This window comes from Diplotaxodon limnothrissa, linkage group LG7 (genome assembly GCF_057381915.1).
Source record: "Diplotaxodon limnothrissa isolate DT_005_m linkage group LG7, D_limnothrissa_male_GT1.1, whole genome shotgun sequence".
NCBI classification, from domain to species: Eukaryota; Metazoa; Chordata; class Actinopteri; order Cichliformes; family Cichlidae; genus Diplotaxodon; species Diplotaxodon limnothrissa.
The window spans coordinates 1467826-1589068 of NC_140602.1; the positions used below are offsets into that span (position 1 = coordinate 1467826).

The 121243-nt window shown below is 43.6% G+C and overlaps 12 protein-coding genes and 1 non-coding gene across 15 annotated transcripts; 9 read left to right on the plus strand and 4 right to left on the minus strand.

Moving 5' to 3' along the window:
• The first annotated feature begins 9529 nt into the window (after positions 1 to 9529).
• On the plus strand, positions 9530 to 19473 carry tgm2l (transglutaminase 2, like). The gene is made up of 15 exons (XM_085358970.1): positions 9530 to 9581; positions 10055 to 10225; positions 11030 to 11260; positions 11448 to 11566; positions 13695 to 13823; positions 13970 to 14147; positions 14327 to 14468; positions 14562 to 14665; positions 15020 to 15162; positions 15286 to 15385; positions 15477 to 15622; positions 15700 to 15829; positions 15939 to 16099; positions 16422 to 16558; positions 18831 to 19473. Exons 1-15 carry the CDS (start codon positions 9566 to 9568, stop codon positions 19012 to 19014), a joined length of 2091 nt encoding a protein of 696 aa, XP_085215096.1. The 5' UTR covers positions 9530 to 9565; the 3' UTR covers positions 19015 to 19473.
• Positions 19474 to 21946: 2473 nt separating this feature from the next.
• On the plus strand, positions 21947 to 22029 carry trnal-cag (transfer RNA leucine (anticodon CAG)). The gene has a single exon. It is a non-coding gene; the product is annotated as a tRNA-Leu (tRNA).
• Positions 22030 to 23031: 1002 nt separating this feature from the next.
• On the plus strand, positions 23032 to 30111 carry pllp (plasmolipin). The gene is made up of 4 exons (XM_085357170.1): positions 23032 to 23364; positions 27564 to 27734; positions 28773 to 28889; positions 29811 to 30111. The coding sequence occupies exons 1-4, from the start codon at positions 23203 to 23205 to the stop codon at positions 29916 to 29918; spliced, it is 558 nt and encodes a 185-aa protein (XP_085213296.1). The 5' UTR covers positions 23032 to 23202; the 3' UTR covers positions 29919 to 30111.
• A 1203-nt stretch (positions 30112 to 31314) lies between these two features.
• Positions 31315 to 32909, minus strand: arl2bp (ADP-ribosylation factor-like 2 binding protein). Its single transcript, XM_085358924.1, has 7 exons — positions 32856 to 32909; positions 32516 to 32585; positions 32195 to 32256; positions 32016 to 32122; positions 31836 to 31921; positions 31589 to 31685; positions 31315 to 31413 (listed from the first exon to the last, which is right to left on the minus strand). The coding sequence occupies exons 1-7, from the start codon at positions 32872 to 32874 to the stop codon at positions 31315 to 31317; spliced, it is 540 nt and encodes a 179-aa protein (XP_085215050.1). The 5' UTR covers positions 32875 to 32909.
• Positions 32910 to 35061: 2152 nt separating this feature from the next.
• Positions 35062 to 49843, minus strand: rspry1 (ring finger and SPRY domain containing 1). The gene is made up of 15 exons (XM_085357171.1): positions 49477 to 49843; positions 48415 to 49033; positions 46831 to 46883; positions 43520 to 43632; positions 42374 to 42500; positions 42199 to 42257; positions 40564 to 40630; positions 39806 to 39937; positions 39568 to 39683; positions 39344 to 39487; positions 39070 to 39181; positions 38689 to 38791; positions 38392 to 38544; positions 36022 to 36126; positions 35062 to 35916 (listed from the first exon to the last, which is right to left on the minus strand). The coding sequence occupies exons 2-15, from the start codon at positions 48810 to 48812 to the stop codon at positions 35820 to 35822; spliced, it is 1779 nt and encodes a 592-aa protein (XP_085213297.1). The 5' UTR covers positions 48813 to 49033; positions 49477 to 49843; the 3' UTR covers positions 35062 to 35819.
• Positions 49844 to 50389: 546 nt separating this feature from the next.
• Positions 50390 to 51355, minus strand: pierce1 (piercer of microtubule wall 1). The gene is made up of 2 exons (XM_085357172.1): positions 51298 to 51355; positions 50390 to 50791 (listed from the first exon to the last, which is right to left on the minus strand). Exon 2 carries the CDS (start codon positions 50779 to 50781, stop codon positions 50455 to 50457), a length of 327 nt encoding a protein of 108 aa, XP_085213298.1. The 5' UTR covers positions 50782 to 50791; positions 51298 to 51355; the 3' UTR covers positions 50390 to 50454.
• A 1190-nt stretch (positions 51356 to 52545) lies between these two features.
• Positions 52546 to 60176, minus strand: LOC146627517 (lathosterol oxidase-like). The gene is made up of 6 exons (XM_085358971.1): positions 59918 to 60176; positions 59002 to 59217; positions 58779 to 58911; positions 55810 to 55910; positions 55326 to 55454; positions 52546 to 54872 (listed from the first exon to the last, which is right to left on the minus strand). The coding sequence occupies exons 2-6, from the start codon at positions 59209 to 59211 to the stop codon at positions 54603 to 54605; spliced, it is 843 nt and encodes a 280-aa protein (XP_085215097.1). The 5' UTR covers positions 59212 to 59217; positions 59918 to 60176; the 3' UTR covers positions 52546 to 54602.
• Positions 52605 to 53917, plus strand: anapc13 (anaphase promoting complex subunit 13). Its single transcript, XM_085358972.1, has 2 exons — positions 52605 to 52833; positions 53759 to 53917. The coding sequence occupies exons 1-2, from the start codon at positions 52735 to 52737 to the stop codon at positions 53882 to 53884; spliced, it is 225 nt and encodes a 74-aa protein (XP_085215098.1). The 5' UTR covers positions 52605 to 52734; the 3' UTR covers positions 53885 to 53917.
• A 4287-nt stretch (positions 60177 to 64463) lies between the features above and the next one.
• Positions 64464 to 65208, plus strand: mt2 (metallothionein 2). The gene is made up of 3 exons (XM_085357173.1): positions 64464 to 64581; positions 64676 to 64741; positions 64981 to 65208. The coding sequence occupies exons 1-3, from the start codon at positions 64557 to 64559 to the stop codon at positions 65070 to 65072; spliced, it is 183 nt and encodes a 60-aa protein (XP_085213299.1). The 5' UTR covers positions 64464 to 64556; the 3' UTR covers positions 65073 to 65208.
• An 865-nt stretch (positions 65209 to 66073) lies between these two features.
• steep1 (STING1 ER exit protein 1) lies at positions 66074 to 67001 on the plus strand. Its single transcript, XM_085357174.1, has one exon. The coding sequence runs from the start codon at positions 66179 to 66181 to the stop codon at positions 66854 to 66856; it is 678 nt and encodes a 225-aa protein (XP_085213300.1). The 5' UTR covers positions 66074 to 66178; the 3' UTR covers positions 66857 to 67001.
• A 3644-nt stretch (positions 67002 to 70645) lies between these two features.
• Positions 70646 to 94200, plus strand: nup93 (nucleoporin 93). Its single transcript, XM_085357175.1, has 22 exons — positions 70646 to 70755; positions 71594 to 71776; positions 72677 to 72794; positions 83733 to 83795; positions 85161 to 85289; positions 85975 to 86049; positions 86910 to 87002; positions 87113 to 87252; positions 87499 to 87631; positions 88150 to 88307; positions 88410 to 88575; positions 88716 to 88809; positions 91116 to 91307; positions 91391 to 91517; positions 91601 to 91673; positions 92102 to 92146; positions 92590 to 92706; positions 92788 to 92906; positions 92983 to 93100; positions 93186 to 93269; positions 93375 to 93503; positions 93900 to 94200. Exons 2-22 carry the CDS (start codon positions 71598 to 71600, stop codon positions 94008 to 94010), a joined length of 2463 nt encoding a protein of 820 aa, XP_085213301.1. The 5' UTR covers positions 70646 to 70755; positions 71594 to 71597; the 3' UTR covers positions 94011 to 94200.
• A 3703-nt stretch (positions 94201 to 97903) lies between these two features.
• On the plus strand, positions 97904 to 105135 carry zpd (zona pellucida glycoprotein d). 2 transcript variants are annotated; one of them, XM_085358976.1, is made up of 10 exons: positions 97904 to 97924; positions 98030 to 98081; positions 98159 to 98266; positions 100933 to 101141; positions 101234 to 101391; positions 101611 to 101725; positions 104286 to 104413; positions 104489 to 104672; positions 104789 to 104894; positions 105014 to 105135. In XM_085358976.1, the coding sequence occupies exons 1-10, from the start codon at positions 97904 to 97906 to the stop codon at positions 105133 to 105135; spliced, it is 1203 nt and encodes a 400-aa protein (XP_085215102.1). The 2 variants fall into 2 exon arrangements, with proteins under 2 accessions (XP_085215102.1, XP_085215101.1); XM_085358975.1 differs by having other exon boundaries at positions 98030 to 98064; positions 98118 to 98266.
• A 693-nt stretch (positions 105136 to 105828) lies between these two features.
• mmp15a (matrix metallopeptidase 15a) lies at positions 105829 to 117963 on the plus strand. Of its 2 annotated transcripts, XM_085358974.1 has the most exons (10): positions 105829 to 106470; positions 107569 to 107717; positions 110158 to 110274; positions 110357 to 110673; positions 110952 to 111113; positions 112684 to 113063; positions 113154 to 113292; positions 114205 to 114355; positions 114430 to 114545; positions 115694 to 117963. In XM_085358974.1, exons 1-10 carry the CDS (start codon positions 106360 to 106362, stop codon positions 116152 to 116154), a joined length of 2103 nt encoding a protein of 700 aa, XP_085215100.1. In that variant the 5' UTR covers positions 105829 to 106359; the 3' UTR covers positions 116155 to 117963. The 2 variants fall into 2 exon arrangements, with proteins under 2 accessions (XP_085215100.1, XP_085215099.1); XM_085358973.1 differs by lacking the exon at positions 105829 to 106470 and having other exon boundaries at positions 106843 to 107717.
• The last annotated feature ends 3280 nt before the right edge of the window (positions 117964 to 121243 follow it).

Consider the following 121243-nt stretch of genomic DNA (forward strand, 5'->3'; position numbering starts at 1 on the left):
CTACATTAAAACGAACTCAATCAATACCACAGACTAGAAATAAAACAAAACTGTGAACACTGAAACATCCCAGAATCCATGACATGAACAGCAGTCCTGTAATCTTCTCTAAGGTGTTATGTATCGGGACATAATTAGAGTAATCTGCGCCTTAACAGGTAATAAACAAACTGGTAAAATTAGACTCATCATACATTACACACGTCATTATTTAAAAATAACAAAGTCAAAATGCAGAAGAAGCCCGAGAAACTAATTTCACCCTTATTGTATCTGTCATACACATCTGTACGAGGTTAGGGTAAGCGGTCATAATCACATGCACCTCATAACTGATCATCAGCGAGTGTTACCATGTTACCATGGTTTCGGCCGGACTGTGAATGGACAGCAGACGGCAGAAAGAAGAGGCCAAAGATGAGCACAGAAGCAGGTGGGTGGAGGAGTAACGATGGGTGGGGTCAAGTACAAACAGGATTTTTTTTATAGGCAGAGATCAGAGGAAAAAAAACGAGTGAAATTAAACTTGAACTGTAACAGTGAAACAGGATGAGGAATTCAAAGTGATCAAAAATTGTGATCAAGTCTGATGGAAACTCCGTTTTTGAAAACTACATCATGAGTGTGATGTTTTTACCTGACCATCCAAAAAATAAATTGCAAGATAACGTTTTGACCAGTAAATTGAAAAAAAATGTCAAAACTCATATATGCAATTTGATATTTAATTTCTTTTTTTGTTTGGCACATTTAACTGAGCTTAATAAACAGTCCAGCTTCAAAAGTTTGAATTTTCAAATCTTTGCCTGGAAATTGTTAAACCGGCCAGCAGGTGGCAGTGATCACTATCCAATAAGGTTTGGACTGAAGACGCATGAGGAATGACAACACACAGGTGGAAGGTCAGCAATGCAGACTGGCAAACATCAGGGAAAGACAGTGTTGCAGTCTTAGCAGAGGGCAGTGACACTGTTGATTTAACCCCCAAAAGTTGATTCTGTTCATCTGGATGTACCTTCTTTGGATGAGTGACGAAACGTTTCTCCCACTAAAAAAAAAAGGTGCGTCCAGATTAACAAGATCAACTTGTGATGCTCTTCAATCAAAGATGATCGAGCATGCATCATGACACTATTGGTTCAGGTTCATACGTGAGTTCAAACATTTCTGGCCTCTTAGATTTCTAAATCTAAGTGAATGCATTTAAAGCAGGAACTGCCCACCTAGTAACATGAGTACTCACACAAGCACCACGCTACATCTGACATATATGGTTCCATTTTTTACAGGACATTGTTGAAATTATAAACTATATATTGCAGTTATCCACTTATCAATGATTTTTGAATAAATGTATGATCAATCGGTGTTTTTAACAAACTTTGTTTTTTGTGGAATTCATCAGCAGCTGTGGAGAGATGTATTTGAATATCTTCTGGTTCCAATTTTCCTAACCTGGAAGCTGAGGATGGCTGATTCCTGACAAGGACACCAACCTCAGCGCTTATTGGGTGTTACATCCTCCGTGCAGCCATTCCAGAGAGAACGAGAGAGCAACGACCGCTCATTAACATCAGCCAGAAACCAAACTGTCCCTTCCTGGCAGCCGTGCAAACTTCCAATTAGAAAGTTTGCATTCTCACAACAATGATGTGGTGTGTCATCGTATGAGGATGTTACAGTTTCACTTAATTCTGCTCAGTTAAGTGTTTTGATGATCAAATATGGCAGCTTTGTGTTGTGCTGGAAGTTAAAACTAATTGTCCTCATGAGCACAGCATCTAACAACTCTCCTTTAAAAAATCGACTGAATTTAACTGGACACACTGGTCTCAGTGGGAGTCATCCGTGACACTTGAGAAGTCACTTGGATGAGTGATGAAACTATTTTCCATGGAAACATCCAGAGGAACTGAACTTTTGGGCATATCCTTGCCTGTAACTCATTCATCAAGAGATTTATGTACACATTTATTTTCAGTTGTTGTTGCTCTTGGATTAATTTCAGCCTCAGCAGCATCTCTCAGAAGAAAACCGCTGTTAGCTTTCTGCCATTATCAGGCAAAAACACTGGATTCAGGAGGTATTCTCTGCAGTTTAAGACCCAAACTGAACTCGAGCAGTGAATTCAGATTAGACTGGAATTGATAAGATGGATAGAAAAACTGCTGGAGCTGAATGACTGTGGTACATATTACGAAAGAATAAAAACTCGATGTGAATAACTTTACTCTTCTTAAATGTAACTCATAAACAAGTACAAGTGTGCACAGGTTACAGACTTTGTCTACATGTACACTTTTCCACAGTAATTTACATTGTGTGTTAAAGGAGATGGAGATTAGGAAGTAAAGTAGCGGATGTAGGGTGCATCATGACTGAGGCACGCTCTCCTGCACGAAGGCCAGGTGCTGCTTTTCCTGTGTGTGTGACTCAGAGCTGTAGTTGTGCCAAAACCTGATTGCTCATATTTAAACTGCTATAATTTCATCACTGAACTCTATTTGCCATCATAGGTAAAGACATTCCACATAAAAACACACGCAAACATTGGAAATCAGTTGTTGGCACAACACCGTAACTGTCCTCTCCGGCCGACCTGCTTGTAGTGTCCGTGTGGAGAGTTTGATCGTGTTCTTCCTCTTTTCCCATCTCCCTGCGATTATTTACGCTTGCGCTCCCGGACATTTTGGACACCAGGTGACCTTTAAACTCGGAAGTGTTCTGGCACTGGAGGCAGCCGTACCTGCTGCGCCGATTGCGATCGTCAGGAGCGCCCTATTTAGCAGTGCGGCTGAGCTCCAGTCGACGCCGGATCGCTGAGTTTGCCCTCGTCAGTACGGCCGTATTAATTGTGTGAAAAAACCTCGCTTATTCGGATTGTCTTGCCAACGTGTGTGTGTTGTTGTGGCACTACGGTTCAGGAGCGGAGTCTGTTTTTCCCGAGAGTGGAGTCACGGACATTCATACCATGTGGAAGGCATTCAGGAAATCTCCTCAGGGAGACACAGTGCCAAAGATTTGTACACATGCGTTTGTATTTTTCACTGTAAGTAAATTCACAGTTTTCTCTCGGAAGAGTCCAGTGTTTGGGTCCACGTCCTCCCCCTCTCCCTGACAGTAACACCCTCCATGACTGTGGGAGTAGACAGATGTGGGTGTGTCCTCACCTCCCAGAGGACTCCAAATTGTCATCAGACAGACCTACAGACACAAAAACATTTGAAACTATAAACAATCAGACTATCAGCAGTGATTTAAATACTTTATGATCTCTGTGAAAATTGACATCACATTTATATATTTACAGTAAATATATGACAGAATTCAGGGCTTTTCTAGGCACCGAGCATACAAAGAAAAGTACTAAACTCAATTACAGATTTTCTTTTCATTATTTATATTTTATTAGTCAATTTCATCATCTGTATCTTTGCCACACAGGTGTAGATACTGTAGGTGCAGTGAATGCTTAAATTGTCTGTGAATATCGTACTGTGTATGACTGTGTACGTGACAAATAAAATTTGAAAGGTTCTCAGTCATCATAGTCTAAGGAGCTTGGAAAGAAAAGCGTCTGGACTTCGTTAAGTTGCTTGAAGACGTTTCACCTCTCATCCGAGAAGCTTCTTCAGTTCTAAGGTCAAATGGTGGAGAGTCCCAGATATAAACCTAGTGGGAGTTTCCCTCCACAGAGGGACAAAAGGACCCCCTGATGATCCTCTAATCGCCTGAGCCAAGGTGTGAAACTGGGCGTGGGTCCCAATCAGCCAGGGTTTCGGGTGAGGTCATTGTGAAACCTGGCCCCACCTTATCATGTGATTTCCTGAGGTCAGATGGCCCAGGATGTGAGTGGGCGTTAAGGCGTCTGGGAAGGATCTCAAAACTGGATTATAGATGGCAGAGAGTTGGTGTCGTAAACCCCGCCTCTGTTCAAAGATGGTCGCTCACAGTGGACATAGATGCTTCTTTCACTCCTCTTTCAAACCATCTGTCCTCTCTGTCCAAAATGTGAACATTGGCATCCTCGAAAGAGTGACCTTTGACCTTTAGATGCAGATGGACTGCTGAGTCTTGTCCTGTGGAGGTGGCTCTTCTGTGTTGTGCCTAGGGCTGCTCAATTAATCGAATTGTAATCTCGATTACGATCTGGGCTTTCAACGATCATTAAAAATGACTGAGCCGATTATTAGCCCCTCCCTCGTGCTTTACTCTCGCGCTGCTCCGTGTGGCAAATCGAGCGCACCTCTCTGCATTTCGAACACGTGTCACAACAATTAAGAGGACCCGAGGGAAGCTTGGAAAGCTGAGCAGAAGTTATTTGGAGAGGAGTGGACTGCCGTTGGTTGAAAAGAGAGGTAAAAAAAAAAAAACTTCAGTGGTGTGGAAACATTATGGGCTCGCGGAGTCAGACGTGGATCAAGTAGACAGTGTGTAAACTTTGCTACGGTGTCGTAGCTGCACCACAGAGCAACACTGCAAAGCTCACTAAACATAGATGTTTACATTTTTCATTTATTTCTTATATTGCAAACATTTGCACTGTTATCAGTATTTGCACTGTTTTATATTATTTTTTAAAGTCATTATTCAACACATTGTTATTGTTAACCCTTTAAAGCCGGTCAGAGCAGCACGCTCCGTTTTGCGTAACTATTTTTAAATCCCTGTAGAATCTGAACCGCGTAAGCTAGCGCAATAATTTTTTTTGCATATGAAACCGGAAGAGTTGTACCGATCCGATCAGCTGTTCGTAACACTTCCCACATTGAAAAAGACGTCAACGCGAACTATCGAATGTCCGCCATTTCCTGCCCGAAACCTATACTGGTGTTTTTTTTAAGTCATGTTTGACTCTATGCTTTTCTGAATAGTTTCTGGGATGCTTGGAACTCAAACTGCACTGCTGGAAATAGTTTATTTTGATGCACCTGCTGTTTTCTTTGCAAATTTGCATCATAGGATTGTTTTTTCGTTTTTCCTGCAGTATATAAAAATTGCTGTATCTCCAAAATAAAACTATGAAGACACTCAAAATAAATTTCCTGTTGTTGTAAACTATTTTTTGCAATTTTTTTGTATTTAAAGTTTTGAGGGATAAGCCTCTTAAATTTCTCCAAGTAGAAATATATGTAAAAAAACCAAAAAACGATTTTCAATTGTTTTGTAGTTTACAGCTTACAAAACACGTAGCTGGCTCGTACAGCTGCGACGTAAAATTTTCAAATAACGGGGCTACATTCGGTGATGCTAGCGTTAGCCATGTTAGCATACCTTCAACAGGTGGTCAGGCTGAGTCCACAGGCGCACAGTCAGAGTTTCAGCTCCACGTTTCACTGCACGGTCCCCTCATTCATCACATATCGGTGTCGGGCAGAGTGTAAATCCCGAGGCTGAACGGCCTTTGTGCAAGGACACAGGTGTTAGCAGGGCAAAGCTTTTAGCACAAACAGCAGCATAGAAAAATCCAGGCAGCCAGCCTGTGTCTGTCCAACCAATCAGAGAGCTCGTTACATCGCACCTTGTGGCTAATTCGGATTGCTTCGGAATTTTGCTAATCCAGTAGCTAATCCGCAAGCTAACAGGAAAGGAAAATTGATTTTCGAATGAAGAGTGAGATCGCAGTTTTAGATGTCAGATATAAATCTTTGAGTTTTGAATCTATTTGCTTATTTCTCTTTTTTTAAAATGTACTTAAACAGTCTCTAACTTTCCAGTAACAGAGCTACATTTGAAAAATACATTCGAACCTGTGACATCCAGATCTCAGGTTAAATCTCTGTAGTTATATCTCAGTATACGTCAGTGAATCAGGAATAATGTAAAACTATTTGAAACACCTTTACAGCATACAGAGTTCGGTCACTCTCCCCTGTTGTCTCTAGTGTCAGCTGCCTTTTTCTATTTACCCCCCTGCTTCTCGTCTCTGTCCTCTCCCTCAGCTTCTCTTCTGTTGTGTGAAAGCAGGTAGATCTTTTATTCCCTGTAAGGTCCGCAGAGCTGTGTTCTCTCACCAGCTGACTCCCTGACCTGCACTTCATCCACTCACCTTCCATCTTGTATATTTAAGGACCAGCTCAATCATCTAGCTTTACAGCATAACTAATGTCATGTTCGTGTGCAGACTCTGTTATAGTAGTTTGATGTTGTTGTAATTTCCCATTTCCCAAAGCACTTACCTACAGTTCTCTTCATGTTTGAGATCCTCCTTGGTGTTTTCCTGCTAGTATCAACTCTACGGAAACCATCTGTGGAAACATCACTTCCTGAAATATCCAGCTGTCTGCAGTCACTCCACACAACCTCAGCTCAAATCTCGTCTATTCTGGGTTTCTTCCCATCACACATTTTCACAGTTTCGTTTAAAGTTTCATTTGCAGAAGAAACTTTTGCATTTGCAGAAGATGTTCTGGCGTGAGCATCAAAGTGCATTTGATGCTCACGCCAGAACATCTTCTGTCTCAGACTCATCTTAGAGAAATACTTCATGAAGCAGGGAATGTACTGTGTACGTACTGTATATTTGAAAAAGGACAAATTATATCTAGGAGACTTTTTTCTTTAAAAGCATCAGTGTATTAATAAACGTCGTAATTTGTCCTTTGAATAAAAGTTAAACTGATCTAAAAGATTTTTTAAACTTTTTAGCAGTGGGGGTTTTCCACAGAATTGTGCTGAAATTGGGTGAAAGACCAGTGTGTCACTCTGATAACACTTTGGTGCGATCAGGACACTGAGGTCAGTTAAAGACCTTGGTTTCCCGAACATGACCATCCCAGCATTCCTCAGTTCAGCATCAGACAAACAATGTCTTCCTGTAACTCAGTCTGGATTTTGCTTCTGTTCACCATCGCTGTGGATATTACATCAAACAATTAAAATGCGATTGCAGTGCAGAATCTAAGCGTTAATCCAAGCGCTGTAAGAGAAATATTCCATAAACTGCTTTAAATTTACAGGAACGGGCGTACATGGTCAGAGGCTCAGAGGTAATCAGGCAATGAGTGAGATAGAGATAGATAGAATTTTATTTTGAACATGCAAATATAAGTGAAATAACAAGAGAAAACAAGAAAACAAAAAAAACAAACTAAAACTTTAAACAACATCAAGTTTTCATGTATATCTCTATGTCTACACAATGTGTGCGCTCGAAAAGGAGTAGGATGAAGTTTAGTGGCAAGAAGCTTCAAGGTCAGATGAGGCCAGCGCCCTTGTAATTCCATTAAAGAGATAAAACTTCTAAACTGGTGGAGAACTCATGAAAAAGTCCATTCAAACATATTAAATCTAAGAAGTGGATTTTCTGCTGTTTTTTGGCTCCACTCAGCAAAATGACGACCCAGTCTGGACTACCAGGTGCTGCTGAAACCACAACAGATTTCAGATCAAATTTTGATATGTCCTGGTGATATTTCCATCAAATTTGCCTCTTTCAGCTGTAAATGAGATGGAGCCGGGCATAAATGAATGAGTCAAGTGGCCGTACACGTTTAACTGACTCAGTACTGAATATCAATACTGTATAAGTGTTAGTGAAAGTGTGTAAGTGTGTGTAGTTTACAAAAAACTAATTCCCATTGTGCGTCATCCTTCTAACACAGTAGTGACACCTCAGGCTATTTTTTGCACTGTGTTCATTGTGTTTGCTTTGTCAGTGCTCTCAGTCTGTCACAGACCTCATTATCAGGCACAGACACTCGGTGGGCACTGAGAAATCTAACACAATGCAGGAAGAGCTCCAGTTGCACCAACACATTCAGTTTCTTCAAACCAAAGTCACAGAGACTGTTTTACATCAGCAGATTAGGACGGGGTCCACGTTTTCCAGCACCTTTACTGACTCTACAAAATGTAACTGCAGAAACCCCCGAAACACAAATGACTCTTCTTAACCTCCTTCAACTACGTGTTGAACTCATTCAAGATTTCTGGATGTGTGCCTCACTGTTTCAGCAGGCTGACGGGAAAAGCTCAGTGTGAGGAAACCGTCGTGTTGTTGTGACAGCAAAAGAGCCGGTTCTGATGTGGCTCTAAAAGAGAAATCTGACTGTCTGGCTTTACAAACACGTTGCAACATAAGTGCTTCTGAATCAGTCCTCGTCAGAGTGATGCTGTCTCTTTCTAGTTTACATCAGCAGCTCAAAGCACACGTTCCCTCTCATAGAGGTCATCCACCAGCCTGCACCAATTACAACTTACTGACCACTCAAAGAACACCGGAAGATTTAGCATCAGCAATAACATTGGATTTATATGTGTACAGATGTGCATGAGTTATTTTCTCACCTTTTCCGTAACTTTATATGATTTCAGTCTGTTTTCAGTTTGTCCAAAAGCATCAGATATTACAACTTTAAAGTCTAAATTTAGTCCTCACTATATATTCTTTGTGGTTATTCTGACATGACTCCATCCTTACATAGTGTTATTCGCTTATCTAATTCAGGGAGCTTATCACAACTATCTACTTGACTCAGTGTACTTAAGTCACTAAATTAAATCCTACATAGAATAAGGCAAAAGGTCATGTGTAGCTAAAATACGTTAGAATGACTATAAATAGTGGTTTCCTGTTTTTTAGGACAGCAGCATGAAGCTTAAAGCTATTTTTCAGCTTTACTTGAACATTAAAATTCAGCAGTCCGAGCGTGTCAGTGTTGCAGAGGTGCTGACATTTGGTGTATGGGTTAGATAGAGATAACTGTTCAGAGTCACAGACACCCTGCTCTTGAATAATCTGGGTGTGGACATTTGCTAGATGACTAAAGTTGTATTTAGTAATTCAAGAAGGGCAAACTGACCTCAACTTTGTGACTCTTTGACCCAACTTTGACCTTCCTGCTTCAGCTCAACTTCAGATCACAGAGTAAGAAACGTTAAGATAAAGCGCAGGACCAGTTACATACAACAACTTACAAGTTCGCCTGTACGAGTGCATGATTTGACATCTTTTTAAAGACGTGTATCCAGACCAGTGGGCACGTGATCCTGACCACCTTTGTTCTGGTGTCACTTTGGGGTCACTGGGCCTATATTTGGTTAAGACCTGTGTCTGCCTTCTATCTCTGACAGCTTCGATATATTCTGTAATTTCATGATCTTTGTTTAGCACCAGATTTCTTTCTCATCTGCTTTGGCTTCTGCTTTCTTTGCATGGTGTTATAATTCAGCCCACTCTGATTGGTATTTGATGGGTTTTGTTTCCGTTGTGTTTGTTCAGCGCTTTGGTCGACGTGAGTCGCTATTTCTTTATAAATGTGCAGAATGAAGTTTATATTCTTGTTTTTCTCTTGATTTCATTCTATTTGTTACAATGACTAAAGACTCAAGAGAGATAATAAAGAGCCTCTGAAGCTTTCACTCATGCCTACACCCACAGAGGAGTGTAATTTTTGGTATGTGAGAGGTCACAGAGGGAGGAGAAGCAGCATGACCGAGTGTTTGGGGGGTGAGTGTGTGTCAGATAAGTGGGAAGTCCTCTCTAGAGCATAAATACATGAGCCTGGTGGACATCGAGCACGAATCTGAGACAGCGTGAAGACATTTGGAGCAGATATTCACAATGGCCAACCACAAAGGCAAGTGAACGTCTGCTGCTGACTGCAGCTATTACTGCTAGTACAAAATTAGTTTGGATTTTAATGTGTGAGAAATGTGCTGACGGGTGAATCAGCATTTGGGTGCTACAGGACTCGTCCTGGGTCCCCACCGAAGGCTTTCACAGCTTTTGAGCAAAACTAGGACAGGAAGGAAGGCAGCTATGCATTGAGAACAAATACGTGTAATTTTGCAGATTATGCAAAGTTAATACTTTGTCAATAATCTGATTTAAAGGGAAGAAAAATCAACAGTTGGAAAAATCATAGGCAGAGCAGCACAGCCGACGTACATCTTGACTATGATCATGGACTTGACTCTTAGCAATGTCGCAGCTTAAAAAAAGCTGAAACTCCCAAGTCTGTAAATGTGTTATTTGGCGATATGACAGAAACCTCTATAAGCCTGATATCAGTGCATGACCGATGTCCGAACTTTCTGCTGTTTGTCTTAGGTTTGATTAGTGATGTGGATCTGAGAAGTCGTGAGAACAACTCGGCACACCGCACCAGGGAGATCGATCAGAAGCGCTTGATTGTCCGTAGGGGTCAGCCCTTCTCCATCACTGTGCAGTGTAATGGCTCTTTGCCCCCCAAACACCACTTGGATCTAGTCCTGCACCTCGGTGAGTACAGGCTGACCAGGAAGGAGCTGTAAAGATAGAAAAGATTAAACTCGAGTCTTCTGGGGAACATTGCAAAGAAAGCATCTTGTTTTGGAAGATTTCTTTAGTCAGTCAGCACCTTATAAGAACTGTAACTCATTAATAAGTCAGTATCAGTTCGTACGTCCTTCCTTATGCCGTCTCAATTTCAACTACAAATTGACTTAATTACATAACAAGTTACAATATTGGTTTTAATGTATATTTATACAGTTATACACAGCTTGTTTGTACCTTTGTAAAAGAAGAAATCTTATACAAACACTGATTGTTAGTAAATATTGTGTGTACAATAGACTGTACTTTTACCTTAAATTTAAGTTTTATATGTAGCAAAACTGGGTCTACACAAGTCTATTGATCGTCAAAGGAGCTTGCAAGGAAAAGCGTCTGGACTTCTTTAAGTTGCTTGAAGACGTTTCACCTCTCATCCGAGAAGCTTCTTCAGTTCTAAGGTCAAATGGTGGAGAGTCCCAGATATAAACCTAGTGGGAGTTTCCCCCCACAGAGGGACAAAAGGACCCCCTGATGAGGTGAAACGTCTTCAAGCAACTTAAAGTCCAGACACTTTGCAAGCTCCTTTGACTACGATGAGCTGGATGACTGAGAACCTTCACAGACATAAGTCTATTGATCCCCAACACTGAACTCCTCCTGATCATTAAAACAGTTCAGATTTATAACCATCACTTGCTGTGTAAAGCTGAACACCTGTTCCATACATGCTGTTGTTTCTGACCCAGAAGGCTTTTTTTGTTTCACCAGGTAAGAGAGACGAGGTGGAGATCAAGGTTCAGAAGGTGCATGGAGCTGGGGACAAGTGGTGGTTTAACCAGCAGGGAGCACAAGATGAAATGCTGCTGACTCTGCACAGTCCAGCAGATGCTATCATTGGCCAGTACAGTCTGGCTGTGCTGCTGATGTCACCGGACGGACGCGTTTTAGAGAAAAAGGACAAAATGAGTTTCCACCTGCTCTATAACCCCTGGTGCAAAGGTAAAGCGTGCGCTCTCTGTGTGTCTGATTGCTTCAGCAGGTCAGACTGAAGCCACTGACACACTCTGAGTTTCATTTGCTTTTTCTGCGATTACGATGAATTAAATTCCACAATAAGCAAAATGATCAGATTACAACTGAAGATTTCATATTAGCAACACTGTCGTGGTCTTTATGCGTTTACCAGATGATGTGGTGTATCTGCCTGACGAGACTCAGCTTCAGGAGTACATCATGAACGAAGAAGGAATAATCTACATGGGGACCTGGGAATACATCAAAAGCATTCACTGGAATTATGGACAGGTAACACACAAAAACATTTAAAGTGTGACTGTGCTGAATACATCTGTGTCTGTCAGCCCAGTGGGGTGTGACAAAGCGGGCGAGAAGACCATTTGTCTATATTCTTAGTTAACATTCTTGTTTTGATTTAACCATATTTCACACGTAGTCTGCAACAGGCAAACATCTACTATCCTGGGTTTGTTTATGTTTTGCACTTTTACAGATTATATAATATAACATCTTAGTTTAAATCAATCCCTACAAGTTTGTTAAGTTAACATGTTCTTCATTTCAACTGTTAATTTGTATTGTTTACAACTTACCTTCTTCTTTTACGTATTATTGGCGGTTGGCAAACAACTGCATGGTGCATTACCGCCACCACTGCTATGGAGTGTGGACAGAAATCATGCTCAAAAAAAAAAAAAAAAAAAAAAAAAAAAAAAAAAAACACTTCATATCCTCCCAAACAACCTTACTTCTCTCAAAAACTGAAACAATGCCTGATAACACTTATCCCCCGCCTCCCTCTGTAGTAACCCTACAACATCAAGTTTCATATCAATGCTACTGAGACTTCGGACCAACCGTCTCCTCTCTACCGTATATTTCCGACACTGCAAAACAACATGCTCCAAAGTTTCATCCGCTCCACAAGAATCACATTTCCCTGAGGCATGCTTCCCTATCAAGAACGGTGTGGAATTCAAACCCATATGCCCAAATCTCAGTCTTGACACCACCTCCTCCTCTCGCCTACTCCTTCTTGTGGATCTCCTCACTCCCACCCCCCTTTGAATTTTATATAACCACCTTCCCCTCCTGTCTTCGTCCCACTGTTTCTGCCATCTACCCCTCATTTCGAGCTTAATAATACTCTTTACTTCCTCCTGACCAAAATTCACCACCAGATCAACCATCTCATGATTAGTGGCTGCCTTTGCTAACCTGTCCGCTGCTTCATTCCCCCTTAACCCCATAGTGAGCCGGGACCCAATCAAACACTACCGATAGACCCATCATATGTATCCTGACTTACCTTACCTACCTGTCTTCCAGAAACAAAAGAAGGAAATGTAGTTTTACTTCCTGCTTTATAGCTTCTGGGTTCATCTGAGGTCACAGGAAGAGACCAAGTGCAGAAGGGGAAGAACTCTTATAATTTAATAAAGTTGGTTTTAGAGGGTTTATGAAGAAATGGATTTATTGTTGTAATATGTATTGATTACAGCAATAGAGTTTATGTTGCCAGTAAAGAGGAGCAGTAGAGGTTTGAATATAATCATGTTCATCTTACCTACTGAATGGAATAGTCCAGAGGAGAAATTGTTTGGTTAAGTGGACGATTTAAGCAGAAGAACTCAGGTGTTTCAAGAGAAAGGTCCAGGTCAGTGTAGCTGTGTGCAGTCTGACCTTAATTTCCACTGATTTAAGTTCAGTTATGTTTATTTGAACTGAGTTAATTATAGAGTTGAGTTTCTTATTTGTTTCTTTGTAAATATTGTTTGGGTCACAAAATAAATCACTTGCTACACTGGACAGCATCAGTCTCCTGCACTTCTTTGACCGCTTAAGTCGAGTCCTACCACAGGGGGCTGGTGTGAACTGTCACAGCAGTGTGGCAGAGACTCTCAGGCTTTGGCTGGATCTGAAAATCTGTCAGTTGTCTGGAGGAAACATCTGGATGCGATGTGTCAGAATGTAACCAGACCACACAAACAAAGGCTCACCCATTCACAGGTAGCTGCGAGGGCAGAGAGGATGACTAACAGGCAGACTGTGGGTGTAACAGATGCACACGTACAGTGGGGGAAATAATACGAATCTGTGGAGGGAGCTGAAGCCTTGAGTTGCTAAGGAGCAGCCAATAAACCTGAAGGAGTGTTTCTGTTAAGAGGGGTGGACCAAAATCCCCCCTGACATGTGCGGTTGTCAGAAAGGGTTTCTTCACCAAGTACTAAGTTATAATCTTCTTGAGGATCAAAAGTCATCAGCACAGAATCCAAAACTTATTTCCCCTACTGCACACACTGGGCAGCCGATGGGAAACATTTAGTATTTAGAAAAAGGTTCTTCAGGAAATCTCTTTCCTGTTTTTAGGCGCTCTTCTATGGCCTCTCTCACTGGCGTTCTCCTTCTCCTGCAGTTTGAGGACTATGTGATGGACATCTGTTTTGAAGTCCTGAATAACTCCAACGATGCTCTGCGAGACTCACAGATGGACATTGAGCAGAGATTTGACCCCGTCTACGTCAGCAGGATCATCACTGCAATGGTGAGAAGCATTTCTGGCTTCGGCTGAAAATAATGTTAACGGCTGGAAAACATTTGGTTTCATTTGTGTGAGCACATGATGAACATGATCTGCAGCTCATGAATGCCACAGCAGCGATCCTGAGTCTGATAGGTGAACTCTTGCAGGTGAACTCTAATGATGACAGAGGAGTGCTGACTGGGCGCTGGACTGAGCCGTACTCTGATGGAGTTGCACCGTACCGGTGGACCGGCAGCGCACCGATCCTCCGTCAGTGGAGCAAAGCTGGGGTCAGAGCAGTGAAATATGGCCAGTGCTGGGTGTTTGCTGCTGTTGCATGTACAGGTAACACAGACTTCCCTGCATTCAAGGATAGCTAAATCATTCCTTTAAAAGCATCCCTTCTGTAGCAGTTGTCATTTAAACTACTTCCATTGTTCCAGATCTTCAGCACAAACACATTCACAACATCAGATGTAGAAACAAATCCTTTGTCTCAGTTGGAGCGTGTGATCTTTTCACAGTGCTGCGCTGTCTGGGAATCCCAACACGCCTCATCACCAACTTCTCTTCAGCTCATGATGTCGATGGAAACCTCTCTATAGACTTCCTGTTGGATGAAAACCTGCAACCACTGGAGAGCAGAGGAGGGAGAGACAGCAGCTGGTAGGATCACAGGAACGCCTACGATCAGAAAAAATACACAAATATGGCATTATCTAACGGGAGGTGATACGTTTTCCGTCCTCACGGTTTTAGGAATTTCCACTGTTGGGTGGAGTCTTGGATGAGGAGAGATGATCTCCCCAAAGGAAATGATGGCTGGCAGGTTTTAGATCCCACCCCTCAAGAACTCAGCGATGGTACGGTCCTAACGTTTGATGTTTTAGTCCACATGTTTTTCTGGTACTTTTCTGTGTAAACTCATTTCTGTATTTCATCGTTATGAACGGCTGTGAGGATTGTCACCGCTGCCTTTCTTTAGAGCTAAAACAAAGATGTTGATAGTTTGACTTCCACTTGAAAAAAATACTTTTCAAAACCTTATTTAGTTCAGAAAAGTCCCACCGTTGTTTCCTGAGTGTCAAAACTTAGTTCCAGGTGGACTTGGGTGGTCATCAAACTGAATAATAATTGTTAAAAGTGTTTTGATGTCACTTAGTGATTCTCTACTGATGCAGGAAATGCTTTTAAATAAATGGACGTTTGTGCTTCAGGGGTTTTCTGCTGTGGTCCGTGCCCTGTGACGGCCGTCAGGGAGGGAAATCTGGGAGTGAAGTACGATGCTCCGTTTGTGTTTGCAGAGGTGAACGCTGACATCATCCACTGGATCGTTCAGAGAAATGGCCAACGGAGAAAAGTATGTGTTGTTTTTGTCAGTTTTTCTATCTTCCAACTCATAAAGCAGTAACCACACACACACACACACACACACGTTTTTATAACAGATAATCATTTCTAATGGTCTCTCCGACTTCCACAGATCAGAGTGGACCAGACCACTGTGGGTAGGAACATCAGCACCAAAAGTGTTTATGGGGACTTCAGAGACGACGTCACTGTGCAATACAAATATCCTGAAGGTTAGTTGGAAAGCAGAACACACGCAGGAGCATATAAATAACGTTTACATGAGTTCATGGCAGTTCTTCATGAAAACTCTCTTCTCCACAGGATCCAAGAAGGAGAGAGAAGTGTACGAGAAGGCGGGGCGTCGGGTGACAGACGTCCTCAGTGACAGCTCAGAACCAGGACGACTGCAGCTGTCCATCAAGCACGCCAAGCCTGTGTTTGGGACAGACTTTGATGTGATTATTGAGGTATGGACTATTCACACTGCAGCTAAATGAGTGGATGAACTAAACCTGAATTCATGACACAGTCTTTCTGTCAGTAGGTGAAGAATGAAGGAGACCAGGATGCTCACGTCCAGCTGACCATGCTGGCTACGGCTGTTACTTACAGCTCTCTCTATCGGGGGAACTGCCAGAAGCAGACCACCACTGTGATGGTGCCTGCTCACAAAGGTCAGCAGCCTAGATGAGCTCTGACATGTTACAAAGTAACATCTCAGCTGCTCTTGTAATTCTGTAAGAGCTGGATGCTGTTTGATGCTGTGTGTTTGTGTGTTACCAGCTCAGCAGGAAGTGCTGCGTCTGCGCTACGATGACTATGCCCAGTGTGTCTCAGACGATCATCTGATCAGGGTGAAAGCATTCGTAGAGGCTCCAGGCGAGAACGAGCCCCTCCTGACTGTGACTGACATCCCACTCAGCAGACCTGACGTCTTCATACAGGTGGGAACACCTGTAGAGGTCACCTGGGTTATTATAGTTTTATATTTTCTAACACGTTTTAACTTTTTGTTTGTAAGTCAGAGCTGGTTTGTTTGTCCCAGTTCAGGTTTTTTTGTTTGAAAATCTTTCACTTTAGTTTTTACTAGTTTCAGTGTTGGTTTGAGTCTTTTCAGTTATTATTGTGTGGAGGGGACACGTCAGAGGAAGACTTTGGAAAATCAGTATTCCAGTAAAAACTCTTTGTGAATGCAGTTGATTCGCAGCCTTGTAGACATTCAGTTTCAGACGTTCTAGAACACAGAGCGGTCTCCTCTTTCTCCAGGTTGCTGGGAAGGCTTTTGTTCGTGAACAAGTAAAAGCTTCCATCTCCTTCACCAATCCCTTACCAGTTCCACTGAAAGGAGGTGTGTTCACTGTGGAGGGCGCAGGCCTACTCTCTTCCACTAAGATCCATGTTAGGTAAGTAATGGGTCTGCTGTTTAGAACAAAAGTTTAGCCCACAAAGCAAAGCTTGTCGCGTGTATGAAGAATGAGGCAATGGGTCCAACATTGGGAAAATGTGGGATAAATGAGTGCGTGGGTGGGCGTTGTTACATAGAGACTATAAGTATATACTTATAGCAGCCCTCTCAATCACTTAAAAGCAGTGTTGGGTAAGTTACTTTAAAATAGTAACTTAGTTACATTACTAGTTACTTCTCTCAAAAGTAACTCAGTTACTTCAAGTTACTCGTTACTTTCAAAGTAACTAGTTACTAGGGAAAGTAACTTTGGTTTTACTCAGAATTCTCTTGTTAATGTGTTTCTTCCATAACTTTGCAGTCTTCTAGCTTGCTTACTTGCCACAAGTGCACTGTGCCACCTACCAATAGAAAGAAAAAGATAATGTGCATATTTCCACGAGAGAAATCCCACGCCTGGACCGTCATTGACTGCTGCCATGATTCTAGCCTACGTCACAGCGTCATCTGCGCCTTTTACATCCAACACAAAAACTGCAGTCGTGGTGCTTTCGATTGTACTCAGAACTCGGAAATTCTGCCTTCCGAATAGGAAGATGTAGGCAACACCAGACTGCAGATGAGCTGCATACAGGGCTGGACTGGGACAAAAAAATCATCCCGGGCATTTTGACTAGAGACTGGCCCGCCATTATAGGGAAAATCATAAAGCCTTTGAATGAAAATAAACACTGTTGTGACAGTGATGTACACTGTTCTGATGGTATATATGCATCAATCTATCAATCGTTTGTTGTAAGATTCAGATAATTATTTTTTAAAAGCGAGACATTTTAAATGAGAATAAGAAAGAGAAGTATTTCTTTGTGCCCCCCTCTCCCTGTTAATGCCCTACATGGACCCCTGGCAACACTTTGCTAGACCCGCCCCTGCACAGTTACCAGCTGTCAGCTACCTAAAAAAGGATCCTGGTGTTATTTGTCTCTCAGAAACAGTTCATAACTTCCCTTCAACTCATCCATGTCACCTAAAAGGTAAACCTGTTTCTCCATCACCTGTTCAGCTCTGATGATCCAGTAAGGACATCTCCTGGTTTCATCTTCATGTTTCCCTCTCACCAGATAACCAAACCATATCATGACCAGCAGCTTTTTTGCAGCTGTGGCTCCAGCAAACATCAGCTGATACTAGAAATTAATATTAAATAAATTCTAACAACAGCTGATCAAGCTTAAACGTGCTGCTGTTGTTTAGCGCGACATCCGCTGGTTTCCTCTTTCTGCGCAAAGTGATAAACAAACAAGAGAGCCGATCAGCTGATCACTGATCAGTTTTCATGATTGAAGTAGAAACGGGAGAGGGAGGGGGAGAGAATGAGAGGCAGCTGTGCAGCAAAGACACAGAGTAACTCCAGCTTTGTGCCTTTTTCATTGTAGCTGAAGTCCGGGACAAACTGTTCCTTTTCACCTCAATAAGAAACGCGTAATATTTTCTCTGAATACCAGACGGGACGGTTGGCAACTCTAATAACTTATGAACAAAATAAAGTTAAACATCATTAACTTCATAGCACCACCCAGCTGTATAGAAACTCCGTCATGCTAGCTAGCACGCAGTACGGAAAAAGTCAGCATAACTAAAATAAACTCCACCTAAACTTGGTTCATATCTGACCCAGAGAGACTGCAGGTCATAACTTCTTACCTGAAGTTCAGTTCACACTTGGACCGGCGGCCGCCTCGGGTCTCTTTTCCTTCTGCGTCCCTTTTCCTTCATCCACCTGCTGCCTCCACCACTTGCTAATGTTACTGAATCTGTGGAAGCTCCGCGACAGCCACCACACGAAGTAACGAGTAACGACCCTATCTAAATCCCAGTAACGAGTAACGCGTTCCTGATTTTGGCATAATAACTAGTTACCGTGCTCGTTACCACAATAATAACGTAGTTACTGTAACGCGTTACTTAATAACGCGTTAGTCCCAACACTGCTTAAAAGTATCAGTATTTTACAATCTGCCTAGCGCAGTAGGGACTCGCTGTGGTCATTTGGATCCCTCAGTGTAATAATACGGTTTTTCTGGGCCAGGACAGAGTTGGTCCAAAGACCAGTCCTTGAACAGGGATTTTTCCATGTGTGAACCAGTGGCTTGATTGTAATAAACTGCCCTTGTAGGTTATTCCTGATGACTTTAATGTGGCACTGAGCCACAAATACAGCAGTCAGTAAAAAACAAAATAAAGAAGAACACATGCATCTTCTCTTCCAGTGGGGACATTTCTCCAGGACAGACGGTGTCCATTGTGGTGTCCTTCTCACCCATGAGGACTGGGGTGAGGAAGCTGCTGGTGGACTTTGACTCTGACCGACTGAAAGATGTCAAGGGAGTCACCACAGTGGTCGTCCGCAAGAAGTACAGAAATATCTTTGCTGAAATTACCGAATTTTATTAAGCAACCTTTAAATAATCTGAGACGTGTCCTGTGAGCGGATGAGCCATCGAGCAATCCGCATGTATGTGGAATAAAACATGTTCCACATACATCAGCCTGTGAAAGTCCACAAATACATGATGATAAAGCATTAGTTTGAAGCCACTATGTGCCAGGTATGAACATTTCTGACTTTGCATTATCATATTTTGCATTTTGTTTCGGCTTCACTGCGTTAGCGTCTCATTTCTTGCCTTTGACTTTTGCGGTTTGGTTTTTCTGCTGAATTTTGGCGCCTGGCCGACAGTTTAAAGGTTTCTAATAAAGGAAATTCTGTTGTTGTTTGTATTTTTTTTGTTTCTTTTTCACTGTTTGTAATCACAAAGTTCAAATGAATGCACTTTTATAATATTTGTGTTTCAGCCAATATATAAAAACATATACAGAAGTTTTTTCTACCAGTTACTTTATGTCTGTGAAGGTTCTCAGTCATCCAGGTCATCGTAGTCAAAGGAGCTTGCAAAGAAAAGCGTCTGGACTTCTTTGAGTTACTTGAAGACGTTTCACCTCTCATCCGAGAAGCTTCTTCAGTTCTAAGGTCAAATGGTGGAGAGTCCCAGATATAAACCTAGTGGGAGTTTCCCCCCACAGAGGGACAAAAGGACCCCCTGATGATCCTCTAATCGCCTGAGACAAGGTGGGAAACTGGGTGTGGGTCACAATCAGCCAGAGTTTCGGGTGTGTTCATTGTGAAACCTGGCCCCACCTTATCATGCGAATTCCTGAGGTCAGATGGCCCAGGATGTGAGTGGGCGTTAAGGCGTCTGGGGAGGGATCTCAAAACTGGATTATAGATGGCAGACAGTTGGTGTCGTAAACCCCGCCTCTGTTCAAAGATGGTCGCTCACAGTGGACATAGATGCTTCTTTCACTCCTCTTTCAAACCATCTGTCCTCTCTGTCCAAAATGTGAACATTGGCATCCTCGAAAGAGTGACCTTTGACCTTTAGATGCAGATGGACTGCTGAGTCTTGTCCTGTGGAGGTGGCTCTTCTGTGTTGTGCCATGCGCTTGTGAAGTGGCTGTTTGGTCTCTCCAATGTAGAGGTCTGAGCATTTCGGGAAGCTTTTATTTTGGTATTTCCGTTGATCCGTACAATAAATTTGCATATTAGCCTAAACATTTAGATTTAACATTTAGCATTTAGATTTAACATTTAGATTTAACTTTTAACATTTATATTTAACATTTAACTTTTAGATTTAATATTTAACATTTGATGAAAAGTTACAAATATTTTACTAAATGTTGGAAAAAATTACTCGAAAAAATATGTTTTTGTAAGGTTTTGAGCTAAATGTGGAAAAATGTTGCCGTTAATTTCAGCATATTTCACTTTACAAACGGCGCCCCATAGACTGCGGGGCTTTGGAAACAAATTAAAACGTACAGCTCTGCTATCACTTCCAACATAAATGAAGACAGAAAACTAAACAGCAGTGACGTTTGTAGGGTTACTGAAGTTTGGCTAGCTGGTATATAATGATGTGCAACGTGACCGCTAGCGACACAGCTATGTTAGCATAATATAAACAAGCTAACTTTTTTTCCACTCGATAAAAGTTAACATGAGTGTTCTCGGTGGTCAGGAACAAATGTAATCGCATGGCAGGATGCTGTAAAAGGACCAAACTTCAGCCAGGAGAACAACTGAGATAATCCATCCACAATACGAGGTTAGTCATTCATATACTGCTGCATGGGCTGGGCTGTAGTTACATCCTAAGGTTTTAAAAACTGAGCTTAAATAAATGATTAGCGGTAATAAAAGCCGAGGGAGGTCAACAGTGATCACTGACTGTTTTAGGAGCTTTTTGAGATCAAATAGAAGAAAATACAAAACATTAAACATGTTAACAACACAAAAGCCATATTAAACGCAGACTACTTTAGGCCCGGAAGTAGGATTCATCACGTCATCACTTAACGACCGGATAGTGGCATTGTAAAGCGCTTTGGGTGCCTTGCCTATATAGCGCCTTGAAAAGCGCTATATAAATCCAATCCATTATTCTCAGGTAGGATGGCCTGCTTTGGAAAGTCTGAGGAACTCTCATCTATACAGTTTTATATATAAGGTGATACTTGGGTTGCTGCCTTCTTATATATGTTCCCTGCTTGCAATGAAACATGCTGGTCGGTATTCTCTTCGTCCGCATGGTTACTTGTTGCTTTCTGTTCCATTTGCCCGAACTGAATTTGGTAAAAGAGCTTTTGTTCGTTTAGCACCCTCGGCTTGGAACAAACTGCAGAAAGAATGGAAAATGACTGAATTCATTTCATTAATTGTTTTTAAATCTAAATTACGAATCCTTGAGGACAAGCCCATAACATGCAACTGTTTCAATTATATCAATTTGTTATTTTAACTGATTTTTAAATTTTTTATTAGAATTTTATTGAATTTTAATTAATTAATTCATTATTTTTTTCATTTATGTTTGCATGTGTGTTGTTGCTGCCTGTGTTTAATTGAGTAATTTCTGTAACTGTGAGACACTTGCTGCTGCTCTTGGCCAGGTCTCCCTTGAAAAAGAGGTTTTTAATCTCAGTGGGATCTTCCTGGTTAAATAAAGGTTAATAAAATAAATAAATAAATAAACTTGAAATGGGAGAGAATACGATTATAATAATATGGGAAAGAAAACTGAAACCGTATAGGTAATAGATAGAGGGTGACTGTGTAACCTGTGTCACGTGGAGTCATTCCGTGAGACGCTTATTAACCAGAATCACCAGCAGAGGGAAGGCGAGGAAACCGGAACCGATGTTCCGCTAAACAGAAAAACGTTTCCGTGCTCAGTCTTTACATGATTTGAGCAAAAAAATTAAAAATAAAATAAAACTGCATGTAGAGCTATATTAACCAGATTTTGTTGACGAGCTATTATAAGTCAGGATGGCCGAGCGGTCTAAGGCGCTGCGTTCAGGTCGCAGTCTCCCCTGGAGGCGTGGGTTCGAATCCCACTTCTGACATCACCTTTTTGTTTGATTGTTACTTCTAAAAATGTTTTACATGTTTAAAACTGTTTCCACACGCTCAAAATCAATGTTCACTACACCACAAACACTATAATACATAATATTCAAATAGATGGCATGTCTCCCAGGGAGAGGATAAGAATTTCAATAATTAATTAATAAAATTTAGTTAACATAAATTTATGGAGATTTTGTTTCTCATTATATCATCAGTGAGAAAAATATTTCTGGCTTTAATGTTTTTTTCTTTGCTTCTTGTTTTGGTCTATTTATGCAGTAATTCTTTAATAGTTGCAAAGAATTAAAATTATTTCTTTTTAATATCTCCATATTTTTCAGTGTATTCCGACTGTTTAATCTTTCAAGCTACGGTCTTTATGAACAGCACAGCAAATAATAAAGAAAGCGACAGAAGAAAAAGCAAACAAAGTATGCTGCAATTTTCAAAAGTCACAAAAATCCTCCTTAACTGACAGATTGGGTTAGTGGATTTTTTGAGTTAAACATTGAAACATTCACAGCATCCATCCATATGTGTTACTGATTAAACTAAGGAATGTAGCGTTGTGTCATCCCTTCTTATCAGTCCACAGGGGAAGAACAAACATGTGCGAGCTCCACGCCTAGAGGGCACCACCAGCTTGTGTTGTTTTTTTCCCTCCTCCTGGAGTTCAAACACATTAGTGACTGAAGCGCCGCAGGTGAGCAGCCTGCAGGAGCATATGGGAGGTGCCAGGGGAGCAAAAGAGAGCAACCCAAAGCAGATGGGGAGAAGATGACGACGCACTCAATATGTGTGTGGGTGTGTCAGAGGGAAAAGGAGAAGGCAATGTGTAGAGAGACTCACACCGCCTCCACCATTACACACCTGTCAGAGCAGGTGGAGACACTGACAGCTGATACCTGAACCTGGAGGTCTGGCTGGAGGGCTCCTCTTTAACTCAGTGGAGGGTTTTTGTTTCTTTTTTATTTATTTTTTTATTTTTGAAGGCATCGGGTTTTGAATGATTCTGTTTTGTCATATTTTTTATTTTTCTTGACTATTTGAAGATTGAGATTTGCTGGTGCCTCCAGTCAACGTAGGGATTCGATTTTTCATCAAAACCTTTTATTGAGAACACTTAAGGACTCTATTATTGTGGCACCTGCGTCTGTGAGAGCTCAGTCATGGCAGACTTCCCGTCCAAAGTTACCACAGAGACCAGCGTCCCTAACTCCCAGAACTCCCACGGTGGGAACAGCATCCGAGGGCTGCCTGGAAGCATATCCTCCAGGGTGGACTTTTCATTTATCCGAAGCATCCCAGCTATGCTGATGATCGCTGAAATTGTATGTAACCAACTAAATGATTACTCTTCTGTCTGTCCTGCACTCTGCTCTGTTTAGTGGGAGGGATGCCTACTCTACTTATTTTATGTTCTGAAACCTCTTGCACTATAAACCAGCAGGGCCTCGGTCCATCTTAGCCATCGTGACTTTTGACGGACAGAAACATAAAAAATATTTAGTGTTCGAACACAATTTTCACACTGAAGATACAAAAGTAAGTTCCTAAAACAGCCTGTAACTGTAGTTTTTAATAAACAACAACAGCTAATTTAACATTTTGAGGGGGTTGTTTTCAATTCAACTTTATTTATACAGCGCCAAATCACAACAACAGTCACCTCAAGGTGCTTCATACTGTAAGGTCGACCCTACAATAATACATACAGAGAAAAACCCAACAATCATATGACCCCCTATGAGCAGCACTTTGGCGACAGTGGGAAGGAAAAACTCCCTTTTAACAGGAAGAAACCTCCGACAGAACCAGGCTCAGGGAGGGGCGGGGCCATCTGCTGCGATTGGTTGAGGTGAGAGAAGGATTTAATGATAAATGATGGTGTGATTTGTTTATGAATGGCCAATTTAAAATGCTTTGGGGTTGTTCAGCATGGAAAAGCTAATCAAGGTGACTCAACCTCTAGAGATGGACACGCCCCTTATTGCTGAAAAGACTTTAAGTGAATTTTAAAACTGCCTTCGATGCTTTATTTTTAAAAGCACTGAAGATTGTTTTTACTTTGAATGTTTGGAGGTTTTTTGAAGAGTGTTGCATTATGAACATGTTGTACGTTACCTCTGGTGGGAGGTGCTGGAAAGGTCCTTTAAATATGATGCTTATTTTCACCTCCCCTTTTATTGTTGTCAAACTCTTTGCTTTACACAAATTATATTTTTAAAATAATCATTAATTATCTTATACTGAAGCTCGGTGAAGCTCCCGTGTGCCTGAGTGGACTATTTCAAGCATATAAGCCTTTAATGACACAATACAAGAGTAGAAAAAGAAACTTGTCAGCGTCGGTTTATGTTCAGCACAGAGCAGCAACCAAACTAACTAGAACTCAAACATCTGTGAGGGAGACTTTTGCTTTCAGAGGTGGTGGAGATCAAAGCAGAATGTTAGACCTCAAACACAACTCCTTACAAGCTTGAGTGCTCCCCTTACAGTATCTGCTTTATAATTTGATAGTATGACGGTGCTGTTGGTTTATGACAGAACTGCGTTTGCTGAGTTGCCAAAAAAAGTCATAAAAACTTAATAAACAAACACAAGAAGCCCTGAGCTGCAGCTGTTTACCCCACATCGCCTGATGTACAGTGAGGCAATATGCGCGTCTTATCAACCTTTGGACAGCCTGACCCATTTAAACACCGAAGACCATAAATTCCACTGCAGCAAGAAGTGTAATGATCCTTATGGTGGGCTGAACGCAGCTCAATGCAGCTGCAAAAGACTGAACTCCTGTTCACGTGTTTCTCACCTGGGAAGAAACATTGTTAGCATGGATTAACACCCGTGCCTGTCATTGGCAATTTAAACGTTAAAAAGACTAAATGAAGTGATTTGTCTGAGTTAATGATTAAAGCAAAACGTTATTACTTTTCCGTGCTGAGTTTTGCCCGACCTACTACTACAACACCATGAAATGTCAGCAAAAACTGCACCTAATAAAGCCCAGACAGGTGACACGTTTCACAGTCTGAACATTAACAGGGACGCCGCCGTGCACTGTTGTTCCTGCAGTTTTAGTGCAATGCTGGGGAGATCAGTGGAGTGTGACAGGAGGAGCCAAAGACCTCCGCCACCTCTCAGACGTTAGTCAGCCATGTTTCCTTTGCCTAAAGCCAGTACATACCTGAGGGGGGGGGGGGAGATTGGACCGAGGCTGAGAGCTGCTGTCGTATCACTGTTCACCTGGTACTTCACACAATGAGGTTTATCTGGAGAAAAAACGATTTACATAAGCAGACACCATCATTGATTTCATTTTCCAGGCTCTGTGCCACTTTCTGATAGTGAAGCTTTCCGACTGTGCACCGCACAGTAAAGCAGCATGCAGTCATTTTTATTGTTTATAGATAACCAGGAAGGTTTATGGAGCATAAACGGAAACTTGTTGACACACATTCAAATTCTGTGTCATCTGATTAATGGTGCAGACACACACGTCTTTATCTATGACACCAGCAGTCATAGATAAACGGAAAGAGCTCATCACAGGTTTAAGTCACATGACTGATATATAACATAAAGATATTATATTATAATATAAAGTTATCCTGGATTACCTACACTGTATTCCTTCACTGCTGCAAACTTTTGCTGTACCTTGCGTACTCTGTGTATCAGTCCACATCCTGTCTTCCTTCTCTCATCAACCGGTCGCAGCAGATGGCCCCGCCCCTCCCTGAGCCTGGTTCTGCTGGAGGTTTCTTCCTGTTAAAAGGGAGTTTTTCCTTCCCACTGTCGCCAAAGTGCTGCTCATAGGGGGTCATATGATTGTTGGGTTTTTCCTCTGTATGTATTATTGTAGGTCGACCTTACAATATAAAGCGCCTTGAGGCGACTGCTGTTGTGATTCGGCGCTGTATAAATAAAGTTGAATTGAAAACAACCCCCTCAAAATGTTAAATTAGCTGTTGTTTGACGAGCATTTATTAAAACTGAAACACAGCCTTTCTTCCCAGACGCTGTTTCCACAATGAAAAAACAGAAGTAGTAATGTGAGAGTAAAGTTTGCTGCGGCTGAAACATTGTGACATCATTGTTTGATATCCATAATGTTTAGCACCACCTTGTTGATTTTCCATCTCCACATCAACAACATCAACATAAAAAAACAACAAGTTAGTCTCAGCAATATTTTTGCACACATTTTTAAAAACAAACCTTTTTTCATATCTCCATGACTGCATCTTTTCACCTGTCCTTACTCTGAAATTAGCAGAACACGATTAGTCTCCTGTTTCAGGTCTCCAGGTCCTGATGCAGTATTAATATACAACATGCCCTGCACACTCCATTATAAAATGCATTTGCATAATGCATAAACTCCTGCTGCTGTGCTAGAGCACACAGTTTAACTTGAGCGATGTTTGAACTTTGGCCATTAAACGATATATTTAGAACACTTTATGGTGCAGAGTTGTCCTCTCCACTTCATCCAGCTCGACACTGTTTTGCTTTTTTGTTTTAAATCAAAGGTGAATGCCCTCCGTTTCATTCAAGTTCCTCGCTCATTTTGGTAAACACAGTTTACACAGCAGTGTCACAGCAAACTCCCTGGTCGAACATGTGCATCACAGCTGGACTTTACTGTTTTACTCAGGAAGTTCAAATGATTTCCTCTTCCTTCGGTTCAGAAGAGAAAAGCTCGTTATGATGCAGCCGCTTTGCAAAGGTCTACTTAGGAGAGCGTGCTGTGTATGCATGTGTGTAAAAAGTGAAACCTGACCTGTGCATACATAATGGACTGTCATGTCCTTTCTCATGAGACTGAAGCAGGAAGACATGCGTGCAGGGAAAGAGGGACGCCTCGTGTGTTTTGTACAGTACCTGCAAGAGTCGGTCAGACTGACTTTTAAGATCCCCATGAAAACAGTCTGCCCACCTCAGTGTCACAGACAGTCTGTGGTGCTTATCTGGGCATCAGTGACCTCGTCAAGTGCAGTAAACTCAGGTTACGAGATTATTCTAAAATCTGAGATCTGCTGACGAATATCTGCTGAGCATCGCAAAGCATTTAACAGCTGGTGTTTTCCTCAGAAGTTGATGGTTGAAGAAAGATTACAACAGCCATGTGTACTGTAAATGTTGGTATATATGAATTCTAAGATTTTACTCAAAAATGAACCCATACATAATGGATACAGTTGCTGGAGGTGATTACGTTGTTCTTGCATGCTCCATCTAACACAATAACTACTGCTTACCTGTGACTCAGCAGATAGAGGCGGTTATCTACCAATCAGAAGGTCGGTAGTTGCCCCATGTGAATGTTAGCCAAGGTATAGAAATGTCTGTTTAACTGGATGGATTCATCGTAAAAAGCACTTTGAGTGCTCAGAGTAGAACAGCACTCCATGAGCACCAGTCACCATTTGTTTGTTTGTTAATAATGTAATAACTGTTTACATAATTTTATTTTTCGTGCCCCCAAACTGATGCACCTGTTGTTTCCTCCCTCTCACCTATTTAGGTTTTTGGGCTGCTCCACTGGGCGCTGATAGCAGGCACCTCTATAGTGGGAGGAGCGTATGGCTGGGTATTGTTTGTCGCCATCACTCTGTGGATCCTCACCACCATCCTCTTCTTCGTCATCCTATTTGGTGTCACACAAACACTGCCTGCTGTCCCATGGCCCCTGACGGTATGTGAGAGACGGAGGGCAAAGACGAATAAAGTCAAAGAACGTACACAGAGATGTTCCTTGGCAACATTTTATAAACCACCTGTGACTTCGGGCATCATTTCAGTGCATTTAACTACTTAAAAGTTGTTACATTAGAAAAACCAGGAAACAAAGAATTAATTGTACCGCAGTTACAGTATAATGTGTGTCTCCAGCACAACACACCCTGCACACCTCAAAGTGCAGCATACTTATGATCGTGGCTCAAGAGTTGGGAGTTTGCCTTGTAACCGGAAGGTTGCCGGTTCGAGCCCCGGCTCGGACAGTCTCGTCGTTGTGTCCTTGGGCAAGACACTTCACCTACTGCCTACTGGTGTTGGCCAGAGGGGCCGATGGTGCTATATGGCAGCCTTGCTTCTGCCCCAGGGCAGCTGTGGCTACACCTGTAGCTGCCTCCACCAGTGTGTGGATGACTGGGTGTGTAAAGTGCTTTGGGGTCCTTAGGGACTAGTAAAAGCGCTATACAAATACAGGCCGTTTACCATTTATGTAAAATAGGAAAATTGTTTGATTTATGATTAGTAAATAACTTAAAATTACATTATTTGAATTAATTACAGTGTAATGATTCCTTTGTTTCCTGTAAAACCGCGACTCATTACATCCTCAGTCTACTGTTAATAACTTGAAATATTTGTATGTGACTATAATGACATCATAATTTTAAATAAAATATGTTGAAGTTCAGTCTACAGGGGAATTACACCCTTAGTCACGGGTTGTATTAGAAACAGTTACCGGTTCCTTGATTTTGCAGTTTGGATGTTTGGTCATCAGTTCTGAGAGACGGTGCATGAACGTCAGCGATACTAATGTGTACTCTCACAGAGCAACAAAAAGGCTGATGAAGTGGTGACGATGACAAGGCTGCAGAAACAGCTCAAAGACAGAAAGAGAAAAAGACGAGGATGCGAAGCCACAGAGGGGCACAGTGTGGCAGGAAGACGGCGAGTCGTTGTGCATTGATGTAATGTGCGTTTTCTCCATTTGTTTCAGGTGATGGTGTATTTTAGCGCAGCCACAGTCCTCTATCTCACTGCTTTCATCACCAACGCAGCTTATGTGGCTCCCTTCCACGGGCTCTATATCTATGGACATTTGGCAGCTGCTGCAGTAAGTCACCACTCACACTATCTCACAAACTAGCCCAATGTCCAGGGAACACAGAACAGCCTTTTATAACGCACTCGGTGTATTTGATTAGGTGTGCTGCTCGCTAGTGCTGTTAGTGCTGGGAACGACCTTTTGTCTTCAGAAGAGCTTAATTTCTTCATGGCACAGATTCCACATGATGCTAGAAATACTGATCCGAGTTTTTCGTCCACGCTATCACAGCATCACAGTTTCTACAGATTCGTCGGCTACACATCCGTGATGAAGGTTTTCCTCATCACCAAATCGGAAGGCTTCTCTATTTAATGGAGATGTTGTGACTGTGGAGGCCATTCGAGTACAGTGAACTCACTCTCGTTTCAAGAGGACAGTTTGAGGAACAGATCAGTAATGTCTGAAATAATTAAACCAGCCTGTCTGACACCAACAATCAAAGGCTGTCTTGGCGAGGCCTACACGCCTAAACACACTGAGTTCTTGCCAAGTGATCGACTGTTTAGATATTTGCAATAATGAGCAGCTGAATAGGTGTGCCTTATAAAGTGGCAGGTGACTATGACTTACATTGGCAGAAACATCTCCTGTATCAGTGTGTTTTACAGTTCCTCCTGCAGGTCAAAGTCTGTCCTGGTTTACAGCTTTAGCAGAAGCATTGATCACATGATTTCTCACACACACACACACACACTCTTATCAGAAACTGCCTCTGAGCCACTCCTGTCTAGATTATAGAGGTAAGGTCCCACTAGTACATTGTTTAACCTGCTAAATCACACAGCTGGGCTTGGTATAGATATGAATTCAGAAATATAAACATGACTGTGATTTATGATGGCTGATAAGAATTTCAGACTTTTGCTCAGCTTCCTGGAGTCCCTTCGGCGGTGTAACCGCGTCTCTTCTCATTTTCTTTCGCTGCAGTTCTTTGGTGCTGTGGTGACCTTTGTGTACGCAGCCAGTGCTTTCTTCTCCTACTTGGACTGGAAGGGGGACGGAGGAAACGCCGCCACCAACACAGTGCCGACTTAGGGCTGTGCGGCCAGCGGTGCTGCTCCCAGGAACAAAGCTCACAAAACTCAGATCCTGACTGAGGCAAACCCTGATAATAACCACGAGATGAAATCTGTTCCAGGTGGTTTATTGTTTTAGCCATCCCAGTAATACAGTAAATATACTGTATTACTACTACGAAATGTAATAATCCTAGATTGCATTAAAAATACACTTGAATCATTATGTACATAAAGTTATAAATTTCAGTAATAATTGAACAAAATCTGAAAATGTGAGCAGCATTAAAAGAAAAATAAGCACAGGCTGCATGTGCTAACTACAGTGGAGGGTTGTTTGGTTAGTCTGAGATCACCAGTGGAAAAACCTGTTAGCTAAGGGAGGACCGCAGATCTCGACCTCCAGCTTTGGGCAGTTCTCTGCTGCATTCTGCATCTACCAACAAGAAGAGGAGGATGAAACCGCTGAAAGTTGGCTTCACAGTTTGGGTTTACTGGGCCTAACAGAGCCTTTTAGCAATAAAACCGCCCATAATGCACCTGTAAGAAAATAATCATGATGCTGACACACTGACACTGGATATTTCTGCATGATTCAAATATCGATCCACAGGCGTGGAACAGTTTTTGTGTGATTTAAGTGAAAGTCTGCTCCTCTCCTGCTGTACTGTACGTGCCTTTATGAACCACGCGAGTCTTTTTGTACCAAGAGTTTGGACGTTGGTGAAATCCTGCGCTGAGTGCTAGAGCTCAGCTACACACTTCAAATAAACGACTGAGGTTTTTCTTTTGTGCTTATTTGAAAATATCGTTTTGTGTTTGTTTGTTTTTTACAGACAATCGTAACAACAACAGCATTTCACCGGAGAAATAAATATACTTGGAAAATGAAACATTTCTAAACACGTAAAAACAATTTGTACCAAAAACTAACTGCAGACACACACAATCATTTTACATTAAACGTCACTTTGACAAGTTCGAAACTTAAACACTGTTAATATAATTTATATGTCCATGAAACATATATTAGTTCTACTTTACTACTTTCTGAAAAACGAAGCATGTTTGTTTCACAGCACAGGGACAGAAATACTCGACTTCCTGTTTCAAACAGGCCGTACCAGTAAAAGCTAAACAGAATCACTGCACACGAGTGAAAGCATGAAAATGTGAATTACAGTTGAAGAAATATTAACTTTTCAAGGAGTCACATGCAGTCGAGTGATTGTTAACAGAAAGTGGGCAAAACCTTCAAACTTTCATGGCAAACAGACACAGAGGCTCTTCCACTGACCCCTCTACATAAAACGCAGAGAAACAAATATAAATTATCCGTTACAGACGGAAGATTTACGTTAAAAGACTCTGAATCGAACACTTTCATTAAGGCCCTGGAACAATTTTCCAGAGATTCACTGAGATTCATTAAAGTCAGCATGCTTGGAGCCTCCAAGGTTCAGAGATGTGACCACCAGTCCCTGACTCAGGTCTGGACACCGGCCCTCCTTTTCCTAGAAACACACAAATACATTCAGCATTAATGTACAGTACCCCACACACACACACACACACACACACACACACACACGGTTCAAAACTTCATAACAAAGAGCCACGTGTCACAGCTGCCCTGTTATTTAAATGGGGCCACTTTTATAGTTATTCTCCAGCTCACAGAAAACTCACAGCTCTATATTGCAGAAACATCTCCTTGAAAGCCATGAAGTCAGTGAACGTCAGCAACATGTCAAAGATGTCACCTGACACTTCCTCCTTGTGCTGCCTGCAGAGGAAGGAGATAAACTCGTCACTTTTTCAGTGTACTTGTGTGCCACCTTGTGGTCTATTGCAAAATAACATTTCTTACGAGCAACACAACATAACTGACACATGGGCTGCTTTCAGTTCAGGTTCCACTTCTGTCACATCTTACATGAGTAACTCTTTAAAGGTGTCCATGCTGAAGCCGGGAATTCTCTCCATCAGCTGCTGCTCCAGGTATTTTTCCAGCAGGTCAACCTAAATAACAGCCAAGATTCTGCTTTAAGTCAACGTATTTGTAAAAACTGAACATCTCTGTATGACTGTGAGAGTGAAATCTGCCCACACTTACATATTCATTAAAGATGGGCGTGTAGCTGAGCTTGTTCTCATCAGAGTCATCAAACTCACGGTAATGTTTCTCCATGAAAATCTGCTGAATCTGCTGGAAGTCGTCCTCTGAAAGAGAAGCAGTGGACATGTAGAAAGCGCGTGTTCATCACTAACTGGTGGCACTGTCAGTGAACCTACCCATGATGATGTCCTCTATGCAGCCAATAACTCCATCGAAGGCCGTGTCTGCAGCCGAGGAACTGAAGGGAGAGAAGTGAGAGAAATCAGCACAAACTCCACGAGTTCCTGCTCTGTGGTGGAAAATCCCAAATGACTCTGAACTTTTGCACCCGTTAAACATGTTTGCTGTACAATCACTCCACCCTGGAAAAAGTGAGAAATCGCTAAAAAGCCCAAAATTACCCTGATATTCATGCCCACGATGAGTGCATCAAATCTGACTTAAAACAGGACGTCAGCTTCCTGCAGACGGTTAGAAAGCGTTTCACAACAACCCACCTGGAAATAGCAAAGTGCTCCTCGTCCGTATCGAACACGTTTACCATGTTGTCTCCACTACTCCGGATTTCTGAGAAGATAAAGCGAGCACACAGGTGAGCACTGCCCTTCTGCTAACACCTGTAAGATAAAACAGGCAGGTAGCCAGCGCTAACGTTCACAACAAACGCAACATCGGCTCTGAAGTGTGTTTCCGTTACTTGCTCTCATCAGAGTCCCCGCGCGAGCAACGTCAGTTAGCCGAGGCGGCTAATCAAAGACGCACGCGGCGTTAAATTGCCGCCATTTCTCATAAGTGAAAAAGTTCATTTACAGAAGTGTCGTGACGTGTTTAACTCACCCGGCTCCCTGATGTCCATGTCGGCTAAACTGCTCACTAGCGTACGTAATCCTGTTACCAAGGAAACGAGTGAACTTTGTGCGCCTTCGTGCTCCGTCGGGTAAAACAAAAACTACCGTATATCGGTTCCCACATTCGAAACAAGACCACATTTATCTGGAAGGGAAACAGCTGGTACTACTACTAATATTATACATCAAAATGTTCACGAATTTTGCAGATTACACTTGTTTGTTCACCAAATCATTCGCCATGAGGACGATTCACGTTTCTTCCATCAGGCCTGTTACTTTTAAACCGTCACCTACAGACGATCATTAGCCTGTTTTAGCGGAACCAGATGATTGTTGGAGCTTAAAGATGCAAAAAGGAAATACGTATAACTCAGATGCTGCCTGACGTCCATCAGAAGCGCTGAAAATCGGAGATCATATACTTCTTTTGTTCGTGCCACAAGAGAAGAGTGAATGAGACGGTGGATCGACCATAACTTTTATTTTAAAGTATCAATTAAAGTTTTATTATTGATATTATTGCAAATTTAAAATCGAAATCTAAAAGGTCGTATTAATATCGGTAATATTATGTAAAAGTAATTAAAATCATCTTCAGCTGCAACATTAACGAATCTGTAATTATCCTGTAGCATAACGTATTATATTTAAAGTACTTCATGTACATTTTTATGCCAAATCCGACTTCGTAGGTTATTATCATACCAAGCAGGATTAGGACTTTCCAAAAGGAGTTATTAAATACAAAATAACGTTTAAACTGTTTTGCTGTGTCACTTTTCCCCTGACACATCTGTCCTGAGTGCATCGGGCTTCATGTGAGCCTGAGACAGTGCCCAGTGTTTTCTGCACTGTAATTCTTTGTGATAAATAGATCCCTGACTAATATCCAGAGGAGATGGAGATCAGCTGTTACTTAAAGAGTTGCTGTGTGTGTTTAAAAATGTCCACATTTCACAGGCCAGTGGGTAAAATGATCAGTGAGTGTATCAATAGTTTGGTTTTGTAGCAGGAGTCACACAAAAGAATCACATGAACATACATTTATTACAAATGTCACAATCCAGGAAACAATTCTTCAATAAATCACATCTTTGGGAACTCGGGGAGATTTTCCTTTACAGATGTTTTAAATACATTCTCTCTCTCTCTCACACACACACACACACACACACACACACACACACACACACACACACACACAAAATTCACCTCCATGGATAAGGTGCTCCAGGAAACTACAACATAGCAAACAACGACCATACCGGTCTTTTGTCATACCGAGAGATTCTGCTGTTGTCATAAACCGTTCTAGTATCGTGTGAATGATTTTACTGATTTTGTTCATGCAGCATGAAGCATCAACTCCTTCAGAAACTATAAGAACAGGATATATGTAAAATTGCTGTCATTTGAAATGCCATTGGGCGTTTTAAAATTGTACAATACAATTTTACTGAATTATGATTTAACGTACGATTAATTTTGTCACCTGTTTCCAAAATACAAACATAATTCAGTCAACCCAGAGATGCTTCAAGTAAAGGATGGACAGAAAGACAAACACAAGGCAAAAGACAAGAAGAGGGAAGATGAAGAAAAGGGAGCAGGAGTTGTACAGAACCCGCGTTTTTACTCAGCCTGAGCACTTCTGACAAACTTTGCTTTTAACACAAGATCACCAGCAGCGCTGTGACGTGCAGCACGTGAACGATCAATCCACATTTCCTCCTGCAATTCACCGCTCAGCTCGTGAGCCAACATCAGCGTTCAGCCTCATTTTAAGTGACCAACTAAAAACTCTTTTTGTGGACTGAAAAGTGTCAGGTTTGTCATCACAAACCAAAAATCAAACAGCCTCTCAGACAAGCTCGACCCCTGTTCCCCAACTGTTGGCACTAATCAAGTTTTACAGTGTGTGGTGGTGCGAGTACACACTTCCCTTACACTGGTTCTTTAAAATGTGCATTTATAACCGGGAGGAAGAAACCTGACTGCGATCACTTGTATGTGACTTTAATGTAAATTTTAATCCCCACATTCTGTGGTTGCTTTATAAACGAGTAAAGCACAAAAGGGAGGGTCAAATCAATCAGTTCTTATTCAGACAGAAACACGTTATTTCTGCCATTTACTTTCTTTTGTGATTTGCTTTGTAAACTTAATCAGAAAATTGAACTCAAGCGATTAAAGTCAATTAGACAGAGTAGAATCTGAGATTTTAGCCAACAATAGAATGAAAAACCTCCTACTGGGTGATCGATCAGTACAGACGGGAAAGCTGCCCAGGGTTTGAGTGTTGGAGAAAATGAAAATGCTACAGTGAGAACACAATCACTCACGCATCTGTAAGCAAAAAAAGAAAGTAAGACACATTTCAAGTTTGTACCTTCGGTTTAATACTGTACTACAGGCTGCGTTTTCCTCTGTGACCAAGCCCTGTCACGTCTGCAGACGTGTGCATGACGGCGATGGGGTTAAATAGTAGCAGCCTCAGGACTGAAAGCACAAGTGGGGTCCTCGTGATGGAAAGGTTCTTTGTTTTTAAATAGCTTTACACGGGCCTGGAGATAAGAACTCGGTTCTGTCTGTAGCCGAGTTACACGGTCTCTGCGCTTTTATTTGGAAAAAAAAAAAAGTAGAAAGTTTTCTTGGCCCAGCTTCTGCAGCGAGTTGTCAGAAGGATATAAAAGAGGAGATGTAGATAGACGAGGAAAAGCTCCTGGGGGTTCCAGCTGTCGGTTTTTTGCCCCTCCTCTCATCTCCTTTCTTTCATCTATCCACCCCTCCATTGCCGCCATCTCGTCTGACCAGAATTCAGCGTTCTGCCATCATCGCCACACTGTGGCAACGTCCTCGCAGCCCTGTGGGGTAAGAGGGGATTAGAGGAGGAGGAGGAAGCTAAAGGGCTTGTGTGCCTCCGTTTACTGGAGCGAGCGCAGGAAGTGTGTCAGGAGACGTGTGCAATGAGTCTGACGCGGGTCTGGATGTCGTGGCGGCAGAGGGGGCACGTCTCTAACTGTAAGGCACACTCCATACACATACCACTGGGGAAAAGAGACGGGACAAAGTCAGATTGTTCCTGTTTAAGGAGTGAACAAAAATGAACTTGAGTTTCACAGACGTTTTATTGACAGCAGAAGAACACATACCCATGTCCACAGGGCCGCAGCTCTGTGTCGGCCATGACGTCACAACACAGCGTGCAGCAGTTGTCTCGGATGCTAACCTGCCTCATTAAGGCCAGACGCCGGTGTCTAGGAAACACACACACAAATACACACGTGACGTTTCTATACACATGCAGGTGCACCGTCTGCTGGGGTTTGTTCTGTCTAAGGAAAAAGAAGACTGGACACACACACGGACAGTTTTCATGCAATCGTTCCTTCTCTTCACGCCGTCTCCCTTTCCCACAGCGTTCAAAATCGATGTGTGGGGGGAGTGACTGATCAGAGTCATTACACTCATTTAGAGCCATGCATTTCAAGTTCAAAATAATCCCCAATTACCTTACGGTGCTCTGAAACAAGCTGTCTTAACCCCTTTTTTTAATTAAAAAAAATGTTAATTGTTGCATTTTTTGCAAATGTAAAAATAAATCAGTAAATAAAATAAAATCCAGATGTGGAATATGCAACTCAAACGGTTACATTTAGGTTTCTTTTTAAAGGTCACATTTTATGTACATTTTTAGGACGAACAAGCTAACGTTGAGCTGCTGAAGCTCAGCTGACAGATTTTCTGTGGGACAGCTGCTTAATGCGTCATGCTGCCAGTGTTGGGGAGTAACGGAATACATGTACCGCCGTTACGTATTTAGAATACAAAATATGAGTAACTGTATTCCGTAACAGTTACCGTTTAAAAAGGTGGTATTCAGAATACAGTTACTTTGTTGAAATAAACGGATTACACGGTGGTACTTTCCTGTTTCATATTGTCGCGGGTCAGGACTGTTTGGGTTTTGTTTGACAGCTACGTTCTTTCGTTCCAGGCGGCAGCGTTACGGTTGCCATGGTTACAGGGCGACGCTCTCTCTCTCTTTCTGCGACTGTGTGTTTCCTGGGTGAGAGAGCGCCTTTTCGTTGTTGTTGTTGTGCTAAGCTAACAGGCAGAATGCTACAAGCATAGCTCTAAAGAATGTTGCATCATGGGCAGTGTAGTCCGTGCTGCAGGGAGAATGGACTGCCATACACGTTATGGGTCTGTGAGCGCGAGGAGGGAGAAAAAGGGGAGTGGAAAGGTACGAGTTGTCATCGAGGAAAAACGGGAGCTGGAAGCATGTAAATATAATAATAACCACTGCAGCCAAGAAGAGAGCCTGACGAGCCCAGTTGTAAGTAAGCTATTAAGACTCGACTGTACACCGTGTTCCTGTTTTCCTCCGAAAACAATAAGTTCCGTTGGAGCAGCCTTTCAACGCCTCTCTCTGTCTCTGCTAGCAAAGTTGACCCACACAACACAGTAAAGCTATTTTTCGGCTACGAGCCGACAGGGACCCCGCCGTATTAGTCAGAGGTGCCTTTACTACAGTTCGGAGTCGCGGACCTTCAGTAATAGTAATAAATCACACAGCAATAGTACATTCACGTTGTTGTAAAAAGCACGATAATATATTAAGTAATCCAAAGTATTCAGAATACGTTACTCTCATTGAGTAACGTAACGGAATACGTTACAGAATACATTTTGGGGCATGTAATCTGTAATCTGTAATGGAATACATTTTAAAAGTAACCTTCCCAACACTGCATGCTGCACACGGTGGTGTGGACAGACGCTTGGTTTTTAGATGCAGCCATTTCTATTGCGTCAGTCTTTCCTTCATTTAGCCCGACTGTGTTTCAAAGAAAAGACAAAAACAGAGGAAATGAAAAGCTGTCCATCCTTTTCATTTGTCAGTCAGTGACAGGACACTATAACAAACACCTACATCGAGTCTTTTCTTTGTCCACATTATTTTGCTATTTTTGTTGATGATGTTTTAGAGACGCGATGATCCAACTGTGGTAACGTTCAAGGTCCCGTTGTTGCAACAGATCGCTGCAAAGTTGAGTCAACAACGTCCTGACACAGAGGAACATTAGAGCTTTGTATTAAGCAGCTGTAGCCCGTCTCCATCCTGTCTTATTAAATCAGATATGACATCAGGGTTTCGTTTTTGCTCCACTTTCAGAGTATGGTTGCGTGGTTACACTGAGCCAAGACCGAGCATCTGCCCAGAGCAAAGTTTGACGTGTAGGAGACAAATGCACTGAAGATTTTAATGTTACCGTTGAAATAAAAGTGCTGGTTTGATGCAGCCGACAGACTCTAATGAGAGGTTTAAAGAATGATGAGTGAATGAATTCGTTGTATAAAGCGCTTTGAGTGCTCAGAGTGAAAAAGCTATACAAGAACCATTCAGAGGACAGTTTAGTTACAGCAGATTACACACTGCTTTCCCAACCTCTCACAGCATCATCCAACACCACGAAATAAATAAATAAAATATGTCACGGACCTGTTTCATGTCTTACCTGGGCAGGATGATCTTTTCACTGGGCAGCAGTGAAGCAAAGTCATTGAAGGTGCTGAACTTGACAGAAGGTGGGTGACGGAAAGGCTTGGCCCCGAAGTTAAACTCACACTGCTGGTACGACATGAAGCTGGCTGCCGCAAAGAAGCCGGACCTGGCACAGAGGGGAAGAAAACACGGGGATAAATGAGAGAAAATGTGGAGACACAGAACAAAATAAAGAGAAAAATGAGGAAAGGAGAGGAAGGGAGGAAGTGAAACATGACGAGAGGAGATGACAGACTTTGTGTGGACTCACGTGGCAGATGAGAACACCTGTTTCTCTGGCGGGAGCTGATGTCCGTTCAGGTAAAAGATCATCTGCTTTTTGCTGAGATCCAACAGGAAGCCGATGGCATCTCCTAAAGGGAACGCACACGCAGCAGAATGAAGCTTTGGCGTGCTATTACTGTTATCTGTGTGGGATGTGGGCCAGAGCCTGAATGTTGGCAGTGACAGCGTGGGCGCTAAAAATCACAAAACAGTCACGCCGAAATAACAAAGCTATTTCCAAACACTGACACTCATGTCATTATAACACAGGTTTCTTAAAATGGGAACATTTGAAAATGTCTTTAAAGTCAGCAAAAAGATGGCAGCAATGCCTGATTATAACTACATGTATGTCAGTACTGCGTACCCTCCTTCCAGCAGGGGTGAGCATGAGGTTTACTGCGAGCGTTGTACCAGATTAGCTGCCTGCAGCCATCGTACGCACACGAGTATTCATCATCTCCTATTCCATAACCTTCCTGTAACACACACACACACACACACACACACACACACACACACACACACACACACACACACACACACACACACACAGATTAGGTGGTGCAGTCAACCCAAAGGAGAATATCTCATCAGATTCAGAACACTTTGCTAAGGGCAAACTGTAAGTGTTCAAGTACATGGTTTAGGAACTTGCTGTCCTTGGTGGCCCATCCGATCTGCATCACCCCCGATGTGATAACCGTCACCTCGTAGTACCAAACGCCCGAATCCACACAGAATGTACAGCGCACGCTCTCAAAGGATGAGGCATCACATCGCGCCTGAAGACAAGAGCAAACAGAAGGAGGTTCAGACTTTTCAGTTACAGTAAAAACTCTGCATCTAATCTGCATTCACTGACCTCGAGTCCAGTCGGGGAGATCTTGAGGTACTCGCTAACATCGTTGCTGTTCAGCATGGCGTTGATATTCGTGAGGTTGACTTTTTCGTAAGTGAACTGACGACCGTCCTTTAGGACTGGATGGAGAAGAGCGGGAGAAAAATGATGGCTTTTCTTTTGTCGGTGACTCAGAGGATTATAATTGGCTCATCTAAGAAACTACACCGGCACAGAACGGGTGAAACATGGGGCTACTCACACAAGTTGTCAAGGCTCCACTGTGCACAAAATCCAACCTGCCTCTTTAGATAGTCAGGATGTTCTGCCCAAGACTCCAGAACAGCCAGACGATCGCTGATCGAAGACTCGGACACAGTCAGCTTGTTCTCGCCTAAGCAAAGGAAACCAGAACGTCTGTGAACCTCGCACAATACGTCACAACCCTGCTGTGTGTAAAAGCATCCCTACACGGGAGGATCTCAATTAGCTGAGCATCAGCAGCTTCAGTGCTGTTTGTGCACCGCATCGAGCTACAGTCGCCCACGTTTCAGGAGCACTCGGAGCAGAATTGACAACACAAATGGGAGAAAACATGTTCAAGAACAAACAGCATCAATAAAACGTGAGCCATTTGAAATGAAGCAAAACAAATCACATGAAACCCTGTCTCTAAACAGACCTCACAGTTCTTTATGCAGTGACTTCAATTAAATATGTAGGGGGCAGCTCAATGCTGACATTTTAGAGAAACTATAAGAAAAGATTTGTAACTGAGACCATTACGTCCTAGTCGTGAAATACAGAGAAGTGGTGGGTTTTAGTGCTATTATGCTTCATCGCTCAGGTAATAAAACTGCTAAACAAAAGCACTCATCTGAATTCTGTGAAACACTAATCGACAGCAGAAGAGCCGTTTACAGCTCCTCGGCTCATTTATCTGATAACACACGTCTTATTTCACCAGCCTAATCGTGAGTCTTCGTTTTTAAACTGGCTTCATATAGTGAGTGAACCTACTTGTCTGAGAGAACTTCTCCAAAGCGATGAGAGCAAACAGCATGACAGTGGGGTGGGCCTCGGAGCTCTGGAGGAACCACAAATATTACACATTCATTTTCCACATATTTCACCAATTAAACAAACCATTAACTTTCATGTTATAATTCAACCTTAACGCTCCCTTGAGTACTTTATAAAAAGTCGCTGCAGTGACGTGATCGCATTCATGTTCGCAGTGGCACAAATACAACCAGTCCAAAGAAACGCACTTATTCCCACTAAATTTGGCCACTTCAATATTGCGTCTGTTGTCTTTGTCAGAAAATGCTGATGTGTTTTGTTGCTGTTGTTAGACCAGCCTGAAATGCGCACTGCAACAGACCCGACTTCTTTATAGCTCTGATAAAACTTGGTGACGCAGTGTCACAGAAAACAGTGCAGCTCTTATCTAATAAACAGCGAGAGCGATCCCAGCAGATGTAGCAGAGTGGTGTCCACATCTTTATAGTCCACCGTCTCTGCCGTGCATCATCGGGGATTGGGCTGCTCGACGTGATTGGACCTTACCAGACTTCGTTTTAAGTAACCTGAAGCTTTCTCACTGTTCTTGCAAGTAGAATGTTACCCTAGGGCTGCTCAATTAATCGAATTTTAATCACGATTACGATCTGGGCTTTCAATGATCATTAAAAATGACTGAGCCGATTATTAGCCCCTCCCTCGTGCTTTACTCTCGCGCTGCTCCGTGTGGCAAATCGAGCGCACCTCTCTGCATTTCGAACACGTGTCACAACAATTAAGAGCAGCGGTCCCCAACCTTTTTTGCGCCACGGACCGGTTTATGCCCGACAATATTTAAGGTGTCGCGGATAAATACAACAAAATAAAACTAGTACTGGTACCGAAAAAAAGAAGATTTATTCATAACACACGTGAAAAGACCCAGGAAAACCGAGTTAACGATAAAACGATAACAAAATAACGCTGAAAACCGATAAAAACCCTGAAAACTATACATTTCACACCTGAGCCTCAACTCTCGCGGCCCGGCACCAAACGACTCACGCACCGGTACCGGTCCGAGGCCCGGGGGTCGGGGACCGCTGATTAAGAGGACCCGAGGGAAGCTCGGAAAGCTGAGCAGAAGTTATTTGGAGAGGAGAGTGACTGCTGTTGGTTGTAAAGAGGTAAAAAAAACTTCAGTGGTGTGGAAACATTATGGGTTCAGTCAGACGTGGATCAAGTAGACACAGTGTGTAAACTTTGCTACAGTGTAGCTGCACCACAGAGCAACACTGCAAAGCTCACTAAACATAGATGTTTACATTTTTCATTTATTTCTTATACTGCAAACATTTGCACTGTTATCAGTATTTGCACTGTTTTATATTATTTTATGACAATCCTTAAAGTCATTATTCAACACATTGTTATTGTTAAATAAATATTGTCAAATAATCGAGATGATTATCGTGATTATCATTTTTGCCATAATCGAGCCGCCCTAGGTTACCCGGTGTTATAGAGCTCCGTCTGAAGGATAATAAAAGCTCTCGGACCACAAGGCATCAGCAAATTGTAGGCAATGTGCAACAGTGTCATTCGTGCAGCATACCACACACTAAACAACACCGCGTGTCAAGGTCTGCTCACCAGGCTCTCTAGAAGGTATTCAAGGGTTCCAGGGCTCAACAACCCAATACTGGGCAATCCTACAAAATAAAAGGTGTTGTAAGAAACAGGGCAAACGTTGGTCTTTCTTTAGGTTTATTGAAAACATAAAAATACAAAAAATTAAACACAAATAAACCAGAACTGTGGACTGTACCGGCTAGCTTCTCTGCCAGGCATCCCAGGACCGCAGTGGTGTTTCTGTGTTTAGCGGGGTTTAGAGCGTCTTGTTGTGCAACGGCTGAACTCAGACTCAACATGTCCGAGAGTTTCTGGAGAGCATCCTGAACAGAAAAGGAAAACTTCAGCGAGGATCATTCATTGTTTCTCCAAACAACCTAAAGTCAAGCACCACAGAAAGCTGGAACGCTTCTGTTTTAAACATTTAAAAACACTTCCATGATCCTGACAGATGATGCTACAAGGACATAAACCAGGATTATTCCATGCACAGTTGGCGCGGAGCACCCACAATTTCTATTCTAAGATTGTACTGATTGAGTCTTAGGGCCCCGTGATCGGAAGGTCAGGGGTTTGATTCCCCTGAACGGCTACCCTGAGGTACCCCTGAGCAAGGTACCGTCCCTACACACTTCTACCCAGGCGGCCAATGGCAGCCCACTGCTTCACTGAGTGAATGGGTTAAATGCAGGAAGGAATTTTCCCACAGGGATCAATAAAGTACACTTTATTATTATTATTACATGATATTGTGTGAAATATAAGTTCCACTGGATTCACTGCATTTCTGTGGGATACTGTGAGGAGCTCACTCTGTTCAGAGTGTAACGGTACGGCCTCTGTCCCCACATCACTGATCATGGAAGCAGCAGGCACATTTTATTTGTTCAAAGAAGTTTAAAAAAAAGGTTGTGGGTGAAGGGGGGGATCGGAGGGAAAAAACAAAAAAGTTTTAGCTGAATGAGCACTTGTTGTTCTACACAAGATTAATCTATCCTGGACAATAATAACAATAACTGTGATTTCATTTTTATCATTTCTAATTAATAGAAATGATAAGAAATCTACAAAAATAGCTGCACTTCCTTTAATCTGTGTGACTTGAGCGAAAATCGAAACTAATGATTTAAAATGCTGCTTCCAAATATAAACGAGCATCATTTTAACTGAAACATATGCGCAGAGAAATGTGAGTGAGCGAGCGTCATCAAAATACAGAAAAGGGGAAAGAACAAGTCAAAGATTGTTATTCTGATTAGAGCTGCAGTCAAACAGAAAGGCCAAGGAACGGCAGATTTAAGATCACATCCATTACTTCCTAGGTTAAAGGTCAGATTGATACCTTGGTGGGTAGAGGACACTCATCCAGGAGAAGTGTGATCACTGCAGGGCCTAGTGGATCATCCAGTGGAATCACTCGTATCAGAGACTGGACAACCTCCAGCCAGCCATCATCTAAGAGAAAACAAGAAACTTTCAACCGAGATTTTGTATCACTTTTGTTATTTTACACTGTTGGTTTTTGGTAATCTGCCTCCTTGAGAATCAAAAGATTCGTCATTGTCATTAAGCAGTCACACAACATAATTCTGTATGATAGTTCTCAGCTTAAAACACAGAAAGACTTCAAATAAATAAATACACACAACAGGGAAACGAATAAAGAGGCAGCATTGTAGCCGCACGTTTTAAAGTGCAGGAGTCCAGTGCATGGCCCGAGGTGCCTGCATGCGTGCGTCTGTTGGTTCTTGCTTCAGTGGTCCTATACCGTCCTCCAGAAAGAACAGGGACAAAGTTTATCACCAGGTGGGCGGAGTCTACAGCTAGCTTTCCTTCTGGACATGGCCAGCATACACTGGATCCAGATCTGGGAGAGACCGTCCCATAAAGCCCTATGTTTTTCTCACTAGCCTGGCCAAGTCCTTTCTGTCCTGTTTCATGCAGCTGCCATACTCTTACACTAAGACACAAGATGCTTTTCTATTGTGGTTCTGCAACAATTCGCCAGCAGCCTTGAAGGAAGCCCAGTTAGTTTAACCTCTTAAGCACCCAAATAAGGGTGCAAAAGGGAGGAGATTGCGGAGATCATAAAGCCGCTGGGGGCTTAACAGGTTAAGCTTTCTGGGGAAAAAAGAGCCTTTGCTGGTCCTTCTCTACCAGGCGAGATGTAAATTAAGGCACAGGCCAGGTCAGCCGTGGCATGAATGCCCTAGATCTTACGGTTCTTTACCTGCTCTACCTCACGGTAGTGAGCATGTGGTGTCTTCCAAAATACATAATTAAAATCTAAGGTGCAATTATTAAATGGTCCCACAAGATTTTGCCTCATTTTCTGATGTATTCAGCTAGAACAGAGTTGCACACAGATGCTGTTTGGATACTGGCATTATATAGTTGACACTCGTGTTCTGTCTGTAGGGCAAACCAGCCGTCATTGAGCCCACACTAGCAAAAGTAGCAGCACACTTCTTGGTCTCTTTTCTGAGACTTGTTTGTTCATTTGTACAAGGTGTATTTAATCTGGCTCAAATTCCATGATTTGCCCATTTCATCTGAATGATCTCCAGTGAGATGTTTCTGAAAGGAGCAAGTATCTGTGGACTGACGATGCTGGTTGGAAAATTAAAACTAAGAAAAAGAATAAAACAGTCAACACTGTGTGAAATCAATGAGCATGTCTGGGTTGTTTTTCGCATAAACTCTTAAATAATAAATACTAAGTGCAAAATATAAATTCCTTTCACAGCTGCTGTTAAAGCCTCATCCAAGCAAAGCTTCCTCTGCTGTTTCTCTCACAAGGAAAGAAGATGTTTGAGTATAAATCCGTGCTCACCAACATAACCCTCGGTTGTGAGTATAATACGCAGCCTACTAAAGCATGCATTTCCTGCCCATTAGGTGACTCAGTGAGAAATCCTTTCTGTAATATCACTCATGAAAGCCAACTATCTTATGAATAATTTACATTGCTTGCACGTGTCAAACAGAAAGTGACTGGCTAGCTGACTGATTTGCTTCTTGGCTGGACTCAGGGTTCAGGACTGCAAGCTAATACCCAGCTTGGCTGCTGTCAAGCCACACAACACCGAGCCTTGTGAGCGTCAAACACCATATGTGCATGACACCAGGCTTGTGCAAGAATTCACAAGGTACCGCATACACATCCAAACACTGCACGCCTCAAGCAAATGTGAGGGCTTCAACCATATGCACACGAAACCACAAGCACAACAAAAAGAATTCAACAGAAACATCAAACTAGCACAAAATTATTCCATAAATAAAACTCACTAGATTGGGGTAAAAGTGTGAACTCTAATACATTATGTATGTGGGATAAATCACGACTGTGTCCCTTCCCCAAATGATGAACTGCTCCCCTCAGGCTGGGCAAGCTGGAGTACATATGCTGAGGAAGCAACCTTAGCTCGGGACTGCTGCAGTCCCACTCCTCTGCTCACATTCAGTCCACTCAAACCTGATCGTGCAGGTTTTGCGTATTTTGGTCAAAACTGTGCTTACTGTTAACAAGAGATTGCACAACCCAGACCAGTTTTGAACACTACAAATTGCACAATTGAAGCATGCATGCACACTTATCTGAATAAGGGAGATGATACATCAATTCAAGACAAACAAACGGGGACTGAAAAATGACTAGAAGAAACAGGCCACAACTGGTGGGAGTCAAGCTCATACACTGAGCAGATCTCATCCAAGTGCTAATGCATGGTGTCATCCAACTTTAAACTTAGCAGTGCTACCATACAGGTGTGCTTTCATTATAACCTGAAAATAATTGGATCCACTTGGAAATCCTTTGTGGTTAAGGCGAGATTAGATGGAAAATAGAGGCACAACATAAATGTGACAAACTGTTAGCTGCACTTCCTGACCACTAGCATAATCTCACCAAGACTTTGTACTGGGGAGCAGGTTTAAGACCAGGTAATGTCTGATCCAGTGGCACCTTGCATTCGTTTCTCACGAGCACCTCTGTTGGGCAACTCTTAGACGAGGCGAGAGCTGCAGCGCATGTAGGAAAGCTTTAGAAGGATAAAGCCATTGTCACACATACGGGGTCTTTTCTGACAGATAAAGCAAACTCTGCTGCTGAATTGCCACGAAATGGTAACCAGTCAGTATGATGTCTAGAAGTGCGCATTTTAGAATACCACAGGTAAATTTGGAGCAAGCAAGTTTTCAAATAGTCCAGATATATCAAAGCAGAAAAACATCTACTGAGTTCAATGCACTGTAATGATACTTCCTTAGCACTTCTCATAAACAACTCAGACATTGAGCCTGAGGGGGGGGAAGGGAAAGCATATGCACACAGGACTGTTAATTCCTGGAACTCCTCTCTAGTCACTAATAAAGATAAACCCTCTCGATATTAGAGAAATGGGTTCATTTGACAAACCAAGAAATGTTTTTGTCACCTTATCATATCGTGTTTTCATCACAGAGCAAGTGTTCCTTCTTTCACACATCTGATAACCTTTGAACCAACAATAAAAGCTCTTATGTCACACAGAGCCACACTTCTTCACATTTTTAAAGAACACCGACGTGCCAGAGTGGTGTTTGTTTGCTGTGTGGCTTCATGTTTTGTGTTGAGCATGTGAACGTGTTTCAGAGAAGTTTCCTTACCCGTCTCTGCCATCTCATGCAGCGTGATCATGGAGTAAGGAGGCTCTTGATCACTGAAAAACAAGGCAGGGTTTTTTGTTTTACATCTTTTTCACTTTACCCAAAAATAACAAACTTGCGCGTGCACAATTAACACAAATGTAGTGATGCTCACTAAAAGCACTCAACCAGCCAAAGTGTTTGTGACCCTGTGATCACAGCATCTGGAATAATATCAACAAATGACTCATGTCTTTGTGCGTTTCTGTGATCACAGTAATGGATATGGACAACAGTGTTATCCTGTGGAGAGGCTGAAGCGAGTGTATAGTTACGATGTATCTGGTTCAGTGGATGTAACTGATGATAACGCTTCTGTTACCATTACTTATTGTAGCTGATCCCAAAAAAATCAAACCCACTATCACTATAGCCAGCCACAGACTCGGCTTAATTCTCAGATTTCCTACCATTACTTAGTAATACTGCAAGTGAGATGTCCTTCATTAATTAGTCATATTGTTTGCACACTGTTGGAATAATGTTTTAAACACAGCCATTTTCAAACTGAGATTATGCAATAGTATTTTAAGTCTACTTTATTTTGCCAATACATTGATTTTAAGACAAACAGTGAACCTCTAAAACACTGTTAGTCCGATTTTTTGCAGCTTATTGTCGATTCATACATGTACTGTTATCCTGAAGAGGTTTAGTTGTGTGGCAACACGCTGTTAAAACAGATGTCAGTGATGTTAAATGAAAAATCTGGAAATAAAAAAAAAAAGGGCAACTGAACAAGTGGCTGAATCAGACAGAACGTGCTGAAGCCAACATCAAACCACCGAGAGGCTGTGATGGAAAATCTGTTCTGTTGCTTTAGGTACAAACTGAGATGTCTGTACAGAAGGCTTTTAAACACGATGAAAGAAGAGTTAATAAAGACACCGTGGCTGTTATTTGGTGTATACTAAGAGACAGTTGCACAGATCTGTGACAACAGTCCCAGTGGACAGTAAAATCTCTCTTTTCTGATTATCTACAATCACAAGGAAATCAGTTTTCCTTGGGAGCATCTCTTCTTATTGCATGAACTTCAGAAACATGACTCACTATACTACGCCTCAAAATGCAAGTTGGTTCTTCAACGACAACAAATACGTGGAGGAGGTGGCACGGGCTTATGGGTTCTACTTATTCAAAGCCACAGGTTCTACAAATTAATGCTTGCAACTGCAGCTCAGGGCTCTTAATCACCTTTGTTTTAAGCAGGCTTTTGTGTGAAAGTATTGATTTTTTTCATGAATAAGCTGCAGCTGCATGCTTTATTATTAATCTTTTCTTTATGAAAGATCCCAATTTCCTGAAAAAAAGAATAACTCCCCAGTTTATTGTTATAATACCACAAGAATAACACTGAACCCTAATTGACACCTAATTGTTAACCCACTGTTAACATTATAGGTTGACGTTATTTAAAAAAAAACAAAAAAAAAACCCCAACAAGAATTAGGATAGACAGAATTTAAGAGCTGTAGACCAAGAACACCCTAAGTTTTCATTTTGTTGAGCTTATTGAATAGTTGTTGGCATTTTCCAACTTACTTGTCTACAAGTGTCCTGATGACAGCCAGCGTGTCCAGCACCAGGCCATCTACATTCTGCTTTTTCCGTCTCGGCTCATGAGGCCCTCGACCTCGACGAGGTGGCCTGACCGGGTCCCTGGGCCGACTGCTCCGAGCCTCTGCGGCGTCAGCACCCACACCTGCACTGTGATCCACCCGCCTAGCTTGTCCTCGGGTCGCTCTCGATGAACCATGATGTTGGTCCTCTAAGTCACTATCTTCTCGACATACACAGCTATTACCCATGGTTCCAGAGTTGGAGACCAAACTGGCAAGTGTTTCCCAGAATGGATGAAGGGACTTTGAGGAAGAGAGGAAGAGCAGAACCTGTACAAGGTTCCTGCAGGCACAGAAAGTAATCCAGGTGGCTACTATCATATCATTTGGAGAGCTTGGTTTTGGGGGGTTCTTGTCCCTGTGGGCTGGGTGGGGCCAGTGCAAAAGACCATACTGTTGCCAAGCAGAGACTTGTGTGGGACTAGTGATAAATGGCTACTAAAATGAACCAGAAAAGGTCTGGTGATGCAGCCAGGAAAGCTCGGAACATCACAGGCAACCAAAGGCTTCAGTCAACCTCTCATCCAGGACTGGATGGATCGCTGTGAAGGCAACACAAACACAAAACAGAAAGCCTTTAGCTCAGCTGCTTACTCAATCTGTCAGTGCCGCCAGCAGCAAATATTTAGACTTGCGGAAACGACACACCCCGTACGATAAATGTCAGCAGATTACAGAAGTTAATTATTGAAATTAAACATGACTCCCCTTTCTCTCAAACAAAAGCGCCACTAAACGACGTTCAGTTGTTTCAATCTATAGCTGTGCTGCTCAATTAAAAAGGCACAGTGTATCACACGGAGCAACTAAACGATGACACATTTTAGTATTGTTGACAAACAAGAGCTTTTCAGTTAGCTGACTTGCAAGCTAGCCACCCACAAAGCAAGCAGTTGTCACGTTAAAAAGGAAACTCAAGTTTCCCGAACTTGTTCTTATCATTAAAAGCCACAATGGTTCCATTTTGAACTAAAGACATACTTACGGTGCTATCTTGTAAAACAAACACCATTCAAAGCGCAGTCGAGCCAGACCAAAGTAGTTAACAAACCAGAAGGCTAACAAGGTAGCTGCGTTGTGTATGAGCTAGCCTCCGAGTTGTTAGCTTCGATAGCTGGACCCTCCTCCGATTCTCCCGTCGGACTACACAAGTTAGGTAACGAGAGGAACAACAAGCTGAGCGTGGTACTCGGGTATCAGGACACATTTACACCACCCGTCTATATTCCGCCGTAACACACCTTCGCTGAAGTAAAACAGCAACACGGTCATAGCGTACACATTTTAAACGACGCTACTAAGGAGAGCTAGCTGGTCGCTAAGTTCCGTAGCGCTGCCAGCTAAAAGGTTGGTCATCGTCAGCTGTGGATGCGAAGGCGAGACTGGAGGAGAAGGGAGGATTTTTCTCTCTAATGTTACGTGAACATAGTTCTGCCTGATGGTTTTACTTTTTCTCTTAAAACGTGTATGAGGAAATAAGAAATATATGAATTAATTTGTTAATTTTAAAAGGAAATTGATTGCGCAACACAAAGTTCAAAGAATTAAAGAAATGGCATGCTACACCTGAGTTCAGTACAGCAGAGGGGGACTATAAGACTAGTAACCTTTAAATTTGTACACATTTTATTCGTTCAGCCTGAAACATTTACTAAAGCGACCTCCCCCCCCTTCAAAAAAGAAAGAAAGAAAGATTTCTTTTTTTTTTACTCTCCGAAACATCAATTAAGGATATTTTATCTATTTAGTAATGCCAGATGGACTACCTATGTGTTTATAATTCATCTGAGATTCAAAATAATATATACATATAATATTAACAGGTTAAGACAAATAAATCAAACGCCTAGGAAAACAAAAACATCAACACACATGCTAAACAATGTCATTTAATTTCACACATGTGCAGATATTGAATACTGCAGTCGTTACATTTGAGATTTATGCTTTTTTTTTTTTTTTCTCAAAAGACATGTCCTGCAAAGCAGTCACACACCCTGCTGCGGTCCAGGGATGTATTAAAGGAGTAGTTCCGATACATCCCGGTCTTCCTCAGCACTTCGGTGAACCTTTGTGATTTGGGGTGGAAAGTGCACGGAGAGCTTTCAAAGGTTGGAGGGAGGCGACCGTAGTCGGCGGATGTGGTCTTATACATGATGCTTTCGAGCTTTGTTCCCCCTGCAGACATCAGATCTTTTGCTTGTGGAGTAATCACGCAGGTAAAAACTGGGTTTCCGGGACTGGTTGATGTTTTGGCATCTTCTGCCTGCTGCTCTGGAGAAACAGGCATTGTTGATCTTCTATTAAAAAAGGAGGGGGAAACGATTTAGGAGATTATTTACACATTTACATTAAATGGCCTGTATTTATATAGCGCTTTTCTAGTCCCTGAGGACCCCGAAGCGCTTTACATATCCAGTCATCCACCCATTCACACACACATTCACACACTGGTGATGGCAGCTACATTGTAGCCACAGCCACCCTGGGGCGCACTGACAGAGGCGAGGCTGCCGGACACTGGCGCCACCGGGCCCTCTGACCAGGTGTATATGGACTCACTAATGGTCAATGGAGAGTTGCATATAGCGGGTATTAGTTTTACACGGATTTAAGATTATATATATATTTCAGTGATTACAGTTAAATTATTTTCGAGCATAGAGCGGTCCAGCGATCTTTGTGATTCATGTCTATTCATTTCTTTTAACTTCACTATCTAGCGCTAAATTTCGCGCAACTGGGTTTTTTATTGCTTGACTGAAGCGTTTTTGTTTCCAAACTACGATGTGATTCATATAATTACCTTAGATTCGTGAACTCAACAAAATACACCGACTGGTCACGGGTTGAAGACAGAGAAACATGTGGTTACCATAGCAATGACGACCCAGGCGCTTGACCTCACATAATCTCACGAGACTTTCAAAGAAAGCGCGAGAGGATGGGGCTCCGACTCTTTTGTACTGGAAAAAAAAGACTCTCTGTCATCAGCAGCTGGACATAGTTTAAAGAAATAATTACAGCTACTGACAGATATTGGCCCTGGCAAAAACAAAAACAAACCCAAAAAAACGTAATAACTTGCCTATATTTCCGAACTTTGGTTCAAATCTACCTTAAAATATTTAATAGTATCCCCCAGCTCGCTATACTAATAATTAACATTCAAGTATGAGCACTATTTTCCATCAGGTACCTTAAACACAGCACCACCTTATTCCTCTCTTCAAACATCTCCCTGAACTCATACAAGAGTCTCATATGTCAGATGTAATGCTGCTAACTGCCTCCTCTCAGACATGCTCTGGACAGTCTCACAAGCAAACACTAATCAGAGTAAACCAAGTTATATCACAACATAAAGAGGCCTGATTAGAAGACTGAGAAGAAGAAAAATACAGATTAGATGTGAAAAGCAGGTTTTTTTGCTTTGCTGTCAGAGATAAAAATCAGGCAGTCTGGCGGTCAAATAAAGGAAGACATAAAAAACAACAATAACAAGAAACCAAAAGAAACCACAGTGTGTGGTCACTGTTTGATATTGCATGATCTTAAGTGCAAAATGATCATTGGAGAAAGAGTGACGGTATGTGTTGCTCACCAAAATATAGACCATACCACAACCCATGGGGCACTAAATAACCATAGACACACATGCATGCATGCATGTGGTAGAAGACAGAGACATGAAACTCAACTAATCGTCACTTTAAATATGTGGGAGGGCTGTGACAAAGCAAGGACTTGAATGGTGACTGACCATTTTCTGCATACAGTTTTTGGGTCCCAATGATCAGTGAATCAGGTCATTTAGATAATACTCTAAAATAACTCCTGATGGGCTAAACTTGCCTTCAGGTGGCATACAAGGCTGTATACTGTGGAGCATAAATGCCACGTAGCAGTCTAAATGTTGCTCTTGTGTAAGTTCACATATTTGGACCAATGGCTGTACATAAACATACATATATACTGCATATAATGTACTGCATATATACAATCTGTGGTTTCGAGAAATTGTATTGGATCTCCTGCTAGTACAACTCGTCAGATTCGTATTTTTCCACTGCACGTAAAGGCGCCATTCACTGCGTCATCAGCACGTGACAACGGGGTACGTAGAATTACTGCGACTGCTCTTCTCAAACAGCAACGGCGTTGTTCTCGGACGTAAATCTGGGGTCCTGTTGCTCCCCTGCTGTTGAGGCTAGTTGGCAGCCGGCTGTGTCTCGGCGGGAGGATGGACAGTGAAATCCAACGGGATGGGAGAGTCCTGGATCTCACCGATGATGCCTGGAGGGAAGACAGGCTGCCGTACGAAGACGTCACCATTCCTTTGGTAAATGTTAATGCTAAGGTTGACGTCAACAAGGACCAACGATTACAGGAAGCAGAAATGTTTTTGCAGGATGTTCCCGAGCAGTGCAGTTTATGAGAGGACACTCCATAATATCCAGCTTTTTACTTAATGCCAGTGACTTAGATTAGCGCTTTATTAATCCCTCGGGTGGGTTCCTCCGGGAAGTTCAGTTTCCAGTAGCAGAGCACCGACAGAAGTTGCATATTACAGAGTTCGAGTATAAAATAGAAAAGAATGAGAGGATATGAACATAAGCTTAAATATACACGTGGTTTTGGGGGGGATTTTGCTTTGGTATACTTCTCTGTCCTGTTCTCGGTTTACAGAAGATGACATGCGCATGCTTACCTGCTTTCTACTATATACACTCATTAGATACACCTTGCCAGGGTTAAAGCCTTCAGAACTTCTCTGATTTGTCATAGCGAAGATTCAACAAGATGCTGGAGACATTTCTGAGATGTTGAACCATGTTGACATGATAGCATCACGCAGTTGCTGTTGATTTGGCCGTCCACGATCCAGATCTCCTACTTGCACTACATGTGCCGTGAACACATCGTGTACAAGAAACAACAACATTTTTCCAGTCTTCTGTTCTCAAAGTTTCATGAGCCTGTGTGAATTGCGGCTTTAGTTTCCCGTTCTTAGTTGACCGGAGCAGCACCCTGTGTGGTCTTCTGCCGCCGTAGTCCATCTGCTTCATGGTGTGTTGTGCGTTCAAAGCTCTGCGTGCTTGGATTGCCTTCACCTTCCTATCAGCTTGAAACTGTCTGCACATTCTCCTCTGATCTCTAACGTCAACAACACATTTTCACCCATTTGTATGTTACCTTAAACACAAGTTACGGTTTTGTGGGAAAATCCCAGCAGATCACCAGTTTCTGATGCTGGTTTGTTGCAGAGTGAGTTGCCTGAGGCTGAGCAGGACAACGGGGGATCGACAGAGTCTGTGAAAGAGCAAGAGATGAAGTGGACAGACCTCGCCCTGCAGAGCCTACATGAGAACACACCGAGCACCGGAAGCTGAAAGACTAACACAGAATCGAACTGTACAAATAAAATGCACAGACGTGGTGCGCGCTGTGTCGGTTTTGACACACAAATGTGCCGTATCTTCTCTGCGCATTGGCCTTTTACTTGGTGGTGAACCATCCATCACTCTTATTGTAAAACATAAACATTGTTTATACTTTATGAAACTGTGATAAATGTGAGCACATAGTCCTCCTGTTTGTGTGTGCATTTATTAAACCACGGCTCTTATTTCTGCAGCGTTATAACGAGGAGCCCTGGCTTTGAACAGATCTAGTCTCCTGAGTTTGTAACAAAATCATCTCACCTTTACCCATGCAGTAATACCAGAGTTATCTTGCAGGTAGTCTGGCCACTGGATGTCGCTGTACTATAAAAGCAGCCAAATTATTGGGGGAAAAGGTTTGCTCTTATGCTTAAACATGCTTAAAACACATCGATTCAACTTTCAGTTTTCTGCTACAGTTGTGTGTAACACCAAATCTGTGCTCGTTACATTCACACCAGTAGTACTACTTAACCCTATGACACTGTTGCTAACATACAGTGTGTTATTTTGCTATGCTTTATCATTTTCATCTTCTGCCTGGGTAGTATCTAGCTAGGGCATCTGCATATTTCGTACCGGCTGTCTCTTTCTTCTGCTTTAGACCATTGGCAGCATAATAGCCTGTTAATGTCCAGAAATGGCTCTCTGCTCTGAGCGTCCATCATCACTGTGTCTGTGCTGCTTCTGTCGTCAGCTTGCGAATCTGGTCACGGGGTCCCTTCCCCAGCAGCGCCGATGGGTGTCGGTACGAGCCTCCCAGGCGATCCCAGAGTGTGAAGTATTGTCCGTAATTGTAGTTGAAGTACAGGTGATGATCAACATGGTGAGCAGCGCCGTTAATCAGAAATATCAGCGGGCCTGGAAGGCGGTAGTCTCCATCATGGATGGAAATGGTCCAGATGTTGACGAAGACAAAGAGGGAGAGGTAAACCACCTGCAGTTTAAAATAACTCATGTCAGCTGAAGCATTTCACAGTTTGAAGACAACGGTGCACTTTCTCAGTTTCAGTGTATCAACATACACTTTGTCCAGTCACTTAGACGTTTTACTGCAGTTTAATAGCAATAACTTAATGCAGCCCTGATTTACAGCAGGGTTGTCAAACACCAGGCCTCGGGGGCCGGTGTCCTGCAGGTTGTAGATCTCACCCTGGGTCAACACACCCGAATCACATGATTAGTTTTAATACCAGGCCTCTGGAGAACTTCAAGACATGTTGAGGAGGTCATTTAGCCATTTAAATCAGCTGTTATGGATCAAGGACACGTCTAAAACCTGCAGGATCCTCGAGACCTGGAGTTGCCAACCCCTGGTTTACAGCGTGGTCCTCCTTTGACCTCAGATCGGGCATGTCAGTATTTCCTAGCAACAGCAGATGATATGCACCTTGTGGAGAGGGAAGATGAAAGGGTAGATGTGGTACGGTAAGCTCTGCAGGAAGCCATCGAGTGGGTGGAAGGCATGGCTGGCAAACGGTGTTGGTATCTTGAAGGTATGGTGCTGCTTATGTAAGTGCTGAGGGGGAGAAACACAAATGGTGTCAAGTCTGAGATTTTCTTTTAATGAGAAGATACACAAGACAAACGAAGTCAAAGCTGTGGAGTTAAAATAACTATAAGAGTAAAAGAATATTCTACATGTTTCCTTCGGCTGCTCGGTGTTTTACTGTGTGCTAAACCGAGCCTGTAACCTGTTTGGTAAAAACAACTGTGAGCATAAAAGTGCTGAGAAGCCCAAAAGGTCATGAAATCATTGTTTCATGGGTTCATTGGTACAGGTGGACCCTTTTATTATAGGAAGCCACCCACTGACAAAGGTAACTGACTGCCTGGGGCAAGTGTAGGTTGGCAGTACAGATGCTGAAGCTCACCTTGTAAATGTTCTGATGGTGCATGGCGCGGTGAATCCAGTATATACACATGTCAGTAAAGAACAAGAAACCAGTGATGCTTACGAACAGTCGTGACCAGCCTGGAGCAGAGACATACATGAGTTTTCATTTTTGCAGACTCTTTGTGGGTTGGTTAGTTTCAGTGAGTTAATCGCACGCAGCCTTAAAGTGGACACGCTCATTCACTTCATACTTGTCCTTAGTGCAGCCACTCGCCTCTCCCTGAAAAAAGCACTTTAAATCTCATCCCTTCACTTTAAGGCAGCTGTCTTTTGATTGGCTGCCTCACAGAAGCACCCGATTGTGCTAAACACAGCTGTCTGTGCAGCTGAGATGACCATATGAGGGATATCTACTCACTATACCGTTGTTTACAGCGCTGTCTTCTTCTTTTTTCACTTAAATGACCTCGGACAAGAAAGCCTAATTTCTGCTGTTCAATACTGAAGAAATTTAAACTTCTTAAAATTATGCAAAATTGCAGAATATTTTTCAGGTTATCTGCTATAAAAAGCCAGACCAGGAAAATCTCCCTCATGTTTTTCTGTGTTTTTATTCTCAGTTACTTTCACCCAAAGGCGTCTGCTGTGATGTTCACAATTCTGATGAAGTCTCAAATTCAAATTCAAATTTTATTTGTCACGTACACAGTCATACACAGTACGATATGTAGTGAAATGCTTGGACAACTGCTCGTGACCTAAAGAAAACAAAAAAGGAAAAGGCTATGAATAAGATAGGAAATAAATATGAAAAATTAAAAAGGGTAAATTTAACTAGGAAGGAATAAAATATAAATTAAGGTTAAAAATGAAATAACTGTACAACACAAATTAGAATGAAGGGTAAATTTAACTGGGAAAGAATAAGATAAAGATAAATATATAAATTAAAGTTGAAAATAAAATAACTGTACAACAAAATACACAATATAGAACTATATAAGAATGTATGAAGAAATCTAAATAAATATATACACAATAACAGCAGCTGTACAAGTATTAACCGGAAATGAAGAATATAGTGACCAGTGTTGTGCAAAACCAAAGTCCAGAAAGTCCAGTGTGTGTGTAAGAACCATATGTGTGGGTCAGTACTGTGTGGTGGTGTGATTGAGAGACCGTATCGCCTGCGGGAAGGAGCTCCTCCTCAGTCTCTCTGTGTTGGTCTTCAGGGAGCGGAATCGCTTTCCTGACCTCAGCAGAGAGAACAGTCTGTTGTTGGGATGGCTGAGGTCCTTCACCATCTTCCTGGCCTTGGTCCAGCACCGCCTGCTGTAGATTGAGTGCAGGTCAGGGAGCTCGGAGCGGATGGTGCGCTCAGCTGACCGCACAACCCTCTGTAGAGCTCGTCTGTCCTGCATGGTGCTGTTCCCGAACCAGGTTAAGATGTTTCCCGCCAGGATGCTCTCTATGGTGCACGAGTAAAAGTTCCTGAGCACCTTGGAGGGCAGTTGGAAGTCTCTCAAGCGTCTGAGGTGGTAGAGACGCTGTCGGGCCTTTTTCACCACGGTGTTGATGTGACAGGACCATGACAGGTCCTGCGTGATGTGAACTCCGAGGTATTTGAAGCTGTCCACTCTCTCCACTGGGCACTCGTTGATGACGGGGGTCTGGTAGTTCCTCTCCTGCTTAGTGCTGAAGTCCACTATCAGCTCCTTTGTCTTACTGACGTTTAGAAGGAGGTTGTTCCTCTGGCACCAGTTCTCCAGATTCCTAATCTCCTTCAGGTAGGCCGTCTCGTTGTTATCAGAGATCAGGCCCACCACGATGGTGTCGTCAGCAAACTTGATGATGGTGGTGGAGCTGGTAGTGGCCACACAGTCATATGTGTACAAAGAGTACAGCAGGGGGCTCAGAACACACCCCTGGGGGGCTCCAGTGCTGAGAGTGGTGGAGGCTGAGACATGTCCGCCCATCCTTACTGCCTGTGGTCTGCCAGTTAGGAAGTTGGAGATCCACTGACACATAGATGAGCTGAGTCCCAGATGCTCCAGCTTGGTGGTGAGTGTGGAGGGAATTATGGTGTTAATGGTCTCATGTGTATCAGTGCTGATAAATGATCAGAATTATAATATTTCTGACTGTCTGAGGCTAAGTTGAATCGAATCAGGACTTTGAGAACCAGAATCGAATGGATTATAGAAATCAGTGATGATACCCAGCCCTAGTGAGCAGCCTGGGCCCGACAGAGTGGATGTAGCTGTAATAAGAAAAGATGAAAAGAACTATTGATAACTTTTTTGTTAAGTTAAGGCCTGATCCGTCTGAAATTCATAGCCAGCTCTGACACGGTGTCATCAATCTTTGAATGCTGAAAAAGCAGCAGTGTGTCCAGAAAACACATTATATGCTGCAATAAATGCCCGAGTGTCCCCTCTAACACTGCCTGTCAGCACCAGACAGCAGCAAACAGGTCGTCAGAGGAGCCGAGATGATGATTAAGTTTAACATTTTCTACAATATTGACAAAGCACTTTAAGCACAAGTTTGTTAGTTAATAATTTAGAAATGAATATTGTCTGTATGGACTCCCCCCCCAAAGAAAGTGCACATGTAAAACTGCGGTGTTAAGCGATGCGGTTGAAAAATTTGAGTGCGCCTAACTTTTGTGCCGATGCGCCTAAATTTTTAAAGTTAGGCGTACCGGTGCGCCCATGGCAAGAGGTTAGTCTAGAGCCCTGATATATATGCCTGCATATATTGTGCTATTCTTGTGTATTGTCTGTCTTTTTTACTGTTTGTTTATAATGGAGCACTGTAATGAAAAATAATTTCCCCCAGGGATCAATAAAGTATTCTGATTTGAGCCTTTAGCCATATATAAGCATTTTAACAGTACATTCATTAAATACAGTAGGCTCACTTGGAGAATCTCATTTTTAGTTTTACATTAACTGGAGCGAACATGAATCGTGTGCTATAATATGTAAATAACCGTTTTCTCACCCAGGGAGTTTTCACTGATGCTGTCATGAAGTTTGCTGTGTCCTCTGACTTCCCAGAAGAAAAGCACCACGGTGGGAAAACTCATCCAGAAGATGGAGACTGTTCCCAGCTGGATCTCCTTTCTTACTTGATGCTGTTAGTGAAGCAAATGCACAAAGTTGGGGTTTAGGACAACCTTGGTTTGGAAATGGTACCAAAGCTGGCTATCCATCCACTGGCCTACCTCAATAAACTGCGGATGCTTCATGAGCACATGGTCAAACACATAGTAGAAATTAAGAGCACCAAAAACCAGGTAAACCAGCAGAGCTCCCACGTTGGTTACCACCCACAGGCTGATAATCTGGCGCACAGCCCAGCTCTCAGGCCATGAGACCGGGTAAATGTAAGGAGTGAAGAAGTAACAGTCAGCTATGTCCAGCACATGATCCATGGCAGCCTGTGAAGACAGTAAATGATGTCCCGTAGTGCTCTTAGCATACATGAGAGAAAGCAAACCAATCACAGCCCGCTTTGCTAAAATTAGGTGGAGTGGAAACGTTATTATGTTTTAGCGAGAATTGAATAGCCTAAGCTCTGTGGTGTGCACGGCACACACTCAGGGCTGCTTCAGCCAGAGCTTTGAAACTGGATAATCTGTATCATTGCTGCTCTGTCAGAGAGCACATGTACACATTTCACATTTAAGTGCATGAAATACTGCAAAAGGAGCAACAATAATAAGACAGTGAAATATAAGTTTGTGCTGGTACAAAATCCAACACTGCCCCTGCGAGGCCGATGCATAAAACACTCAGCTGTTCACTTTTAAATCTTTTATTTGAACTTTTTCGTTACGTACCTGCTCCCCGCGTCCCTGCATGACTACAGAAGTGCTCTCAAGCTTGTTTCTATAGTAATCGAAAAGCTGTTCTGGATCTGTTTGGTTCAACATGAATCATGAGCATTTCTCACACCTACTCACCCTCTTCACTCAGTGACTGAAAACAAACCGTTGTTTAGTGCACCTACTGCAGCTTCATCTCAGCGGTCAGTTTAAGAAAATCCACCTCAACTTTCCAGGTTTTATCTCATTACTATTTAAAAATTATTATTAGTGAAGCGTTTATTGCTGAATTCATCATTTGTGCTGCACTGACCTGCTTGAGGATGGGCTCTGTCACCAGATTAGAAAGAACCTTCCTAGAAAGTTGATGAGTGCTCACTCCTCCTCTCACAGTCTGTCCAACAGCAGATCATCTGGAACAGAGAACACGTGGCCCATACGGAAAACTGCTCCGCTGCTAACATGGGTTTACCGTGCAATAGACCGCCGTCTCCACAAACTGCAAGAGAAGCTCCGGTTTTCTTTCTTTTTTCTTTCTTTTTTGCGAGGTAGTTGACACCGTGTGCTCAGTGGATGCCTGTCCAGGTGGAACAAGATCCCAGCATGCTCAGCAAATAACTCAGAGCTCAGCGGCAGGAGCGCTCCTCAGCTGACACCATTTTCTCACAATATCTGTGCTCATTGAATTAAATATTATATATATATTCTACACAGTTGTGAAAAGTGCATTGTAGCAACTCAGCTGTATTATCTCAGTTTTAATGCAAAATAAAATCCCTTGCAATGGTCAGCATGTCATTTTTGCGTGTGTGTAGTGGATGTACCCTGTCCCATGCTGGGCTTGGAAGGATCAAATATAGCAGCTCAGCTGTCTGCCCTGTACACATACACACACACACACACACACACACACACACACACACACACACACACACACACACACACACACACACACACACACACACACACAGACAGAGTTAAGAGAAGCGAGTCTTGCTGGGAGCATGCCTAACACTTTGTTAGAATATCCCATCAGTGTAAAGTATAGTCTGTCTGTCGGCATTACTGACCTTTGACATAAACACACATCTTGGTGGACAGAACATGCAGACAGTCACTGAGTATGAAATTTAAGACAGCGTAATCACTTCTCAGAATGAGCAGAGCAACACTTGCAAAGAGGCTCTGACCAGGACAGGGGATGTTGTTATGCCACTTCCACACTTTCCTCTCCTATAACTGCTCGTTAACGTGTGTCCATCACATTAAGTCAGGCATTCTAGTTCAAATAGAGCACGTAAGGCCACCTGTGCCATTTGAATTTGGGTTGTTGGTATCTGCCTTTAAATATTTTAACACCAGTTACTTGCACTTGCAGCTGAGTTGTTTCATATTATGCATTCTTGTCCACCAGTAGATACACGTGTAACTGTCTCCCTCTAGCGCTCCCGGACTGAAACAGCACCTTCAGGGAGTAATGGACAGTTCTCACATCCAGGGTCCAAAATGAATCATGTACAAAAACAGGAACTACTGCATATTTATCCAAGCAGTGTATTCATAAAGGATGGATGACAGGTTATTTACATGTAAGGTGGAGCTTTTTTCTTCTCTCTTGTTTTACTTTGTGTCACGTTTGCTGTTAAAATGCTGGCTTTTCATAAAACATGGCTAAAATTTCAAATAATGAAAATGTTCTGCTCCTGGCTCCATATCATGTGGCGGGGGTGGCAGAGCAGGTCAGCCACTAATCAGAAGGTCAGTGGATCCCAGGCTGCCTCCTGACTGCATGCCAAATATCCTTGGGCAAGATACTAACCCCATGTTTGTCTACTGGTGGTGGTCAGAGGGCCCGGTGGCGCCAGTGTCCGGCAGCCTCGCCTCTGTCAGTGCGCCCCAGGGTGGCTGTGGCTACAATGTAGCTGCCATCACCAGTGTGTGAATGTGTGTGTGAATGGGTGGATGACTGGATGTAGTGTGAAGCGCTTTGGGGTCCTTAAGGACTAGAAAAGCGCTATACAAATACAGGCCATTTACCACATCATGTTTCAGTGAGGGGATGGCCTTATTTTGATGACATGACTATATTGATGGTGTGATCTCAGTCACACAGCTGTGGCTAGGAGAACAAAAATCCCTAAAAGCAGCTGTTCAAAACTTCTGCTTGTAAGAAGCAGCCAATCAAAAGGACGTAGGCCAAACAGAGGCGGAGTTATAACAGCTTGTTTCAGACAGTGGCTGAAACACTGCACTGCTGCACTGACATTTTTAAACCGTAAATAATGCAAACGTGTTTTTCAGTGGCAGTGTTTCATTTAAGGGTTAACAAAACATGTATGACCCAGCATGGCGTAGTCTTGGGGTCCTGGGAGAGAGAAGGACGTCTGTTAAGTCTAATTGTTGAATGTTGTCATTGGGCTTCTTAAATTTGTAAGTCTGAGTTCAAGACATTCCTTTGATCCTGACCACCTCTCCAGCCACTCTGTGCTGGGGGAGGTTTTATTGTAGAAGAAGCTTCTGTTGTAAGCTTCCTGCTTTTATGACCCTTTTGGTCAGCAGGAGGTCACACACACACACACACACACACACACACACATTCTTGCACATGCATATACGTGCTTACACATACACACATATAGTGCCTTGTCTTAGAAGGGGGTTTTACAGAGGGAGGTGCTTGTGCTGTGATGTGTATTGTAACAGTTTGTCAATAAATAGCTGTGAGGGAAGCTGCTCTTGGAAGGATTTTGGGCTGGAGACAGGAGCGTGGGCTCCAAGAGCTGGTTCTTGACCAAAGCGTCCCTCGTTAGCGAGTGAAAAACCGCTTGAAGATGTTCTGTTATGTCTTGTTTTCTTCATGATGAATAAGTCTCTAAACTAGCCGGGCTTGTGGAAACACAGACCCAACAACGTCATTCATCCTCACAATCACACAGTGACCAGTTTAGAATCACCAGTTAAACCAACAAACCTGTGTTTGGACTTTGCTGCTAATCACTGCACCAACATGTAACACTGCATCCCAGACAGAAGCATTCAATTTGTTCCAAGTCCTATAAAGTGTCCTCTGTCCCCAGAGACATTTTGGTCTGATGACTCTAAATGAAAAGTTGTGCAGGCACAGAAGGTTGTGTGAACATAGCTGGGACTCCACTAGAGTCCAAGAAAACAAAAAGAAACGGGGGAAAGCACAGTAGTTCCCCTCTCTGTTTTCACCAATGTTTTTGGACAGTCAGCTCAGGTAATTGAGTTATTTAAAGTGTCTTCTTCTTCTTGATTTGTAGGTCTGTGTTAGCAGACCGGAGTACTCTGCCCCCTCCCCAACCCTGGATGAACGATAGGAAATGGATGGACTGAATCTAATTGCAGTATTATTATATTATGACCGATTTTTCCCCTCATAATTGCCATTTTCAGCTGCTTCGCTAAGAAGAGTAGCACTCATCTCTAAAGCTCGTTTCGCTCGTCGCTCCCTGCGGTTTACATCGGCTGACACACTCTTTCTAGAAACTACATGTTAATGGACAAACACTCCAGTGACTGTGTCGAGTGCAGTGAATGATGCTGCCTTCACGCTCCCGTCATGGAAAACCTAAGAATTGTAAATACAGATCGTCTTTATAGACAAATAGACATAAAAAACTAAGCAACCAAGTGCGAAGCATCCAGGATTACGGAAGCCGAGATTAATTTTGTTCTGTTCTATTGTACTCACACATACCGACAAAGCACTTCTTTTAAAGCTCGCCTATTCTGTTTGATTCTTTATTGTTGCGCACCGATGTTTCCCCACGGATATTTTATGCGTTGTGCGATTTTGGTGTTTAATTTCTTGTAAGACTGCTATTATTTAAAAAAATATATATTGTGTAACAACAATGCACAACAATTTTCTCTGTCCTCTGTGGGGAGACGCGACGTCTCACGTGCCATATGCACACGGCTCGCTGCTGAATCCGGTATTTCCGATAGCACACGGTACGTGAACGCAGCATATTACAATAGCCTGTTTGCTTCGGTTTGCTCACGAGCGGCCGGGTGCAGCCGCCAGCTGGTTTGCACCGTGTGCACAGCGCCAGAAACACCCCGTGTTCTCCGCTGCAGTTGTTCAACAACATGATGACTATATTATTTTTATTATAAAAAAAATGAGCAAAACTGAGGAGTCACACGATATATTACATGTGTTATTATTTTTTTTAATGAGCGGTTAGATTTGGATTTAGGATATTTAATGTGGATGTTTACTCCCATGAAATGATCGCACTGTCAAAATAATACCGGCATAGAGTGTATTAGTTTCAATTAATCAAGTATGAGGTTAAGTTTGTTATGAAAATACTGAACGGAAATGTTTTCTGTGAAGAATCTTCGCAGATGCTGAAAGGTTTTTTTGTAATTTTTTAAAATAATAGTGTTGGTGATCATTCGTGCGCCCATCCACCCAACATCCTCTCATATTAGCTCCAAATGGTTAATATGAGAGTCACTTCCATCCATATAAAACTAAGACGTTCTGATTGGAGACCCGCACTTCATGTAGCCCATTCTACATGAATCAGTGTTGGTGAGCGTTTGTGACCGTGTGTTCACATCTCCGTGTAGCCTGAAGATGTTCTCCTCTGTTTAAATACATGAATTAATTGCATGCTTGAATTTCTCCAGGAGTTGACATTCTTATATAATGTTCAGGCAGCAGGCCATAGATCTGGCTATGAGGATCTCTCTGTTTCCGCTGCTGAAAGGTTGGACCATGCCGTGTGCACAAACCTCTTTGTAATGATTAACCACGTGATTGCGTGTAGCTTGACAGGCGTGTTTTGCACTCGGCTCTGTTGTTCCCAGGACGCTATAAAACAGCCACTCCTACACCGTCATTCACAACATTCACTCAAGTCCCGAAGACACGAGAGCAACGCCAGCATCACTCTGAACGAGCCATCAACTGAGAAATGGACCCCTGCGAGTGCGCCAAGAGTGAGTATTCCTGCCGCTGTTTAACAAGGCTATTTAATGCGCTGCTTGTTACCAGCGGACCACATGAAACTCAACTGACTTTTTTTATGTGCAGCTGGAACCTGCAACTGCGGAGGATCCTGCACGTGCACAAAGTGCTCATGCAAGAGCTGTAAGAAGAGTAAGTCTAACACCTCACAGCACAGCAAACCGTAATCTGTCGACCTGTTAATGTTACGCTCATGTTTATCTTCCCAACATGCATAGTGTGAAGATTGTGTCTTATAGTCATGCGCCATTTCTTCAAAATTCCGCATTTGATGCCATTTAAAAAAAACAAAATGCGCAGCGGCTCGAATTGCTTTAGTGAGATCTGTAGTTTTCTTTGTGTTCTGTCAGTAATGATGTCTGTCACTGCAGGCTGCTGCGACTGCTGCCCATCCGGCTGCAGCAAATGCGCCTCTGGCTGCGTGTGCAAAGGGAAGACGTGCGACACCAGCTGCTGCCAGTGAGGAGTCTGCAGCATCAGCTCTCTGCTGAAATTATGGAGTCATTTATTTGCCACTAATCATAAATTTACACGTCCACGAAATGGTGACGGATGATTTTGTACTTGTCTTTGGGTGTCTGAAATAAACATGTTTATTGACGCTATGACCTGTCTGGTGTATTAATTCAGCTGATGTCAGTGCATCATTTCACTCTGGTCACGCTCTGTGGTACTTTGTGTAATGCTGGAATCTTCATCTTGGAATAAGGACTAAAGTTAAATTGACTCATGATTGCTACTAAACTGTGTGGCCCACTTAAAAGGCTCTTGCAGGGATGCAAAGAAACTGTTCTCAAATCTAAAGTTGGAAGTCCAAATGCATTAGCTGGCGTATTAGCATTTGGAAAACTGAAGTTGTAACTTGAACTGAACAAAAGCTGCTATAAAATTAGTCCAGAACTGTTACACGTGGCTGTGAGCCAGCAGACTGAAAATGTCTGCCCCGTTTAACCAGAAATGGAATTTAAACTTATTAGCCCGTTTGCCTAGTTGAATGGGGTGGGGGCAAATACGTAATATCCTTTTTGCAGGCTCTTGATCCTTTGTCTTTCCCCTCACCTCCAATCATGGCCTGTTACGTGCTGGCTCAAAGAGGATCCTCCTCTGCTCTGTTACTGTAGCCCAAGGGTGGACCGGTGTCCTGCAGGTTTTAGATGTCCTTGATCCAACACAGCTGACTTAAATGACCCCCTCAACGTGAGGCCTGGTAATGAACTGAACATTTGATTCAGGTGTGTTGACCCAGGGTGAGATCTGAAACCTGCAGGACACCTGCCCTGGAGGTGCTTGCAAAGAGCACTATTGTTGTGAGGTAGTGTTACATACATACGTTTAATCTGTAATAAAGTTGTATTTCTTGGTTTGGGGTTGTAATAAAATCTATTTATTTTGAGTTTCGCGGAACGATCTGTGAAGGCGGAACAAATATTCGGCACTTGGGTTTCTCGCGGGAACAATATCGTCGGTGCACACAGGAACTATTGCGTTGTTTCTATTTTCTGGGCAAGTTTGGCTGTAGCGGTGTTTCTGATCCCGTCCTGGTAGTAAAATACACCCACGCGTGTGAACATGCCGAAGGTGGTTTCCAGGAGCGTCGTGTGCTCGGACACCAGAGACCGGGAGGAGTACGACGACGGAGAGAAGCCCCTCCACGTCTACTACTGCCTGTGCGGCCAGATGGTTCTGGTCCTGGACTGCCAGCTGGAGAAGCTGCCCATGAGACCCCGGGACAAAGCCCGGGTGATCGACGCCGCCAAACACGCTCACAAGTTCTGCAACGTGGAGGAGGACGAAAACACGTACATCAAGAGAGCCGAGGGTATCGAGAGGCAGTACCGCAAGAAGTGCGGCAAATGCGGCCTGCTGCTCTTCTACCAGCACCAGGAGAAGAACAACCCGGCCACCTTCATCGTGGACGGGGCCGTGGTCAAGTTCGGGCAGGGCTTCGGCAACACCAGCGTCTACAGCCAGAAGCAGCCCGAGGCTCCCAAGAAAGTCCGAGTGATGATGACCAAGCGGACCAAAGACATGGGCAAGTTCAGCTCCGTCACCGTCTCCACCATCGACGAGGAGGAGGAGGAGATCGAGGCCAGGGAGGTGGCGGACTCCTATGCCCAGAATGCCAAAGTGATCGAGAAGCAGCTGGAGAGGAAGGGCATGAGCAAGAGGAGGCTGCAGGAGCTGGCTGAGCTGGAGGCCAAGAAGGCCAAGATGAAGGGCACTCTCATTGATAATCAGTTCAAATAGTTGGAGTCTGAGGAGACTCTGCCTGGGACTCGGTGTACAGGACTGATGAGTGTAGCGGTCGTATCATAAGAATGTGATCTGGCCTTTAAATTAGTTTGTCATAATGTTTTGTACATACAGGAAAAGACAAAATAAACATTTTTTGTTGTTGGTATTTTTTAAAAAGTGTTTTGTTGTTGTCGTTATCACCAGCAGAGTGCTTTAAACCTCACAGAAGGCTTCGGCTGTTTGAAAGAGTCAGCCCACACGAGGGGGAAAACTTTATTAGCAACAGCTCAATGAACGGAAGCCTGTAGGTAAAGTTGTCACCATCAGTTTTGAGTTGTGTATAATTCAAACCAAATATCGTTAGCTTCATAGCATAATTGCCTAAGTCATTGACTTAGGCAATTATGCTATGAAGCTAACGATATTTAATTAAAAAATGTAATTTTAAAGCTACAAACACATCAGAACAAACATCGTTAGTTTTTTTATTGTATTATTTTCTTTCGCTCATTTTTATTTGAGCCAGTGAAACTTTCCAGGTTGGACCTGGCAGCAGGTTAGTAACATGATTAGGCACAAAAAGAGGTCATTCCAGAGAGACTGAAGATAGAGAAGAGGGTTCACTACTCTCAGACTTGTGTGTTCAGAATGGGTGAAACATTTAGGAACAACATTGCCAAGAATCTGGGAAAATCTTTGTAGTCAGTCTAGGTCAAATATGATGATTATCCAACTTGTTATCAGTGCATAGTTCAAAAGAAAGCATCTGTAAAGCTGTGGGAGTGTCCAACTCCAGGCCTCGAGGGCCGGTGTCCAGCAGCTTTCATATGTGTCCTTGATCCAACACAGCTGATTCAAATGGTTAAATGGCCTCCTCAACATGTCTTGAAGTTCTCCAGAGGCTGGTAATGAACTAATCATGTGATTAGGGTGTGTTGACCCAGGGTGAGATCTAAAACCTGCAGGACACCGGCCCTCGAGGCCTGGAGTTCCCCACCCCTGGATTAGAGCATTCTTCCAAACTCTTCAGGAGAGTTCCTTAAATATCTGATCCCACAGAGGAAATGATTGTGTTGCAGCAGTAGGATAAAAAAATAAATAACAGAGTTAAATTAAAGTTCCACAGGCACATGGGGAAGGCCATAAGCTGTCAGATCTTTATTTATAAAACAGGATAAAAAGAAAATAAATACAAGGTTAAGATAAAGAAAAGTAAGACTGACACTGGGCAATAAAGACGTGCAGACTGCATTCAAAAATACAGAAATATAAATATGGAGCAGGTCTGTGGACCTGTCACAGAAAGGCTCTGCTGTCTGTGTGGTGTGGAGCGTGTAAAGCAGGGGTGGGGAACTCCAGGCCTCCAGGGCCGGTGTCCTGCAGGTTTTAGATCGCACCCTGGGTCAACACACCTGAATCAAATGATTAGTTCATTACCAGGCCTCTGGAGAACTTCAAGAAATGCTGAGGAGTCATTTAGCCCTTTAAATCAGCTGTGATGAATCATGGACACATCTAAAACCTCCAGGACACCGGCACTCGAGGCCTGGGGTTGCCTACCCCTGGTGTAAAGTTTGGTGACTTCTGTCTCTTACTGACTGACACGCCTCCAGATTCTGACCAATGATGGTTCGTGTCTTATGAAGCAGCTTGTTAATACACCATGGCTCCACGATTCAGGTGGTAAACTGACAACAAACGAGGCCTTGAACTGTTGAGGAGCCCAAATGCTAAAAAAAGATCCTGTGATTAATGAGAAGCTAGAATAACTGGGGCAGTGTCCGACCAGCACACCAGACTCAATGTAGGCCACAAAATACAAGACAAATTAGGAGAACAATGAGTCGCCTGGACTGGATCTCAACGTCACTGACAGAAGAGCCAAAGTATTTGTGGCTTTGGATGCTGATGGTAATGAAAACAAACAGCTTCAAAATAAATTGGAGACACAACTAAAACCAATAACTTGGCTACATTTGCACTTTTCTTCTGTGGTACAAACTGTTGTTACTGAGATCCAACACAGTATGCTTATCATTTTTATGCTTACTGTGATCTTTGTCACTGATCAATGTGAACTGGGTCTTTTTTCATTTGTCCTCACTGGTTGTTTTTCTCTCTCACATGTGAGTTTTTCCAGTCACGAGGTTAACTGATGATCCCTGGGACCAGCGGAAGACTCGGCATAGCTTCCAGATTTCTGTACTTTTGTATTCAAGAGTAATGCAATCCCTGTGCCTCACTTTCTGTGTCTGCTTTTTGTTGTATAATAGGATCATACATATTGTATTATATAACAAAGTAGCTCAAGGCGACTGTGTGCCACATGACCAGATTTCTCCTGATGAAGCCACAGACTGCAGCTTGGAAGCAGGTGTGGATCACCCATCTGATCTTTGTGATTTAACCTGAAGCCAGTGGTTTTGTCCCAAGGCAGCAGCAAAATTGAGATAAATAAAAATCAAATGATGTCAATAGAGTTTAAATGTATGCCTGTTCCCCACAGACAACAGCTGAATCTTGAGACTATGTAAGACAGGGATAACAATTTAATTTTACACAATGGGTCACATGTAGCCTTTAAGTGAGCTGGACCAGTGACACTTTGCTTTCTGTCACTGTACAAACGTTTAACTGCACATCGAATTCATGAGATATCTTAACTGAGGTTTCAACTGCGTGTCTTGTTATTTTTTATTTGATAAAGGACTGCTGCTGCAGCAAATGACTGAAACTTGTCAACATGACTCTATGAGCAAAAGTCTACCTGCCTCTATGCCCACATAGAGGCAGTTCAACTCCATATGAATAGACTGGTTCTTATATAGCACCTTTCTAACTGAGTACTCATAGCACTTTACACATATTGCCTCATTCACCCATTCATACACTGTTCATGTACTCTTTTTCTATGCTTCTCCTACACAAATTCTATCACATTCATGCAAGCAGCTTGGGGTTAGTATCTTGCCCAAGGATATTTTTCACACAGGCTAAAGCAACCTTCCAAATTAGTAGGTGACCTGCTCTACCTCCTGAGCCACAGCCACCCCAAGTAAGCATTACAGTAACAAAACAAGCATTTTAATACTGAAACTTTTGACAAAGAATACTTCTAAAAGCGAGAACAGCTTTTCATACTGTACACGTTTCTGCCTATATTTAGAAGAGTTATCCTACTACTTAGTGTTAAGATAAGATAACCTTTATTAGTCCCACACGTGGGAAATTTGTTTTGTCACAGCAGGAAGTGGACAGTGCAAAAGTTATGAGGCAAAAATTAGAATACAATAAGAATAAATACAGTACACAACTGTACAGAATAGAATAAAATACTATATACAGTAGAATACAATAAAATAAATATACAATAAGATAAAAATAGAATACAAATACAAATACTATATACAACTGAGTAAAAATACAACAATGACAGAAAGGATTATTGCACTTAGTATTATTGCATATGTATGGATGTGTGTGCTTGATCAGTTAAAGTCTTTATTATGGAGTCTGACAGCAGTGGGGAGGAAAGACCTGCGAAATCTCTCCATCCCACACCGTGGGTGCCGCAGTCTCCCACTGAAGGAGCTGCTCAGTGCTGTCACAGTCTGCTGCATGGGGTGGGAGATGTTGTATGTATAATAACAATAATAATAATAATAATAATAATGATGATAATAAATTATGACAGTAGGTGACGATATGCTTCGTTAATATTTGAAACTAGAGAAGAAGAAGAACTTCCGGGAGGGATGCGGGATTGTCCAATCACGATCGACTCCAGAAGTGCCGGTCGGGGCAAATAATGTACTTGCGTGCTGAAGAAACGGAGTAACAGAAGATAACTGTAAATACATTCACGCGTGGAGTATAAACAGGACCGTATTTTCTCCCACCTCACACAACAGGTATGAAGTGTAGTTGCTTCCAGCCGCGTCATCAAAATGAACTTTTTGAGTTAACGCAACACTGAGCATATGTAAGAATAATAGCAGCTTAGCATGCTAGCTAACGTTGCACCGTGTAATTCATTCTGACTTGTAGCTACATGTTAGCATGCTAACGAAGCTTAGCCAAAAGGACAGCACTACAATAAAATAAAATGAATTCAAACATGTTTTTATCGTGATTCACATCACGCCACTTCACAGCAGCCGGAATTAAGTTTCATTTGAAACTGTACATTTTTGTTGCTGTTCCTAAATCGAGTTTATAGCAACTAAGCTAACACCACAGCGCTCCATGCGCGCGCTCCAGGTGTTGCTGTCAACTGTCCGAAAGCTCACAGCTGTATGTCCTTATATACATGGGTGTTTATGTTATTCACAGTTTGTATGTTATCGACTAGGCCTAGTCCTAAACGTGTTTTGTTGTTGTTGTGGCAGTTCTCAGCTATATTACGTCTGAAACGTTTACGTGCTCACTTTACGTTTACTTCTGAATTTGTGTAAATCTCCATCCACGCAGTTGAGGAACTGCAGTACATTTTAACCCAGTCCCTTCTTCTAAGGATTGAAAATGAACAACAAATAATACATACAAAACCTTTAGTCGGTGAGGTACAATGTTGATTAGGTTTCTAAAATAACAGCAACATATTTATGCAAAATTGTCCAGGCCAATTATACCTTTTTCCCCCCAAAAGGATGTGAGCACCCTAAAATTATAGCTCCCCAAACCACTGTACACTAGTCATCTCACCTCTGATGATGTTACATGTAAATATCTTCATTTGTTTCTCTATAGCAGCATGGATACAGAGGGATTTGGGGAGCTCCTGCAGCAGGCAGAGCAGCTGGCTGCTGAGACCGAAGCAGTGTCTGAACTTCCTCACGTCGAAAGGAACCTTCAGGAGATCCAGCAGGCGGGGGAGAGGCTTCGATCCCGCACCCTGACCCGCACCTCCCAAGATGCTGCAGACGTAAAAGCGTAAGAAATATAAGATAGAACTTTATTATTTTTCCTGAGGGAAATTCTTGTGGTTTCTGTTATTGCACAGTACTATAAGAGTGGAAACAAAAACACTTAGTAGTCACAGAGTAAACCAGCAAACAACAAAATAAAGCTGAACTATAAAATAACAAGATACAACCAAGAACGGTATGAAATATGAACATCAGTATGTGCAGATAGGCAGAAAATGTCCCACTGTTAATCATAATATTACTGCTACTGGCAAAAATGGTAATTGATAACAAATGAATGGTTATCTATGTGTACAAAGTTGTATAAATAAAGTAATTAGATCCCAATACCAGTAAAGAAAGGGACGGGCTATTAGGGAACTAAATTGGTGGTAAACAGTCACACAAGGCATCAGGTCTAATTTTTAAAGATCAACATGAAAAAAAGAGCCTGGGAAGAGTTCCTTTTTATATATAGTGGTAAGAATCCTACTAATAATAATACACGTTTCACAATAACAGACTTAGTATAACAGACAGATTTAGTATAATCTACTGCAATATATTCTCATGTAAATAAAATGTAAAGTATAAAATCATTTTTCATTTGTTTCCCATTAATCTCTATGATAGACACACTCATTTCTAAACTATATGTTTGGTTTTAAAGATTTAAAGAAGATATTCCTTAATCAATAAGCTTGAGTGATATTTAAAGGATTTAATGTATTAGTTTTAAAACTGCATTGATATTAGATTGAAATTCTCTCTGTGATGTATGTGATGACACCTGATCTGATGCGTAACAGTTCACATCAGTGGTTTCTGTAACGGTGGTAAAGCGTTCTGCGACCTCTAGTGGTCACGTGGAGCAACTACAGTTATTTGTCAGTCAGTTCTTCATCACCTTTCTGTTTCACCTCAGGTCCATCCTCCTTGGTTCCAGAGGTTTAGACATCTTCCACATTTCTCAGAGACTAGAAAGTCTCAGCGCTGCCACCACGTTTGAGCCCCTGGAGCCAGTCAAAGACACGGACATACAGGTAGGGCTGCTCAATTAATCGAATTGTAATCTCGATTACGATCTGGGCTTTCAACGATCATTAAAAATGACTGAGCCGATTATTAGCCCCTCCCTCGTGCTTTACTCTCGCGCTGCTCCGTGTGGCAAATCGAGCGCACCTCTCTGCATTTCGAACACGTGTCACAACAATTAAGAGCAGCGCTCTCCAACCTTTTTTGCGCCACTGACCGGTTTATGCCCGACAATATTTTCATGGACCGACCTTTAAGGTGTCGCGGATAAATACAACAAAATAAAACTAGTACTGGTACCGAAAAAAAAAAAAGAAGATTTATTCATAACACACGTGAAAAGACCCAGGAAAACCGAGTAAACAATAAAAACGATAACAAAATAACGCTGAAAACCGATAAAAACCCTGAAAACCAGACATTTCACACCTGAGCCTCAACTCTCGCGGCCCGGTACCAAACGACTCACGCACCGGTACCGGTCCGAGGCCCGGGGGTTGGGGACCGCTGATTAAGAGGACCCGAGGGAAGCTCGGAAAGCTGAGCAGAAGTTATTTGGAGAGGAGAGTGACTGCCGTTGGTTGAAAAGAGGTAAAAAAAACTTGAGTGGTGTGGAAACATTATGGGTTCAGTCAGACGTGGATCAAGTAGACACAGTGTGTAAACTTTGCTACAGTGTAGCTGCACCACAGAGCAACACTGCAAAGCTCACTAAACACAGATGTTTACATTTTTCATTTATTTCTTATACTGCAAACATTTGCACTGTTATCAGTATTTGCACTGTTTTATATTATTTTATGACAATCCTTAAAGTCATTATTCAACACATTGTTATTGTTAAATAAATATTGTCAAATAATCGAGATCTCAATTTCAGTGAAAATAGTTGTGATTATCATTTTTGCCATAATCGAGCAGCCCTACGTACAGGTACCATAAACTAGCTGCTAGCTAGCTGCTAATGCAGTGTTTTTAACCTAAATGAACTGGTTCACTAGAGGAAGACTCGCTTACTACTGAGAGCACTGAGAGGTATTTTGTGGAGTGAAATAAGAAATATTCCATTGACAGATGGTAAGAAACTAGTACCTAGTCTTTTAATAAGCATGTGCATATTTCACTGCATTTAGAAGTGAGGATTAAATTTGTTTTGTGGGTAAGGTCTGAAAGTAATTAACTGTAGATAATAAGTCTGCATTTTGTCCCCACTGACAAGATAAGCCTGATAAAAACTGAGCAAGTGTGAAGTTTGTTAGTTAAAGGCTGAAAATGTTGAAATTTATAACTGGAGGCTGAACAGAACAAAGATTTAAGAGATAACAGAAATAAGTACACAAAGCCAATGAGTTAATTATTCCAGTGGAAAATTGGGTTTGCTGTGTGACCCACAGGCTCTGTTTTTGTGGACAGTCAAGAAAAATGACTTTCATGGAAAATCTCATTGGTTTCAAGGTCACATTGTGCTGTTTATTCTCTTTAACTTTGAGTTTTGATCATATTTTCTTTCTGCACATTCATTAGACTGTACTTTACTATATGATGACATGTATCATCAGTCACACTAAACTACATCTGTGGAGTTGCACTGAATTAAAAAAGCTTTCACCCATGTAAAAGCAGTGCATGTCACATAATGTATAGATGTGGCTCTGGAGGTTGTGCTGTGACTGAGTGCGTGTACACGATTGTAGAGCTGAACAGAATTAATAGCATTTGTGATGGATACATGGTTGGCATGTTGTCGCATTTAGTCAGGCGTGAGGAGGTAGTTGTGTTATGTGTGTGTGAAACTGTCTTGTAGTTTGGCAGGTTTGAGCGTGAAGACGTCTGATGGATTGCCAGAGGCCATGCTGCTCTAGTAGAAGTTGGTTAGATCTGAAGATTATGCAAGTTATGGAGAAACTGTGATGCAGGGAGGTGGAACAAAGTGAGCTTATCGTGCGCTTCTGTCCTTTGTTTTAGGCTGGAGGCTCAAAGCTGCATTTGCTCCTGTGGTACACGTGAATCTTGAACTGTTTTGACGGTATTGGAGACAGAAGGTTTAAATGTAAAACAAAGGTTCTGTTAGAAGTCTGAAAGTGCAATATCAAAGTTGCCCAGTATTCTTTTAATGTTGAGTACCAGACTTTTTGCTCCCTGAGTGCTCTCTCCGTCCCTTATTCCCACCCTGCTTAATCCTCCTGTATTGGTTACTTATTTCTCTCCACTGTATCTGTTCTCTCCATCAGGTTTCCACATACATGTGTCACCACTCTATCACCCTCCTTTCTTATCTCTGTGGTTTTTTTTCTTCCACTGTTGCAGTCCAGCCTCTTCTCTGTTTCATTGAAATCTTCTTTATTCTTATTGGTCGGCCAGATGTATCCTGGCCAGGGTGGGTTTCACTCACTGACTGGAAAAGCACTTAGCTTCTGGCAGTGTGAGGGTGAACGCGCGCACACACACACACACACACACACACACACACGCACACACACACACGCACACACACACACGCACACACACACGAGCACTCTGCCTCCCTGCGATTGCTCTTCTGGGTCTAGAAGATGACATTGCATTACGTTTTATTTCAGGAGAAATTTTCCACAGCTGTTTCAGACAAACAGCTGCTCAGTTTAAACAGCCACATTACAGGAATTGGTCAGATAAATGGAAAGTCAGCTGAGATAGTAGTGTTGTATTGGCATTTACCTAATGGGCCCTGCGCTGAGCATATTCAGTATAAATAATTATGATCAAAAATGGAAAATTAATGGAGTGCACTGTACAGTTTTTCATATGATACTGATGCTGCTGTGGGTATCTGCTGATGCCAAGTAGTTATCTGATACCAGTGTTAAACTAATAAGCTGTATTCCTCCTCTGGAGCTCTGCTGCTGAGGCATTGTGAGGTAAACCCAGAACAGCAGAGAATTGAAAAGATCGGCTCCGTAGATCAGCTTGTTGAGTCAGGATTGGACTCCAGATGTCAGATTGTTGGATGCATAGACTGCACACAGTAGTCTTTCATATATATGTGTAATCTATAAGCACAATATAGGATGATTTCTGGACAGCCAGGCTAACTGCATAATGGAGCTTAAACAAAGTCTTCACCATCTCCATTAAGCCTCTGTTTAGTGGCGCAGTGAGCCTTTGCCAAAAATAGTTGTTTACTTTGGTCTTAAATCGTAACGTTGTGATGCTCTACTCTACCGTCCCCCAAACTAAAGGTAAATCTAGTCTTTAGCAGCATCAAAAAGATTCATGTTTTAGCCTTTTTAGTTGCTTTACAACAGTTTAAGCTAATCTAGGCAGACCAAGGTGAGTAGTCATTTAGAAAACTGTCTGCTCCCCCATGGGAAATTCTCTTTTAATGAAGATCATAACGTCACATACACACAGTTTGAATTTAATTGCAAATTGTGACTAATTGTGAACCTCATTTAACTGGGCGTGTTTGGCTCCATGACAGTGTGCCAAAAATGAAGCAGAATTTCAGCCAGAATAAGGAAACAATGAAGAAATGTAGTTTAAATTTGAACCATTGAAAAGAGAAACTGAGCTCAGCTTTTTTTCCCCTCCATTTAACTGATGGCAGTCTCAGCCACTTTATATCATCAAGTATACACAAAGGAGCAGAGAGGTTATTTGATCATGATGACGATGATAATGAAGAAGGCATCACCAAGAAGCTGTTTGATGCACTTTGTTGAACAGCTGAAAGCAAACAGCCTTTCCAGAGTATTCTTAACACACAGACTCTACATTTGACCTGCAATTTACGCTCAAATGCACTGATGTAGTCGCTCAAATCTTAGTTACTTTGGAAAGAAAGGTGGAAATAATGTCTACTGAAAAGAAATAAATGGTTTATTCTATAATTACACAGCTGGTGCAGTAACAGGAGTATTCTTATTAAATATTTAATAAAACTCTGAAAGACTGTAGTAGTTTATATTTGCAGTACTTACAACACGTTTTCTCGTCACTGTTACAGTGACAAGAACACTTTCTTTAGGGCCGCGTTCGCTCTTCAGTCATCATCGTTGGAGACTCAAGCCTTTTGTGTGTAAATGCTAACATATGCGTTTGTCATCGCCACTTTCAGGACCTCTGTCACGTTCTCGCGCTGCTCAGTTCAATCTCACACCCAAATGTTCTTCTTTAAGGTCAAACACACATTTCAGCACCACCTGTGTTTGTACGTGATGGAGTTACTCAAATGGAAGCATCCCCGAAATCAGTGCACATTTTTGTTATTTTTTAATTAGCTTTGATTAATTAGGAGTGAAGTTTAGCTTTAGTTTACTGTTACTAAAACTTTGATCTTGTTGCTTCCTTTCCTGTCACGATACACTTTATATTAGACTTTTTCTTTGTCACAGTCTCACAGCAGACTATTTGCAGAAGTTATTGTTCGTACAGATGCATTCCTATAACCACACAAAGGATGTAGCCTGTCTATATTTAACTAACACCCCAGATATTATCGCTGCACATGGACAGAGTCTCCGTTTTTACAATCACATATTGTTGTGTTTCATCTGCAGTCTGTCAATGATTTTATTCATCAGCCAACTTTTCATCATCAGTTTAACTTTCAATTTAAATCTACGCTTTACATTTTCCTCGTTACCGTTGCTGACTCACACATGCATGTGCACCCATGGCAACCCTGAAATCAAAGAATGTATCCAAATGTAACCGAGGACCTCTAACGTGTGCCTCGTGCATCATCCATCTGTGCATCCTCGCTCCTCAACCAACCCGACCTCAGTGCGTCAGATTGGGTTTAATTTGGTTTAAGGGGTGCGAGGCAGTAGAGGCTGCAGTTCTCCAGGATAGACGGGACACAAAGGAAATGGAAAATGTGCTGTGTTTTTATGAGTGTGTGTGTGTAAATGTGTGTGTTTGCGCATGAGTGAGCTGGTACATGCCTCTGCGGCTCACACACGCGTGCATGTAGAGGGCAGTGGTGTGTGAATGATGCGCCTGTATATATGCTGAAGCGCTCCTATAGGTTGTGGCCGTATAGCTCGTCTTAGATTTTGGGCTTCGTGGACGTCGGAGCTGCTAGCAGGAATTAGCATGTTTTTAGATTGCACATACTATGGACAACTTCATATTTAGTAAGATTATGTGGTTGGTTAGATGAGGCTGAGTCTGTTCCAAACGTGAATATATTTACATCTCATGTTTAGGGTCTTTATCAGAGTGCAGTCTGCTTACATGTTTTTGTTTCCTGTGTTCCCATCAGTGCTTACAAAGGATTAACAGGAAAGGATTCAAAATCAAAGCAAAGCAGAGAAAGAGAAGAGATCACATGAAAAGAGCAGAAAAATGAAACTGTAGAAGTGAAAGGCAGAGAGCAGAGCGGGTAGAAAAATGGCGACCGGCTTCAATATTTTTCCGTCTCCCTGTCCTTGTCTCACTTTTCACTGTTCCATCTTTCTCTGCCAATGCTCTCTTTCTCCTTTTTCGTACATCGCACTCTTTCTACGTGCTTCTCTGCTTTCATTTTTTCCCTTTCTCTCTTAAATTGCATATTTTCACATTTTTCTGCTTTTTATCCTTCTCCCATTTACATCCTTTCTCTTCCTCTCCTGTTCTTCTGCCCTCCCCAGCCCTTAAACACACACACATCCCTCAGCAGTGATGGCATGCGTTCAGCGGACGCAGTTGGCTAAGCCCAGAGCATCTGCTGAGATACACGAACGCTCCTGACATAGCTTCACACGATGTGTGTGTCTCTCGTGCACAAGCCTCGTGTGCTGAGATTGCATGCCTGTGTGTCAGGCGCTATCGATCGCTGCTGTATACGGTGTCTGAACCGTGTATTTATGAATGAATGTGTAGCATAGATTTGTCTGCACGTGGTTGCGTGCATCCCTGTCTGCTTGCCTGCACACATGAATCCAGTCGTGTGTGTGCGTGTGTGTGTGTGTGTGTGAGAGAGAGACTATGTGCACAAAACTTCCGGAAGTGCATGGATTAACATGCCTGAAGCTGTTTGTGTGTGCACGTGTGCACTATAATAGACAGACTGCATATAGGAATACCCCCCACGCACCCACCAACCCATCCCCTTTCTCCCCATGTGCCTCCCAAACCCTTCATTAACTAAACATGACCCTTAAGAGCATGATTAGCCTCATTTCGAGACAGGATGTCGGAAGCCATCAACCGAGGGGGAAAAAATCCATTACTATAATTGCATTGAGCTGAAGGAGGGAGGAGAGAAGGAGGGAAGAAAAGAAGGATGCATAGATGGATAAAAAAAGAAGAAAATGAGTGGAACTGAGGGAGGGCCGTCAGAGATGCTAGGACGAAGTGAGAGATGGAGAGAGAGACAGAGGATGGAGAATGGCTGTTTGGGGGGGTGCCAGCTGATGGCAGGAACTGATATTCTATATGAATCCATAGTTCTTTCTCGCGGGTTCCCCCTGTGTCTGAGCGCTCAGTTGGTACAGCCCTCCGACAATAAAACAACCTCCAGCGAGTCTTGATGTGGCACTTTCACTCGATTCTCCGGCTCACGCACCAGAGTCACTGGCCTGCTTTGAACGGGGAAAAGGCTGCGAGCGGACCGCCATGCCGGCTCGACGGGGCACAGGGAACACGCCCCAGCATGGCGGCCGCTGCTGCTGCCCTGGCACAGTGACACGGTGGGATGGAGAGGCGAAGAGACGATGCAAATGTCCTGGGCTGTCAGAGCCCACGTACCTAGGCGCAGACAAAGAACTGAAAACCAGTTTTTTACTTTTCCTTGTCTCATCCTGCCCTCTCGTCTGTCTGCCAGACAGGCAGAAAGGCTCTCCTCATGAGTGAGTATTGCATATACATACATGGATACACACACATATACATGTACTCACTGATGGGTATGTGCTTTGTGCGTCTTACTTTTTGTCATGTCTTCTCTGCTGTGCTACAGTGTGTGCGGACATACATGATGATGGAGATGATTGAGTCATTTGTGAATGTGAGGCACTCTGATCATTTATACTTACATGTTATAAATGTATGTTATTCATTTTCTTTATTTCTATTTCACCACACAGGAAGTGAAAGAGTGAAAGGGTGGGGTTTCTCTCTCTCTCACACACACACACACACACACACACACACACACACACACACACACACACACACACACACACACTCAGGCAGGCAGTGGTCGGTTCATTCTGTCATGGTAAATGTTTTTGCTTTGGTTCATAATGACTTCCACAGTGAGGCTTTTCCCCGTCAGCTCGTTGAACGTGCCCTTCTGTAACCTCTAGATTCCTGGAAATCACACGTTTCTGCGTCGGCTCGGTATCTTAATATTTTTCGTATAGTGTCATAAGCATGAAGCTGGCTCAAAAGGGTGAAAATTCAGATGTTCTGATTTGAATGAGTATAAAATAAGATTACCTTTATGCGTAGATGGCGTGACTGTCATTAGCAGTGGAGACGGGGGCCTGTATGCCAGCACAGAGATTTAGCATGCGTACAAGTTTGAAGAGAAACCTTTTTAAATATCACATTTATACTGTATGCTAAAATTTAGTCATGTTTCATTTTGGCGTATAGAAAATAATATTTTTAGAGTCAAATGTGCACCGAGCTTTCACATTATCTCCATACTGTCGATGAATTTGGAGACAAAGAATGGAACTTGGATCATTTGTATTTATATTTGAAGGCCGACTTGTCCTCGCCTTTACCTTTCTTCCCACCCCCATCAGTATTTCCTGATTTATCAACCATGATCAAATAATTTTCGGTGGCAGTGCTCCTCTTCCTGTAGAAGCTTCTGGGCTGTCTGGCCAGCAGGCTGTGGGTGTTCACAGCAGGTTGCAGATCTCTGAGGATACACAATACAGGGGTGGGGCAAAAGAAACGTGCATCTTTGATACGCCGATACCCCAGTGCTCAGTGCATCATCGAGTGTGATAAGCACATTTATTAAAATGTGTTTTTTCATCTTTCTTACTTCTAAACGCTTCAGCGTTGCTTTTTTAAATGCGTTTCTCTATTTCATGGTTATTTTTACAGTTTGGGAACAAATACGAGGAGGAATTAAAACATTGGCAGCGATTAGTCAGCGCGAAACGCCGGTGTCTGGGCCTGAACAACGTGCCAGATCTTCGGACTGTGTAGTGCTGATCAAAATTATAAGGAGGTTATATGCGACAGCGATGCTGTGCCTGCCTGCGATGAAGCTTCAAACATTTTAAGGAGCAGTTACGTGAAACTGGCTACCCCCTGTGGTGAAGAGGGAAACAGTGTATCCAGCTACCAGCAGTCCTTTTTATCAGATATCTAACTGCTGTAATATTCATATTTGATTTAGTGATTTATCAACCAAAGCCAAAAAGACAGAAATCATTTGCATGTCAGATAAATGGGATTGTTGGCCTCAGCTTTTGGCTAACTCATCAATTTACACTTGGCACAAAAAGTAATGTATAGGCCAGTGGTTGGCAGCACTGATAATGACATCAGTCACAAATGTTTGCCACCTGCTGAAGGAAAAATGACGAGGCAGTTCCCCCTCGGTGCCCAATGTACCGCCGTAGTTTGATGCTTTAAGCCCCGCCCCCTGCCTGTTTCTGTAAGGATCGTCAGTCTCATCGCCTTTTCTCCAATTTACAAGAACACTTGGAGTCATCGCAATCAGCCCCTGATCTGTGAACGTTTCATTCTGTTCTCTTCATTTTTCCAGTGCAGCTCTCCTGCGAGTGTTGACCTGAGCTCTTCTTTGGTTTGAGTGGTTAAATATAGACCTATTGTCAGCCTCTCCTGGGAAAGTGAGACGGGGAAAAAACGAGAGAGGGACAGAGCAGGAAAGGGAAGCTAAGGGTAGCAGGGATGAGCTGCTGCTATAAACGGGCTACGTTGGAGTCGCTTCTTTTCTTTCTTAATTACCAGAGTAATGGTGTTGCATGTAAGTTCACTAAGTTTACCTTTAACTTGGCTGTCAGCCGTGCAAACACCAGTTTTTCAAGTCTTTAATTTGCAGTGGATAATCTGTCATAGATAATTAGATTTTCACACAGTAATACGAGGAAGTAAATGATGTCTTTCTCTGTCACTTTACACTGACCTGAATGAATGCTGTGGCTTAAACTCAGTGACGCGGTACTGACCCGTTTTAGAGGAGACGCGATCCATTACGGTTTAACACGACAACGTCTCTAAAAGTCAACTGTAGCACAAAACCAGATTAGCCACTGGTTATTTTCCACGTAAACTCAAACACCTGCAGCGACTGCAGCAGGAAACGTTTCTGTCCTATTTTCTGACCGACCTCTGCATAGACTTTTTTTGGATCTTGACATCATCTTTTGTGACGGGAACTCTTCTTCTGCAGCTTTGAAGATGTCACAATATAAGTAGTTTCAGCTGTTTCCAAGATGGAAAATATGCTAGTTATAAAGATGTTGTTTGACAGACTGTAGAGTGCCTGAAGCGAAATAAAACCCAAAAGATATCAATACTGCTCCACATGTAGTGTCAGATGTTTAGTGTTTGCAAGCCCAGAAATGATTAACATGGAGAAATACAAATACTGATAATCAGTTACTGACATGTCTGTGGTGGCAGGTTGTGCTATTCATAGTCAAATTTAGCGTTCTGCACATTTTCATCATGCATAGCTAAGCTGTAACTTACTCTTGAAAAGACATTTTCCTAATGTTTAGACCCAAAGAGCCAACAGAGTTGAAATACTGTCATAAATCTACGGAGCTAAATAGTGAAAATGAATATTTCAATGTTTTCAAATTTCTTGCTTTATCTAAGAGTGCACCTACATGGATTTATAGTAGCACGTTCTGTTGGTGCGTGTAGGTGTTTGCCTGTGCTACAACCCACGCAGACATGCTTTGCGGACAGGCCGCAAATCACACACAGGTTCAACTGTGATTGGTTGAAAAGTGAGGTCGTACATAAACGGGAGAAGTGTGAAAAAGCGTAAAGAAAATATTTTCAAACATCGGCATGAAAAGAGCAGCGAACATTTCTCTGCTCTTTCTGTTATAACTTCTCTCGTGTCTGCGCGGGTTGCGTGGGACACTGCCCCCTGGTGACGGTAAACGGCAGCAGCACGTAGACGTCAGTCTGCTAAACTGTCGGTGGGCTCATCGCAGAACCAACGCCACACCGTGAAAAAGCCAAAAGAGATAAAGTTCTGTGTGCGTGTCCAAGAAGGCTGCAGTATTACAGGAAGTACAACTATACGATTATATAGGGCTCATTTTTTCTTTGTAATAAACCTTCTGAACATTTTATGTGTCTGTTTTTATTCTCACTGGTAAAAAGGCTCACCCACAGAGTGGTCAGCAAAAATCAGCACGTTCGGATCGGTAACCTGTGGTAAGCCTGCTGTACCTTAGTTGTGAGTTACTTGATGGTATTTTGTTATTGACAGTTCTTCAGAAAGGTGTTCATGCAAATTGCCCATTTAGCGTCAGGCAGAGGTGATGTGTGTGTGAGCTTGTAAAAGGAAGAGGTAGAAATTGGACTGAGCTAAGCATTTGGACATAGACGCACATGAGAGGACCGGAGCGAATTCAGCTTCTTAAGAGCTGAATAAACCGTCCTTGGCTTTGGAAACTAGCTGTCTCTGATCAACTGCTTGCTTTTGGGGGTTTGAGGCTGAATTATCCTGCTTGCTTCAGATTTAAAGTCAGACAATGTCACCAGTAAATGATTATTCTGTTATCTGACAAAGGGAACAACCTTCCTCCAGTCTAAGAAGCTATTATGGCAGGGCTGCATGACTTGCAGTTATATAAACCTAAAAAAGCAGAATAACTCAAGGTTAGCGGCAGTACTTACCTGCACATGATAGAAGTGCACCTTTGCATTGACAAACGTGTTAATGTAAGCCAAAGCCAACAGGAACATGATGCACAGTGTGTTCATCACCGTGACTCCTCTTCTCCCCACATCTGTCTGTGTGTCTGCAGGGCTTCCTGAAGAACGAGAGGGACAACGCCCTCCTGTCCGCCATCGAGGAGTCTCGCCGCAGGGTCGGTATCTGTCCAGAGTCTCGTGGCCTCGCAGTCTTTAGTCCTGCAGTGTAGGAAACTAGTTCACAGGCACTGTTAGAGTAACGCAGGCCTGCAGGGCGCACGTCCGAGTGCGATTATACTTTTTATTCTTTAGATGATTAAAAAAGAAGATGACATAATTAGTCCCAACAGTCACAGACAGTGTGTGTTTGTTTGTCATATACCGAGGTTTACAAAAGCATTCGTTTCACTGTCTCGTAGCATCAGCACATCACAATACCGAACACTTAAAAACGACATTTTTAGTCATTTCTGCTCGCTGTGATCTAAAAGTCCTTCTGGTGTGAACCTTTGGGGAATGGTTCTGAAATGGCTTCCCTGATGTGCAGAGCTAATAGGCCCCGCGTTTAATTAGCTGCCGTTCCCATTATCTGTCTCCGCTCCCCGAGAGAGGAAAGGGACTTATGTGCAAGGGTGGGGAAAAACAAATGCACTGAAGATTAAAAAGAACGTGGGTGTTAGATGTTCCTGCAGATTTTTATCTCGTAGCTTTAGTTTTGACATCAACATGAAAAGCAGGGCAGGCAGGCATGTTACAGTAACCACTGGAGCTGCTGCATGCTGTGTGCTTCTAAAACCAAAAAGGTATTTGGGCAGGAAAAAGCCCCGATAACAGAACGTAATACATGTATAACATGAAACTGCTTTTTTAAATTGTTAAATTACTGCGATGTGTCGCTGACCAGGAACGTTTATACTTACGATTTAAATACAATTTTAATATCTTTTTAGACTTAATGCCGTTTTTAAATTGTTTAAAGCTTTGACCAAGTTAACCCAGTAAATGGTGGCTTTAGTCTAGATTTGCATCTCCCTAAGCTGGAGATTCAATTATCTCGAGTTCCCATTATCTCACTTTGAAGTCTCTGTGGAGGGTTAAAATAGACGCCACCGAGTCCTGGTGGACTCGTCTTCACAGGGGTCTGCTGTTAAATCCAGTTTAGTGTGTGCGATGTTCGTCTTACCTCGTGGATGTGGATTAACGTACTTGTACTACAAGGACAAATTATTTTGCTCGTTTCTAGCGCTTCTTATTTTTTGTATGATGGAGCTCAGTGCAGACCCCTCCACTCATCCTGCCTGGCAAATGCATTGTTTTAGCTCCTTCAACTTTAAGGTCATCTTGACTTTAAGCCAACTTATTTGTGATTTGCTACCACTCACAAACGGGAGGGTTTGAGTAGCTGGTGCTTGGGGCAGAGATGACCATGTTAAGGACAATCCCCTGTTTAGCATCTGTAACACAGCTTGACCCCAGTGAACTGTGTTTTTCTGCACGCTCGAATATGACTGGAGGCTTGCTTCCCATCGCCGTTTGTTCAGACGTTCCTGCTGGCTGAAGAGTACCATCGGGAGTCGATGCTGGTTCAGTGGGAGCAGGTGAAGCAGAGAGTGCTGCACACGCTGCTGGGAGCAGGAGAAGACGCTCTGGACTTCAGTCAAGACGTGGAGGTACGGGACAGGGAGCCGTATAGGTGCTCATGGTGGCACCTGCACATTGTAAATGAATTTTGCAGCAGCGAGTCGGTCCATGTTTGTGTCATTTTTAATGCGTTCATGAATCTGTCATTTGTAGTTATGAACAATAAATTCAGAGGTTGTGTCTCAGTTAACGTGCAGGTGTGTCAACAACACGGTGGATTTATTAATCGTGACCTCGTTTGAGTATGAAGGAAACATTGCTGTGTGGAGATCAGAACTGTCAAGTGCCGCATCGTTCCCGCTTCATTAGGTCTTACAGATAGCATCATTTTTGTAACACAGTTAAACTTCTTGGACTGAATATGTCTGCTTCAAAGAGCATGTCAGGGCTGTGACGCCACACACTACCTGTCTACCTGCTCAACTAAAACAAACAAGCTAGCGTTTTCATCTCAGACTCAGAAACACTATTTTTATCATCACCCTGAGCAAGAAACAAAAACAAGACTTTGATCTTATTGTGTGGGATTGTGTCCCAGCGTGTGTCGAGCAGGCGGGCAGTAATCAGTCGGGACAGGACGTCCTCCTGTCTCAGACTCTCAACATGCAAAGTAATGAGCAGCAAAAGTTCTCCTGTTTAGACACAAACGTTTCAGCAGCACGCGACTGATCTACTTCTGTCTTTGCTTACCACCTGACCTGCGGTCCATTACAGCCCAGCTTTGTGAGTGAGGTGACCGCTCCGGGAAGAAGTGCGCTGGACAGCGTGGAGGTGGCCTACGGACGCCAGGTGGGTCCCCGATAGTCTAATTATTTTGGTGTGAAAATTTCAGGTAAATGCACACAGCACATCAACATTCCTGTTTTATGCAAATTACCTTTCAGTGCATTCATATTGTGGCATTTTGCACAGCAGGTTATTGTTACTGAAGCATTTTTATATCAGGTTAACGCTGCAAAATCTGAATGCAAATGTTACTATAAGGGAAATACATTTTTAGTGGCACTAAAATGTGTTGTGCTAATGCCTAATAATGCCTGTTATTTATTGCTTTTTCTTATGTAATAAATGCATAGAAGAAGAATAAACGTGTATTGATTACATACTGGGATCTAATGAAGGGGAAAAGGAGGACATCAGCAGAGTGTGTTTTAATACAAACAGCGCCGCAGAGCTTGGTAGCAATAATAATAATAATCATCTCTAGCTGTGTTCTGTTAAAGACATGAAGCTGTCGGCCGATGGTTTGGTTGAAACAGGGTTACAGCAAAGCCTGGAAGCTGCAGATCAAACATATGGATTAATTGTTCTGCAGAGGGGGCGCGTGTCCCCGCCCCAGCGCTCCACCCAGCATCATCCAGGATGACCTTCTGTCGCTTCCACTCGCTGCACCACATTTTATTACTTCGACCATGTGTCGACACATTGCGTGCGGCGTCGTTTGTCTGATTTTCGTGATCCTCTTTGACGACCTCGTCAACATTTTGATACTTTTCGTGCTGTTTTTTATTGTGAACCATTTCACTCGGTGGTCGTAAAAAAAGGTTCATTTTTAACCGGAGGCTAAGTTTATATGAAAGTTTTGACATTTCCTTATAAAACGAGCATTTAACAGTTTGTGGACCTGCCTCCGTTTTGTTCTCCGTCAGATCTACATTTTCAATGAGAAGATAGTGAACGGTCACATTCAGCCTAATCTGGGAGATTTATGTGCTTCAGTAGCAGAAAGCCTGGACGACAAGGTAGGAACGCTGATCTCTCACTGATGTATCAGCCTGAAGTTACTTGTTACTGACAGATGTAACAGATTACTCGGTATGAACGCACCTTTCTTTCTCTCTCGTTCCTCCAGAACGTGTCAGAGTTGTGGCTGATGGTGAAGCAGATGACAGACGTGTTGTTGGTTCCAGCCAAAGACACTCTGAAGAGTCGCACTAGTGTTGAAATGCAAATGGCCTTTGTGCGCCAGGCACTTGCTTTCCTTGAGAACAGGTAGCCGGTCCTGTTTTTGTGGATACATGCATGGATCTACAGTTTGCTGAAATTAAGCTAGAATGAACCATAAATATTGTGTGTTAGCCCTGCGACAGACTGGCGACCTGTCCAGGGTGTACCCCGCCTCTCGCCCTATGACAGCTGGGAGAGGCTCCAGCGCCCCCCGCGACCCTGAGAAGGATAAGCGGAAGTGAATGGATGGATGGATGGATGAACCATAAATATGAATTCTGTCTTTCCCAGTTATAAAAACTACACCATGGTGACTGTCTTTGGGAACCTCCATCAGGCCCAACTAGGAGGGGTGCCTGGAACATACCAACTAGTGCGCAGCTTCCTCAACATCAAGCTACCAGGGCCTCTGCCTGGCATGCAGGTACCACACGTGTATACACTGTTTAAATGTTTGGCTAATAAAGAAAGCCTGCAACACGCAGCTTTATTTAACTTTCCTACAGGCCTCATCACTTTTTTAAAAATTGCATTGGATTGCATTTTTATTATTTCCACTCCAGTCGTTACCTGAATAACCTTTACCACACTCATTTGCTTTCCTCACTGTTGCAGTAATACTGTCTGTGCAGGGTGACCCAGGCTTGGTGCATGAGTACCTAATCAGAATAATCTGATGGGCTGATCAGAAATGTCATTTATATTTAAGAGTTTATCTTTTCTTTGGCATTCATGCAGTTGGTCATGCACACCTGTGCTCTAAAAGCCAGCGACTGGTAGGTGCAAACGGTTTAATTTCCCACCGTTGCTTCACTGATTCTTGATGAGTCTGTTTGGCTGACAGGTCACATCTGCAGTGCGAAGCTCCGACCGTCTGAAGAATTAAGCAGTGGCTGCAAAATAAATAAATAATACGACCACTCTGTTCAATTTGCACAACAGGACGGCGAGATAGAAGGCCACCCGGTGTGGGCTGTGATCTACTACTGCCTGCGCTGTGGCGACCTGCATGCAGCCATGCAGGTGGTGAACAGAATGCAACATCAGCTGGGAGATTTCAAGACCTGGTTTCAGGAGTACATGAACAGTCCTGACAGACGGTGAGCTCCGCTCAGCTCATTCTCATCCTCTGCACACAGAGAAGTCCTGAAGGTCAAACCGGTCTTATCGCGCTTCCCGTTTTATCTGGTTTTCCTCTTTAGACTTTCCCCGACTTCAGAGAACAAGCTTCGCTTGCACTACCGCAGAGTGCTGAGAAACTGTGCCGATCCATACAAGAGAGCTGTCTACTGCATGATTGGGAAATGCGACATCAATGACAACCACGGCGAGATAGCAGACAAGACTGAGGACTACCTCTGGCTTAAGGTACCGTTCCCCTGGTTTGCTGTTTTTGGGTTAAAGGCACGATTTCCTGATCCTGGTCGGTTAGAGATCATCGTCCCAGTTTGATATCTCGGGGCTGTGCTGCTCCCTTGCGTAATGTGCGTCGCGTTGTGTCCCCACAGCTGAACCAGGTGTGTTTCGATGATGACGGCAGCAGCTCTCCTCAGGACAGACTCACCCTGCCACAGCTACAGAAACAGCTGCTGGAAGACTATGGTAGGGGACTGAAATTCTCCTTCAGCTCTCGAAATAACTACAAATATATGAACTTGAGTTTCCTGAGAATTGCGGTGCATCACATTGCCTCTCCACCTTCCTCTTTTTCCATTATCTCTTTGCCCGAGCACAGAGGAACAAGCACAGGCTTGCACGGCCGAGCTGTTTGCACCTCCCGGGATGCAGATTTTATTTGGGTTACTGTTTGCTCTTTGCCTCTCGTGCTGTTGTGAGACTGCATCCATGTTTGTGCGGACACGTAGAACGCAGGGTGACGGCGTGCACACGGACGACCGGTCCCTCGTAAGGAGCGAGTCGTCTGAGAAACAAAATCTTAAGTTAAATTTGAGTCCGTTAAAACCTTTTTAACTACATCAAAATGAGTTTCCTTGAGTGCTGGTTTGGTTTAAGCCGTTAAAATGTTCAAACAGACGTATTAGCGATGGTGCGAGCACCTCTGTGCACAGAGTCGAGGTGCACAACCTGTAATGTGTGTGTGCTGGTGACGAATCACAGCACGCTTCAGGATTTGCTTCATCAGGTGATTATTGTTGTCAGCGTCTCGTTGTGTTCTTACATGATGTCAGATTCACAATCTTTAAAACATCATATAGATGTTAAATGCTAAACATGTGAAGTTTTCATCAGTAACATCGGTGATCGTTAAAGAGAAGTGATTCATTTTCCTGTGTAACTAATCGCTCGATGAATATTTCAACTGTTTCCTGCACATGAATATTCTCGCTTCTCTTTGCTGTACCAACAGCTCGAAGTACTACCCTCCCCATAAGCCTCAGCAGCTGTTGCCATGGACGACGAGCCAAGTGTGACTCAGAGCTTCGTCATAGTCGGCAGGAACAAAAGTTCACGAGTCTGTTTGTGAATTGATTTCTTTTCTGTAACCTGGAAATGTGGAAATAGCAGCAGTCGTTCATCTTTGTGCTCATGATGATGAGACTTTCCTGCTTTGGAAGCGCTACAGCTACCTGCATCAAATTAACCAACACCTACCACCACATCTCCACAGGCTTCATCAAACACCGTCAGCAAAGCTCCTCAGCTTAAAGCAGGGAGATGAAAATGGGTCAAACGCCGTTAAGAGTGCCCGAAACAAACTGGGCCGAGTTTATGTCTCACCATAATTAATATTACAGCGAGAGACTCGGGGCACTTTTTGGGGCATGCGTGGTGTTGAGCACGGAGCTGCACACCAGAAAGCTGAGAGCAGCCTTAAAGAGAGCTGTGGGTCAGCTGCTCACGCCTGTGAACAGGCACCAGCAGACACGCTTTGATTCTTCATCCAGAATCGATTTAAAGTAAGACTTCAACATGTCCGGGACACAAGTGCAAGGGCGCGAGGAGGCCTTCCCTCCCACAGACGGACAAAAGCACAGCTTTCTCCCTTGGGTGTTGCCTTCTCCAGGCTGATCCTGCTCTGTTCAGATAAGACTCGGAGCTCTCTCTTACTCTCCCTCTCTCTGTCCATCTCCCATTTTCCCGCCCTCGCTGCTCGGTGGGAAGCACAGCCCGGAGCCTCGTTCTGCTTTCTCTCTCGCTGCCGCTCGCCTCCCTCGGTTGTCTGGCACAGCGTTCCTCGTTGTCCTCCATCTTGCTTCACAGCAGGACACGAAGCCCAAAACCCGTCTTCATTTCTCTCACACGGTGCCGGGCTCGTCTGCTTTCCTGCAGCCCCGTCCTCTATTATCGCCGTCCCACTGATTTTTGTCCTTTCACATTCTTTGCTGTGCATTTCTTCTTTCTCTTTTCTTGTTTGCAGCGCCCTCCCCCTCTCCCCCCTCTCACACCCACACTCCTATCTCTCCCCCTTTGTCCTTTTTATTCCCTTCATCTCCCCCCTCTCTCGCCTCCTCTCTCCCTCGCTCTCCCGTTTTGAACTAAAACGCTGGGAGTCTGCGATAAGGCTGTAAAATGGCTGACATGGTCCACCCTGCTCTCCTCCTCAAACTTTCAGCCAACAAGAGGATTAGGAATTATAATTAAAAAGTAAACTTGATGACTAAGTACCTGCACTCAAAAAACGTCTTTAAATTTCTCCTCCCATGTTTAAAAAAGCCGGACGTGGCCATGTGCACAGCTCTGTGAAGCGCAGAGTTTCTGTCTGAGACGGTGAAACACCCACACAGGTGACTTCCATCCATCTCCGCAGAGTGATCGGAAACGCTCGTTTACTATGTTCATGTGGATGTGAGCAGCGCGACCCGTTTCCTCCTGAACTTGTTTGCAGGTTTTGGTCACAGACACTTGATTTTCCCACCTGCCGTCTTTATTCCGCCTCTTCTCTGCAGGCGAGTCCCATTTTTCTGCGAGCCAGCAGCCCTTCCTGTATTTCCAGGTGTTGTTCCTGACGGCTCAGTTTGAGGCGGCGGTGGCTTTCCTGTTTCGAGTGGAGCGACTCAGGAGTCACGCCGTGCACGTGGCGTTGGTCCTGTATGAGCTACGGCTGCTGCTGAAGTCCACCGGTCAAAGCGCTCAGCTACGTGAGTATCACCTTTATTTTGTAGGGTAATGCACATGCATATTCTATTTCCTGTCGATCTCACTGATCACATCGTCCCCGCAGTGAGCCAGGAGCCCGGTGACCCTCCCATGGTGCGTCGGCTCAATTTTATCCGCCTGCTCATGCTCTACACTCGCAAGTTTGAGTCCACGGATCCACGAGAAGCGCTGCAGTATTTCTACTTCCTGCGGTAAACACATTTCTCGCCCTGCACCACACACACGATATGTTGTACAGCTCCAAGTTTAAATTCATGTTTCTTCTTTTTTGCAGCAATGAAAAAGACAACCAGGGCGAGAACATGTTCATGCGCTGTGTCAGCGAACTTGTCATTGAGAGTCGAGAGGTGGGCGGCCCGTCTTACTCTGTGGTCGAACGTTAGCACAGAAGCTTTGCGCTGGTGACAGATGAGCTGATGTTGAACATCTTAGAAGAGCAGAGCTGGTTCACTGTGCTTCCCGCGGGGCAGATGAGACCTGCATGATTCCCAGTGTTGTCCTCGTTAAATAGGATTGGCTCTGAAACAGCTCATCTGTTTAAAAAATACTTAAAGAATATGAAAAATAGGTATATGTTAAAGCAACGTTTGACAAATGTTTGTAATAAAAACAGGTGTGAGGAGCATGGAGTGAATTTTAGATTCAGAACAATGTGTTGCTCTGTCTGGTTTTAATAACTGATCTCTCCTGGAAAACAAGTTTACATGTGAACTTTGACGATGTTGCATTCATGTATTTATTGTCATGTGGTGATTTGTACTTTGTCCTCTTTTAGTTCGACATGCTTTTGGGCAGATTGGAGAAGGACGGCAGTAGGAAGGTAGGACGATGGACACGTCTCCGATGTCTCGGCTCACTGTCATCTGGTCGATGGTTATTTCTATAACCTGCCTCCCTCACCTACTGTCTACCCATGTCTTCCTCGTCTTGCTTTGAATTTGTCTTCCCTGTCCCTGGGGGGGTCCTTTGGCACGAGTCCCGCATGTCTCAACACGCCCCGTTCAGCAGCACTCGGTTCTGCTGTCACGGGTCGTCCCACTCACGACTGACAATGTTAAATGCGTCACGGCGCATCGTTAGATGTGCAGCTTCTGTATTAACGGCTTACTTAAAAATATGCATCGACTTATTTTGATGGACAGTCAGACTTTAAGGACGGGTTTTATTTTGTTTGAGTAACACAATAGAACAGAAGGCACATTGTTACTGTCAGGACTGCACCTCTCTCAGCCTCACGCCCGTCTCCCATCCTCTCCTGTCTAGCCCGGAGTCATAGATAAGTTTGCTGGGGACACCAGAGCTATCATCAGTAAAGTGGCTTTGGAGGCCGAGAACAAAGGTCTGTTTGAGGAGGCGGTCAAACTGTACGAGCTGGCCAAGGTGAGCAGACCGTGCACTGCGCAGTATCTCTGCAGAGCTGTCGCTTTGGGATTCGTTCACTTTACGTGTGTCTCTGCGTAGAACTCAGACAAGGTGCTGGAGCTGATGAATCGGCTCCTGAGTCCCGTCATCGCCCAGGTCAGCGCGCCTCAGTCCAACAAGGAGAGGCTAAAAAACACCGCCGTGGCCATCGCCGAGAGGTAAGGACACGGACACGCCGTGCGCTGGTCAAAATCTACACACGCACCTCCGTAACCTTTTATTTTCCCTCTGCAGGTATCGCTCTCAGGGCGTAGCAGGAGACAAGTCGGTCGATAGTACCTTCTACCTGCTCTTAGACCTGATGACGTTCTTCGACGAGTACCACGCGGGGCACGTCGACAGAGCGTATGATGTGAGTGCAACTCTGAAAATGAACAAACAGACATGAAGGGAGACGCACGCGGCCTCGTCACATTAACGCTGCCTCTCTCTGTCAGGTGATGGAGCGCTTAAAGCTTCTTCCGCTCAGTCAGGACAGCGTGGAGGAGAGAGTGGCGGCTTTCAGGAACTTCAGCGATGAGGTGTCGACTCGGTTCTGGACACCAGACACAAAACCGATACTCAGTCTTTATATGGGCTCCACTTCTCTGCTTTCTCTTTATTTAAATGTCGTTTTGTTCCTCCAGGTGCGTCACAACCTGTCCGAGGTGCTGTTGGCCACCATGAACATCCTCTACACGCAGTACAAACGCCTGAAGGGGGCGCCAGCCGGCACACCGGGACGGCCACAGAGGACCATGGAGGACAGAGACACGGTGAGGGAATGAGCACAGCACTAAAGACGTGTGTTTATAGGTAGATCTGAACCTAACGCATTCTGTTTTTATACAAAGATCCGTTTACTTTAAATATTTGAGCTGATACGAGCACATTTAGTGGCAAACTGAATATATTCATGTGACATTTTTGGCAGAGTTTCTCGTTCGTCCCTTGTCAGTACGTCTCCGTCGCTCCTCTGGATTCTACCTTTTCACTTCTACTTACATCAGACATAGAAAGCCTGGTGACCCAGAAGCTTGCTGACTGCAGCTGGTGTCTACAGAAGGATTTTAGGTTGTGTCGAGCCGGCTAGTCTATGCCCAGCTCGCTGGTTGTTAAATATTCTGTCTCACTGATGCGTTATGTTAACACGCCATCTCTTCTCTGAACAGCAACTGCGCGGTCAGGCCAGAGCCTTGATCACCTTCGCTGGCATGATTCCCTATAACATGGCCGGGGACACCAACGCGAGACTGGTGCAGATGGAGTTACTGATGAACTGAGACGCACACACACACACACGATGAGCAGAAACCTCTGGGAAGACCGGCTCATTCACACGCTCACCTGCCATCTTGTTGTGTAAAAGCGGCGGCGTTCATCGCCATGTTGAGCCATACGTTGGTTTTTTTGCTCATCTGAAATCCTGTCAGTCTGTTTTTGTTATTTCCATTGTTTTGTTTCATATTTGTATCTGTGATGATTTAGAATAAAAAGTTTGCTTTTCGTTCGTCTTTTTTATTTTGAAACATTTTATGTTTCGTTACATTTTCTTCCTTTTTTCCCTCATTTGGCTTCATTTTATTTCAGTGCTACTGTCAAAGTTGTGACAATATTATGATATATGTGTTTAATACGGGAGCCGTTACACGCAGGCTTGAGCACATTAGTCATCACGCACCTATATTAACTCGCACAAAGGAAATACTGGAGAACACATCCTGAGAGTGAACTCGTCTAAAACAGAAGGTGCAAACACTTTTGTTTTTTACCCAACAGACTGGAAATGCTCCATGTCCCCCCTGAGGGAATAAATCAGGTGAAATCTAATTGAATCGTCTCCCTGGGAAACAAAACAAGACCGTTCCTCTCAGCCTTACGCAGTCCCGAGTGTCGCAGGCCATAGCCGTGCCGTTTCCACAGGCTGTGGAGCGTCCTGTCCCCTGGCAGATGGTTGGTTGGCTCAAGCTCAGCTATCGGACTTGGGGGGGATATTTCTGTTTCCATCAGAGGGGAAATCAGTGGAACAAAACATTTTACCGCACGCTGCAGAACGAGTGCGTCCTCGTGATGCTCGTTCCTTGTGCGTATTTTCAAAGGAGGTAGTCTTAAACTATTTTATTAGTAAAGAAACCAAAAACTAATCTTTGACTAAAAATGTGGACGTTGTTTAACTTTGTGATACGTTTGTATGCAAAGTTCCTTCAAATCTTTTGTAAGGGCGCACCGTAATCGCCCGGCCGCGCTCCGGCCAGCATTTAGAACAGCATCTTAACCACTCCTGCCTTTATAAGCTACCTGAACTCAGACCGAGCCCCTCCTGGAGCCCCTGTTGAACATTCAGCAGCACAACCAGACATCGCTTGAGGTTTGCTAGAAAAACTGGCCCTCCATCTCCTCTGTTTGTGGCCCACATTCTGTGTCCTTCAGTCTGGCCTGAGAGAACACAGATGGAGGCTCATTCTGTCTCTGCTGCTCCACATAACTGCAGACGGGTCGGAATCACTCGTGGTCACAAACACAGCTGAGCTGAACGGTACAGGAGGCCCACGCTGTTGTGCTCGAGCGTCTTTTTGTCTCGCCTTTGCATTTGTTTTATCGCCTCCTTATGTTTTTCCTGCTTACGTCGTCAGGGCCGCGTTAGACTGTATTGGGCGGTGCAGTCTCTCAGGAAAATGCTCGTGCGTGTTTTTAAGAGCTCCGTCACCCGAAGATCTGCCTCTCAGGTGTGTGTGCCGCAGCTGGTGTTGTGAATCAGGCCGATGACACACACCTCTTATAACCCGGCTATTTCACAACACCAGGGTGGCCCTGCACCGCTGCCGACGAGACGAGGACCCGCTTCAGCCAGACGGAGCAGAGCTGGGAGAGCTCAAGTCTTCAGTCCTACAACGATCATTTGTGTACCGGTACTTTGAAAAGGGAAAATAATGATCGCGTTTTTGTCAGTTAAATCTGCCGAGATCATTTTTTTCTTTCTTTCTTTTTCAGTTATTTTAGTCAAATTCACTCTGATATCAGGTACATCTGCTTGATGAAATCTTCCATAAACTCACCGCGTTGAGCTGTAAAGCATAAGATTCCCTCTTTGGTCCATTAATAAAGTCCAGTATGTTTCTTTTCTCTTTGACTGAGATTATAGTAACACAGTGGATTGTATTACCTACAGCTAGAGGGGAAGCATCAAAGCACAGAACAGATCATTTCAAATGTAGCAGAATGATTCTTTTTCTGCTTGCAAAGACAAGAGCACACATGGCTACATTGTAAATCTAAAGCTAATTACCAACAGTGTAAAAAGAGGACATCTTTGTACTGTAACAGTATTTCATCTTAAACCAAAATGTGACGTGTGCCGAGCCATTATTTATCGGTAATTTCAAAATCTTTGGCCTCTGCTCTTTGCTGGATTTCAGCCGATTTTTCCTCAGAGGTTTTGTAACATCGTGTCACATCTACTCAAATTTGCAAAACTGAAGATTGGAATAATAAAATGAAGTGTACAGCTCTGAACAACCAGAGACAAAGAACCTGCTCCTCGGTGCTGTTCGTGCCTCTGCAGCAGAGAAGGGAGGCCTGGCCAGTGATGCCTGAGAGTATGGACCCCAGCCTCGGGGTGTGACGAGTTGGAACAGAAGGAAATGCACTGACCCACTTATGGCTTCCCTGGAGACACAGATATTTCCAACCACAGGCCCATCATGCAGGAGCCCCACTGTTTTGACCTGCTGACACTAAACCTTCTGTGCCCGCAGTGGTCCAAATATGGAATCAAAGTGGTTTTAGTGATTTTCCAGTGTCCAGATGCATCTGGCTCAAAGTCTTTACTTTAGTAGAGAGTCGAACTTTAAGTCACCTGAGTGACTGCGGCGTTTTTACGCATACTGTAAACCAGACCTTCCCAAAGTGTGGGGCCGGGGGGGATCAAAACAAAACGCTTGGACACTGCTAGCACGGGGCGCCCACAGAAACGCAAAGCAGGAGATGAAGCGTCGCTGAATATGTTTCCAAACCAACTTCATTCTAAGCCAAAGACTAGAAAATGTGGTGAAGCAACTCTTCCCTTTGGCTTCACCAACCTTTTTAAAAATGTATTGACAGCAATGTTGAACATTATTACACAGGAAAAAAACAAGTACATGTAAAATAATGACACCGTGACGCCTCTGCCTTTGTAAACAAAGGGACAGTAACTGCGTGTAAACCTGCAGACAGTCAGATTAACAGTATTTCGTCTCTATCATTCTGTGATTCATCTCCTGTAAACAATAACGTGGCCACAGCGTGACGTGAATAAAGGCGCATACCTTTGACGCTGCCTGACCAACTCTGTATTCCTCGTCCACACGTTAAACGCAAAAAAGGAGTTTTAAAAAAATCTCCGTTTTCGGTGATTCGAAACGCCGTTTACGTGGACGAAACAGCTGCGTGGTCAAAATCACCCGTGTAGGTGCGGACGCAGCGTAAAAGAGTTAGTAGTTTCTTTTATTACCACCTGTAATTTATTGCAGTTTACTTGTGTTTTTTAATTGTTTACTAAATGTTTGAGGTGTGAAATAAACCGCAATGGAGCAAAATATGAGCGCGTGTGGTTGGAGGATGTGTTTGTGCGTGTGCACGCGCGTGGGGAACATTTTTCTTGTAAAACAAAGGGGCCCAGCAAAAAGGTTTGGGAACCACTGCTGTAAACGGTGATGGGGATGACGAAGCACGGAACTAGTTTGAGGCGGCAATAGCGCCCTCTGCTGGAAACCTCTTGATATATAAAACCAATTTTGTCAGCACATCCACGAAGGAACTAAAAAAAAGATGTTTGTGTTTTGCCTCTTTTTATTTTCTTTCCCTTTGTTTTAAGGGAAACCGTGAAACTATAAAATGTAAATATAATCAATTATCAGAATATTATTTATGTTAATCAATAAAACGCAGGAGATCGACGTGGTGGGGCTGAGTGTTCAAACTTATTTGATACTTTAAACATGACATATTTAGCCGAATTAATTCGCGGGGTTCAAACAGCGGGGTTAAAGCTCCAAAACCCTCCACGGAAAAACACAGCAGGTGTTCCTGATTGGAGACCGGCAGGTGAAGTAACGACGGAGCGGAGAAGGACGTCTCGTTTGACTGCAAATATAACGCCAGCGTGTCCTGCATATACCCACAAATCGTTACTGCAATGAGCTTAACCGGCTTGAAGGTAGGCCCGGGTGAAACATCCACAGCTTTATTGTCCTTTCGTGTAAAAAAGAAAAGAAAGATGGATAAAAAGAGTAAAAGCGGAAATATCCTTCCTCCAAAATAGCTTCCCGTGGCTCTGCTGCTTTTCCTCGGGTTCACGTTGGACGGGGTTGAGGGTAAGAAGGTTAAAAAAAATGTGAGATGTGTTTCAGCGTGGAGATTCATCAAGTTCGTTTACTGTGTCCTTTCTAAGGAACCTGCAGTGTGGAGCATTGCACCGACCCCACAAGATGCGTCCTGTCTAAAGACCAGAGGAGCTGCAAATGTGCTCTCGGCTTTTATGCTGACAAGTGTGACCGAAGTAGGCTCTCCTGTCTTTTCTTTTATTTCAATGCATTTCATCATCAGTTTTGTCAAAGAGAAACTGAATGCACCCCAGAATTATGCTGAGTTGGGCTGATTGTGTTTAGGGCTTTTGAATTGGAGATTAAATCATAACAAGTACAAAAATGTATACTTGTCTAAGATCAGCTTCTCAGATTGATCCCGGTGCTAATATCTCTTAGAATATTATTTCAAAGCTTGTCATTGTGAAAAATGAGTTTTCGAATCATGCGTTTGGTTTGTGATAGCATGCATTTAGCTGCACTGACACTGTTCTGCAAGTCCTCTTATACCCACTTCCACGTCTTGTTCCAACATAAATATGTAGTGTTGTTTTTTTGGAGGGCAGCCCGTGATAGTCCAATTTCACAAAGATTGAGGTGTTTGGCTCATTATCCCACTGCTGTGTATGAATCCTTATCCACAAACAAGCAAACCAGAGGGTGGAGTGTCTCTGAAGGACGAACAACTTAAGAGTAGCCAAAACGAGCCCAGATTTAAACTTTTCCTCCACCACGTTTCACTCTGCAGTACCCTTCTGTCTTCTGCTTCTCCATCTGTTACTGCCACAAACTTGGATCTCCCCTCCCTGGTTCTTCTACTTTAAAATGCTGATATGCAACAACCCACCCACAGCTTTCTCCCGACTAGTGTAGATGCTTCTTTTTCTGACCGCATTGTTAACGGTGCTTCTCCTGATCGCAGGCTCGTGTTTTCTTATGTAGCAAAGTCAATATCTGTGACGTTTCTTGCTGTCTCATTCAGCAAAGCCTGATGTTAATTAATCTAATCTTCTGAAGGTGTGCTCATTTTTACTTGGTGTTTTACAGTACTGCGCACTGCCCCTAAGAAATCTTCAGTCAAATTATGGTTTGATGTGGAAAAACTTTTTCCTAATTTTCTACTAGAAACTTGAGGCATAGTCACATTTGTAACTAGCAAACAATGACAGGGCTGCCTGTCATCTGACGTGTTTCAAGAGGTGGGATATAACCCAGGTTATTACAGTTAATGAAAGCTTGGTGTAAGAAGACATTTAAACTAACTGCAATGAAAACTAGTTTTAAAAACGATGAGAAGTAAAATGGAAACGATGGAATACAAATGAAGTTCATCCAGGCCTTTGAGACAACTGATGTCATTTTGTTTCAGTGTATGCAGTGTTTTCTAATAATGTTGTCTAACGTGAGAAGTAGTGGTCCTAGCCAGTGTTGGTCAAGTTACTTGAAAAAAGTAATCAGTAACTGATTACTTATTTTCAAAAGTAATTAATTACTTAGTTACTTAGTTACTTTTTAAAAACACGATTTACAACCTGAGTAGGTGATAAAGTGATAGATCTTTCAGCCCAATTCTACTTTTTCTACATAATCCATCATACAAAATGTGATCAGATGGAAAAGTCTCTTTTTTTAACTTGTTTTATTAGTTTTAATCTTTTAACTTTATGCATCAAGCAAAAATGTAATTATATGCAACATTCTCTGACTGGAAGAAATTAGTTTAACATTTAAACCTATTTTCTGCACATTCCAGCTCATAAAATAAAATATTTTTGTGTTTACACTCAGTCTTTCAAATAGATGCAAGTAAAACACAGCAGAAAATAAATAAAGTCAAAGACTCAGCGGTCCTGTTGCTCTATTTTCACCTGTAAAGCAGGAGTGGGGCAGGCGGAGGTTTACCCTGGTGCAGGTGTGCCGCGGTCAGTGGAAGAATCCGCGAGTTTCTCTGTGAGTTTCCCATCACGTCGTAGCTACTCGGTGCTTGTTTGGAAGTTTAGGGGTTTTTTCACTGTAAAAAGAAGTTTTCTTCCCACGCACAGCGGACACTAATGTTTTTGTCACTTTTTATGGAATCAAACTCAAAGTAAGGTCAGTACTTCCACGCTTTAAACGCTGCACGCTCATACTCTCTCTGCACTCGATATATTGTAACGATGGTTAAGTGTTACTGGACAGTGACATGTTGGTTTGACACACTTGGTAGAGCACGTCATTGAGACCGGGGATGCCCAGCCTATTAAAGTGCGCCCCCGCCGCCTGCCCCTGGCTCATCAGGAGGCTGCAGACAGGGAGCTGTGTGAAATGATGAAGGCGGGCATCATAGAACCATCTGATAGCCCGTGGGCCTCCGCGGTGGTGATGGTGCCTAAGAAAAAAAGTCCTAGGATGCGTTTCTGTGTGGACTACAGACCACTCAACAACAGTGTGCAGAGAAAACCAACATGTCACTGTCCAGTAACACTTAACCATCGTTACAATATGATCCATTGTTGATCTGCACACAGCTGTTGTCACGAACGTCGCACTCGCTTACGTCACTGTCATGAGACATTCTCGCAAAAAATCACGGTTTTAGTAACGCAGTAACGCAGCGTTCCTGCGGGAAAGTAACGGTAATCTAATTACCGTTTTTGCAATAGTAATCCCTTTACTCGTTACTTGAAAAAAGTAATCGGATTACAGCCCATCTCTGGTCCTAGCACAGAGCCTTGTGGGACTCCATGGCTAACCTTTGTGTGCATCAAACTTCTCATTTACACGAACAATCTGGAATCTCAGATGGATGCGATTCACCAACTGAGCCGTTTCCTTTGATACGTGTTTATGTTAGAGACTCGCTGACGTTTGCTTCTTACAGATGCACATCTCAAGGTTATGTGTGGGAAAGACCACATAGCAATCAGAGCAGCGGAAGCTTTTTTCGAGTATCACGGCGTGCCGCTGGAATCGCTTCACTTGCCAAACAAATCTTGTGGTGCTAAGAGAGAGCATATCGACGGCGTCCCCTACTACGTGTTCAGGGTTTCCAAACACAAATACGTGACCTGTGGAGGACTGCCGTTTGAGGTGCAGCTCGAGCACAATTCCTTTAATGTCTGCGCCAGCCTAGAAAAAGATGAGCACCTCAATGTTTTGTTTCTTTTATTGTCCCCTTACAGAAAAATGTAACTCACATCTGGTTTTCCCTGAGTGTGAGGTCAGACCCTCGGGTTACTGGAAACATCATTAGAGATCCAGTTATCAGGATGGATTTCACGTGCATGTATCCATTCATCAGAAGAGTCAGTCTGCCTTTTTCAGTTTCACCAATCTCCAGGTGAGGGGCGAAATAAACGCATCTTTTCCATCCATGGTACTTCACATTTCTTTTTTTTTTTTTAAGCTGCCTTTGAGCATTGTAATAAGTCTGTTCAATTGATGGACCTCTGAAACCCGTCTGCTGAAGTCTTTGCAATGAGTTAATGATTTTCTGTCCATTGAGTATTCAGAGCCACGAACAACCCGCCTTTCTTGACTTTCTTCTGTTTACGTGCAGCGAGACGGTGATGCGAGTAGACGAACTTGAAGCCAAGATACGGATGATGTTGTACACAGACCACACTTACACTAAACCTTACACAAGCTCTCCAACCATTGAGCTCCGAGACAAGGTGGGTTAAGATTTTAACCAGTCACAGATGAAACTGATGCTTAGACACAAGGATGGACTTTTGGTTCTTTGAAGCAGGTTTCAAATTCACCTGTGCTGTGATGCAGCCTGCCTTTATGCAACACCTGAGCTAAGCAGGTACATGTAGTGCTAGTCAACGTGCACTCAGGGCTGTAGAAATATTACTCAGATTGATTAATAGGGTTTTGTTCATATCTGATGGCAACAAGTAGAAGGGTTTAGTGCTAAAATCAGTCTGTTTGATACAGAGAACTACAGATCCTGAGCACTGTTGCCCGCCTGACCACGGTCTGACTCATGATGCCAGCTGCAATGGTGGTGCCATTTTCCAAGACTGTTGGGTGGTGGTTTTGTAAATGCTGATCTGTTATCTTGGACAGAAGCTGCCCAAGAGCAGTTTGATTATGCACAGGTTACAATGCTGATGTGCCCTGGTTCAAATGCAATAGAATAGCCCTTTACTGTCATTGTATGTGTACACTAGAATTGTGGGTGCTCCACACAAACGGTGCCAGAATGCAATATAGATGGTAGAAAACAGGAATAAATGGCAAACATCACGGGGGTTTCATTGGCATGCTTGACCATGACATGGCCGTGGCTGGGCTCATCTCTGATGCAGATGAGACGGCGTACAGGGCGCAGGTAGAGAACCTGTCCCGCTGGTGTTTAGAAAACAACCTGAAGCTGAACGAACTCATAATGGACTTAAGGAGGCACAGACCGGTCCCATTAGAAGTGGTGGAATCTGTCTCCACCTTCAGGTTTCTGGGCACCCACGTCGCCGTCCATCTCACCTGGACACACAACACAAACACCCTGGTAAAGGGGGAGGTGGTGTGCAGGGTCACCTCAAACTCAGAAAAGAAGGCTCAGTTTGAGGGGGAGGTTTGCACATCTTGGAGGTGTGTGTGTGTGTACTGAGGTGGAAGACACAACGAGTTGGCCGGGCTAAAAGACATATCTGCAGCAGATGAACAATACATGAAAGTCATGTCCTTAAAAAATGGGGGAATCCAGTGAAGACCTGAGAGAAGCATCTGGTTCTTCAGCTGAGTAATTCATGAACCGTTTACCTCTGTGGTAGAGCGGCTGTCATGAAGGCATTTACAAGGGAGGGAAAACCTGAGGTGTGCCAAGGTACACGAACGGTAGCAACAGGCGTCACGGAGCGATGCATCCAAATATCATCAGTCTCTACAGACGAGGTCAGAGCAGCACACCAGGATGTCTAAAGTCATCTGTGAAGCACGGAGGCTGTTATGGTTTGGGTTTCAGTAGTATTGATGATCTTGTCAAAGTCGTTAACGATATGAAAAGTACCATCAGATTTACATTATCATCTGCAAAGCTTGTGATTGGCAGCAGCTCCATTTTTCAACATGAATCCAAGAACTGCAAATGCAGTGACAGTATACATGGTTAGTTGGTGATTGGCCTCCAGATCTTAACGTTACTGAAGCAATGTAACAAAAGGCAGCCAACATCCATAGAGCAGCTCTGAATGTCCTTGAAGGTTGGTTGACGATGTAGAAACTCTCTTTGCCTCAAATGTTTCCATTTATGTTTGCACGTTTCAATAAATCTGTCCTATTTTCCTAACAAAATATCAAGAAATGAGGGGTTGCTCAGGGCTTTTGGACGAAAACCATATTTCTGGTCCTCCACACCTCACCTGTGTGGCTCTGTTGTCCACAACTGGTTCCCAGCACTGAGTTGGAGAACCACGCGTTTGACCGTTCAGGCTAAATGCTGAAAATGAGGTTTAAAGGGACGAAACGTTTAGCCGAGTTTATGCTCGGGGTGAAATTAGTCCCAGCTAATGTTCTACACACTGATGGTGGCTTTGACTTTGATGTTGCCTTTGTAAGCACGCGCTCCCATTAGAGATGACCTCAACTGGGATTAGCAGGTCAATCCTTTCTCTGCCATCAAAGAATCAAATTCAAATTTTATTTGTCACGTACACAGTCATACACAGTACGATATGTAGTGAAATGCTTGGACAACTGCTCGTGACCTAAAGAGAACAAAAAAGGAAAAGGCTATGAATAAGATAGGAAATAAATATGAAAAATTAAAAAGGGTAAATTTAACTAGGAAGGAATAAAATATAAATTAAGGTTAAAAATGAAATAACTGTACAACACAAATTAGAATGAAGGGTAAATTTAACTGGGAAGAATAAGATAAAATATATAAATTAAAGTTGAAAATAAAATAACTGTACAACAAAATACACAATATAAAACTATATAAGAATGTATGAAGAAATCTAAATATAAATAAATATATACACAATAACAGCAGCTGTACAAGTATTAACTGGAAATGAAGAATATAGTGACCAGTGTTGTGCAAAACCAAAGTCCAGAAAGTCCAGTGTGTGTGTAAGAACCATATGTGTGGGTCAGTACTGTGTGGTGGAATCAAATCAGAAGATTGGGAATTTTGACATTTATTCTTAGAAAATCGTCTTGGTTTAAGTGCCTTCTGAAGAACCAAATATTAATTAAAGTGAATTGTTTTGTTTTGCACAGGTATATGTCGAGGTTACAATGATGGAGCCTGCAGATTTATTTCTGCTCCGAGTAAACGAGTGCTGGGCCACACAGTATCCCCAGCCAAACTCTACAGAGGGATCTGTTCACTTCCTGCTTCAGAATGGGTCAGAACTTCTCTTTGTGTTGTTTCTGGCACGTGAACGATGAACTCCTCACATCCAGTGACTTCTCTCATCCAGGTGTGTGAAGGACCAAACTGTTTCCTTCCTTAATATAACCGAGGGACAGTCTGGACGTAATGGGCAGAAGTCCACCGTCCGCTACAGCTTCGACATGTTTCGCTTCTCAGCAGATCCGCACGACCTCTACCTGCACTGCACCGTACAGCTGTGTGACCTGGACGACCACGAGTCCTGCATTCCCGTGAGCTGCTGCTATTATTATTGAGGGCGATTTAGGAGTGTGTGGACACGATGAAGTGCATCGTTTTTACCGTCTCATCATCTTTGACTTTTCTCAGGAGCATCGTTCTTTTTCAGAATTGTAACTCGATCAGTAAGAGAGAAGCAGTGAGTGCCGACCCCGCTCAGGGTCTCCTCACCTATGGCCCCATCAGGATCGAAGTACCAGACAGATCTCAGTCCAGTAAGCTCCTGTTTCTATATCAATCTTTACACTCTGCCTGCTGCTCCTGTAGCATCAGCAGGTTTCTGCTAATGATAAACGTGTCCCTTCATTCTCTTTAAATTTCACATTTGTTTCAGGCGTACTGTTGGCGGTGGTGCTGCCCGTAGCAGCTGTGTGGACTCTCGGCTTCTTCCTCGTCATCCTCATCACTGTGGCCAAGGCTGGCAGAAAGAGGCTAGCGAAAATAGAGGAGCAGTGATGACAATGCTGCTGGCAGCACAAATAAAACATTAAAATGTGCATTTTTTTTCCTTTGTTTTATTATTATGACGACCGTAACAAGTGTTCTCACAGACTGTGGGTGTCAGCTGAGGAAAGCATGGCTGCAGAAGGAACTGGTGACCTTTAAGCAAAAATCAAGTTTCATCTAAGATGATGCCTCGTGAGCCCAAAAGAGATTAACTTCTGTTATATTTGCAAAAACTGAGATCCAGACACATGTGGGCTCATCATTAACAAAAGCAACCAGGCTTATGGCAAGTTTGTGAACTGGAGGCTGAGTGTTGTTAGGAAAGCTTAACATTAGAAATGCAATGTTAGATATTTCAATGTCTAATTTTCTCCGTAACTCGATTAATGAAGGCAGCAAATTGTATGGAGATGAGATGAAACTGTCCTGTAGCTTCAAATATCTGTGACGTCACTGCGCGTCACTCTAGTGTCTGGAAATTTTGTTAAAGAAAAAGCGAATTTTAATCGTTTTATTTTGAGGACTTGAAATAACACGACGCGTGTTTTCTATAGTTAAATGGCTGTGGTCACGTGGACCTGCTGCAGCGTCCCATTCACAGCAGCAGAGGGCAGACTGACCATTACCTTGTGTGGCCTTTTGTTGGGGTCAGGTTTGTTGAGCCATGAGGGGGAGGTCTTAACAGGAAGTCGGTAACAGATATTTTATGGCGGATTCTTTTGTCCGATGATGGGCTCAGGCATGCTGCGCGGTTAAAACGTAAAGAAGTCGATTTCTGCAGCGGGGAAAAGTGAAGTTTCTCCCTCGGGTTGATTTTTGGGGGGTTACTGCGGTCGGTTTTTTGCAGTAACCCCAGAAACGGCGCAACAAGTACTTTACTTTTCATGCGCTCATTTCGGTGCTCGGACGCTTGAAGTTGTGACTTTCAGCAGGATTTCTCCTCAGCTGCCGATCAGCCATTGTGACCGTCAGAAAGGGGCAAGGACTTCTGCTGCATCAGCTCCGTATGAGGAAACAAACACTTGGATGCTCCGTGAGGGAAGCTGTCCCGGATCGACCAAGAATGGAGTAGAAACACTTTGTTTTCTCGGGCTTTTAAATGTGCCTTAAGTTTCTCAGCTGAACAATAATGATCACTTTCCGCAGGAGTTAAATGTAAAAGCATCTGCTTGTCGGAGGAAGCGGCTTGGTTTGATATTTGCCATTCAACAAGTCTTTGCGTCCGAGGGAAGGATGACATCCCAACAAACCTGGGCTCAGATCATCACGTCCGCGTCCTTACTCTCCCTGGTCTTGTGCAGCGCGGTGCCAGATGACCCAGAGGAAGAACGCTTCAGCGCCGAGGTACGCTGAAGGCTCCGTAGGGGGGAGACTGCCATGTTGTTATTTAAATCGTTGTTGCTGCACATTGAAACGAATCATCCTGCTTTCAACAGTCTCACTGCAGAATTACAGATTACAGCGGGAGCTCGTTTGACCTTTGTCCTCTTTCCAGATAACAGCTCTGCAGGTGTGACCGACGTCCGTCAACAAGGAAACGATTAGACCCGAGTGTTTCCTTTGAGTGGTAACAATGTGGCTGAAGCGGCATCTTTAGACCGCAGAGTGAAACTCAGTCATTGTGAAAGTTTGAAACTCACCTGGAAATGACTTTGATGTCTTGTGTTACCTGTGATTATTTATTAGTGAGTTTATCCCCCAAACACAACACGAAGGCTAATTAAATGTGTTTTTAAGCTCTGCTTTTAAAGGTTTAATAGGGACATTATTCAAACTTGTCACGTAAACCACACTGCTGTAGGAAAGTTTCTCTCTGGCAGGTTTGGCCCGTCCGGCTTCATAACGACACATTTGATTGGTTAAGATTTGTCCTGCTAGCAAAGACCCTCGAAGGATTTTCTGTCTCAGTGCGCACGCATGAAGCCGCGTTGCATGTGGGTTTTTTCGTGTTCTCCTGCTGAGGCACATGTTACCTAACATCAGGACCCTCCCCCCACCCATCTGGAGCCATCATCCTGTTTTGCCTGTTCTGTGACTTCGTGGCTCAGTTTCAGTGCCATCAAACATGAAACGAAGAAGAATAATTCACAACATGTGACGCTTCATTCAGCAGGGACCTCAGGCACTCATGCAGAGCTATAGGTTTAGCTGGTGTACCCACAGGACTGACGTGCAATTTATTTAATGTCAGTTTTCCCGTTTCTGTCCTCTCTCCCCGTCTTGGCTGTCACCGCAGGAATGAAGGAGCAGGAATGTCCTGGTATTAATGCAAGCCATCTGGTTTGTTTCTACTTTCTCTTTCCTCCCGACTCCTCAGATGCTGCTCTTCCAACAGCTGGGGCTGTCACGCTCATGTATACACCATGCATTCCTGATGCACAAGCACAGAGACCTGCTATCTTAAGGAAATCTGACGACCTCTTCTATTTTCCTTCCACGCAGGCATGGCTCCGTAAATTCGGCTACCTGTCTCAAGCCAGCAGGCAGATGTCCACCATGCAGTCGGCTCAGATTATGTCCAAAGCTATCAGCGACATGCAGCGCTTGTATGGACTGGAGGTGACCGGGAAGGTGGACTCTGCTACGCTCGCGTAAGCTCTTTATGTGCTGAGAGCAGTGACCACAAAGAGAGCTCAGGGATATTGTATAGACTTTTTTTTTCTATTCATTTGCATATTATGAATTCAACGTGTGTGTGTGTGTGTGTGTGTGGTGTGGGGGGGGGGATGGATGGAATGACAGTTCCAGGCACAAATCCCAAATACGAGCATGGCTTTTCCTTCAAAGATTTTCAAAATAATTTTACTGCAAATTCTCGGCTGGAAACGCTGTTTGTGGTTTTCTTGTCAAGTGTGAAGACGGTCAGTTTGTGTCTGTGTGGTAGATTTGTAGTGAAACTACAAAGACCTGCATCTTAGATTAGCTGTTCATAAAGCCTGGAAACTGAGGGATACATCTGCATCTTCTTCCACTTATCCAATTTACAGTGGCAGGGGGTTGGAGCCTGTCCCGGGTATCGTAGGGCAAGAGGGGAGGGTATAATTTAGGACTGTCAATAAACCCAGCCCCTTATACCCACTATCATGCAAAGGGAACATGCAAACTCCACAGAGGATTTGAACTCTGACTGTGAATTAATGGTGCAAAGCGCCACAACACCGCCCACACTTTGCTGAAAAGTCCAGGTTACAGCAGCCGGCTGGGGAATGTTTCCAAAAGTTCCCAAGAGCTGCATCGATATACAGTCAGGTCCATAAATATTGGGACATCGACACAAGTCTAACATTTTTGGCTGTATACACCAGCACAATGATTTCAAATGAAACGAACAAGATGTGCTTTAACTGCAGACTGTCAGCTTTTATTTGAGGGTGTTTACATCCAAAGCAGGTGAACAGGGCAGGGTAATGGGACAGAATAAGAACCACTTTTTAATACTTGGTTGCAAATCCTTTGCAGTCAATCACAGCCTGAAGTCTGGAACACAGACATCACCAGACGCCGGGTTCCATCCCTGCTGATGCTCTGCCAGGCCTCTACTGCAACAGTCTTCAGTTCCTGCTTGTTCTTGGGGCATTTCCCTTCAGTTTTGTCTTCAGCACGTGAAATGCTCAGTCGGATTCAGGTCAGGTGATTGACTTGGCCATTGCAAAACAGTCCACTTCTTTCCCTTCAAAGACTCTTTGGTTGCTTTTGCAGTTTGCTTTGGGTCGTTGTCCATCTGCACTGTGAAGCACCATCCAATGAGTTCTGAAGCATTTGTCTGAATATGAGCAGATAATATTGCCCGAAACACTTCAGAATTCATGGTGCTGCTTTTGTCAGCAGTTACATCATCAATAAATACAAGAGAACCAGTTCCACTGGCAGCCATACATGCCCACGCCATGACACTTCGAGCGCCATGCTTCACCGATGAGGTATGCTCAGGATCATGAGCAGTTCCTTTCCTTCTCCATGCTCTTCCCGTCACTCTGGTACGAGTAGATCTTGGTCTCGTCTGTCCACAGGATGTTGTTCCAGAACTGTGACGGCTTTTTTAGATGTTGTTTGGCAAACTCTAATTTGTCCTTCCTGTTTTTGGGGCTCACTAATGGTTTCCATCTTGTGGTGAACCCTCTGTATTCACACTGGTGGAGTCTTCTCTTGATTGTTGACACACATGCACCACCTCCTGGAGAGTGTTCTTGATCTGGCCAACTGTTGTGAAGGATGTTTTCTTCAGCAGGGGAAGGATTCTTCGGTCGTCCACCGCAGTTGTTTCAGGTCTTTTGGTGTTGCTGAGCTCACCGGTGCGTTCCTTCTTTTTGAGAATGTTCCAAACAGTTGTTTTGGCCACGCCTGATGGTTTTGCTGTCTCTCTGATGGGTTTGCTTTGTTTTCTCAGCCTAATGATGGCTTGCTTCACTGATAGTGACAGCTCTTTGGCTCTCATCTTGGCAGTTGACAGCAACAGGCTCCAGATGCAAACAGCACACTTGAAATGAACTCTGGACCTTTTGTCTGCTCATTGTAATTGGAGGAATGAGGGAATAACACACACCTGACCATGGAACAGCTGAGAAGCCAATTGTCCCATTACTTTTGGTCCCTTAACAAGTGGGAGGCACATATGCAAACTGTTGTAATTCCTACACCGTTCACCTGCTTTGGATGTAAACACCCTCAAATAAAAGCTGACAGTCTGCAGTTAAAGCACATCTTGTTCGTTTCATTTGAAATCCATTGTGCTGGTGTATACAGCCCAAAATGTTAGACTTGTGTCGATGTCCCAATATTTATGGACCTGACTGTACACGTTTCTAGGTTAGTCTGGTGAGAATGAGAAAGCTAATCTCATCCAGCTTAATGTGGAACTGAGAAATCCTTTATTGTGTGTGTGTGCGCGTGTGTGTGTGTGTGCGCGTGTGTGTGTGTGTGCGCGTGTGTGTGTGTGTGTGCGCGTGTGTGTGTGTGTGTGCGCGTGTGTGTGTGTGTGCGCGTGTGTGTGTGTGTGTGTGCGTGTGTGTGCGTGCGCGTGTGTGTGCGCAGGGCCATGCGGCGGCCTCGTTGTGGCCTCCCTGACAGAAAGCCCGAGGATCTGGTTGACAGGAAGAAGCGCTACGTTCTGACTGGGCAGCGCTGGGACAAAGATCACATCACCTACAGGTTTCCAGACCAAATGAAACAATCAGACTGCAATAAATCAAAGTGCTCCGCAGCTCTGATACGATTTTACTTCTGACTTCAGTATAATGGACCAAAACATGCCCCCGTCCCTGGGAGAGGAACGGACGTACGATGCGATCCGCAAAGCCTTCGGTGTTTGGAGACGAGTCACGCCGCTCACCTTTGAGGAGCTACCACCTGGACACGGCGTCAACAGCAGCCAGACGAAGCTCGCCGATATCCTGCTGCTGTTTGCCTCCGGTTTCCATGGTGATATGTCACTGTTCGATGGCGAGGGTGGGTCTCTGGCCCACGCCTACTATCCCGGACCGGGAATAGGTGGGGACACGCACTTTGATTCAGATGAGCCTTGGACACTGGACAACGAAAACCCGAAAGGTCAGTGGGTTTGTTTTTTTCTGCTTATGTGAGAAATTCAACTTAATCTCTGAACAGTCGCCGTTTTGGTCGATATCAGCTGGGAGGCAACCTGGAAGGATGCGGTCGTACTCGGTGACCTGACTCGCTTTGACTCCGCAGTGATAAATGTTTGGGCCGAGAGCTCTCAGTGCCTTTTGTGTTCGTTTGTGTGCGCACCAACCACAAAGCAATGTGCATTTTCCTTGTTGTGCACACTGAAAGCAGATGACCCACAGCTACGCCTGTCTCTCTCGCAGGTATAGATCTGTTCCTGGTTGCGGTTCATGAGCTCGGTCACGCTCTGGGTCTGCAGCATTCGGATAACCCCAGAGCCACAATGGCTCCTGTCTACCAGTGGGTCCACACACAGAACTTCACGCTCCATGAGGATGACATCAGAGGCATACAGCACATATATGGTGAGAAGAACGCGCTCTATGGATGTCTTTGGTGATACAGAGTTATTTCTACCAGCATGAGATGTTCTTTTCTTTGGGCTGCAGAGCTTCTAAATCTCTGTATGCAGAAGAGATGTGAAACCCCACAGTGCTCTGGAAATTATGGATATTACTAGAAATGATGCTGATTATCCTCATGGTGAATCCTTGCACAGCGGTCCAGTGCAGTGTTTGGGGCTACTTAAATGCATATTAGCAGTATTTATGGAAAAACACTATTGAATCTAAAAGCAAATGCCCCAAACTTTATTTTGTCTTTCATGATTAACATTTCAAATCTGCCCTACCCCTGCAGCGAAAGCCTTTCCATCTATTCTTGATTGTCCGTGTTGTCGGGCTCACCATCCTCAGAGGGGTGTCATCATCTTCTGTTTCCATGCTGAGCTTTGATCGCTGCGCTGTTAGCGAGCCAAACGTCAGTCATCGCTCTCACGTCACATCTGGATCCTTACAGAGGATGCAGGAAGCAGCAGATGCAGAATGTCATGCATTCCAGTATGATGAGCCCATCTTCTTCCTCCTGAATAGATGGCGTTGTTGATTAACAGACGCCGTTTGTCGGCGTATCGCGCTGCATTAAAACCACAGACGTGAATTGTTCACACTTGATGATTTATGAACTTTGCATTTCTTTTGCTTTAGATAAAAACGAGGATTTTCCGCAGGTTTCACGCTTGTTTTGATTTTACATCCCGTGACGTTTGATTCTCTCACATCAGCTGTTTTATATAAATCCGCCTCTGAGTAACAGCTCGGAGCTTTTAGCGCTCTGAGCTGGAGATGGTTGATACAAAACTGAGCTTAAAGCAAGAGCGAACGTTTACCGTGTGGTCAGACACACGACCCGAATAAATCCAAGTGCTGCTCGTTATGGTGTTTGCTCACAGCTTCCTCCTGATTGGCTACGAGTGAATGCTGCTGAGAAGACTCGCTGACATCTTTGGGTTTGGGATGTATTTTGCTTTGGAGCCAAAAATGTTGTAACATCGGCGGGCAGTCAGCCTCGTCCTGGAGCTTTTTCCTTTCTTTGTGCAGAGACGCAGACACGCCCGCTGTCTTCCTGTGAGGATAGCGGCCGACTAGGGTCTTTGTAAATGTGAAGTTTTTATTCCACTGAAACACAGCTGAATTTAAAAGAAGAAAACTGATGACAGTATCTTTGTGCTGCGATGGCCTCAGTTCTCGTTTGGCAGCACTGAGCTTTTGTTGTTTTGCTGCAGACGGTGGATTTCTTCACATACTGGCCTCGATGTGTTCTGAGCAAAGCCTTTGGTCCAGTGTAACCCACGCATCTTGGAGCCCATCAGCTGATACCTATTGCATAACTGACTTTATCTGTGTGTTTTCCTCTCTTAGCAACCAGCAGATTTTTCCAACGAGCAGCAGCAGAGTGACAGTCGGTCACAAAATGGAAAACTGCGTTCGCTCTGCTGCAGAGTATTTAGTCGAAAGGAAGCGAATAAAAGCAAGTATTAATGTCTAATGCCACACAGACTGGAGCCTTTCCTGTTGCCTCTTTTTTTCCCCCAAGGTCCTCCCCTCATCACAGATGCTTCGCCTACTTCTCCGCTCGCCCCTGACGATGAACCCAGCGTCGACTCCCCCACCTCCCCTTCTGTCCCAGAAGAAGAGCCCACCACTTATTCTCCAGCCGATGCCCCACGCGTCCCGACGGACGCCGACCCGGATCCTCCGGCCCAACCCGAACCGAGCCCCGGTCCCACCTCGCCTCCCATCCTCCCTACCTCCACCACCACCCAATCCCCGCCTGTGCCAGAACCCGTCACTCCACGGAAAGACATCCCTCCTCCTCCTCGGCCTCCCAAGCTGCCAGACAACCAGCCCCCTGACATCTGCGATGGAGACTTTGATACAGTGACCATGCTGAGGGGGGAGATGTTTGTCTTCAAGGTAAACAAACAGGGCTTTGCTCACAGCTGCAATGTTCGAGTCATGCGAGGGAAAGTAACTAAGACGTGCATCGTTGTTTTGCTTTTGCAGGGTCGTTGGTTCTGGCGGGTTCGGAGGAACCGCGTCCTCGATAATTACCCCATGCCGATATCTGTATTCTGGAACGGTCTCCCCACCGACATTGACGCAGCGTACGAACGTCACGACGGCAAATTTGTCTTTTTTAAAGGTACGTCACAGCTGCTTATTCCAAATAAAACCAGCCACTTCCACAAAGCGTCGCCCACCTGCTGAGCAGCGAGTGCGTTACGCCTCGACGTTATTCTAGTTTAGCTCTAGTTCCTCATTTCGCGTCCTCTCTGAGGAGCAGCGTAACATGAACTGTTCGATGCAAACTCTGCATTCGTCTCCTGCACAACTTGATTTACAAGGTTCTGAATCACACGGATTTGAGTAAAAAATGTTTAAAACACCACAGAAAAAGAAAAAACTCCCCTCAAAAGAATAAAACATTACGACACGATTGCTGCAAACTGAACGAGAGCACCGAGTTTGCATTTATGAATGTGTGTTTGTGAGTTCACTGGGTGTTTTGAACAGGCCTGTGCAGCGTGGCAGCTGTTATTGGCTCCAGCTGAGCCCGGACGGCCTCATGAAAGAGGTGGAGGGGCTTACATCAGCCTCTCTGACTGCGCTGCTCCAGATGTGAGCAGCTGTGGTGCTTTGCTGTGCGTTTTCAGGATTTCTGATCAGGCTCGGACACTTCAGTACATTTTATTGGCCTGGAGCGCAGCGCAGCAGCCTGGCAGTAGAAGCGGAAAGTGGCTGAAAGTGTGTCCAAAGATTAGGCTTAGGAGAGGAGTCAACCCTCACATATGGAAGTCTTGGAAAATGTGTGAATGCATGCCATTTCAACCTCGCCTGTCTTTTCTGCTTTTCTTCTGGAGTGAGTAAACCTGCTGATGTACACCATGTGTGCTGACCATGAGCTTCTTTTCATCTTCCTTTCTTCTCCTCAGACTTACCTTTGCCTTATTCTTCCCTCTGTTGGCCGTGTCAGAAACACGAGCTGTGCGAGAAAGCTCGACTCGGTGTGCTTTTGTTTCTTTGGACAAAGCGTCATCTCCATCTGTGCCTACAGGTGACAGATTCTGGCTGTTCAGGGAGGCTGACGTGATGCCAGGGTACCCACAGCCCTTATATCACTATGGAAAAGGCGTTCCTCCACACGGGATCGACACAGCGATCTGGTGGGAGCCCAACGGGCACACGTACTTCTTCTCTGGAGACAGGTATGATTCGGCTACACGGAGCGCGGAGGTTTTAACGCCGCGTAGACATCTTAATACGTCTTATTGTCTCGCAGGTACTGGCGATACAACGAGGAGACACGGACCACAGACCGCGACTTCCCCAAACCAATTAGCAGATGGGGCAGGATCCCTCCCTCCCCTAAAGGAGCCTTCCTCAGCGATGATGGGGGTAAGTCAGGAGTTTAAATTGAGCAATTTGCCCGGGTTTTATTTTAGCAGTGGGAACATCCAACAGCTTCGGTTTATGAGAATCACAACAAACATAAAAAGCTTCGCCTTCACTGTTGGAAGCAAGAGAACAGCCTGACAGAGCAGCAGGGTGGAGGTGGAGGGAGCGAAAGAAGGAAAGGTTGGAGGAAGCAGTGAAGCAACAAAGCAGAGAGAGGAAGGAGAGCGCTGGTCTGTGGGTTGGCCCGTCCTTCCTTTTGGAAATGAGATTTGTGTCCGAGCAGCTCTGAATGCACTCGGTAAGAGTCGGATCACATCTCCACCCAGACGCTGTGCAGGCAGCCTGTGCAGCACAGAGAAGAATCTGTGCTTATTCATGCAGCATGTTGTCAATAAGTGCACGAAGGCGACAGATTTCAAAGGATTTATTGCATTTTGGTTTTATTTTATCCAATAATTTGGCAGACTTGACTAATATAGTCAGGCCTGGCTGTCACCAAAGCGGCGCACTGTGTGAGTCTTTGCACACGACCTTTTGAATGTGCAGCGATTCTTTCTTTTGCATGTTTGTCGCACTCGTACGTTTCTGATCATCAAACAAGTTTACAATATTAGAGAAAAGTAACCCGAGTAACTAGAAAAGACTGTTTTTAAATGATGAGTTTATTCATTAGTCCACCTTCTGAAAAAGTTTCTGTTATTAGAATTTGTTTGATGATCTGAAACATTGTGACAATAATGCAAAATCATGAGGGGGAAATACTCTTTCATAGCACCAAGTTACAAAATACAGTTACAGGATTAATCTGCGCGGGTCGCCTCTGCAGGTTCGCTGTTGAACACGACGAGGTCGGCACGTAACCCTGGAAAACCACAAGTTCATGTTTTTGATGATTTGACTAATAAGATGCGATGAGTGAATTTATTTTGGTATCTTTGGACGGAGCCTCTTCCTTGTTTGTGAGAGCTAGCTGTAGCTGTACGGATAACTACGTACATTCACTGCCTGTTAGATTGATCTGACTCTATAATGGTCTACAGCCAGAAAGGCTCTATCCACATGAGGGGGGCTTGCTCCCAAACATCAGCACTGTGCATGCTGTATAATCGGCATCAAGTGAAAATGTCTCCTTTCTTCTCCTCGTGCAGCTTACACCTATTTCTACAAAGGCACCAACTACTGGAGATTTGACAATCGCAGATCCGAAGCAGACAAAGGCTATCCCCGCTCCATCCTGAAGGACTTCATGGGTTGCGTGGGGGTCCCCGACCCGAAGCCCGACGCAGACGCCGAGCCGGAAGACAAACCGGTCGAGCCTTCAGACCGAGGCAAAGACGAGCACAAAGAGCCAGACAGAGACGCAAACTCGGAGCGAGAGGAGACCGCTAAGCCTGACAGCACAGAGGAAGAGGAGGACAAAGACGTGAACGTGGTCGTGGCTGTGGCTGACAATGAATCAAAGGTCATGACCCTGATTATGGTGGTCGTTCCCCTGGTGCTCATCCTGTGCATCCTCGTCCTAATCTATGCCATCCTCAGGACTCTTCAGAACAAAGAGACACCGAGGGCCTTGGTGCACTGCAAGCGCTCGCTGCAGGACTGGGTGTGACGCTCGAGTCGAAGAGAGAGTTCAGGTGTCCGTCGTTCATCTGGTGCAGCCGCCCAGTTTTTACTTTTGGCGTTAGAGGAAAAGAAGCTTTGAAAAAGCTGACGATGGGCCCGTTAGTCATTGGGAGAACTTTCACTGCTCGTGTGACGTGATAAAAAAATTGTGAATTCAGCGCCTGTGGAGCTTTAGCTCGGCCACAGGTTTTTCTACTGTGCCTCTCTCTGTGCCTTCCAAAAGTCTGAAAAGGTCCCCCCCCAAAAAACCCCTTTCTTTAAAATAAGTTTTCACCAGGGATGTGTGATTGCATCAATTCCAACTGGACTGAGGACGTTTGGGGGATTATTTGTAGTGTAAATGCAGACCAAGTCTTTCGAGCACATATATTAGAAGCACCGTCACATAAACACGTTTGCTTGCATTAATAAGAACAAGCTTTTTAATGAAGATGCTTCAGCAGCGTTTCTTCTGTTTAGAACAGATCGTTTGCACTTTGCCGTCTCTGTTGTGCTGTTTGCGTCTCTGCAGGCCGAGCTCGTCCTCCAACAGCGCAGGAATGTTCGACAGCTGCGTGTCCATGACTTGCCCGCTTCCCACTGAGCCCATTATGTCTGACCTTTCCTGCACACATGACACACATTAGCTCAAAAACAGCTTGTATCTGCACTGATTTGTGCATGCATGTTCGCTCATCCACCCGCAGCACGTAGCTTTTCTTTTCGTGCACAGACACTTAGGCTCCAGCCTCCCCTCCTCCTGCCGCAGCCTCTTGCAGACTGCAGCGCCACAAACACGATCCCAGCGGAGACGTGCTGATATACGGCCGGTGCCGGCGTTAGGATTTATTCGCCTTTTTATGAGCGCTGTCGAGAATTATCGAGGTCTTTTATAAAATCTGCAGTGTCAGCCTGTGGAGAGTGAAAAAGCAACTGTGTCCTCTTTTTATGTCTCTATTGCTTTTTTAATGCTAAACAGAGTTAAAGCTAATTATGTCTACGAGGGAGAGGCCTGAATGGGTGAGGGTCTGGTTTCCATTAAGGCCACATGTTGCAGATTTAGGGCCGTCAGGCATGAGGGGAGGCGGGGGAGTCGGGAAAAATGCAGAAGGGGGAGTTATAAAAAGTGATGGCGGTGAGTAAAGAGTAGAAGGGAAATGAGAGGGAAGGAGATGAGGAGAGGGAGGGCTCTGTCAGTGTTTCCTCAGGTTTCTGCATAAAAGGACGAGCGAGCGAGCGAGGGAAGGAAGGAAGGAGAAAGGGAGGTTAGAAGGATTTAGAGGAGGAGCAATGCTGGCGTTGTGCCTCCTGACCTACATTGGGCCACTCGAGTCCGCTTCTCCTTTTCAGCTCTTGTTTCTGCTGCGCTCTGTTTTCACGGCTACAGATGACTGTCTGCTTTTTCTCTGCTCGCTTTTCTTTCTTTCACTCATGTATTTTCCCCGGTGTGTTCATTTTCTCCTCCACTCTTCTGGAAAGTCAGCTCAAGCATATACAAGATAATGAATCCACAGAAGCATCTGCAGGACGGGATCTCGTCTTATTGTCTTTCCCGGCTCATCGATCAGCATTTTAAACTTGTTAACCTTTGCATCGAGTTTCGTTGTGACTTGTTTTCCCTCCTGTGGATATTGCGGCGGCGTTTTTTAAAGAACTATATAGATAGTACGGGGAAAGGATTTCTTACTTTTTTTACATTATCATTTGTAGTTTTGCACATTTTGTGTGCATTCAGATGTTTTGTTAGAGCAGCAGTAGATTTTTTTTTTTGATGATGATGATGATGATGATGATGCATGCAGGGCATGTTCGATAAGGCCTGTGCACTCCAGTGTAGAGTACATTAAAGGTTTCACATAAAACTCAAATAAAAAGCAACACGAGTCGTCTTTGCTGCTGCGTGTTTCCATGCTGTGTCTGAAACTTCAAGTTCAGCAGTTTTATTCATACTTTTGGCCACAAGAGGGAGTCGTTGCTCCAGGAAATGGTGAAAACTTGATCTCACAAAACTGCATTTTTTTTCCTACTTAAATCTTTAATATTATGAATGTATGTCGATGTTGAATAATAAGAATCTTTCAAATGAAATATCTTTGTTGCATTTATTTACATCTAAAGTCAGCAGTGACTTTGTAAATCACAACTTTATTTGCGGTCTAATGCAGCGGTCCCCAACCCCCGGGCCTCGGACCGGTACCGGTGCGTGAGTCGTTTGGTACCGGGCCGCGAGAGTTGAGGCTCAGGTGTGAAATGTCTGGTTTTCGGGGTTTTTATCGGTTTTCAGTGTTATTTTGTTATCGTTTTATCGTTTACTCGGTTTTCCTGGGTCTTTTCACGTGTGTTATGAATAAATTTTCTTTTTTTCGGTACCGGTACTAGTTTCATTTTGTTGTATTTATCCGCGACACCTTACAGGCCGGTCCGTGAAAATATTGTCGGGCATAAACCGTCCGTGGCGCAAAAAAGGTTGGAGACCGCTGATGTAGAGGATAAAATGATGGAAATGAAAACGAGCTCCACCTCTAACAGTTTCACTCGTCTAATATTCGCAGTAAGTAAATTTGCAGTTGTGTATTTTTTTTTTTAAGCATATGAAATTTGACTTTGATCCTTTTTCAGTGTTTTTCTGTTGGTTTGAGTAAAGGACCAAAGTATTGAGCTCTGCACGTGTGTGTGTGTGCGCGCGCGCGTGTGTGAGCGCGCGTGTGTGCGCATGAGGCTCCTGCGTGACTTCCTTTGTCTTGTACATGAGAGCACCTTGATGTCAGAGGTAATGAGGATTAGTTTCGTCACAGATCATCCACTCCTCAGCTGCTCTCTCTTTTCCTTTGACTCTCAGATTAACTCAAATATGACAAATGGGGGGGGGGGGGTGTCCCAGCTGGACACAGCTGTGTGTCCCAGCTGGACACAGCTGTGTGTCCCAGCTGGACACAGCTGTGTGTCCCAGCTGGACACAGCTGTGTGTCCCAGCTGGACACAGCTGTGTGTCCCTGTGCTCTCTCCTACCTCATCTTTTCCCAAACCAGCCGCCTCACCGGGTCTAATCCAGCTGTTCAATTAGAATTGAGGACAGTGTGGAAGTACTGTGTCCAGCCAAGGCCCAGCTCTGTGTCATCAGCCTGTTTTCTCAGCTTATCTCCTGCTGAGCTGATAATGAGATCTACCTGCTGCCTCCTGCTTCATCAGCACCATAAATGGTTTTCACTCTCAAATGCAGCACGAGGCTTTTTTTAAATGGACATTTATCTGAACTGGTGAATGTTTGTCCACCTGCCAGGGACAGTCTGTGTTTACCTGGATGATCAGACCGACGATCTGCTCTTTGAACCAAATGAATCTGATAGCCATAAAATTGCCTCTTCCTGCAGTTGTTCTTTTTCAGCTCCACCTTAGAGCTCGCACGCCATCAGCCGGGGCGACCAACACGCCACGTCTTGTTTACCAGTTTTCTTTTTAACAACGGCTGTCCTGAATCCTCGTTAATCACCCTCTGGCATCGGGCCGTGCTTTCTTTCTCATACCTATTTCCCAATCCTCTCATTAGCTTTGTCCACCTTCCTTTCTTTCTGCTTTCATTCTTAAATCCCTCTGTTATAGTTGCAACCACTCTTCCTCAGGTTGGCGAGTAAAAATGACACCATAATGCAAAAAAGGCTGAAATATCCCCATTTCAAGTGTCAGTGCACCAGCGTCCTCTACACTGTACACTAGTGATGACCAGAAGCATCTGAACTGTTTTTGGACGCCTTACCTTCGTGTCAGTGTGTTGGATCCGACCGATGATGCCTCACTGGTGGGCGTCGTTTTCATAGATGTGACTGCTTCGATCGGGCTGTGAGTCCCACATGCAGGGCCGGTGTACAGTTTGGGCTCCAGCTGATAAAAGATATAAAATAGTGAAATAGGAAAAAAAGGATTCATACTTTTCCTCATCTTGACCTTATTCTAAGATAAGGAGTGATTTTTACTTCAAAGTCTTCACTGCTAATTCAAACACACATTCAGGCATCAGGTTGGGCTCTTAATTATTCAACAAGGTGTTTTCAGACATGTTTGGTTCATACTGTACTGACAGCATCACACAGGTTCTCAGCTCCACATCCGTGATGGGAATTTCCTATTTCACCAGACGCTCCATTGGATTGACAGCCGGAGGCCGTGCAGGCCATCGAGTGCAGCGAATTCACTGTTACAGTCAAGAAATCAGTTTTAAATGATTTGGTTTTGTGACATCTTGTGTTTGTCCTGCTATCAGAAGATGCCCACACTGATCATAGACGGATGGACGTCAGCAACAATAGTCCGCTAGGCTGTGGTGTCCAAACAATAAGGGCAAGAGCGTCCCCACCGCCTTTGACTGCTGACAGAAGTGGATCCATGCCTACCAGTCTGATCTACAGCTGGGATTTTACAAACATATTTAAATGTGATGAATATAATGAAACGAATAAGATTATGAAAGATAACTGCGACTCTTTTCACAATTACTATAAATATTACATCTGCGTGGAACTTTTGAGTCTGAAAATGTTCAATAAACAGAAGTCTGGAGGAAGGAAGTGCCGACAGAGGCCTAAAGACACAGTATGCTCTCTTCATATTTTTACTGATTCAGTGACATTTAGGCTGACAGAGCGAAACTGTTAGACTGCTGAACGAGCTGAACGAGCTTTGCTGAAAAAGCTCGGACGTGGATGGGAAAAGGTGAAAGTGCTCCAACACGGCAACGATGATCAAGCGACTCACTTCATTCGTGGTGTCATAGGTTTCTGTCATGGAGGAAACACAACCAAGTAAAATACATGACGTAACAAATGTAGAGCAACTTAATATAAGAAGTTTTATAAACTCACAGGAAACACCCAGCAGGGCAGTGCAGACTAAAGCTGACCACTCCTCCTCTCACTCCTCTTCCTCCTGTCGTTCCAATCTATGACTGCATCAGTAATACACTTCTAAGCCTGACGCTTTATCCCTCACTACGCACTGACACGATGAAGGACTCACACATGCTGAGCAGCTGAGTTCAGTGACCCTGCAGTGTGGGAGCTTATTTAATCAGCAGAATAGTGAGAACGAATCCAAAATGATCG

Bases quoted from the DNA above. Each gene is read 5' to 3' on its own strand.
- pllp (XM_085357170.1), top strand. From the start codon at position 23,203: ATGGCAGACTTCCCGTCCAAAGTTACCACAGAGACCAGCGTCCCTAAC. The intron at 23,365-27,563 runs GTATGTAACCAA...TCACCTATTTAG, and splicing joins TGCTGATGATCGCTGAAATT to GTTTTTGGGCTGCTCCACTG. The intron at 28,890-29,810 runs GTAAGTCACCAC...CTTTCGCTGCAG, and splicing joins GACATTTGGCAGCTGCTGCA to TTCTTTGGTGCTGTGGTGAC.
- pierce1 (XM_085357172.1), bottom strand. From the start codon at position 50,781: ATGCCTGTTTCTCCAGAGCAGCAGGCAGAAGATGCCAAAACATCAACC.
- mt2 (XM_085357173.1), top strand. From the start codon at position 64,557: ATGGACCCCTGCGAGTGCGCCAAGA. The intron at 64,582-64,675 runs GTGAGTATTCCT...TTTTATGTGCAG, and splicing joins CCCCTGCGAGTGCGCCAAGA to CTGGAACCTGCAACTGCGGA. The intron at 64,742-64,980 runs GTAAGTCTAACA...CTGTCACTGCAG, and splicing joins ATGCAAGAGCTGTAAGAAGA to GCTGCTGCGACTGCTGCCCA.
- arl2bp (XM_085358924.1), bottom strand. The intron at 31,922-32,015 runs GTAAGTGTGGGC...GCTGTTATTTAG, and splicing joins CGCCCATCTTTAATGAATAT to GTTGACCTGCTGGAAAAATA. The intron at 31,686-31,835 runs GTAAGATGTGAC...CTTCCTCTGCAG, and splicing joins ACCTTTAAAGAGTTACTCAT to GCAGCACAAGGAGGAAGTGT.
- tgm2l (XM_085358970.1), top strand. The intron at 13,824-13,969 runs GTGAGAAGCATT...GAACTCTTGCAG, and splicing joins GCAGGATCATCACTGCAATG to GTGAACTCTAATGATGACAG. The intron at 15,623-15,699 runs GTATGGACTATT...TTCTGTCAGTAG, and splicing joins ACTTTGATGTGATTATTGAG to GTGAAGAATGAAGGAGACCA.
- rspry1 (XM_085357171.1), bottom strand. From the start codon at position 48,812: ATGATAGTAGCCACCTGGATTACTTTCTGTGCCTGCAGGAACCTTGTA. The intron at 39,182-39,343 runs GTACTTGAACAC...TGTGTGTTACAG, and splicing joins ACAGCAAGTTCCTAAACCAT to GAAGGTTATGGAATAGGAGA. The intron at 38,792-39,069 runs GTACGCAGTACT...CGTTCCCTTTAG, and splicing joins TCACCCCTGCTGGAAGGAGG to GAGATGCCATCGGCTTCCTG.
- zpd (XM_085358976.1), top strand. From the start codon at position 97,904: ATGAGCTTAACCGGCTTGAAG. The intron at 98,267-100,932 runs GTAGGCTCTCCT...TGCTTCTTACAG, and splicing joins TGCTGACAAGTGTGACCGAA to ATGCACATCTCAAGGTTATG. The intron at 104,673-104,788 runs GTGAGCTGCTGC...GTTCTTTTTCAG, and splicing joins ACCACGAGTCCTGCATTCCC to AATTGTAACTCGATCAGTAA.
- anapc13 (XM_085358972.1), top strand. From the start codon at position 52,735: ATGGACAGTGAAATCCAACGGGATGGGAGAGTCCTGGATCTCACCGAT. The intron at 52,834-53,758 runs GTAAATGTTAAT...GGTTTGTTGCAG, and splicing joins AAGACGTCACCATTCCTTTG to AGTGAGTTGCCTGAGGCTGA.
- nup93 (XM_085357175.1), top strand. From the start codon at position 71,598: ATGGATACAGAGGGATTTGGGGAGCTCCTGCAGCAGGCAGAGCAGCTG. The intron at 88,308-88,409 runs GTGAGCTCCGCT...TTTCCTCTTTAG, and splicing joins ATGAACAGTCCTGACAGACG to ACTTTCCCCGACTTCAGAGA. The intron at 92,907-92,982 runs GTAAGGACACGG...TTCCCTCTGCAG, and splicing joins GCCGTGGCCATCGCCGAGAG to GTATCGCTCTCAGGGCGTAG.
- mmp15a (XM_085358973.1), top strand. From the start codon at position 107,311: ATGTCAGTTTTCCCGTTTCTGTCCTCTCTCCCCGTCTTGGCTGTCACC. The intron at 110,275-110,356 runs GTTTCCAGACCA...TTCTGACTTCAG, and splicing joins AAAGATCACATCACCTACAG to TATAATGGACCAAAACATGC. The intron at 110,674-110,951 runs GTCAGTGGGTTT...TCTCTCTCGCAG, and splicing joins GGACAACGAAAACCCGAAAG to GTATAGATCTGTTCCTGGTT.
- steep1 (XM_085357174.1), top strand. From the start codon at position 66,179: ATGCCGAAGGTGGTTTCCAGGAGCGTCGTGTGCTCGGACACCAGAGAC.
- LOC146627517 (XM_085358971.1), bottom strand. From the start codon at position 59,211: ATGGATCATGTGCTGGACATAGCTGACTGTTACTTCTTCACTCCTTAC. The intron at 55,911-58,778 runs GTGAGAAAACGG...TCTCTGCTCCAG, and splicing joins CATCAGTGAAAACTCCCTGG to GCTGGTCACGACTGTTCGTA. The intron at 55,455-55,809 runs GTGAGCTTCAGC...TCTCCCCCTCAG, and splicing joins ACCATCAGAACATTTACAAG to CACTTACATAAGCAGCACCA.